Raw genomic sequence first — 135,503 nt, 5'->3', positions numbered from 1 at the left:
ACCATTTTTGTGATTAGAATGTAGAGACATTGTTTTGTTTTGGTTTTTTTCTATTGGTTATAAAGGATTTAGGTATTTCAGACATTAAAATGTCAGGAGCCCACAAGCAGAGAATATGGATATGGATGAGCTCCCTGAAGAGAAAAGTCAAAAGGTCTCACCTTTTGACTGTTGATAAAGGCTCTCTTTGTAAGATATGCATTGTCATGGTGATGGGGAACAGGGACTGAATTGGGAAAGGATTAGAGAAGACATATATAATTACACTTAATGACATGTAATTATAATTATAGCATATATAAACTATGGAGAAAAGTACACTTCCTTGACCTAGACTCAGCCTGCTTACAGGGTACTGGCAGATATTATGCTAAACAGCTAAAGATTCTGTGAGCCAGACTGGTCTCTACGTTATCCAGCTATAACTTCATAGTTGAGAGTGGGAGTTAGGTGAGGAAATTGTCCTGCTAGTTAACATCGGGTGATAGTTTGAGAAGAGTTGGGGAGGCACTGATATCTTAAACATAAACTTTCTTGATATTCCTAAATGTCAGTTCAACACATTTGAATATTTACTTAGCAACACTTGTGCACTCAGCACTCTGAGAGTTACCATAGGACGACAAAGGAGGTAGGATATTATCCCTAACTTAAAGGAGATAAAAGTCAGACATCAAATGCAAGTTGCATTTTTATTTTTTATGGATGAATTCTTTTAAAATTCTGTGTAAGAAGCGTTGGGAAGCAGGCGTAGGAAATTGTACCAAACATCAATTTTTCAAAGAATTATTTGTTTTTAGTAACAAATAATAAGAATATAATTTCATTGATAATACCAGTATAATACATTAAAATGAGTACATTGCATCATAGGATATTTCCTCAGTCCTTTTTATATTAACTTCATGATTTATGCCAAACCTTAAACCATCTGTACTAGTTTTTACTCATTTAAAAAGTCAATTTTCTTTTTATTTCAATTTGCTTATTTGACAAAGAAATGGAAATTGGAAAACAAATATAGTTTAAATAGAAAGTAATTATAGAAATAAGTACAGTTGGGACTTCCCTGGTGATGCAGTGGTTACGAATCCACCTTCCAATGCAAGGGACACAGGTTTGAGCCCTGGTCTGGGAAGATCCCACATGCCGCGGAGCAGCTAAGCCCGTGCGCCACAACTACTGAGCCTGCGCTCTAGGGCCTGCGTGCTGCAACTGCTGAGGCCCGTGCACCTAGCGCTCGTGCTCCACAACAAGAGAAGCCACTGCAATGAGAAGCCTGTGCACCGCAATGAAGAGTAGCCCCCGCTCGCCGCAACTAGAGGAAGCCTGCGCGCAGCAAGGAAGACCATAAATAAATCAATAAAAATTAAAAAAAAATTTTAAAGTAAGTATAGTTCTAAAAAAAATTAGTACAATTAAAACAAAATAATGTAATTAAGTTCTAGATAAATGCTGTTGCCTGCTGAAGGGAGGCCTGTGACCTACATTCCCTTTGTTTAAAAAGGAGATTAACTAGGGCTAGAAAGGTGTGAAACCATACCAGCACCAAAAAGAGACTTTCTTCTTTACATAATGAAAAATACTATGTGATTTAATGTTACTTAGTATTGATACATGTCCAACGGCCATAAAATGAAACAAAACAAAACAAAACAAAACAAAACATCATGTCCCACACTTTGAATTCACTGCCTTGAGGCTTTCAAGGTCAAGATCATATACTTTATTTCATTTACCCTTGCAAGAACTTTATGAGGTTGGCATTAACAGCTTGTTCATTTATTAGACCAATTTTAGAGATGAGGAAACAGAGACTAAAGAGGTTAAAAGACCACCACTCCCCCATGTTTAGTCAGTGTTAGGTACAGGCAGGAGCCCAGATTTTTGAGAAACACTTTCCAATTATACAATCAATGTATTATATTATTATGTTTCACACTATTATTGTGTTATACATTATACAATGACAATTTCAAGCTCTTTTTATTCCTTTTTTCTCCCCAGCTTTATTGAGATATAATTGACATACAACACTGTATAAGTTTAAGGTATACAATGTGTTGATTTGATCCACATATATTACAAAATGATTACCACCATAGTGTTAGCTAACACCTGCATCACATCACATCACGTAAATTACCATTTTGTTTTTGTGATAAAAGCATTTAGGAGGTAGTCTCTTAACTTTCAGGTATATAATACAATATTATTAATGATAATCACCATGCTGTATGGTGATTATCATTATTATTCTGTATCCCCAGAATTTGCTCATCTTACAACTAGAATTTGTATCCTTTGACCAACATCTCCTCTATTCTTCCATACCCCAGCCCCTTGTAACCACCATTCTAGTCTCTGTTTCTGAGTTCAATTTTTTAAAACTCTGCATATGAGAAAGGTCATACAGTGTTTGTTGTCTCTGTCTGACTTATTTCACTAAGCTCTTTTATTATTAAATATCTCAAATAAGTAAGTAACAATAAAAATTATCAAAAAAATTATTAAGATACAGGAAACTGATTTTTCTTATTTCAATACCCTGAGGGTAGACATTTTATTAACTGACATTCAGCCTCTGCTTGTGATTTATTTCAAGAGGGATCTTGGTTGGTAAGGAAATTTCATTCATCTGCTTTCATATATAGTGTAATAGATGTATGGAGAAGGAAGAGATTTGGCCTGAGTGGCATTACAGGAAATGTACTAGACTCTTCAATGACCTTAGGTTTAGAGCAGTAAAAATAAGGGCTCCTGATATTGAAAAATTTAAAGTCACAGCAGAGGGGGGAAGCAAAGATCTGAAGATCAGCTTTAGAAAGGCTAAGATCCAAAGTGGTTTGTAACTTATGAGAAGGTCAAGGATGACAAAATGGTCTTAGTTACATTTAGGACAAGAATAAGATCATCAAGAGAATAGGCTCAGGGACAGGGTGTATATCACAATTAGCATATAAAGTTGCTTGCTGACACCAGAGAGTAGAACTCTTTTTTTTTTCCAAAAACATATTAATATTTTATTATTTTTTTAAAGAAAAAAGCAAGTAGTTCATATTGTACACTGATACATTCTTTTTTTTTAACATCTTTATTGGAGTATAATTACAATGTTGTGTTAGTTTCTGCTGTATAGCAAAGTGAATCAGCTATACATATACATATATCCCCATATCCCCTCCCTCTCGCGTCTCCCTCCCACCTTCCCTATCCCACCACTCTAGGTGCTCACAAAGCACCGAGCTGATCTCCCTGTGCTATTCAGCTGCTTCCCACTAGCTATCTATTTTACATTTGGTAGTGTATATATGCCAGTGCTGCTCTCTCACTTCGTCCCAGCTTACCCTTCCCCCTCCCTGTCTTCAAGTCCATTCTATACTTCTGCGTCTTTATTCCTGTCCTGTCCCTAGGTTCATCACAACCATTTTTTTTTTTAGATTCCATATATATGTGTTAGCGTACTGAGATAGACTGACTTCTATATTAAATTGTACAGAATAAACATTGGTTAGGCAGAATGGAAGATAAAGATGGGATAAAATAGTCTAAGAGATAATCCTGCTACTAAAAATGTGTTCAAGTTTCCTGCTGTGGCAAATCAGGAGTACAGTTTCCCAGGGTGCAAATGAGGACAGTGATATGTAAAGAAATTAGAAGGATAAAGGAAAAGTTGAAGATACGATAGTGCAAATTTAGATTCACATTTTAAAAAGAGGAACAAAAAAGAGTATATTCTGACATTCCAGATTAGTGAGCTTTAAATTAATATTGGGCAAGGTTCCAGAATGAATTATTAAAGAGAGGATTCAGAAAAACCAAGAAGAAAATCCAGCAAGAGTTCACTAAGATCACTTCATGACAGAATAACTTCATTTCATCTTTTAGCAAGAAATATTGCCTGTTGTATGAGTGTATCTGATCTTCCACAGGCATACTGGAAGTTCCTTCATAAAGTTTCTGGAGAAAGGATGAAGAATAATTTAATGCAATTATAAATATCCTGTTGGAAAATGGTTCACATGTGTCTGAACAAGGGCTGCTTAACAGAATGATGTTATCCAAAGAGGAAGTTCTAAATGCTGCTTCCCAGGATTCTTCCACGTTTAACGTTTCTTGCAGGATAGGTCTGTTGGTGATGAATTCCCTAAGTTTTTGTCTGAGAAAAGTATTTCTCTTTCATTTTTGAAGGATAATTTCACAGGATATAGAATTCTAGGTGAGTGGACTTTTTTCTTTTAACACTCTATCTCACTCTGCTCTCTTCTTGCTTGCATGGTTTCTGATGAGAAGTCTGTGGTGATTCTTATTCTTGTTCCTCTATAGGTAAAATGATTTTTTCCTTCTGGCTTCTTCATGATTTTTCTTTTTTGTGTTTGGTTTTCTGCAGTTGGAATATGATATGGTTAGTTTTTTGTTTTGTGTTTCTTATTTAACCTGCTTGGTATTCTCTGATCTTCCCGGATCTGTGGTTTGGTGTCTGACATTAATTTTGGAAAGTTCTTGGCCTTTATACTTCAAATATTTCTTCTGTTTCATTCTCTCTTTTTTATCCTGGTATTCCAATTATATGTTATACCTTTTGAAATTGCCCCATGGGTCTTAGATGTTCTGTTAATTTTTTTCTCATTATTTTTCTCTTTGTATTTCAGTTTTTGGAAGTCGCTATTAACCTATTTATTTTTAATTGAAGTATAGTTGATTTACAATGTTGTGTTAGTTTTAGGTGTACAGCAAAGTGATTCAGTTTTATATCTATATCTATCTATCTATCTATCTATATATATATATATATGTGTGTGTTTTTTTCAATCTGAAAAAGACAACCTTTTCCCTTATAGGTTATTACAAAATATTGACTATAGCTCCCTGTGCTACACAGTAGGTCCCTGTTGGTTATCTATTTTATGTATAGTAGTATGTAAATGTTAATCTCAAACACCTAATTTATCCCTCCCCCTTCTTTTCCTTTTGGTAACCGTAAGTTTGTTTTCTATGTCTGTGGGCCTATTTTTGTTTTGTATATAAGTTCGTGTCTTTTTTTTTTTTTTAGATTCTATATATAAGAGATATCATATGACATTTTTCTTTCTCTGTCTGGCTTACTTCACTTATTAAGATAATCTGTAGGCCCATCCATGTTGCTGCACATGGCATTATTTCCGTCTTTTTTATGGCTGAGTAATATTCCATTGTATATATACCACATCTTCTTTATCTGTTCATCTGTCAGCGGACATTTAGGTTTCTTCCATGTTTTGGCTATTGTAAATAGTGCTGCAATGAACATTGGGGTGCATGTAACTTTTTGAATTATCGTTTTCTCCAGATACATGCCCAGGAATAGGATTGCAGGATAATATGGTGGCTCTATTTTTAGTTTTTTAAAGGTACCTCCACATAGTTCTCCATAAATTAGTGTTTTTTATTTGGAATATTTTCTTTTGATTCTTTTTTAGAGTATTCATCTCTCTGCTTGCATCATTTATCTGTTCTTGCATTTTGCCTACTTTATTCATTCAAGCTCTTAACACACTAATCATAGTTATTATATTATAAATTACCAGACTGATCTGGCATATCTGAGTCTGGTTCTGATGACTGATTTTCTCTTTAGAGTGTGGTTTTTTTGTTTTTTGTTTTTCCTTTTGGCATGCCTAGTAATTTTTGGTTGAAAGTGAGACAGGTAAATAGGTAATAGGATTTTAGTGTAAGGATTCATGTTAATCTGGCTAGTAGTTGGGCTGTGTTTACTATAGTGTTAGGCATCAGAGATTTCAAATTCTTCCTTAATTTTGTCTCTCCTCTTCCCTTTGGGCTTCCCTGTTTACTTTTCCTCAGAAACAATTTATGTCTTGAAGCTCCTTCATTGGCAACCCACTATTATACTGGAGCCCCATTGCTGTGGTGGAAAGGTAGGGGGAGCAGAAACATTCAATAATTTTATGATTAAATCTCAGTCCTTTCTGGGGCAGTGTCTCTGAGCTGTCACCTTCACAAGTATTTCTGCACTAGCATAGCTTTTTAATTTCTCCCTTAGGTGAGGCAGGGAGACTAGACAGAGACTAGACAGAGCTGGAGAGGGAGGAATGTCCTCCTCCAGCTGGACTAATGCTCAGGGAAAGTCTTTCCCCAGGGACATTAGACCTTTGTTATGAAGAAGACTCTGGGGTATATTTCACAATTATTATTCTTCCTTTTTTTCTGCCAGAGCCAGTAGAAGATCTTTCTCAGATCTTCACCATGAGAACCTGGTTGGGTTTCTGGACATAAAGCCCATAAATATGTGAGGGAACCCCTGAGAAGTGTGGCCCCCAGGAATTTCTCTTCTCACACTAGTCCTCACTCAGCTTCTAGCAAATTGTCAAAGTTATTGTGTGAGTGTTTCTAACAGTTTATGGCTCCAGTACCTTCTGCTCTAAGTAAGCAGCTATCAACTGTGACTGTCTGGATAAACCCTTCAGATTTGGAGGTAATGTTTTGCCCTGAAACCTCAGTTCTCTGATAGGCCCAAGAAAAGTCAGTGATTTTTAGTTTTTCCAGATTTTTAATTATAAGGCTGGAGGTGATGACTTCCGACCTCATTACATGTTAGATCTGAAACTGAAAGTCCTCAATTCTTCTATGTTTAACATTTATAATTCCCAGTCTAAGTGAAGATGTAGAGAATGTGGTCAGTGTGAGGATGAATGAAAACAAAAGGAACAGTGATTACATAAGATGGAAGAGTTGTGATATTGACAAGCTGGAAAAAAGCATGAATTTAACCAAAGGTAATATAAAAGAGAGTCTGTGGCTGCCCTTGAGTTCAAAACACATTTTTCAGGGATAGGAAAGGATAGCTGATCTTAACAATGACATCCATGAAAAAGATCTGGGGCTTTAGTCATCATTTAGACTGCCATGAATCAACAGTGAGGATCAGCTTCCAAAGTAATTAAAGCATTGGTTCGGCTAAGTGCTTATGGGTATTAAATAAGAGTAAAACCTCAAATGCATTGGGTTAAACTACTTTCTTTATTACAGAACTTTTTAGAATCTTTAATGTGCTCAAGTTCATCAGGATTTTCCATGAGGATAAAGAACCTGTAGCATTTGCCAAATTTATTTGACCATTGATCTGTTTTTGAATTCTGGCTCTGGCATTTAATAGTTGTGAAACACTGGGTAAGATATGTGACCTCCAAGGATTTTAGTGTTCTCTTTTCTAGAATAGGAATAATAATGATTACTTCACAGTCTTTCTGTGACAGTTAGATGAGAATAATGTTTGAAATCGCTTGTCATATTGCTGGGCACATAAGAAGCTCTGAGTAAATGTTGAAAGTTTCCTTCAGGTTTTTTTTTTTTTTTAATTTCCGGCCATTACCTTGAAAAAGATACTTAGGAATAGGGCATATTTAGAACATCTAGCAACTAATATGATTTAGTAATTTACTAATCAACACATTGGTCTAGGGACAACCCTTGATTATTGGTCATGCTGATGTCAGGAGAGTGCCAGGTGATGGGCAAAGGCAGTGGTGGACACTCAGGGAGAGATTTAGCACCATGACTTTTTATCAATTATAGTGAAATTATTTTAATACACAGTGTGTCTATATTAGTATATATCTGACCCTTGTCAGCCCTGTACACAGCATATGACAATATGTTCAGGTAAGAATGTTTGATAGTGTAAAGCTACTCAATAAAATGTTATATGATGAACCAGAGAAGTTTATTCCAGAAAAGGGAAGACTTGGGTGATGGGGGCGGGCATGAAAGCTGTCTTCAAATATCTGAAGAGTGTCAGGTAGAAGACAGACTAGACTTGTTCTGGGTGGTTCCAGAGGGTTCAGTCAAGCACAACTGATGTGTGAAAGCTTTAAGGCATGAAAGTTTACCTCCACACAGGGATAAGTTTTCAGAACTCAGAGCAGTTCAAGCCTGGCTGCCTTCATGAAGTGCTGAATTCTCCATTATTTAATGATATTCGAAAAGAGAATAGTCAAGTGCCTGGAATGGGTGTTGTGGAAGGGATTCAACTATTGAACAGTTGGTGTCATAGATTCAACTCAAAGATCCCTTCATCCCTGAGCATCTTTGATTCTATGACCAAGAGGCAGGCGTCTCAGTGGTAATTCTGTTATTTCTGTGAGTTACCTATATACATTATGTCAAGTTTATTCCCCTCTTTAGCCTTGAAAATAAAATGAGAGCAGAGAACTACATGAGTTAACTAAAAACATAAGCTGCTTGTACAATAAACCTCTTTACCCCTGAGGGCTGCTAACTCAAAGAGAGACAAATAAATGCAGAGTGTATATATCTTAGAGATGTACACAGCAACCCAAACCTATCTGAGGTCAGCTCATTTTTAAGAAGGCTGTTTAAATATTTCAAGTTTTCTTAATTCAATACATTAATCATATATTTTAGTTACATATTAATGTCAATTAATTTAGTGAACAAGGAACCAAGAGAGGATAAGAAAGATTCAGAGATATACAGAGAAAAGAGGTAGAGCTGGGAAAAAAGGAAGGTAATTGACAGAAGGATGTTCTCTTTTATTTGCCTGGCTCTTTTGCCTCTCTTTATGTCTTAACTTCTGCTTCATGAAACTTTCCACTCCTATGAGGTTTGAGTTTTTCATCTATAAGTGGAGTGGGTTGGGTAAGATATTTTATTTATTCGTTTAACTCAACATTTATGAAGTGCATCCTTGGTGGCAGGCATTGCACTAGTTCTCTGTGATGCAGAGACACACGTCCTGGCTCGCCCTTAGGTGCTCTGAGTTCACGTCAAGTCAGTGACAAGATGGCTATGACCCTGGGCTGCCAACATTGTCTTTAAAAAGCTCCTCACTGGACTCAGCCTGAAATGATTTGCTTCACTCATATCAAATGAATGACTGTGAAAGACTGTGAACACTGGAATGCTCCATCTATACACATGTTCTTATTATCCAAAAGCCTATGCACAGAGTGTGAGGGATTAGAAATGAGAAAGGAAACAAATCACTGTTTAATTTCCACGAATTTTCCCCTTAAGGATGACTATGAGTTCTGAGCCCTGTCATTCTCTTACTCATTTTTTTCTTCTCCCTCAGGATTTTGGATGGAAGAAGTGGCAAGTTGTTCCTTAAAATGTGTTGCAAAAGTGAGCCTCAGGCATGAATTTTATTGTCAGCCATAGACTCTCTTGAGAACATAGCCTGGGAGACGTTACCCTTTAAATTATGTTTCTTACTGTAGATAGTAAAAACTAAGTATAACCTTTAGGCTTTTAGGTACACATTAGCTCTTTCCCTCAAAACCAGCCTTTCACAGAGGTTGCTAGGACTTCTCCATCCCTTTAGTCTTTCTGAACCTTGACTTTCATTGAGGATGTATTGGTTTTATTAGGCAGCTCATTTTTAAAAATTAAAACTGCAAACAAGTATAAAGTTACAAGTCTATCCATGAACACCAGACTTAAGAATGTTATTAACCATGGGAATTCAACATCGGGATATTGTAAAGTGTAAGAAGTGAAGACCAACCTATTAGAAAAAATTTTTTAAAAATCAAACATGGGAAGGTGGAATGCATTAAAAGGTGGCCTGTGACTATACTATTAGTTACCTGTTCCCCTGGGGTTTCTATTAAATAGAAAAGCTCTACGGGAAATTTGGTCCCTTATTTGACTAATAGCTGTTTAGTCCCTGTGATTTGGTTTGGTCGTGAATAGTGCTATATTTTTATAAAGGGTGGATTGTGTTTAAGAACATAGGCTCTGAGCCAGACTTTCTTGGTTTAGATTCTGGCTCCTGGCTCTGTCCCTAACTAGATAGATGACTAGATGGTGCCTAGGTTTCCTCTTCTGTAAAATGGTGACAACCAGAATACCTATCTCAGAGATTGTTGTGAAGATTAAAGGGCTATTGTTTTGAGAGCTCATTGACCAATCTTGGTACGTAATAAGTGCTAGCACATGTTGGTTATTATTATTACTACTTTTATTTTAAAATTATTACTGTTATTCCAGAAATTTATTTATTCACAGTCTTTAAGTTCTTAAGTAATATGAATAATGAAAAAAAATTGTCCTCCAAGAGTTACTGCCTTTTATTTTTCCTTGTTTAGGTGTGTGTTGGAGGTTAGAAAGTGTAGTATTGCTTATTAGAATGTGTACCAGAATCACCCAGGTGCTTGTTTATAGTGCATGTTCTGGGCTTCAACCAAGTTAGAATATCTGGGAGTACAGTCTAGAAACCTAGATTTTAAAGGAGGTACCCAGAATATTCTGAGGCAAACTGAATGTTGAAGATGACTGAGTAACACAGGTGTAGCCTCTTTTTTTTTTTTTTTTTTTTTTTTTTTTGCGGTACGTGGGCCTCTCACTGCTGTGGCCTCCCCTGTTGTCTGGACGCGCAGGCTCAGTGGCCACAGCTCACGGTCCCAGCCGCTCTGCAGCATGTGGGATATTCACGGACCGGGGCACGAACCCGTGTCCCCTGCATCGGCAGGCGGACTCTCAACTACTGTGCCACCAGGGAAGCCCAGGCATAGCCTCTTTTGCTTAATCACAGCAGCAGGTCCATTTCTAGAGCATATATTAGACCCCAGCCACCGAGATCTCTGGATAGGATCTCATTAAACCCTCATAAGAGGCCTCTGAGGGCAGGCTCATGATGTTAGTTTTTCAGATTAGGAATTGTGGCTTTCCTGGGTTAAAGGATTTGCCCAGGAGCTACTGGTGAGGGGTCACATTGAAGGATAGGGTGGGGTCTACCTGGCCAGAATCTAGGGTTCCTAAACATGTCAAGTGCATCACATCCTGTCTGATCACATGCTCCTCCTCTGTGGAGGCTTTCTGCTCTGGGAAATCCGACCCAGAATATTCACCTGCAAATCAGTGACAGCTGACTTTTAAAACTCCCTACATGAAGACTGTATTAGCCAATGTGTATTTTACTGAGAGATTCTGTCCAGTGAGCAACCAGGAGGGTGAAGATGAGAGCACTGAGCACGGTCTTCTGTGGCACCACAGAGCTGCTTTTATTTCACTTTCTAACTTAAACTCTGCCTGTTTGCCAGTAGGTGGTGTCTTCGAAAGCCATACCACAGTCCTACACTGTGGAAAACCCAACTCCTGAATCCCTAATACTTAATTTAAATAGATAAAAACAGATTTGTAAAAGAAAGACAAGAAAGGGATCCGAGATATATTCATATGAATTTTATATTCAAATGAATTTTATTGTCACATTCTAATGCCAGAAACCTCTACTGCCAACTCAAATCTTGTGTATATAACATAAACTATGAACTAGGTGGTGTGCTTGCCCCTATAGAAGTACAAAAACAAATCACGCAAAGCCTGCAAGTATCCAACAATATATTAATAAATAGCATTGTTGCTATTATTCGGCTGTCACTACGTACCAAGCACTGTACTGAGTGATCCACATATATTTTGTCACGTAATTTAATCTCAAAAACTCCATGAGGTAGGCATTCTCCAGATGTTCTGAAGTTCTGAAAGTTCCAGACATGGGGGAAAGAATACTCCAAGACATGGAAATGGGAGTCACGTATGGTAACACAGAATACTTCTCTGTGGCAAGGGTAGAAACAAGAACGGGGCAATTTGGGGTGATCAACCTGGAAAGTAGCTGTATTGTGTTACAAGGGACTGGTACTGAGTATGGCAAGCAGCGGAGCAATGGGCAAAAACTGAGTTTCTCTGTGTGTGAATGAACATCTGCTGTGAAGCACATAATGTACTTGGAATTTACAATATTATCATTTGGAGTTGGGAGACAGAGAATTGAAGACTGGAGGTGGGCAACCAGTTAGAAGACTGTTACTATGGTCCACATCAACAATTCCCAGAGCCTACATTTACCTTGCTGTGCAGACCCCACAGAGCGAGTGTGCTATTCTTCTCCTACATTTCTCTGAGTCAGATGGCTTCTTTTTATTTAGTTAATTTTTATTTATTTATTTATTTATTTATTTATGGCTGTGTTGGGTCTTCATTGTTGGGTCTTTGTTGCTGCGCAAGGGCTTTCTTTAGTTGCGGCAAGCGGGGGCTACTCTTCATTGTGGTGCGCGGCTTTCTCATTGCAGTGGCTTCTCATTGCAGTGCACGGCCTCTAAGTGCACGGGCTTCAATAGTTGTGGCACACGGGCTTCCGTAGTTGTGGCACACGGGCTCAGTAGTTGTGGTTCGCAGGCTCTAGAGCACAGGCTCAGTAGTTGTGGCTCGTGGGCTCTAGGAGCTCAGGCTGCAGTAGTTATGGTGCATGGGCTTAGTTGCTCCATGGCATGTGCGATCTTCCTGGAACAGGACTCGAACCCGTGTCGCCTGCATTGGCAGGCGAATTCTTAACCACTGTGCCACCAGGGAAGTCCCCAGATGGTTTCTGAAGTACATTCCTGTTTGGCTTCAAGTTTCGGGGTGCAGGGGGGGTGAATAAGCTAATCAATAAACAGAACTTTCAAATCACTGCTCTCCTCATCTAAAGGTCAGAAGAATCTGCACAGCTGTGCAGTGTTCCTCATCTGGATTCAACACAAAGGATTTACAAGAAATTCTAATCTGCAGATGTATTTCACTTATTGATAGTGTGTGGATTTTTCCTGCTTACCCTGAAACAGTCTTCTGAGCTAAGTTACCAGAGGCATCTTTGAGGAGATTATATTTGTTCATGGTCACATCATATCACCTTTGTACAAAAGCAGAGATGACTTGTTTTTTCTTTTTTTTTCCTGAAGGAAAAATGTGTTTAATTATTTTGTTGCCTTTCTCCTCTGAAAAACAATATGTTGCCTTAAACTCCTAGTGACATTCAAAATAGTTCAGGAGGGATGCTGCTGACAGTGATATGACTTTCATACAGCTCTGCTTCCCCTGGAGGAAGATAAAATGCTTTCAAACTACCAAAGAGTGTGTATGCAGTTAAAAATTTTCTTTCTGTGGTTTTATAACACCTGCGCAAATTCCTTTTATTATCTAACATATATGGAGTGTCCGTGAATAAAGAAAGCATTCTTTCCATTAAAGTGCATCAAGAAAAATCCCACTGTAAGTAAGACAGGATTATTATAATTGCCTGGCTAAAAGCTCTCGAGAGCCCAGCTCATTGGGGACACTCCTTCATGCATCTAGGAGAGTATACTCTTAAAATTATGGCCAACAGAGTGAAATGATTTCATTCCATGGGGCTTCCCCTTCCTTACCTGTGTGATTGCTCTGCAAGGGTCTCAAACATAATTCATTCTCTACTGCAAGGATTGATGTGTAAGAGAGATCTAGGGGTCAAGGTTTTCATAGTCACCTGCTATTTCATACATTTTTAGGATCAGTTTCTGTACATTTTTAGGATCAGTTTCCACCAAGCCAATGCACTGGAGTATTTGTAGTGGCCACAGGCTGGTGCTCACACACTAATCCCAATTCAAGATAGGAAGGATGAAGCCATGGTACTCACCCAGGTGTGTGTTATTAGATGGAACAGATGCCACCATTGTTTGCAATGACCTTCTACAACAAGTCATTCTAAAGGGTGTCAATGACTGAAGTTTTCCCAGGGACTACAGGAAGGGATAGGACTGAAGCTACATTAGATCTAAATTCCATATATGTGTGTCAGTCTCGGGAGCAGCCCACGCATTGCCTCCTACTGAGTGAAAAAGAGGCTTTCAGTGATCTAATGATACCTTCTCAGAAGTCAAATTTCAGCATTTGGTTTGTAAAAAAAATATCTATGCATATGTAGATAAGATAGGTGTGGTCCTGTTCCTTCTTTCTCAGATAACAATAAAAATAATATCTCCTCTTCATGGTTCTCTCCTATGTGCCAACCTTGTGCCTGGCACCTTGTACATATTAACTTGTTTTTTACTGTTACATGACAAAGGATGTGTTACCATTCTTATTAATATGAAGGAATGGGCTCAGATAGGTTAAGTGACTTTTCCAAAGCTACATGGCTAGCAGTCATAATAATAGTAACATAACTAAGTAATGATAAAACAATAAAAAAAAAGAAACAAGTATGAATGAATATCTGTTATGCCACATGGTGCTAAACAGTTTCCCTGGATTAACACATTTAGTTTTTACAATTCTAGGAGGAATATTATATTAGAATCTATCTTTCACTGATGGGAGATCTGAATCTCTTCAAAAGGTAGGCATCTGCTAATGTCTGGGTTTTGTTTGTTTGTTTGTCCTATAGTCCCTCTCATTGTCTTTGCCCATTTTTCTGCTCAGGAGTGGACACTTATCCCAGGCCTGGCAACTGGAGGATTCTATCCCCCAAGTCACAACAACTGGCTCAGGAGTTAACCCATATCCCAAAGTGGCTCAATGAAGGCCATCACAGGGACTTGGGCTGGAATTAATGGGAAAGAAATGCTCCTGTTTCATATTAATAATTATCTTGATAATGTAAACTTAAGGTTGCTGGAGAAGTATTTGCTATGACCTTGAGAGAATTTACCTGAGAAACAAATCAATATAGAGCAAAGTAGAACAATAAGAGAGAGAGAGAGAGAGAAATAGAGAGAGGGAGAGAAATGAAACTTTCCGGAAGCCAGAATAATTCTCCTTTCTGTGGAATTTGTTTTGAATGGACCGTCTTTCATTTTCAACCAGTGAAACATTATATATCAAAGAAATGGACACCAAGAGTGAAAGGTAGATTATAGACCTTAAAATGTGGGATTGGATAACTAGGAGTGATGAAAAGAAATGAGAATTCTCTCATTCCTGATTGTGAAACTGACCATCATTGCTCTAAACTGTCCCCTCAAATCTTGATTAGGACCACTTCCTACTAAAGATTGATTTTTAGAAGACTTGATAGAAAAATATCAGGATGCTTGAGAGTTTGTAATTTTCTTATAGTTTTTAGCAAACTGCTACAGATTCAGTCAAACCTGTACTGATGGACAGATGAGCGAGAAGAAAATACAACCTTATTATGAGAGGATGAGAGGTCTTTTTGGCCAGTAGGAAGCAATCCAAGATGATTAAGATTCAAAAATATATATCCCACAAATAGTTGGAAAATCTGAATTTTCTGCCCCTAGCCAGTCAATGAAAATGAAAGCAGAGAAACAAGAAACTCAGTGTATTAGTTTCTTGTTACTGCTGTAACAAATTGTCACAAATTTAATAGCTTAAAGCAGCACAAATTTATTCTCTTTCAGTTCTGGATGTTGGAAGTCTAAAATCAAGGTGCTGGCAGGGTTGTACTCCATTCAGAGGCTTTGTATTCCATTTCCTTGCCCTTTTCAGCTTTTAGACATTATTCATGTTTCTTACCTCATGATCCCTTCCTTGTATGACTCCAACCTCTTGCTTTCCTGTGACATCTCCTGTGACATCGTATTTCACCTTCTTACCTCTTTTTATTCAGGGCCCTTGTGATTATTACATTGGATTCAATCTGATAATCCAGGATAATCTCCTTATCTCAAAATCCTTAATCTAATCATGTCTGCAAAGTCCCATTTACCCTGTAAGGTAATGATTCACAGGGTATGGGAATTAGGGCTTGGACACCTTTGCGGGGTGGTCATCATCCAGCCTATCACACTCAGCTGGAAATCTTATGGGACCTAGAAAAAAGTTTCACCCAAATACTTCCTAATCGTCACCTTCCTTGGAACAGAGAGAGAAAGGTTACCTGTGACATTGTTTAAATCCTCGGATCCGTAACAAGTGCAAAGCCAATTCTGGACTTTCTAGTGAAATGATCTGTTAAATCCAGAGTTTAAGATTTTTTGAATTGAGTTTCTGTAATCTGCAACCCAAACATGCCTGATTTGTACACTGGCTCAGGGTCACAAAACAGCAGAGCAAGATTTCATGCCAGGTCATCTGATGACCGAGTCCATCCTCTTGATCATTATAAGGGTCGCTGATAATGCTCATTTGCCCTTTATTTGAGGGGGGGGGCCCTCTTAATTCTTGGTTAGTGCTCTCACTCCCACCTGCCTGCCTTGGCCACAGGGATTTACGTTGTGGCTTCTTGTTCAGGGCTACTACACTCTCTTCTAATCCTCACCAAATTCCTAGCCCGTTTCTTCCAGTACTTTTTAAAATATGGTAAACAGTGACTCACTGAGAAGCTAGGCCCCAGATTCTAGGGCTGCAAAGACATGTATCTTTCCTGGGGTATAAGAAAGACTTGGTCTTTAGAGAGATAACTAACAATCCCCTTCCAACCGATCCCATCTCCAAGACTGGAAAGCATACTTTTAGTAAAAAACAGTTGAATTTTTAAATTTTGTTACATTAAATTCTTAAACCTCAAGTGTTACCCACAGACTTCACTACTGGCTGCCTGGAAGACACCATCCTTTGCTTCAAGACCTTATATTGCCCAAATGACAGCTATTGCTTCAAGCTAGGCTTAAATATAAACACAAGGTACGAAGATGGCATAAGGTAATCAACTTAATTTAATTTATGCAAGGTGGTAGGCAATTATTGTTTTTCGAAGTGAGATATATGATTACTGATTGATTTTATGATGTTATAATATTTTGTATTTCTGTAACAGTTCACTTTAGCTGGGCTGTCCTGTCAATTTGGAATGTTAGTCCCTTAAGTGAACCAAATCACGTTATCCTGGCTCCTTAGCTGGACCTAATATAGCCTTAACATTAATCATTTGGCATTTGACAAGTGAAATGTGGGTATTTGCATAATGTAATTTTGATACTTTTTAAGTTCCCATGTGAAGATTCTTTCATTATCATATTTTGTTATAGATTTCAGAATGGTTATATTTATATGACATGCTTTACCATTTAGAATAATAACTAGGGAAAAAAAATACTCCAGTAAATTCTCTTTTAAAAAAGTCATATTTCATGCAGTGAAGATTGTGCAATGGTATTTTGAATTGAATGCAAATTCAAACACACTTTACAAATTGTAGGTTGTTACAGTCAATGGGTGACAACATACCTCTTAATGGATAAAATACCCTGTGTTTTATTTGGTTGTTAGACTCATTTTGGAGCTAAATGGTATTTGTGTTGCCGTCTACTTGTAGGAAAACTTATACACGTTACAAACATTTTACCTGGCTTTTTATAGAAGTGAACACACTGGTTAGCCGAGGCTGATAGAAGTCTGGATCATTTTTCTATATTTCTAAATCTGAAATAATTCTAATGCCAAAAAAAAAAAAAGTCAAAGCAAGGCATTAGAAAAAAAGATAATCCTCCCCCCACCCCCAAATTTTAATCCCCATAAAAACTAAGCTATAGGGCCTCCCTGGTGGCGCAGTGGTTGAGAGTCCGCCTGCCGATGCAGGGGATACGGGTTCGTGCCCCGGTCTGGGAGGATCCCATATGCCGCGGAGCGGCTGGGCCCGTGAGCCATGGCCGCTGGGCCTGCGCATCCGGAGCCTGTGCTCCGCAACGGGAGAGGCCACAACAGTGAGAGGCCCGCATACCGCAAAAAGAAAAAAACAAACAAACAAAAAAAAAAACTAAGCTATAGGTACATGTTGCAAGTTGCTATATGGTCATAGTAATCTAAGAGTAAGAGAGAGAAACAAAATTTTGCTGTGTCCCTGAAGTGCTTGGCAGTCTCGAGGGAACTAACAGATGTTGGAGACAGGATTTCAAAGCTAATGTGAGCGCTTCTACATTTTTATGTTTATTGCTGGGCATTCGGTTGAATTAGTACTATTTCCTGCCCTTCTGGATCTCACAATCTAGTATGTCCCCGTACTTTCCTAGCTTTGCTGTTAGTCTCTGCATCCTCCCATCTAATCCCCCCTATATTTTCTTCTTGCCCTAGATCTGGACTGACCTGGCCCTGAAGCTCCAGGTTCTGATTTTTGAATTAAGAGAATAGCTCTGTTATTTCTGATGGGAGGGAAACTCCCTGACCCTCCCAACCCTGTCCTCAGCAGCTGGGGTGTCTGTCTTGGGAAGTCCTTGATGACACCTCAGGCCTTCTGTTGCCCTTTCCTGGCTAGAGTTACTTCTGCTGCCTAGACGGTTAATTCATCAGGCTGGAGCCCAGTGGGTTCTCTGGCCCAAGGAAACATTAGCACCCCGACCAGATGGCTCTTGGCTTCATCTAAGCTGCAAACTCTCAACAGTAGGTTTACTAGCTGTGTGACCTTCAGCAAGTTTCTTAATCTCTCTGTGTTTAATTTTTCTATTCTGCAAAATGAGGCTAATAATAGCACCTTCCTTACCCTGCTGTTTTGAAGATCAAATGTGTTACTATTTGTGAAGCATTTGAACAGTGCCTAACATGTAGTAAATCCTATATGAAAGTTTGTAAAACAAACAAACAAACAACCAAATGAAGAGCATTAGGATATGCCACTCCAAAATGTGTCTCTTTGGCATAAAGATTATTTTGAGCTAATTATTTTTGAGAAACTGCAGACACTGGAGAAGCTCAGAAAATAGAAAGTTATCTTTTGTAAGGGAAATTGACACTTATAAAGGAGATCTACCTTTGTAAGGGTGTCTCCCTCTCTGTACCAGGAAGAGAAGGATAACTCTAAAACATAACAGAATCTTGTCAGTGGAGAAGGCAGCCACTTAAATCTGCATACCATACCATACCCTTGTTTACTGTGCTTTTCCTGGAAACCTCTAACTGGCCTCCTCTGTTCCACCCCCAGCACACACCTTTCTCTTTTGTCTTTAGCTGGAGATGATATTTATGGGAGTGGCTTAGGCCATCTTAGGGAGTTACTAGGTTTTCCTGGGTATCTCCTATGTATACATGAGGCATATTTGTTAAATTAATTAGACAAGGAGGCCATTGGACTAATGTGGCTCTAGTGTCTGGTGGCCTCCATAAGCAAACCAAAATAAAAGCCTATATATTCCTCACGCTCCCGAAATCAAAATGCTAAGGACAGCCAGTCACAAACAGCCAACTAGGTTTTAAGCTGTAGTCAATCAGTAATTTCCTTACTTTGCTTCTGCCTTTTCTCTATAAAAGTCTCCCCATTTCCTGTCCCATATAGTGCTCCTAGCCACTTCCAGTTTAACATTACCCAGTTAGAATCGAGTTTTGCTCAAAAAAACCTCTTAAAATTTTTAATATACCTCAATTTACCTTTTAACAACATATTAATAAATGTCTGTTCCCTTTTCTCTTGTTAATCTATCTTTTATTACAGGGATCTTAGACAAGAACTCAGAAGAAGGTAGAGGGAAAGTTAATTTTCCTCCTGTGCAGAAACAAACAAACAAATAATCAGTGTGTTAGGTAGAGGGAAATTTAATTTTCCTCCTGTGCAGAAACAAACAAACAAATAATCAGTGTGTTGGGTAGAGAAGAGTTAGTGATGACAAGGGAGAGAATTCTAGGATCATAGAGATATCCTCCAAGTATATGGGGAAAGGGGATAAGACCAGAGTGCCTTGTATTTGTCGTCCCTGATAGAGACCCTAATGCATTCAGCCCTAGACACAGTTTTAAAGATGATAAATGTGCAATTACTCTCAAACCTCTATTCTTCTTCCCTTTAGAAAAGATCTTAAATGTATTCTCTAGGAAGTAACATTTATTCATTTATTCAACAGTAATTTTTTTTCTCTATTCAGTACCTACTTATTTCAAGCCATATGCTACATGCTTACTTACTACATGTAAGTAAGTTAACCATGGTCCCTGCCCATATAAGGCTTAGATTCTAGTCGGTGAGAGACATTATGCAGATAACTGTGCAATTACTTATTTAATCACAACTGTGAAAAGCACTCTGAAGGACAAAGGTAATGTGTAACAGGAGTCCCATCCTAATCCTGTGGGTCAGGGAAAGTGTCTTTAAAGAAATGGTATTTCAGAGGAGCTGGTTAGGCCAGGGGTTTGGCCTTGAGGAAGAGAAGGGTGTTCCAAGCTGCGGGAGCAGCATGGGCAAAGGCTCTGGAATCATTTTGCACTAGATGAGATTCAACAAAGAAAAGAATTAATGTCTTACTTTAAGAAGAAAGGAATGGTAGGTGGCAGATGTTTTATATAATCACCTGTTTCCCCCAAAGGCAGACAGTGTTGGTGCCTTATAATTTTACCAGCACCATGAAACAACAGTAGGGAATATTGAAAATAATTCTGATTGGAGGAAGGGAAGATTTCATGGAGGCAATTATACTAGGGTTTTACAGGATGGGTTGAGCTACAATAGACATGAATAAACTAGAGGATAAGAAGCTATAGACCGAATACATCACTGAAATGTAAAATTTTTGATATTAGCAAGACGGCAGAATTTATGCTTGTATTTTCTTAGATCTACTTCTCTGGGCTCCCGAAAGGATACCGGGGAATCTGCTGCCAGAGCCACTTACAATAAAGTTGTCCTGTTTACAGGTTTTTGATAAGCTGTTTTTATTCTTTAATAAATAAGAAAAGAGGCCATTGTCCTTTACAAAATAGCTGAGGTTGTACTTGAACAAAATCTGTTTGGAAATGTTAAGCTGGTTATACAGAACTAATATGCCTCAAGGTGGTCATTCTCTCTGGATTAAAGCTGTGGAACAATTGTGGCTCCTGTTACAAGGAAAATGACAAAGGGCCATTATGAAAAGGGACAAAAATCTCTGTTCCCAGAGGGGGACTGACAAGCTGAAAGTCCCCCTGTACATGCCAACACAAAAGGCTGATTGCCTCGGATTGTTTGTTTATGTAAATCAAAAGGCTGCCATTAATTCTGCAAGTGGGACTGCTGAGCAACAAAGAAGGTGGTGATTGGCCAGATTCTTGCTCATGGGTTGGTGGCAAATCTGACAAATTCTATTACTTTTGTGCTATGCTCTATCTGCACACCTTCAGGAAAAGAAGCTTGTTATTATGCACTAAAGGAAGTCATTTGTGTCCTTAGAGTAAGAGCTGGATTTGAAGGCAAGAGAACGTATCAAGGATCTTCCCCAAAGCTCTCTCCAAGTCGGACTCAACTGTACATCATGACAGACGTTCCAGTGACATTCAGTCAGGTTGAGTGTAATGGGGATACACCCCCTGAAAACGGTCAACAAAAAATCACTAAAATCATGGAAGAAGCCAGTGATATGGATGGCACCCCACCATACTGCAGGGTAGAATCTAGTCTTGAAGATGAACCCAGGGAAGGCAATCAGAAGAAAAGTGAAAAATTACAAGAGAACATACTGCTCAACTCGTCCATGGATGAGAAGATTCTAAAAGGTAAAGCATTTTCCTTTTCTATAATTTGCTTGATTTGATTTGTAAACTCACTCAGGAATCTTTGGATGAAGTGTTATGACAGGAATAAGCTGCACATCCTCCCACCCTTGCCCCTGCCCAAATGCAGTCCCTTATCCTACAGGGGCTGCAGAGCATAAGGACTAAATCTCTGCCCTGGGTCAAATCCAGGCTCATTTATTTGATAGCTCTGTGACCCTAGACAAATTTCTTGGCTTCCCGAAGCCTTGGTTTTCTCATTAGAAGAAGGCAGAATAATAGTTCTGATATTTGTACAGTTGTTGTGAAAATTACTGTTAGTTAAATGTTAACTACTGTTATTTATTATTATATGGACAGCACCATTATTATTCAGTCAGAAGGAATTCATAAATCAACTTTTCTTTCTAAATCTACCTGAAAGTGTCTGAATTCGTGGTACTATAAACTTATATAGACATTAAAGGAGAGGTTATCGTTATGCTCATAAATAAAAGGAATCAGTGAAAAAATGAGTTTGAAGAATGAAATGGTTATTTTTAGTGACCTCAAAAATCAAAGACATCTACCTTGTTAGAGTCTTAGTTGGTAATTTATTTATCTTAGACTACTTAAATGTTAAAATATTAATCTTGTGGGGGGGTTTTCTTCCCAGAAAAACCAGAAGAGGATCTCTATATTGTTCATAAGGCCATCACAGATCTTTCTCTCCAAGAAACAAGTGTCGATGAAATGACATTCAGAGAAGGTAAGAGGAACTTCCATTTCGTACACAGAAATTGTTTGATGGAATGTGGAAGACAGTTTTTGCATGGGATGTTACGTGAGTGTGGTATTGAAAAAGCAATCCAGGTAATGCTTTCAAAAACTCAAAGCTGCTATAGGCAGATAAGGGAGTCTGGATTTATCTGTGGGTTCCACCTTAGAAAGCATTACACACTCTTCAAGACTGGGACTGCATGGATCGGTATAACTGATTGGCATGCTTTGACCTGATGATATGATATCTGCGTCTTAATAAGTTAGTCTACTAAGTAAACCTTTCCTTTTGATTAAGTGTCTTCAAATCTGTGCCAGGCACCTTGCAAGATGTAAACATTTCAAAAATGGGTTTATCTTAAAAGTTTACCATTGGTGGCATACTGCTTAAAATAATCTTATAAATTTATTGGATCTATAGGAAAATTCTAGGCCTCTGCTGTAAGCACAAAATGGTTACCTAATTCTTGTCAAAGAAATCTTCCAGGTGAAGAAGTTAATTTTAATTGTGTTCTTTCAGAAAAATGGGAGAATAAAAACAACATTGATTTTTAAATGACTATATTATTTTTCAAATAAACTCAAGAGTCTAAGAGACACAAAATCTTTTAGACTTCTAAGGAGACACCTACATTCAAACAATTTCAAAATAAAGTGGAAGATAAAAATCTATCAATTAATCATTCATATCCTCTCTTGCAGCCATAAACATCTTATCTCAAAGTTGAAGTCAGCTTGGTAGACCTAAGTGATTTAGCTTAGTTAGGACCTTAACAAGTAAAACATTGAAGAGATTATTGGTTGAAATATTAGAACATCACACAAAATAGTAGATGCCTAGGAGGATAAGGTTGTTGGCAGTTTCCTGGGTTTGTCCCCTTTGCCTGGACACCTCTCAGACTGTCTGCTGACTACATATGGTGGTCCACTGTGTAGTCATTCGAAGAAGAATGTAGTAAGCAACAGTCACTGTCAAGCTCTTTCATTATCACAGATAATTTATAAGACCTAAACCCCATGAAATGGACTAAATAACCTCTCACCCTAACCCTTCTACTGCCAATGAACAAGCAAATTCTGAGAGGCAGGGATCTCAACCTTTCAACTAGAGCCCCTTTCAAATTTCTGATCAGAAAGTCACTGGAGACAATAGTTTTCTATGATCTGTCATTTCTTTTCAATAAAGAATAAAAGCAGTCTGGATTTTTAAAGTGGATGGTCTCAGGGTGAGTTTTTCCCTGCATGAATCCTTTCGTGTTTGGTGGAACACGTTCCTCCTGTAGGGTTAGAAGGACACATTTTGGTGTTTTTTATTTTCACAGTGGCAAACAGCTATAAAGTCCCCAAAGAGAATACTCCTGAGTTGAAAAATAGGAAGATGTTAAAAATGCTTAGAAAGAATTATAATTTAAAGTCAAGAAGTAATTTCATGCATGACAACTCCATGCCCAAGTCATGACTATGAGCAAAAAGATCAGCTTCTTTGGTTCTTATGGAAAAGAAGAAAACAAAACAAAGCTTAAAATTATAGCAAACATTCTAATACTTATTTATTTATGATGTAAAAAACACTGACTGGATGCCAGTGGCCTGATAGGAGCTGTGCACAGCTAATGAGGAGAGATGAACCACCTCCACTTCTATCTCTTTGTGTAAGTTTACAACCTGATTCCTATAGTTGGGAAAACAAAATGAGAAGAGAATGAAAAATCTCTGATGGAAATGGACTTGTCAACATCTTTCAGTGAAAATAGGAAATTGTGGAGGAGAAGGGCAAAGAAGAACAGTGCCTCTCGCTTTATATAAAGACTGTTATGGTGTTGAAAGGGAATAGTGAACACAACCCTGAGTCATGTGCACTGCAGGCTGAAGCTTCCCACAGAAGTCCTTCAGGGCTGAAAGCTCTGAGAACAACCTCTACTCTCCTATTATTAATTCATTTTTTCATGCTCAATAAATATTTTTGAGGATATGCTGATAGGATGTGTTTGAAAAGTGAAATTTGCCATGAATTAAATGAGCCTCTTAAAAGTCACTGCATGGTACCAAATAAGTTAATTAGTTGTCGGTTAAGGACATGTCGAAAATAATAGGCTAACCTAACACTATGTAGATATGACCTCAACATGATTTTTAAATCTTGACTCACTAGAAATCAGTGGCAGATCTTAGGCTATATAGTGTGTCCTTTCGTGGACTTGATGCATCCATTAGCCCAGCACATGACTCTTGGCCATCTGTACTCCTCCTCCATAGCCGGTACTTTAGGACATGAGAACTCTGAGAAGCATGGTGGTAAACACTGAATTTGTTACTCTGAGTGTGACCAGTCACTGACAGTCATTATTTCATTATTTTTACTGTTGGAAGAAAGGCTTTTTTCTAATTTTCCTTGAGGAGTGTGTGTGTGTGTGTGTGTGTGTGTGTAGGAGCTAGGCCCAAATATTTTTTAATATATTCACATATCCACTCATGACAGGCTAGACAGGATTTTTAAAAGTGTGTCTCAGGGAATACCAGTATCACTAGATACAGTAGTCCACAACAAAAATGCTCCATAGTCAAATGAGGTTGGGCTGCTGGATGCTAATATTCATTAGTATTTTAAAGGCTTGGATAAATTCTGAAGAGGCTTACTTAATTGTGTTTAATGCAGTGTTTTCCAAGCTAATTTGATGGTGTAGCCTATCTTTTTGTGTAAAACATATTAATAACCCACAAAACAATATCCCATAAAATTTTGGTGGAAAACGATTGTCCAGAAATATAATCTGGAAAATCTGTGGTATTTTGAAATCTCTACACATCTCAATTACCAATTGATTTTGCTACAGGACATCAGTGGGAGAAGATTCCTTTGAGCAGCAGTAACCAAGAACTAAGTAGACGAAAGGAAAGGATTGCTGAACAGCCTTTAGGAGAGAGAGAAGATGAGGATCTGAAGAACAAAACTCAACATCAGGCAGTGGAAATTGAATGGTTAGGATTTCGGAAACCTAGCCAAGCTGGTGTGTTACATTCTAAGCATGATGAGGAGCAAGAGGTTTGGGGTGAAGAAATTAATAATGATGATGATGATGATTGCAAGGATGATGAAGATGAAGTTCGAGTGATAGAATTTAAGAAAAAAAATGAAGAGGGTTCTCAGTTAAAAGAGGAAGGCGATGCAAGTGAGGACTCCCCACTGAGCAGCCCCAGTTCCCAACCTGTCACACCTGATGAGCAGCCAACCTTTGGGAAGAAGGGTGATATTTCCAGAAATGCTTATTCAAGATACAATACGATATCCTATCGGAAGATCAGAAAGGGGAACACCAAGCAAAGAATTGATGAATTCGAGTCTATGATGCATTTATAAACTAACTGGAACTGAGAAGTTCTCATGCCCACTAAAGCAAAAGCTAATTCTATTTTCCTGAGATGCATCTTTGTATGCCTTGAGTCATCCCCTATAAAGAAATGGAAGCTTAGTCTCTGTTTCACTGTAGAATAATGTGGAAATAACCCTAGGCAAAACTCAGTCTGGTAACCTCAAATCAAAAAGCTTTAGATTCATTCTTGGATATTTGCTTTTTAAATCCTCACTAATATAGCCTGTGTGCTAAGCACTAAACGGTTTGACTTGAAAAGTAACAATGCTGGGAAATGTAGTCATCAAATGAAAGAGGACTATTTGAAATGAAATGTATTTCTTTTGGTGTCTTTCTTCCTGTACACTGAGGGCGATAGAGAGTCTAGTATCAAATCTCTCTTTCCTTAAAACATGGTTTTATAGACTCTGGCAATAAACTTTCCAAAATACTTTGCCTTTCCTATTATCTTCAGATTTTAAGTTGTTTTCCTTGGCATGTACAGAGTGAAATTCTGTATAGGCTGCCTTCCTAGGTGTTACCATTCACTGAATTTTCTCACTAGAGGGGCTGAGCAATTGTCAGTCAGGAAAATTCTGTTTACTAAATGTTGGCTTTATGTTCTCAAGATGAATTAAATCCATTGTGAGATTGCCACAGGGAGGGGCTGGAAGATTGGTGGGCAATTGACTAAACAGTTATATCAGATTATTTCTGAGACTGAAAATAAAATCTTGTCTAGCACAGTTAATGTCATTAAACATGAAAATGACAGCTTTAGCACAATTTTAAGAAAATACCCCTCTCTATTACTACACTTTCTCCTATTAAGAGTATCTCAGAATAATTTTCTTTCCTTAGAAACCTGAGACAACTCTAGTCATAACTGTACTAGTTACTATGAAAATGGAAATAATTATCTTAGAATATTTTCAAAGTAGAGTGTGAGCATGTATTTTTAGAGAGAAAGCTCTGATGGTTGTTGGGAATATATAATTTACTGGACCTCAGCCCAAATCAAGATGCTTAAAATTGTACTTGTGAAGCTTCACTCAAACCAGTGTGTCAAATAATGTATTGAATATTTATGAAAAGGGAGAGTCTATATTTATATTCTTAGATAGTTCCATAATTTTTCATTTCATGCCTCTATATATATTATCCTGAGCTTTCTGTCACCACAGATAAAGGCATTTCTTTTGGCCCTAGAAATAAAAAGACAATTCCTTATTGTCTGGATGTAATACAGTCTTCATTGTACTATTCAACCCTTTGTTTATTTTTCATTTTGTGAAAAACCCTGGGTTAGCCCTTCTCAGATTATTGCTTATTTATGTGTAACAAATCCCACACATTCTAAAGGCACTTTCTTTAATTCTTTATTATCATATAATATGTTTCCATGGTATCATATACTATTATTTAGTGTTTATGAGACTCAATTTTGAATTTTTTCCTTTTATTCTTTCAAACAGATACTTCACAACCTGACCATATAAAAGTCTGTCACGCTTAATCTATGGAATCTATACATTTCATTCTCGACAATGCAAGTTTTCAGAATAAAGACAGGGAAATCAGTTTTTTATTGACAAATTTAGGTAGGAGGTTGATGCACTAGGACAATTACCTGTTTATTTAGAGCCTCTAACTCTTTTCACTTGGACAAGCTATTTGCTTTTTGGATTACTGTTGACCCCTACTATTTTCTACTTAACTTCAAAGCACAGTATTGTGTTATCCATCATGGAACAGGACCATATTCTTAACCTACCGTCAACAGAGCCTGGATTTTGAATTATTCCAGCAGAGGCAGCCAATTCCTGTGGAACTTGAGTGAGGTGGGAGGTCTGTGGTCATTTGATGTGGCCAAGCAACTAGCTCTAATCGGGCTCCAAAATATAGTAACCCTGGCCCTTTTAGTTTTGTGCTCTTACCAGATGATTAACCAACTATGAAAGATTTTATCAACAAGACTATTTCAGGGTATGTTCAATGAGTAAATGCTTAATGCTCATGAATGAGGCAATGTAGTTGCAGAAGAGTACTGAAACTATTATTTGGCATTAGTGCCCATTGACCTATTCTTCCATCTTACACTAAGGCCACAGAGCTTAGTGACTGTAAGTATATAATGGTGATGGGTGGCTGTTTGATTCTTGTAACCTAAGAAAGACAAGGGTCTGGTTCAAATCTCATGGGGGATACTTAACATATTTGAAAAGCATATGGGACACATTAAGAACACAAATTGGTAACTACACATGAAGGTTTACTGCTTTTGTGCTTCAAGGTTCAGGAATAGAAGAAGGACTCTGGTACCTGGTAGGAGGGAGAATTGACTTATTGTGAGAATGCTGATATTTCTTACATGACTTTTTATTTTCCTTAGATGCTGGGTGAACAGGAAGTAATAACAGCTCTATTTCTCTGTCAATATAAAACTTAACCCTTCATATAATGCTACCTTTGAAGATACAGAATATATCAGACTCTATCTATCTACCTATTAACAGTTTAAATAAAGAACTGTGTTTGACTTGCTCTCAATAAAAGTTTGTGTCCTTGTTTTTGGTGCCTAGATTTTATTTTATTTATTTATTTGTTTATTTGTTTATTTATTTTTGCGGTATGCGGGCCTCTCACTGTTGTGGCCTCTCCCGTTGCGGAGCACAGGCTCCGGACGCGCAGGCTCAGTAGCCATGGCTCACGGGCCCAGCCGCTCCGCGGCATGTGGGATGTTCCCGGACTGGGGCACGAACCCGTGTTCCCTGCATCGGCAGGCGGACTCTCAACCACTGTGCCACCAGGGAAGCCCTAGATTTTATTTTTTTTTAATCTGCCTTTTAAAATTTAAAAGAACCCTTGCATATTAGCAGCTATTGAAACCATCAATAAATACCATTTCAGAAATCAAGAGAACACCTTATTTTAATTCATTTGCATTATTTATTTCAAAAAGGTCTTAAAATGCTTGTATATGAAATTGTAAAAAGAATTTCTGATGGATAGATATGTAATGTTCTTGAGACATTTCTATTATTTTTACAGGAAATGAACTATTGTTTTAGATACATCTTAATTCCAACAACTTGAAAAATATATATATCTTTGTAGTCATTAAGGTAATACATTGCTGTAAACTATGCTGACACCTTTATAGTAATTGTTTCTACATATTTACATGGTGGAGTACTTTTGGCACACTTTCAAATGGAGAACAGACATTTGAGTTTTTCAAAATGATAGGAAAAACATTTGAAATAAGTAATAATAGAGAATTATGGAAAAAGATGAAACACCAGCGTATCATGAAGAAATATGTCTGGCCGTATGAGAAAGGCACTACTTCTTTTAAAGCCTAAACTTTCATTCCTCTATAAAAACAAGAGGGCTATAAAAAGTAATGTCAAAAGTTACAGCAAACATTTGTCCATATTAAAATATCAGACAGTAACATAATAAATATGAATACCAGAACATGTACACAGTTCATGAAGAACACAAGGTAAGTAGAACATACAATTGACATAAACACAATGACATGGGTAGTAATGAGCAGTGGAAATCACCCAGATACGTGGCAAGCTACAAAATCAAAGCGTTTTGTAATTAACTGCCAGCTTGGATGAGTTTTGGTTATGAATTTGGAAAGTAATTGAATTTTTACTTAGAAACTTAAAATTACATATTTGATTTCTTCTTTATAATAAATTTGGTTGGTCAGAGGCAGAAAATCTGGGTATCTAAAAATGTTCAAATTTATTCCAAATTCCTTTCTACTCCATAGTTTCAATCTAGTTTTTCCACTAACAAATATTTTTAGGTAATCCATAACAAATTCACAGATTTAACCTTTGCCTTCTCTTGTTTTTATGCCCAGCTCTTATAGCTAATATGTATAAAACTAGCAACATTTGGGCAGTTGTTTGAAGGAGAAGAATTAACGCATGTGCATAAATCTAAACTGAATAACAAGCATCCTGATAATTTAGAGTTTGGTTACTCCTTTCAGGTCTGGAAAAAAAATACCCAGAGTGAAAATCTGTGTGAGATACTTTTGTCCAGAAGGCCAGATGCAGATGAAGCTATGCACTTAAGAGAGACTTAAAAACATCCCAAAACTGTTCTTAATTTTTCTTTGTTAGTTAAAACTCTTGGTTTTACTTTCTCTCAATTCAAAGCATAAAATATAGAAACATACCCATAGCCATATATATATGTTTTAGTTTCAACAGCTAATATAAAGACTTTGTATAGATATTTATAACCTATATCCTTGAACTGGGAAAACCTATCAGTCAATACCAAAATAGAAAGTCCCAGTTTTCAAAGAAACTATTTGTTACTTATTTGATGGCAACTGTCGTCATTAGAAACTCAGCATATTAGAAGTTGCTCTATTTGCTGGAAAATGAGATTTTTGTGTTTTTGCAAAGCAAAGATTCACATAAACTTGAAAAGTGACCCTAACTGTAGTGATAATTATTAGTTGACCCATTAGGTTGAAAACAGAGGCATTAAATCTTAGTGCGATGGTATTTTTATCCTTTCTTTTAGGCACGGACAACACCAACACCTGAAATTCCATACATTAAACCTCATCAGGAGTAGATAATACTTTACATGGCTTATTCAAACCTGACCATGGAATGGCTATTTGCCAAAAATAAATATTTTTGTACATTAACTGTGGTTAGTGTTCCTTTTCTCATTTCAAGGCATCTTGGCTTGTAGCAATTGTTGAGTAAACTTATGCAAAGGTTGTTGTAAAAGCATTATGGTGACAATCTACACATTGGAATGAAAGCTACACGACTTGGTTTTTTGTTTTAAATTAAAGGACTCCAATTTTTCACTTTCTATCTCTGTTCAAATTGAGCAATTTCTCAGCTTTGATTAATGGTTGGGGGAACAAAGAGTTGGTAATACCATTCACAGAGAAGCAATCTCTCTATGTCCACTTCTCCCTCTCATACTTGTTCTAGGAAATGGAAAGGAATATGTCCTGCATGAAGTCAAGGAGATAGACCACTGCGAAGTGTATGAGGATAACTATCCTTAAGTCTACACTTCAGTTGTTTAACAGAGAGGGGTGCAGCCTCTATTTCCTGTCTGTACAACATGCAAGAGAGAGACCAAAGAGGTGTGACTCTATACCAAGGGATTTTAACTAAGCCCACCTGAGTTGTCTGTCCTACTTACAGAAGAAATAGAAAGAGGAAGAGAAGGAGGGGGAGGAGAAGGAGGAAGAGGAGGAGGAGGAGAAGAAGAAGAAGAGGAGGAAGAGGAGAAGAATCAAAGAATCACAGCAGCATGGTTTAGTGAAAGAGGCTCACCTTTTTTTTTTCTTTTTTTTTTTTTTTTGAGCCCAATAGAATGGAATCTGGATTTTAACTCTCACTAGTGGGGTGACTTTAGACAATCCCTCTCAGCCATCCTCGTCTGCCTAATGAGGAGAATGAAACTCCTCTCACTGAGTTGCACACAATAGTGAGATGGGCCACAAACAGTGCCTAGCACATAGTAGGTACTCAAAGGTACTTAGTCCCACTTCTTTTCTCTTTACTCCTTGTAATTTCCTTGTTTTTATCCAAGCTCTTGGGGCTTTCTTTTGGGACAGAATTTCTTTTCTATGTTTGAATGTGAAAGTTAAAGATGTTACAACAAATAAAGATGGTACTATCTGGTGCACCTCAACTCCATTCTCTTGCATGAGAGACCCTTGAAAATCATTCTAAGCCATTCATGAAATTAAGGTTGACTGGAAAAATTGAATTCCTATACACCATAACTAGTATCTTTGCTCCTCTACAGTTCCTAAGGCAATTCTAGAGGTGAGGTGTTAATATATAAGAAAGTATTTCCAAATTAGTGTTCAAAGCTAATGATACATTTTGATCATAGTACATGGCGGTTTTTGCCCTTGTGGATGACAGTTGATTAAATGTTGGCAAGAAGAATTGAGCAAATTTGAGGCTGGTGTTAAAACACAGTTGTATCAACAACAGCTGTGTAATCCTTCAAGAGAGTAGGGTAGAATCTCTGGGTAACTGTTGAAAACAAGAAAAGAACTGTGCAAGCTGGAAGGCTCAGAAGCACTCAGATGGTTTGGTAAATTAGTCTTTGATCAAATAAGTCCTGTAAAATATTATCAACTATGTTTGTGTTCAAGGTAACAAGATGCAGAGACTTTTTTTTAAAGAAAAGGCAATAACTTAAGCTAATCCAGGGAAAACTCTGAAGTCCCCAAGAACAGAGCCCCCTATTGAAGAACTTGGGGCTAATTAAGACCCTAATGTGTCCCAGCCAAGGGTTTATCTTTAGAAGTACCAGAAGAGCTAGAGGCATTTATACTTTTATAAAGGTCTTCTGAAAACAAAAATTAGAGGGCAATGTTTAAAAGAATGTTGGTAGTAGATTTCACAATTAGTCAATACTCTTACAGTTAGGTCCATAAGATTCCTAACTACTGCTTAGTTCCTTGCTTCTAAGAGTAGTTGAGCAAAAACATGGTAAAAGCTGTTTTTAAAATTCTACCCAAGAACAAATACGTGATGTATGAAAACAGTTCTTTGTTTTATTGACAATATGGATCCAAATATAGCTTCACATAATAAGTATGTCAAGGTAAAGCCAGGAAGAGCATACACTGAACGACCACAGAAGGTTCTTTTGAGCAAAAACATTCAAATTTCTTCAGCTGGTATACCCAAAGGTAAGTGTATCGAAAACATAATTCATCTTTTCGTGAACAGAGTTGACATTTTTGGTGGAAACTCTTTTTGAATAAAAAGAGATTCTTTAGACTGACAGAAAACCTTTCAACATTTTTCATTCACACAAAGCATTGCATGAGGCATCCAGCATATTTAGTTTGGTCAGCAACTCAGTTAGTCCTTTGGCAACTGACTTGTGTTTTATCCCTCACATGGCTCTGTTTTGAAAATAATTATCTCATTTTCTAGTCATTTTCTTATCTGCAATGTCAATTATTTACATAAAACATCTTAAATATGTTGCAAATACGTAAAACTATTTCCCCTTCCAACTCTTAGTTATTGTTTTGCTTTTGTGTAATTAATTGGGAGTTAAAATTTAAACAGGAAATCAGAACTAAAGATGCCCAGTTTTACCATCAGCTCAACAGCACAGGTTTGTTTGTTTGTTTTTTTATCTTAATATTAACAAGAATATAGCATGATTGACCTCCAGAGACCCAACTCTAACAAAAAAAATTATGTATATCTTTCTTAAGAATGTTGTGGAGGAGATTTGGTTAAGCTAGTGGCCCTGTCTCTGGAGATCCAAATTCTAATCCTGATTCTCTCACTAACTGGCCTGGGTTTTTTGGACAGGCCATCTGCCTTACCAAAATGAATGCAAAGGATATTAGGATTTCTAAGATATCTGCCAGTATGCCTAAGTATTGTCATACCTAAGATTATGTGCTCAATTTGGATCAAAGAAATATTGGAATTTTCCCCAAATTTATCAGTGTTATCTTTAGGTCCACATCTAGGACTTTATTCTTTTCTCCCCCCCCCCATAGAGGTGCCAAATCCCCTTCCATTTTTGGACAAGTCTCGGACAATTTTTTCTTAACTCTCTTCCTAACTGTTTTTAGCTCATTCTCTTTCCCTTTCTTTGTTTCCCTCAGTTTATTTCTACCTTGAAATCTTTTAGAGCCCATTTTTAGCATTCTTCATTCCTGTGAATATTGCTGAATCTAAAGTAGTATTTTCACATAAAAGAACTTTAATATTTTTCCATGCTCTATTTCTGCTTTATTCATTTCAACTCCTCTTATTTGGTCCTACATTAGAGTAGGTTCAATGATTAAATGTATTTTTGGTTACTGCAGTGTGCTGTGACCCAGCCTCTATTTCTTTGCATTTTTTTCTTTCTTTTTTAATATCCACATGAGTCTAGAAGTTAGTATGAGTCTAGTATGGCCATTTTTTAAAGTGCAATTTAAAAGCACAGAATGAATGGAAACAACATCCATGTCTAGAATTGAATAAGCATGTGACTTCCTCACTTAAAGTTTTTCCACTGACTCAGATTGGGAAAAACATTATACAGTCATCTAGATCAAAACCCTGCCATCAAGGAGTATTATATCAATACTATTTCAAACTGTTAGGTAAACATGCATGTAGTTGGGAGGGATTTCACCAAGGTGAAAGCTGTGTGTTTCTGAGGTCTTTTAGCCTAGGAACTCAAGTAATTTTCTTTTATTTTTTTTGATGAAAAAACAGCAAATAAAGGATCAGGTTCTCACTGATTATACCTACTTGTGGACCAAAAGAGCTGGTTATGATCAAACTCAGCCTTCATGAGTATCATTGTGCTTCTCCAAGTACTTCCGTCTTCTTTTCCAGTTACCTGTTAGATGGCATGTGGAAACTTGAAGGCTTTGTTCCAGAACAGGGTGGAAAGCAGGCAATTCAAATGCCCATCTAGTGCTGAAGAAGGACTCCAATCTAATGTTGGACTGTTTCCCTGAGTTAACTTTTGGCATCTCAAATATTGTGATTTTTAAAAAACCTTCCATTCAAATGTTATTAATTTTGAAAAATTTGAACTAGCATGGAGAAATAGTCACCAAGTTCATAGTCACAGTGTCTAATAGATTTACTAGATAAAGACATCAGTTCCTCCTCAGTCTTCATAATATTTTTCAAATTTCCACTTTTGATATGGCTTCACTGGGTCACAAGCAGCAACTTTCAGGGTCTTCTGAGAGAAATTTCCTTCTAAGCATAACAACTGGTGATAGTTTCCAAAAACAATGTGATTCACCTGGAGAGAAACAGGATCTGAGAATGAGCCACAGACTGAATTTGACAATTGTGATGTAAGAAAATGAAAACCAATAAAAAATTAGGTAATTACATTTTTGATTTTTCAGGAATTCTCCTGAACAAAATCAATAACATAAACACAGGTTTTAGGCAGTATTAAGTTTGTCTTTATCTCAAACTAAGTTCTCACATTCTCCAAGCTACAAGACTTTTAATTCTTCATGAGGCAAAAGAAGAATTTTCTGATGATATGGCTGATAGCTATATTATTTAAAGGAAATAATTCCAGATGGCATTTACTATATTTAATCACTGGCTGCCTCACTGTTGGTAGTAAGAAAAAATACACACCATTATAAAAAGTGTGTTAGTTAATTTCTTAAGTCTGTGACTTAGAATGCAAATTTGGAATAAAAAGTGCTAGAAATGATGTATTTTATTTATGAGTTTCCTATCAACGATCTCTGAGAGTACATAATGCCTGATGTCCAGAAAGTCCAGACGTGATTAGAGAAGGTCATAGGTATTTCAGAGGTTCTATTATTGCTTAATATTTATTGAATGTCCTAGAAATGGTCGATAACCTACTTAGAACTTGCTCATGGGTTTGTAATTTTTTCGCTTACCAATCCTCTCAATTACCCATGACTGTGACAAAGATCATTCTAATTATATATATATATTTAATTATATATATAATATATATATGTTGTTTTGAAATGCTTTAAAAATTTATCAAACAGGGGTGAATTCATAATAATTTATTTTAGAGATGCTCTTACAAAAACAATGTCACCCTTGTAGGATTTTGGGAATATGATGCTTGAGTATGCTCAAGGTTTTGTAAAAGAGATAACATTGAGAAGATCATTCTGGATTATCTACAATGTTCTGCTCCTGGGTTGTAAAGAGGTAACTAAATAACCTGTCCCCAACAAAAAACACAATGTGGAAACCGGTATTGGAGGGGCATTCTATATCCAAATCCTAGACGCCACCTGTGAGCCTTTTCCTTTTAGGTGGCCACAGTTCACAGTATTTGAGGAGGGCTGACCTAGAGGACACCTTTTAAATGCAGATTCAGAAATGTATAATTTTAATAGCTCACTGGTATCCGGGGTCAAACTCACTATCACACTTCCGCCTTCCATGAAGCTCTCAATGCCTAATGCTTTCTAAAAGAAGAGACATGTTCCTGTTATTCATAGTCTTATTCTCCATTTCTTTTGTTTTTTAAGACTTATACATCTTGGGGGACCTAGGAGGTTTAGTATGAAAACTACCAAAATACTGAAAAAAGAAGAAAGATAATTGTCAAGATATTCATCTCCATGACACCTAGCATCGTGAAAAGGGGAACCCAAGGCAGAAGGCAGCTATGTAACATGTTACAAAGTCATAGACACAAACAAGGTAGGGGAACAGCTTTCTGATTTTTGCCAGCTTAATTAAATTACCTTATTTACAAATTGGCTTACCATTAAGGAGACCAGTGTTGGGCCTATACAAAAATCAGCGAATAAAGGCCTAAGTTCTCAGTGGGCCCAGTCCAGTTTATAAGTAAGCCCTATGTAATTTAAGGACTGTCAGCTCCTAAATATTTTCTCACCAGCCTAATATCTTTTCTGATAACAGATTCACTTCTGAAGATGAGAAATGTATTCTTTTTCTCATTCGCAATCTCAATCTTTCCCCCTCTCTCTCTCCCCCTCTCTCCCTTCCTCCCTCCCTCCTTATCTAACTATCTATCTATTTATCTATCCATCTATATCTATCTATCCATCTACCTATCTCTCTCTCCCCCTCTCTGTTGCTCGTCTTTGGCACAGGGTTAAGAAAGCAGAAGGTAAGATGTAATTTATTCAATATGTGTTTACAGATTTTCTTAACGCTATGCAATGTGAAATTAGCAGCTCACACACTGGTAATTCCTAATTTTTCTGAATAACTCAATAATAACCATCATCACTAAAAAGAAAAAAATATTGTCCAGAAGGAACTGAAATATAACAGGGATGATCTATAGAAAGAAAGATTGGAGGAGGTGTTGCTTAGGTCCTAATTTTGATCCTGAGCAGGAAGAAAAATGTCATGAAGAGAACAGTCACTGGCTGTGACATCAAAAAGAATGGAGGCGCTCCAAAGAAAAAAGTGTGCTTACTTCAGGGTTCATCCCTGAGCAAAATGATGGTCTCGCATACTCAGTGCATTCAGTGAATTTGGTGGCTACCTGCTAGTGAGATAGCAGAAAATTTGAGAAGGCAGGCTTGAAATTATTCCTGCCACTCCAAGATCCTACACCAAAGCTTATGACTTTGTGTCCTATTAAAATATAATTGGGGGAAACAGAAGACTTTGAGAGTGAATAGGATAGAGCACAGATGTTCTGGTAAATATTCACAACTGGACCTCTGGTAAAACATCCCCGATTTGTAGTATGAAATAAAATTCATATTTATGGCAAGACAAGAAAAATTTAAACATAAAAATTCTTCTCTGCCTTTTGGCCTCCCCTCTCCCCCATCTATGCATTGTGTCTCCACATTATGCATTGACCAAACCTCCCCCATCAGCAGGAATACCTGCTCAACCATAAACAACATTCTTCTAGCATCAACAACTCCTTAAAAGAGAACAGTCCTTCCTGATCTTGGGAAGGGTCACATGACCCACCACGATGGCACTTAAATCTGGATTGTGTAAATTGTCAATAATTTGTTATTTAATGTGCAGCCCTGTGTCTTAAAAAACTTATATAAACTGTGTCTTGACTTCTAACAGGCAGAACAGTCCTCAGAGCTTTCTGAGATGCTCTTTCTGGGTTATAATCCTCAAATTTGACTTGAATAAAATTTTCCAATTCTTTCTTAGATCAACTGGTTAATTTTTCAACAGTAGCATGGGTATAAATACTTGCATCACGGCTGGTTTCAAGTTACCAATGTGACATTGCTGAATGTGAAGTTGGCAAGAGCTGTGCACAGCCAGCTCCCCCAGGCTGGTTGGAGCTGGTTCCACCACCTGCTCAGAGCCTAGGCCTCTGGGAACCAGAGGGCATGAGAAAGTCTCTCTACATGGAAAGGAGGCAGGATGCGGAACCAGGTTCACACTAAGTGCAGGGCTTGTGGGAAGCACACTGCTTCTCACTTTTCCCATATACTGTCCCTGTAAACTTTCCTGGTAACCAGTGAGAACCAATTCTAGCCTATACACCTTTCTTTTGGCATTGTTAGTTGACTGAAGCAAATGACTTTTAGAAACAAAGATGGCAATAGCAATTTAACCAAAAGAACCTGGTGACTGTTCTATTTAAAATAACTAATTTGAAATAAATTTTGTGAAAAGAATTAAAAAAGACTCGACAGTTTATAGAAAATATCTGTTTATCTCTCTGTATGAACTTTCACACTGTCTCTATTGTCCCAAACACATTTAAGTCTTCTGATTGAGGAAGCTGACAATGAGGGTTTTATGTCCCATTTAATTGAAAGTTGGATTTGTGGTAAGCAACAGGTGCAAATATTCTCTTACCAGCTCCGGATGAAAGACGGATGTTGATTTATGCAGCCATTTTAGCCCTTTGTTTCTGTTATCACAAGGGTGCAGCCTCAGGGCTCCGTTATCAGGGAAGGGAGCTAAACACCATTCTCCTTGTTTAATAAGTCTTAACCAGGTGTAATTAAATTGTTGAAGCTGTAGGTGAAATGAATAAGAAGGTGACTTCCAATGGCACACACAAGTAGCAGCTTTGTCAAACGTTTTTGTTAGCAATGCTTAAGAATACAGGCACTCTAGTCAGATGTTCTGTGTTCAAATCCTGGTGTTGCCACTTTCAATTCTGATCATGTGGGCATATTATTTACCCTGTCTAATCTCATTTTTATCATTTTTAAGTTGGATAGCTATAGTGTCTATCTCAAAACCTTGGGGTAATGACTCAAGTGTTGAGCACACAGTAAGGCCTCAATAAGTGTTAGTTGCAATAAAAAAAAGTATTTAGTACAATTAGTATGTATCTGCAAATGGATGTCATTTTAGGTGTTCTGAATGCCAGACTACCTTGTTGCTTGAAGTATTGGAACATTCAAACCACCACATGATTTAGGCCCCTGGCCATTGGGGCTACAGGGAGATCCAAGTCACAGTCCTAAATTACTTTGATGGGAATTATTATGTTTCTTTTTTTTAAGACTAGACATTTGGACTCCTAGAGGCTTTGTTCTATTATAGGAAAGGTTAAAAATCTTTCTTTGCTGGTAGCATAAGGAATCACCATTTTGCTACTATGTCAGCATCCCCCAGTTCACAGGAACGGCTCTTGGAGATGTCCAATTTTGGGGAGTCGCCAACTGTATGTTTAAAATAAATACTGTTTTAGGTAATGGAATGATGTTCTTAATTTTTATAAATATTTCTCTCCAGTTTTCTTACAATCTAGTACTATCTGCCTGGTCAATATACTCTAAATGTCTAGGTGTGTGGGAAATTTGTTGTTTTGCACCAATGTAAACATATTTTAAGAAAATAGACTGCTGGTAAAATCTATCTAAATACTTTTATCTAATGGATCATTTGTAACGTAACTGAGATTTGACTTAGATTATCAAGTATGTTATTGTGTTAGAACTCTCCATTCAAAGGGTAGTACCTGGACCAAAATTAGCATCTCCTGGGAGCCACTTAGAAACGCTGAATCTCAGTCCCCACTATGGACCTATTAAATCAGAATCTGCATTGTAACGAACTCCCCGGGTGATCTGAGTGCACATTAAATTTGAGAAGCACGAACATGTCATAATACAAGGATTTATGTGGCTACTAGAAGAAGGTAACTCTTACCTTGAAAAGGGACATTTCAACTGGTAGAAAAGTTAATAACTAAGGAGACATTTTAAGTAAGGTGACGGATAGGGCTTGATGGTTCAATCCTAGGGTTTTATTCCTTTTGAGCTTTTTTGGATGAATGCTACAGTCACTGGCTTAATATTAAGCCTCATTAATTCTGCTAAAAATAAGTTAACTTCCTCCATGTTCCTTTACTTTTTATTACTCAAACCAACCAAAAGAAGCAGAAACTAAAAATGAGTAACAAAACAAAAAGGAAGATGGGCGTTTGTGAAAAGCAGGGGCTCCATGATTCATACTTTTTGTCTCCTAGCATCCCTTCGAGAGACTTAGTGGTTATTGAGAACTTGGATTTCAGATAAAATACCAGTTAATCAGACAGAGAAAGTCACTATAATGATGAGTCTTGAAGGATTGCATTAGTTAATATTTTACTTTCATATAATTAGGACTGCTTATGGTTTTGTTTTACAATTTACTACTTTATTTCCTCTTTGAATTGTTAATACGTGAAAATTACTTCTTTCAATTGATTTTGACACTTTTCTCTTTCTTCTGTCTCCTCTTTCCTAATTAAGAACGAATTCCATTAGCTTCAAGTTTACAATCCATAGCTGAATTATAGCAGCTTTGAATTAAGAGGTAGAGGTGGGATGTGCTTGAAAATACAAGCAATACCTCTAAGTCAAAGTCAAGGAGTAAGTCTTGGAAAGCCTAGATTCTCATCACGAAAAATTTCTCTATCAAAGAATTTACCTGCAATTTTAGAGGGTGAGTTCAACTCCTGAATGTATGTTCCTGTGAGTCCTATTTGGTACCCAAACTGATAACTGTCCCCACAGAATGAGTTGTTAGGAAACATATGTTGGAGAGGGAGGTGCCATCACTCAGAGCTCATCTCCAGCCCTGCAGAGTCCTTGCTCTGTTCTCCCTGGCCCTACTCCCTCCCCTAAATATGTGCTCTGAGTTTGTTGAAATTTTGCTTAGAGTTTTCCACCATGGATCATGAATTGTGCAATTTGTATTACTCCCTTAAGATGTAGGATAACGTGTGTGTGTGTGGGTGGGTGGAATCAGAGAGTAAAATTGCTCCCTTAGATTAATTATTTTAAAATATGTACCATCTTTATTTTCTTTATCATTTTGTCTTTATATGTAATGAGTTTCTTTTCCCATTTTTGTCTTTATTACTATAGCAGTGAAAATTTGTGGAGCAGCAAATGTTAGATATTCTCTTACAGGCTTCACGTGTGTTACCTAATTCCATCCTCACACTAGCTTTGGAGTAGGCACTATTATTACTGTCATTTACCTAAGGGTTAAGAAATTTCCAGTTGACACATTTTTTACAAGTGATGGAACCAGAACTGGGTCGCCGGTGGGTTGACTACAGTATCCACCTTTATTCCCTCAGTCACTGTTTTTTATATTTAGAAGTGGACCCTGTTGTCACCAACCCTATCATTACACAGAAATGTAGAAACTAATTATTGTTTCTGTAGGCGAAAATGAATTTCTCAAGTGAATGATGAATATGTCATAGCCTGCACCTATCAACTACACCTGCACCTACTATCAACGGTACCTAGCATGAGAGAAAAAAAACCCAACTCAGCATACCTTGCTGCTCCCATCACAGTCTTCCAGAATGGCTGTGGTGTTTTTGATGGAAATGCATTTACCCAAGGCCTCATTAATAAGCTAGGAAGCAAAATATAAAACATGCGTTAAGAAAAGATATTTTAAAGTAGAACAAGACATTCAGAAAACACAGAACATAAAATTATAATAGGGTTAAAAGATAGTTAAGTTAATAGCATTACTTAGCACTATACAATTTTATTGGTTGCTATCTCTAACACAGACATAATGTAATCTTGCTAAAGTACAGCTTCCATCTGTCAATTGAGGCCTGCGATTCAGCCACAGAGCCATCAGAGGTTCTTAAGTAACCCTTGCCTGGAATGCTGAATAGGAAAGGAGAAAAAGGTGGCATGAAAAGTAGTTATTTTCTTGTCTCAAGTTTGTCTGATGCATATATTAAAAGTCAATGCACATACTTGCAATTTAATCAAACCAGCGGTTATGGGTTCTGTTCCCTGGCTGACCCCTCCAAGCTATTTGACTGCTTAGGCACTGAATCATAGATAAATTGAGTCCTTCAAAAACAGCAGATTCCAGCTGACTCCTGGTCAGAATCTTCCTAATGACTCAGGCAAGCAACAATTCATTATAGGGAAGTTACGCAAGTTAATACAGAGCCAAGCTTAAAGGCACTTTCTGGCAGGGCCCCAGGTTTTTAATGGATTTCTAAGGTCCAGTATGGAGGCAGCTTTCTATAAGTCATCATTTAATGTGGAAAAATATTGATTCCCTTGCTCCCTTTGACATTCTGGGCAGGTCTAACGAGATGGTGGGTTAATAGCACAATTTGGACTTCTCAGATATCTAAAAGAGCTGTGTAGAGTTAAGTGTCTACACTCAGGGAAGCCCCCTGTGCTGGGAAGTGGGGAGGTCTTTGTTGCCAGGGACTTTGTTTGTGTCCTTTCTGTTCCAGGGAGCCTAACAAAGAGCTCTAACCCTGGAGGGGGACGCAGGCTATGTAGCTCACAGAGTTGCCAGACTTCATAACACAGTGCTCAGTGGGTTGGTTCTCACTTTTACATGCATAACTTTTCTTGCAAGAAAGTTAAGGGGCATCTTTAGGGTCCAGAAAGTGCAGAAAAAAATGTGAAAACAAGAGGGAAAATTGCAAATACTGGCAAGCAGGGGACCAATTGTGAGCATGGATAAGCCAGAGTTGGAATTGAGGTCTTCCACACATGATGGAAAGCTAAAAAGTTAGACCTTCAGTGGAATGGTGTACTGGGAAAAAACAATTTACCCATTAGCACAGGGGTACAAAGGGGAAGCTAGGTTCTCCCATGGGAATCTGAAACCTTACATCAACCTTCATTTTGGTTTGAGATGCACACTTACACCACTAGCGTTGGCTAGGAACACTGATAGAACCCTCAAAGCACAAAAATAAACATAAAAATCTACCAGTTTTGTTACCTCTGGGGTGACTGGCAAGCAAAACATTTCTAGAAGAGAATCTCCATCAGAAATCCCCAAAGGAAGCTCTATTCACAATTTAAATTGTGACTGGACAATGACAAATTTGGGAGGAGACCACCCATCATTAGTAAGCGACAGCAGTCAGAACCTATGGAAGGAATCCACCACCATGAACTTCAGAGAAAGGATTAATAAATAAAAGTGCACAGAGGTAGAATAATCCTGGAGTTGAAGGAAAGGAAATGCTGTCCCAATTGCTCTCTGGATCTTAACAGAAATAAATATAAACTCCTGTACTTGTAGATTATGCAGAAAATATCTTATTTCAAATGAATTTGGAAAACTCTGGCTTCAGTACAGTTGAACAGGTTGCCTTAGTCCAGAACTTCTCAGAACCTTCGGTACTGAGTGTAGGTTAATGTTTAGCTCGTGGCTCTGAAAGGCAACGTGGTACGAGAGTTTGCCAAATACATTTGACCACGGAATCCTATTTCTGACTGCACAACTAATAACTTCGCTCAGAACAGTGTTTGGGAACCCCTGGTTTAATTGATTTCTTTGTATTTATTTCTCACAATCCCTTCTTCCAAGCACTGAAAGCCTTAGAAAGAGAGAAAACTTTTCTATCCCTTGCCTCCCCTCTCCCACTTCATATGAAGATCTGTTTCCCTTCCCTTCTTTTGGAAATTACTGGAGAAACTGCTTTCCTTCATATAGGAATGGTCTATGAAGTGCTATGGAATTGTTATTCTTTATCTCATTATGAATAGTTTTGAAAACTGGTTTTTAACTTTTCATTTAAAAAAAATTATATCCATGCTTTTATTGTAAACCATGTCAATCTTTTTTTTTAAATTAGGAAGTACACAAATTTTAAATTATCCATTTTGAATTATTTCATTTCCAATTTAGGAGGTGGGAGTTCCCTATGGTTTATCTCAGAATTGTTAAACACTAGGCTAGAAGCTGTTTGCTGAGTTTTATCCAATATGAATACGAATTATTGGTGAGGTTCTTTTACTTTATTATTTTCAAATATTTTTGGTTCAGTGAGAAAAGATTTGTTCTTATTTTTAAAAAGTCAAACTTTCCTTGGTGTGTAGGTTGAAAGAAGGGGAAAATATGGAGCAAGTAAAAAAAAGCTGTGGATTTTATTTTCTTGGAACTTTACATGATTATCTATCCAAAATAATGGTCTAGTTAATCTTACTCTGAATTGCCTGGAGAAAGGTTTTTTGTTTGTTTGTTTGTTTGTTTTAATAGTAATAATACTCCCTACTGGTTGCTCCAGAAGGGAGCAAATGTCATTTTATTAAAATTTGTCTAAGGAAGGCAGCAAATAGGGAGGAAAATAGAAAGAATTTGTTAAAATCATTTGAAAAATATTTTCCACATTTTGTTGTATTAAAGCTCAGGCATCAGCAGAAGGCTGTTTCGTTAGGAGAGCTCTTCAAAAATTTCATGGGAACTATTATACAAGCTAGCCTCAAAGAGGAGCAAAAGATAGTTTTTTAGTTCCCTCTGGTGGTTAAAGTTCAGTAATGCTCTTGCTGAGATTCTGTGCTGTTAGGACAGGAAAAAGTTACTACGCTGATAATTTCTTTTTATTTTATCCTGCTCAGGAAATAGCGTCTTAAAAATGTAAATTTATTTTACAAGCATATTATTTGAACAGTGTATAAACCCAGGTTATTCTTCCTAATGAGTTATCTAAGATAAAATATCAGGTTGAACCATCTGAAGTAGCGACTATTGCATTTTGACCTACAAAGGTGGCAATTATGTCATACACAAACAGGTTACATATACTTATTTGTCAGTTGAATTTTATAAAAGCAGAACAAATTCTTAGACTGGTTTCCTCTCTTTCTCACTTTTCTGGGATCTCTTTGTATCATCAAGGGGAATGGCCTTACTAAGTGTCCTTGTCATCAGGAGATTTTCTAGGCAGAGAAAGACTGGGTTTGTACAATCCACTTTCTAGGGAGAACTGAAAAAATATGACCTAAAAAGAGATTAAAAATTTGCATTACTGGAGAAGACCTCTAGGTCAAGGCTTGACTAACCATCTCTAAACCCAGTCTATGATAAGTGTTCTCATATCTTGTCATCCTCTTCAAATTAAGCCTCGCTCCTAGAAAGGTTTTGAAATGGCTTTTTTTTCTTTCTTTCTTTCTTTTTTTTTTAGAGTTTCTCTCCTTCCTTGACTTTTCTTAGCTTTGTACTCTATCCAACCTATCAAGTTTGGCCTCTTTCCTTTTGGTATGTTATCTTGTGCCCTGGAATTTTCCCTGCTGTTGCCTGACAATTTCTGTTATTTTCAATTCCTCTTTGAAATCTCTAAAATTCTAATTAAATCACGCCATCCCATTGCTTAACCCTACTCAGCAACTTCCAATTACATTCTGAAAAAAGAAAGAGAGAGAGAGAGGGAGAGAGAAAATCCTTACTCTGCCTGCAAGGACCTGTGTGATGCATCTCCTTCCTCTCTCTTCACCTTCATCTGGTGCCATCCTTCCCTCCTTCACATCCTGATAACAACATCCATCTTCTTTCCAGTTCTTGAAATCCTCAAATTTTCACCCGTCTTAGAGTTTTTGCACAAAGGGCATCCTCTGCCCATGGCTCTCTTCTTTACAGCTTGGCCAGCGCTTGGTCTTTCAGGCCTGGCTTTCAATGTCTCCACAGAGTTGACTACTCTAAGAATAATTCATGACTTGTGGCCAGTTCCCTAAATAAAAGCTATTATATTTTTAATTTACAGTTTACTTGCTTATTTGTTTATTATCTTTCTATCCTACCCAACTTTAAGCTCCACAGAGAAGGGATCAAGTCTACTTCATTCATCACCCTACAATCCAGTCCTGAATACTGCCTGGTTTCTTGACACTCGGGATGTGTTCGCTGAATTGATCAATGAACATGGCCGCCGGGAAGCCTTCCTCAAATTTACCCAATGTATGTAGTCCTCAACCACGCCTGGTCTCCTCTGCACTCATTTTTGCTGTTTATTTATAATGTAATAATTCATTCTTCCCCATGCATTTTCAAAAGGGTTTTTGCATTGTCTTTTTACGAGGTCAGATTTTAAATTGCTGCTTGAACTTACCACACCACTTGCCCTCACTATGGGAGCCTTCAAGTCTGGAAAAACATTCTCCAAGTACCACTTGAAGCTTTTGCATTTTAGTTTCTTTCGAAGTTCCCGTTGTTGAGTGAGGTTTCCGACATCTAACCCTTGGTCTATGAGGTGATCTCCATGGCCGTAGAAGAGGTCCTTGTACTCATCAAGCCAGACCTCAGCCACCCTCACCAAGTTCCGTTCCACTGTCTTCATCCGGTCTTTGGGGAAGGAATATGGATTGTCATTTCGGAATATGTGGCCCACTCGGGAACAGGGAATGATCTCAATTTCGCCACCACACATCCACACCTGGAACAATTTGATGACACGCACCAATTATCCAGTGATTGTCCACAAATCATGGGCAATTAATGACAAGAAGCCACCTGGCAACTTTTTCCCCCTGTTGAAGTACTACTCTTCACTTCTGAAATCCTTTTCAAAAGAAAATTAAACTCAACAGGTTTATTTAGTTTTGTATATTGCTGTGGACCATTTTAGGATTATTAAAATATATATATATTTCTCTTTTCCTATCCTGTGTAAATCTTGTTTTTTTCTAAAAATATCCTAACAGAATCCCAATGTATGAAATATGTAACATGAGTTCCTGCTTTAGTCAGATCAAGGAAAGGAATATATATTTCCATTTTTTCAATGTCCCCTTCTCACATCTTGGAATGATCTGTATGACTTGTGGACACAACTGAAGACAATTCTTCCTGATCAAGAGCTCAAAGTAATACCCCTGTTACTATATACGTCCCACTCCATAGGAAATCAGGTGCTTTGGATGCTCTCCACTATGGCTGCTGGCACCGCTTTCTCAGATATGAATCAATGGTTATATAAATATCCAGGGTTATCTGAGACGTCCTAAGATGCTGTACTATTGCCTGTTGGTGGCCTTCCCTAGTAGCTCTTTTTATTCTTCTGTCACTTGTGCTCTCCAAGACGGCCCGTTACTAAACAATTTCGTTATTTCTAATATATTAGAAAAACCTATGAGAGTAATTTTGTGTCAAGTATGCATCCCACAGCATTTACACTGAATGGCAGACAGTTATTTTCCCCACATTCAGATGCAGAAACCATGTTGTGAAATATGAGGGAACTCCAATAAATTTCATGAGAGTTATTGATTCTTCCAAATTCAATCTGGAATATGAAGACATTAATCCAGAGGCCCTAATATTTCTGTGAAATTTCCTCCCAGAGGCAGTAACATATCTGATTGTATTAGTAAAATGAAACTGTTTAAAAATGATAAACTCTTAATTGTAAAGAGAATTTGAGAAACACTTGGTGATACCTTGAAAGAGAGCTCCATATTTTCTCCACCCCAAACATCGAGCCCAGGATCGTATGTTCCAAGTTCAAAAAAGTATTTTTTATCAATAGAAAATAATCCACCTGCCATGACAGGGCATCTACAAAAAGAAAAGTTGGTTTTTTAATCTTGCATGTCATGGGAGCTCAACTTTTAGAGTGGGTTCCCTACTAGGAGGCATTTTAGAATATTTACCAAGTATGGGGAGGTCTTGAAAGAAGTCACTCAGCATCTAAGTGACAAATTCCCTGGTTTATGTGACAGAACTTGATTAGGGTCAGCAAAGATGGGGCCTGGAACTAGGATTCTTACTTGTCGTGTATGCCCTGACACAAATTCTCCAGAGATGTTATTTTTAATAACAGTTATTTAGTGCTGTTTAGGGAAGACCCGGCAGGCACTGTTGTAAGTGTTATATATGTATTAACTCAGGCCTCACAAAAACCCTGTATGTAACACTAAGACACTACAACCCAGAAAAGGTAACGAAGCTTCCTAAGGTCACAGACTGGTAGGCTGTACATCTGGGGTTCAAATTTTGACTCTATGATTTCTCCCCCGCTATACTGCCTCAACTGTACACAAACTTTACTGACAGCTTGTTATGTGGCAAACACTTTTTAAAGCGCTTTATATATAGTATTATCTGATTTAATTCTCAAAACAATCCAAGAGGTAGCTACTTCTGTTAGTCTTAAAGTAAAAATGAGGAAACAGAGACTCAAAGAGGTTAAGAAACTTTTTAAAAGTCACCACTAGTACCTAGTAGAGTTCAGATTTAAACCCAAAGGGTCTGACTCCAGAGCCTTCACTGCTGTTATTGGTCATGGGGAACAGAAACTACACTTGAGTCAGCAGTTAGACAGGCAGTCATCACTTCCCATAGTGGTCACCACGGAGCCAGCTGAAAGCGGTTTGTGTGGAGAGCCTGCCTTGCTTTTAGGCTGTGCAGCAATCTCAAGGGTGAAGTAATTCCTCCTGCACACTTACCTCCCTTCCCCGTGATTTAAGTGCATATTCTATCTGTATCCCAAATGTCCTTTCCAGATTATCCAGAATGTATTCCCTTTCTAACATTATGTTGAATATAATCTGAATTCAATCACTACATTGACCCTCAAAATGGGAGTCTGAAAAAGGCAAAGAGCTTCTTTAGATGTAAGATCAGAGCAAGATTATTAAATCCAGGAAGATCTGTGTTTGAATCCCAGTTTCTTCTTGTACAAGCTGTACATCCCCAGGAAAATTACTTAACTCTCTTAAGTCTCAATTTCCTTATCTCTAGTGGGAAAACCACGACCTCTCTCCTAGGGTTATAGAGAGGTTGCACAGTGCTTAATAAATGGTCATACTCTTACTTCGCTTGCTAGGAGTATCAATTGTGAAAAGCATCACATCTGGCAAGACATGAGGTGTGTTTTTCTGAGGGGTAAGTTCAGGAAAAGGATGCTGCAATGTACAGGCTGGGCTCAGGCTTTCTTTGGGGACTTGCTGGCTTATGTCTACTCACGTTCTCTCTCCAACAGGGAAAGCTTCAGGGCTCCCCCTGCTCTGCCTGAGGCTGGCTGAGTGCTCGTCCTGCAAGTCTAGACTTTGGGGGAAGTGTTAGGAAGCTCCCGCCACTTTGGCTTCAGGTCTAAGCTGTGTTCTTCAATGCAGTTTCTCCATCAGTAAAGCCCCAATTATCATCCGCATCCAGCTTCTGTGTCTCTTTCTCAATTTATTCACAGAATTTGGCACCCCTCCCATAGAAAGTACAGGATTAGACTCAAAAAGAATTAGAATGATATCTCTATTACTATTATTTACTCTTAATTTTTACTCATGTTGACTTTAATATTATGTGTGTTTATATAGCATTTATGCAGCACATTTAAGTGGCTTATATTTCTTAGTTTGCAAATCCCAGAGAACAGGAGTAGTGTTTGTGAATTTCTCTGGTTCAGGGCTGGATAGGGTGCAATTGCCCACTGAAAAGGTGAGTTTTGGTTGTGGGAAACTAACTTCTCAGGAAAATTTTTTTTTGCTTTTGGTCATTTATTGGCTAGAACTGTAATTCTTGGTGTTCTATAGACGGACAGCATATACTTGTTTTGTGGGATTGCTTCCTATGCCTTTATAAAAAAGATACATGATGCCTTCCTAATCTTAAGTTTCACACACTTACCTTATTATATCAGTTTCTTTAATTTTGTTTTTTGCAACAACGTCTGGAGGAATTGTTCTCCAACCAAAGTTCATTGGCCACACAAAGATGCCTCTTTGAAAGTTGTCCACTGTCATGTAACTAGTCCAGGAAAAAAAACCAAAGTGCTACCTGAGATCATACACATACACTTAATCAACCCCACATCATGTCTTGTGCAAGTGAATGAAACAAGTGCCTACGCAGATGATTTTAGATCATCACAAACTTTTTAACAACGTTTCAATAAAATGTATGAGTATAATTTGCATCAGTGACTAACTGGCTGGATTGCTCACTTTTAACTTACACTTCTCTTTTAATAATGTTTTGACCATTTTTGAGGAAAAAAAACCCACTTAGGAATATATGTGTGTATGTGTACATATATATATGTATACATATAGATACCACAAAAAGAAAAACTAATCTTAAGGAAAATAAATATTTTGGGGTTCAGCTGAATAGAAAGAGGAAAGACCTGGACAATGAGTATAAGTATTTATTGGCATTAAGGGTTAAGAATTTGTGATGATCAAATAAACAATTGGATTGATCAGCTTTCATCTCAAGATATCTATCATGTATTTCCATTTATTTAAACAGATAAATTGTGTATTACTTAGATTTGCAAAAATGTACATATTAAGAGTATGACCAGTACTTCCTGCTGCTGGTTAAAACTCACTTAAGTATCTTGCGGAATATGACAATATTACCTCATATCCTTATCATTGATGACTTCAATTACTGGACAGGCTACCTTCTTTCTATTTAAATAAACCCTTTCCAGAAGAGGTTCCAACCAACCAACGTTACATTCCACGTGAGAATCTAAGAATGTCAACACGTCACCTACAGAGCCAGAAAAAAAACAATTATTTGAAAATGCAATACACTGAATGTGTGTACTTCACATTCAAAGGTCCTGGGGATTGATCCAGAAATGTGGTTTTAAAGGCAGTAGACTTTTCTTCTCACTGAATTTCTTCCTTGTCTCTCTAATTTCATTCCATAATGAAATGAAAGAAATTTTGTTTCTAGCAGTCCCTTGGGGCAAGCATTATTTATGTTTGGAAAAAAATTGATCAGCCACTTAGAATGCGGAGCCAAGGCTCTGAAGGGAATATTTAGTATTAAAGTTAGTTGCTTTTGTCCCTTGTAAGGAAGGTGGGTCCCATTAACTCTGGGGTGGAGGACTGGGTCTTTGTTTTGCAGAAGACAAGGAAGAGTTTGAGATTCCAAGTTTGGCCTTAGGAATAATGAAGAGGAAATATCGCTCCACATTATAGGAGTGAAAAGGAATTAAAGTGGGGGAACTAGTAAGACTAGGAGGTAGTTTTAAAAGGGTTACAGAGGGGGGAATGGGGAGTTGTTTAATGGGCATAGAGTTTTAGTTTCATGAGATGAAAAGAGTGCTGGAGGTTGGGTGCCCAACAGTGTGAATGTACTTGACAGTGAACTGTACATTTGAAAAATTGTCTGTCCTTGTTGAGCACAGACCCCCCACTTATACTTAGGTTACTGCTTAGGATACTGCTTAGAACTTAGGATACTGCTGCTAGCACCAATTAGTGCTGGAGCATTGTGCTTAGAGTTCCTTGATGAATGTGGACCTGCTGTCCATTTAATTTTACAGAATGATTTATAAGTGATGGTGAGGAAATCACGTGTCTTCCCTGCAGCAGAAACAAGTTGTAGAAATTTACAGAAAGACTGTTGCTCTTCAGGAGACCTGAGAGCTGGCCAGAAGTTAGATGTCACTTGTTGTCCACATACTAAAAGTTAGCCAGAGAGTTACAGTTTTGCCTTATTATTTTGTAGAAGACTCTTTCAGACTCTCAGAGAACCTGATATTACTCTGAGACCAAATGTGGCTAACTCGACTTCTGTTTCTGCATGTCCTTGGATATCTGATCTCAACCTTGCCTGTGGCTTCACTTCCCTCCTCTCTGAATCCTAAAGGGTAAGCCTTTAGGAAGCAGTAGCTGTCAAGGCCTGTCAGATTCTGGATTCAGAGTCTTATCTTTGATCTCTTTGTTTGGTCAGGCATTCTAGAGAAGATTTCTACACTGGTATCTTTGCTGACCTCTGATTATAGAGACTCTTCAAATCCACCGCAGGCTGCTGCCTATGCTCTACTTGTGAGGTCAGGGGAATGCCTGGGAGAGTTTGGGAGGACTCACTAGGCTGGCCAGCCCTGCTCAGTGCCATCCTTAAATGGTCCCTGAATTACATCTTTGACTAAATCTGGTACAGGACCTCCTGAGTTCCCTTAAACTCTCCACAGTGTTCAGGTGCATTTCAGGGCAGTTGGATTTATCTTTAGATGAAGCTGTTATTAACCTCATCAAACAGACATTTCTGCTTCTTTCCAAACTCAGACATCAGCCCTCCACTAATGTTGCTCAAAGTATGGGGCGTAGACACTGCCATCTATAGGGAGATAGGGACAGGAATTGAGAACAAATATTTTGAAACTTTATAGCAGTTTGCCAGAGTAATTGGTTAATTTATTGTCTATTTCATATACATGTGTGTTATATATACACACACACATATATAATTATGTATATATCTATATGTGTGTATGGATGTATGTATATATAATTGCATATATAGCTATTTTTTCCCCATTTCTTTTTTAGGTAATTCATTTTTACTATCATTTATAAAGGTGTCCACAAAAAATGGAAACGAAAAGAAGTCCTTCTGTGATAGTTTGGGAAGTCACTCTCTGCTGCATAGTGGCAAGCGCTGAAGTTTTTCATAGTTGTGCCCCCTTAGTGAGTCATTAAAACAATTTATTGGGATTGGCTAGAATCTAAAAAAAATAAATAAAACAGAAAAGAAGATATTAGAATCCTTCATGCATTTCTTAACCTGGGTCATGGTCAAAAGAGTTTGAAAGTTACTAAACTAAGGCTGAGCTAATGTGTTCAAGGGTGTTAATGAATGACTGAGAAACAAATTTACACTTTTACATTTGGGTTTACTAAATTCAAAGAAATCATTTTATAGTGTAACTACAAGTTACTGAGAAGGCCAATGGCAATAACTTTGATCAAGTTCATCGCACCCCTTCTGAAGGTGGCCTCTGATACTGTCTAACAATTTGGGCTGTTCTGGAGATCATTACCAGCAGGGCTTGTGCTCCAGGCAGGCAGAGAGACAGTTTTTATAAGCAGCACAATTTTGGTCCTGTATTCATCAGCTTTCTCTATATAGATGTCTTATTTTCATCTCAAACTGAGATGGACAAAATCAGAGCTCAGTTGCAATCCTAAACCTGTTGCTCTGGTCATAGCCCCACCATCCACCATCTTGTTCAGATTCCAATCCTAGGGTTTTTTGTTTTTTGTTTTTTGTTTTTGTGGTACGCGGGCCTCTCACTGCTGTGGTCTCTCCCGTTGCGGAGCACAGGCTCCGGACACGCAGGCTCAGAGGCCATGGCTCACGGGCCCAGCTGCTCCGCGGCATGTGGGATCCTCCCGGACCAGGGCACGAACCTGTGTCTCCTGCATCGGCAGGTGGACTCTCAACCACTCCGCCACCAGTGAAGCCCCTAGGGTTTTTTTTTGACTCCTCATATTAACACTCTCTTCACATCTTACCTGATGGCAAGTCCTGTAGGCTCTGTGTCCACAGTAATTCTAAATCTGACCACTCCCTCTATCTGCCCTGGTATATGTCTGGTACCTGGACAACTACAGTAGCCTCCTAACTGGTCTCCCTACGTCCTCTCTGACTTCCCTAATGTCTATTCTCTACAAAATGGCCAGAATGAGCTTTTAAAATCTAAGTCAGACCATTTTATTCTCCTTTTTAATGTCCTTCATTGGCTTCACATTATACCAAGAATATCACCTGCATTTCTTAAGTGACTCAGAAAACTTTACAGAAGACTGCCTTTGCCTTTCTCCCCAAATGCATCTCTTACCACTCCCTCCATGGTCAGCACCCATCAGCCATAATAAACTTCTTTCTTTAATTTGAATCTACAGAGCTTGTTTCTGCATTGAGACATTTGCATTTCTTGTTCCTTTTGCCTGGGAATGTTCATCACACAGATCTCAGCTCAAAAGTTATCCACTTGGACTATTTCTTGACTATTTTATTTTTGTATCATTTGTGGATAATTACTTTCCAAAGGAAATCAAGTGGAGAATTTCATTAAATTTTTCCAAATTCAGTCCATAATTAAGAATCTTAGCTGTCACCACAACGCCCATTTTGGTGTGATGTGCTTGTTGTCAATTTAAAACTTCCATTACACAGAGAAGAAATCTGTTAGCAAACCAATGGGATAAGAAAAGTTCCAAATCTGGGGTCTAGTTGCAAGACAGTGAAACTCAGGTGAGCAGATAATTCGGCATCAGACAATGCTTGAATCCAAGCTGGTGGAGCTCTGCAATGCTATGGCTTATGGGGCAGAGCAGTGGCTAAATGTCTAGAAGCAACAAACTGTAGAAGAAACGAGTGTAGGTTCTAAAGTCAAGGTTTCTGGGTTCTAATCCTGGCTCTACCACTTACTAGCTGGGAGAACTTGTCACAACTTCAGTGTGCCTCCTTATTCTCATCTATAAAATGAGGGAAATGATTGTACCTACTTCATAGAATTATTGTAAGGATTAAGTCAATTAGTATAGGAAGTGTGTAGAATGGTACCTAGTACATAAGGTCAACTATTATTATGGGGTACAAGTGCATCCAGAGAGGATGTGAAAATGAACCAAAATGTTTGATGCTATTTTTAGAATACTTATGGAGAGAAAAGATATACCTTCTCCCCCATTCACCCACTAATACCCACACACTAAAAAGAGGTGAGGAAAAGAAGGCATGTTGCTCTTTGAGAAGAGAGGGCAATTGGAAGAGCAGACAAAAGTCAGGGGAGAGAGAATTAATTCTGAAGTTCTCAAAACCGATGGGGTCAGGTCAAAAAGTCACAGGATTGAAGGGGCGCCTAGTGGTCAAATTTGGATGATTTGAGCACACACACAAAAATATGAATACTAATACTAGTGCTGATAATATACACATTGACTTTTTTTTTTTTTTTTTTTTTTTGCAGTACGCGGGCCTCTCACTGCTGTGGCCTCTCCCATTGCGGAGCACAGGCTCTGGACGTGCAGGCTCAGCGGCCATGGCTCACGGGCCCAGTCGCTCCACGGCATGTGGGATCTTCCCGGACAGGGGCATGAGCCTGTGCCCCCTGCATCGGCAGGCGGACTCTCAACCACTGCGCCACCAGGGAAGCCCCACATTGACTTTTTTAAGGCATAAATCCATAGTGATGGGGGCATAACAAGGGGTTAGAAAGGAGGAAGAGAGAGAGGGAGAGGGGGAGAGAGAGGCAAAGAGAAAAAGAAAAAGATGTCTTCTTTACAATTTGAATGCCATCTATAAAAGAAGGAATGAGATTTAGAAAAACAGTTTTGCAGTCCTCAGTATAATAATTGATTCAAACAATGATCATCAATGGCTGCTAGATTATTGGATAAAATGTTGTGAGGGCAGACTTAGAGAATGAACTTATGGTTACCAGAGGGGGAAGGCTAGGGGGGGAGGGATAGACTGGGAGTTTGGGATTGACATGTACACATTGTTAAACTTAAAATAAAACGCCTTTCCATAAGAAATTTTAAAATATAAGAAAGAATGTTAGCAGTGAAAAATAAATGTTGTGAGGAAACAGAATACTCACATGGATCAAAGTATCACCCACAAATTACTTCCTACTCTGAGGAAAACTCTAGCTGTCAACATCTTAACCAAGTGCTTAAAATTAGTATCACCAACACTGGGACGACCTGACATCATGTGTCTCTTGATGTGAAGTGATAAGAAGTCCACAATTCCCATCACCTATGTAATAGAATTCTATATGGTATTCATGAAAAACATCCTGTGAGATAACAGTGAGAACATTTCTGAACATGGTCAATTGCATGAAGTAAATGGACTGTACTCTTCAAAAAAAAAACAACTCAAGGGTAAGTAAGCAATATATGTGGACTTGTCTATTTTAGACTGAGAGACTAGGAAGACCAAGCAACCAAATGAGTTCATGACACTGAATTAGATTTCTAATTTCAAAAGTGAGAAACAGTTATTAAAAAATGGGGGAGCAATGAGGAAATTTGAAAAGATCATTTATTAGATGATATTTAGATGATGAAAGTTGTGCTAATGTAAGAGAATGTCTCTGTTCTTCAGAGATGTCTACTGAGGTACTTAGAGATATGGTGTCATGATGTCTGTAAATTCCTTTTCAAAAGTTCAGAAAAAGAGTGTATGTATGTATGTGTCTGTGTATGTGTGTGATGAAGCATGTAAAACTTTGTGGCATGAAATGATGGATATATGAGTGTTCACTGTATTATTATTATTTCAAATTTTCTGTATATTTGGGAAACAAACTAAAATTAAAATGTAACCAAAACAAAAAGTTAGCAGCTTCTTACCTGTTGCATTCTGTGCCCCTGCCAGCCTGGCTCTTATTAAGCCATGTCTCTCTTTGAGGTGAAGAATCCGAACTTTTGGAAACTGAGACATGTATTTATCCAAGTTATCTTTCAGGTAGTCTATATCAGGGAAAGGATAGACAAGGAAACACTTTAATTAATGAGATCTGGACCATACCAGAAGTGCCTCTTCAATATCAAATTCCCAAAACTATGACATTTACTATAGTCACTAAACTTTATTCTTTGAGCCATGATGTCATTTTCTTGGATGAATTTTTCTCTGGGTTCAATACTCTAAGCTCTCCGTTTTCCCAAAACCCGAATCCGTCTTTTCAGTGTAGCCAAGTTACCGAGAGGAAGGCTCGCCTTTTCTGAGGACTTGTCAGGACAGGTACAAATTCACCTTGAAATAAATAAAGCTCAGGTTTCTGCACAACCTTTTCCCCTTGCTAAGGCCCCTTCTAAGACCTAGGGGAGAGTCTAAGCATTGTATGCAAAGTGAAAAACTTGCAAAAGAAATATATTGTAACTGCAATTGGCTAAGACCACTGTCACTTCCTACTATGACACCCCCTTTATCACACATCTGCTCTCTTGCTCTTTTGGGGGGTTTTGTGGGGTATATTTATGTAGCTTGCAGTTACTTCTATGTGCAATTAAGTTATTGACATATCCCAGGTAGGAATGGCTTCTAGGAATACTTCTGCTGGTAACTTTTCTACTAATTGTGAATTCTTTTTCTTAAAGAGGACCCCATGGAAGCTTTGGGTCCCACAAAATCCGAATAGGTCATTCCTAAAGGGACTATTATCTGCTTGGTAACTAGATGCTATTTCTGTTTATGCTATCGAGACCACTTCTTAAAATTTTCAACCAGTTTTCTTTAGGTATATCCCTGCTCCTGGAGCTCAGTGTGACCCTGGTAGGTACTCTGAGGCTGAGGGAAATGGCTCCTGTCCTTGGGGTCATGACCAGGGCTAAGCTGCTCTATTAAGATAGTTGTCTCTTTGCTGTTTTCTAAAATTTTCTGAAGTGGGTTGCATTTTGGGAATTTGTAATGTGGTCTAGGACCTTTGGCAGTCATGGGACCATTTACATACACAATTTTTTTGACATTCCAAAGAGAGAGATTCTTCACTGTAATAAACACAAAAGTAAAGACAGTGGTGGATTCTGCCTTTGAACTCTGTTGGAACCTCATTTTTCTTGTCCCTTTGGCAATCTGTCTTCTCAACACTTAGCTGAACATATAATAGGCTTTGCTCTTGAAGAAGAGGACATAGGCCTTCCATTTCATTGTTTACTATAACTCTAGCTATTATCAGTAGGAAAGACATCCCGTTAATTATGGAGTCTTTGCTTGTTAGGTTCCATAAAAAGTTATTTATGCAATTGTAGAGAACATCTTATGGTCTCTGGAAATTCAAGGAGCTGTAGTTAGAAAATCACTTCTACATGGTAGAGAAGTCATAGCTAAAGGGAAGTCTGCGGTGGCTAGTTGAACAAGGCCCTGGATAGTTGTGCTGAATTTCTGTATCCCATAGACGTTTGGACTTAGGCCTCTAAGGCACAACATGAAAAAATGATTTGGCATTTGTAAAATGTTTATCAAATTATCCTGTAATTTTTGTAATTTCCATCCAAACTGCTATTGCCTTATATCAAAGTTTGATTTTCCAGGGGGTAGTTTTCTTACCTTTGGTGCTGAAGTCATCCACCAGCAGAATCTCCTTAATGAGGTGCGGAGGAGAGCGGTTGAGGACACTATGAACAGACCTCAGGAGAGTGGACCACACCTCATCCACAAAGCACATGATGACACTGGTGGTTGGGAGGTTATTGTGTACAAGTTGCTCTGCACACCTGGGCCATAACACAAGCAGAGCACAAAAGATGTGCCAACAAGATCCACAAGGTGGTTTTAAAAGTCACAGAGTGCAATTGTCTGTAAATACACATACACTCACACTATCTATCCATCTATCTATCTATCTATCCATCCATCCATCCATCATCTATTTATATCTTTATCTTTATATTTATCTATCCATAAGATGACTTTCTCATGTGCTTTTGTTGGGGAGAGTTATAAACAAAATAAAAGAGCAGAGGAAGGATACCAAAGGACAATTGTTGCTATAAGAGGCCTAGACATGCAAGACATGAGAATGGCCTGTAGAGGCATTACCCTGTAGTGGAAATGACGTAGGCTTTGCAGGTAGTTAAGACACTACTTTGAAGCCCACAGCCAATATTTCTCAGATATTTGTCTATTGATACTTTACTTAATCTCTCTGTGCCTCAGTTTCCTCATCTGTAAAGTGAGGTAATGGTTCTTATTGAACAGAGGTTTACAGCTTAGCGAGAATGCACATAAAACGTCTAGCACAGTTTCTGGGCACAGGAATTCACCAAATGGTAGCTATTGCTATCCTAATTAGGTTATATACCACAAGAGAACATGCCTTTTCTCTTATTTAATGTTACTTAATTAACATTAATTCAGCTAATGCTACCAAGTAGCTTATGATTGCCTTCCCAATTGGCCTTCAGCCAACTGCCAAAGAAAATATTGTTTCCCACTGCATGTGAATGTATTTATGGATATAGATAATATGTATTCTATACTAATTAAACTCTTAAATAGCTAGCTTCTCTATCTATTTAAGGGGTCTTTGCTGAGACCCTCTGTGCTACAGGGTAGCCACAGTTGAAATAATTTTGCTGGCATGGAAGTGAGACAATGGCTACAGTGGGAGTTGGTATTCAGGTGGGATGTAATTGGTCTTGGGATTTCTCCATGCCCTGAAGTGCATTGTGCCTCACTGCTGACATTCTTCCATCTCCCACCTGAGTAACTCTTCACAGGATGGAACCCAGTGGAAACTCACAAAGAGTATTTGCCATATTTCTAATGCAGCTACTCTTAGTAACGTGATAGTTAAATTACAGTGATCATAAATAAATATTATCAGCCTTCTGCATTATTTCATTTTAAACCTCAGACTAACAGCATCTCTTCCCCTTTTTATAGAAGAATAATTGAAATCATGGGGAGTCTAGTCCATGATTAGACTGTTAGTAAATGGCAGAGTTGGGACTCTAGCTCTGGTCCAGTTTGGCTCCAGAAATAACTATTCAGGAAATATTAAGTCCACAAGAATAAAAGCAGCTGGCTGTACATGTGGCATTTTGTGGGAGCAGGTACTTCTGCCAGACAACATAACTACACTGTGCTTAGTCTGAAAAAAAGAAATAGATAAGAGTAAAAGCCATAGAAAAAAACACATTAGAATGGCACTTTGCAGTTGTAAAATACTATTATGTACATAGTTAAATTCAAACTTTATAACAACTAATTGAAATATATACTATTATACTCTTCTTCAAATAGAGCAAACTGAAGCTTAAGAAGTTAAATGAACTACCAAATGTAACATCCTTCACTGGAAAGAATGTATATGAGAATGTGAACAAATAGTTTAATCCAGATCTAGGTCATCAGAGAAAATGAGGTAAAAAGGAAAGTGGTAGAGGATTTTGAAGGTACTGGGGAAGTATGGTTAAATATTCCATCTTGGGCTCTAAGTTGGGAAAGAGGAAGTAAAGCTAAGAGGAGTTTATTGGCTTGAGTGAAAGGAAGAGTATAGAAAACATCAGTGACCTCCTGTGACTCTCTCATCTCTAATTTTGTAGTGTAAATGAATGGGAAATGCACATTTCACACATAAATATTCTTTACAACATTTGGTCCAGAAAAAAATAAATCAATTCTAAAAAGGAAGGGTAGTATATATAAGTCCATGCCACTCTCTCTACTAAATGTAAAATAGCTAGCTAGTGGGAAGCAGCCGCATAGCACAGGGAGATCAGCTCGGTGCTTTGTGACCACCTAGAGGGGTGGAATAGGGAAGGTGGAAGAGAGGCCCAAGAGGGAGGGGATATGGGGATATATGTATATGTATAACTGATTCACTTTGTTACACAGCAGAAACTAACACACCATTGTAAAACAATTATACTCCAATAAAGATGTTAAAAAAATAAAATAAAAAGGAAGGGTCAGCTGCACCAATTCTGCCTGAGCCATCTGAATCAACAGGCCTTAGCTGTGAAGTCCTAGAGCTGCTTTATTATTAAAGTTAGGTCGACTTTAGAAACATCTAGTTACAAATGAAAATACATTGGGGGGAGAGTCAACTAAGCAGGCTAACTCATGTTATATAACCAGGAAGATGAATCTTCTCATCTTATAAAACAGTCGATTTTTTTGGCCTCTTTTAGAAGAAAGTTCTAAGTGGTAATGTGAGCCAGTCTGAAATTGGAGGTTGAAAGAATGCTCAGGGATTTGAGAGGTTTGGGGAAGGCACCTGCCTTCACCAAATACCTGCTCCTTCTTTCCTCCTTTGCTCTCCATTATCTGTTGTGATGCCTTAATTTCCCCATCAGGAGTCTATATAGGTAGATCATGAAGGATTCCACTAGATCCAATGTGGATTTCTATCCCAGGAAATAATACCTCTGCCAGTTATGGACAAATATATATTTTAGATGCATTTGAGGAATCACATTGAAGATGACCCTGTGGAAGATTATGCTATACAGATCATATTGGTGCCTGGAAAAGGGAGTGGCATTAAAAGATGGGGAAGAGGGGCACAGAAAGATATGTGAGAGGTTTCAAATACAAAGTTTCATAGTGTGTCTTGGTTTGGGTGGCTGAGATGCTAGGCTACTATGTCATTTATAGGTACCTGGTTTCCTGCATTACTAAACAGGTTAAACATGTTTCCAGGTGTGTAGAAAACCCAGCATGCTTGTTTTGTTCAAAGGCACAGTGGGTCAGACTGGAAAGACTTTCAGCCTTATTAACTCTTGCATCATTCTTAAACATGGACTGTCATCTACTTCCCATAGGTGGTGAAACTGTTTCAAGTTATCCTACATTAACCCAGCTGAAGCAAATTTCCTTTTCTCCAGTTTGCCCATTGGAAACCTTTCTGCCATATTGGAGGGAGGAGTTGCAGCTCAAGTCAAGTCTAAGTTAAATGCAAGATATTTCTGAGTTTGTAATCTTTTTTGAGGTTAAGAATTCATATTTGTATTGTATATGCCCAGTCATCACACAAGTGAGGTACTTAGAGTCTACAGGCCTTGTGCCATACTTTAAAATTAACCCAACCTATAACCTGTATGTTTGGGGGAAGTCTAGACTGAGATTACTGTAGTCCGTCCAGGTACTAAAAATAAAGGGGATTCTAATGTGGGGGGCTCCACTGTCCTGCATACAGTGGGTCCACTACTGTGTGGGAGAGAAACACTCTGGACTTGAGGAAGATGACTAAATACTGAGACCTTTCTGATACTTATTGGCTGCACGACTATGGACAAGTCACATAACTTTTCAGAACCTCAGTTTCCTCGCTGTTAGGATGAAGATTACAATGCCTTCATCACCGAATGTCTATAAAGATTTGATGAGATAATGGAGATAAAAATACTTCTGTAAGTTCCATGGTAAAAAACCCGTGCAAGGTCCTATGATTATGCAAAAGCACATGCACCCATTTTGACTACGTGCACTACCCTTTTCCCAGGCCGTCCTTTAATCCAAATCTATCAAGGGCTCATCATTTACCAAGAGACTCAGAAAGTGATGCGTTTTGTCTTCTTGGCTTGTATGTGCTGAAGCCTCAGCCACTAACATGATTTGTATGTAGCCTATCAAAAAAGGAAGGTTTTAAATCAGATGATTGAGGAAATGATAATATTCCCTCATGTCTATGAATTTTTCATTTTTATTCCAAAACAGTCAAAATGGACTATGTGGGTCAAGTCTCAGTGTTCACAGGTTTGAACAGAAGGTCGAGTAGAATATTTTCTCAGCTTCTATTTGCAATTCAACTACTGCCTTCAGGGGCCTTCCCTCTCCAAGCTCTGGTATCTTTGGGAGGATCAGAAAGAGAATAGATCATCTAGCTGAGGAGCTCTGTCCAGAATTATATTCTTTTCTGCAAGACCTTAGAATTATTGAAGCTTCTTTTCCTCTCACTGATAAGAGGGTATAGTGATATAAAATTTTTACTTTTATGTTTTGTTCTTTCTAGGGTAGACTAGCCCTGACATTTAGTCAGAATTGCCTGACTACTAAGTTAGAAGTTTTCAGTCACACTCAGCACTCATACTCCAAAGGCTGAAGCTGTGTTTCCTGAGGTAACTGCCTACCCATCAAAGCTACTGGACTCAGGCTTAGAAATATAAGCCACCAGCATCAATATTCACCAGTTCAACAATAGTCTATTTTGAGCAGGCAGCTGTCAGAGTGAGGTAGGGATGGGAGGGAGAAGAGCAGGAGGTGGGGGCTTCCCTGGTGGCACGGTGGTTAAGAATCTGCCTGCCAATGCAGGGGACACGGGTTCGAGCCCTGGTCCGGGAAGATCCCACATGCCGTGGAGCAACGAAGCCAGTGCCACAACTACTGAGCCTGTGCTCTAGAGCCTGCGAGCCACAACTACTGAGCCCACGTGCCACAACTACTGAAGCCCGCATGCCTAGAGCCAGTGCTCTGCAACTAGAGAAGCCACAGCAATAAGCCGGTGCACTGCAATGAAGAGCAGCCCCCGTTCACCGCAACTAGAGAAAGCCCGTGAGCAGCAATGAAGACCCAACGCAGCCAAAAATAAATAAATAAAATTAAAAAAAAAAAAGAGCAGGAGGTGGTGTGATGTGGCAGAGATAGTTCTGGGTGGAGGTTAGGGCACCTTTCAGGTAGTTCTGTCTCTCCTGGGGTCTGTGACCTTAGGCAAGTCACTTCCTTCCTCAGACTTCTCTGTAACGCAGGGGACAGGATTAGAGTTCTTCTGAAGCTTCATCTAGTATTAACTTTCGGTGAGGCTCTATGTAATTTTAGCCTCATAAGTGCTTCCCTCTGGGTCATGAGAGCCAGAGCAAAGGTAAATTAAAGTGTTGTTTTGGGCTTTAAATCTTTGGACATTTTCTCTCTGGTCCTTAGAAGCACCTTAACAAGGTCCTGCGTGATCTGGACTCTGCTTACTTCTATGGTCTCTTTTCTACCCTCATTGCTCTCCCCAACCCTATGTCAGATTTCCCTCAGTTTCTCAATGGATTATTCTTTTTACCCCCTTTCCCATGTCACTAACTCCCTACCCCTTCAGGCTGCAGATGAAACCCTTTGCCCTCTCTCAGGCCAGGCTCCGCCTTTCTCTTCCTTGCCCCAGTAGTTTACTCTGCTTCTGAAGAACGTTTTCATGTGTTTGCCTTGAAGGCAGGACCCACGCTCAGATGTTAGATTGCAGAGTAGGTAGGCACTCAGAGATATTTGTCCACTGCTGAGCTGTGGTTGTTGGGCAGTTTTAAAGAGCTACCTTTGTTTAGTGCTGTATAGAAAATGATTTCCTGTATATTTTCTCCCTGACAAGGTACCTGACGTGCAAAACTAATTCCCCTCATATACCTCTGACCCTATCCCCCTCCCTGCAGCTACCCACCCCGAGTATAAGGAAGAGAGATGTTTTAATTTCTGCTAAAGTCATATGATTATAAGGAAACAAAAGAAGGAGGAGCTGTATCCTATGGAAAGAGCACTAGAATTAGAAGTCAGAAAATTTTCTTGCTGGGACAGCAGACCTATCAGTTAATCTTTTAGAGCCTCACTTTTCTCATCTGTAAATCATATGAGAGATAGTAGGTCTTTCATAGTGTTGTTGTGAGGATTGTTTAGAATAAAAAAACTCCACACACATACACAATCACTGCCTGGAACATAAATAAGCACCTTTTTGGTGAGGCTCAGCAAGGGACAGATTCCCTTTATTCAGAGAGGCTTGGCAAACCCAGGAGAGGTAGAGGTGTGGATGGTCACTATAAGGGCAGAGCAGGTGGGGTGGGGAGAGAGCCGACCTGGTGTAGTTGAATTATTGCCGAGTGAAGAAGAATCAGAAGACTGAAGGTTGGATCCCAACCCTACCATTTATGAGCTGTGAGTCCCTGGGTAAGTTACCTTTCCCTGTGCTTTCTTCCTCATCTGTAGCACTTTATCAATCTGGCATGGCTGTTGTGAGGATCAAACAAGATGACGTACATGGAGAACGGAAGGTCCCAGCTGCCCAGCTCATGACAGGCAGTGAGCAAACAGGCGTGGAATGAAATGAACTGCCAGCAGCTGCATTGCCTGCTGCAATCTAAAACCTCAGCTTCCTCTCTAAGTCTCAGCTTCTCTACAGGTGAAGCTGGGACAGCGACAGTACCTGCCTTGAAGAATAATTTTAAGGAACAAATGAGAAGGCAAGTCATAAAGGCCTTTTTAAATACTGTACTCAAGTTTCTCTGCATTGACCCTTCTCACACATACCCGTACACCAACGTTTTAGAAGTGGGGCCAACTTAGAAGATATTTTAGTTTAGAATAATATAGATTTTTTTAAACATAAAGAAGACTCTAAAAAGCTCCCTTTATTCTGAAAGCAAACAACAAAACAGAGCTTCTAAACAAACATTGCTATTTCTCCCCCATTTTCTGAGCCTTGAGCAAAAAATGTTCCCTTCTTGAAAGGCTCTGCTCTGAATGGGTCACCCAGAAGAGCCCAACAGGAGTTATTTTCTGGGAAAAGAGTACTCAGGGAAGTATCACCATAAGAATTTGATAAATAATTTTATGATGGTTAAACTGGGCCCTGGATGAGGTGTGTAAAAAAGAAGTGTACACAGGTTCAAATTTCTACATTCACAAATTCCTCTCTCGCATAAATATTTCTAGGTCTCTGGCAGTATTTAGGAGACAAAGTCACGGATTTGCTTTAACATTTCTCAGTTTTACATTAATTAGGCACTGTTTTCTTCTCTTTGAATCAGTAGCAGAAGTGTGTTTTATATCCTCTGATCATCTCTCTCCTTATCATTCCCCTAGTTGTGGGGAGAGTGTGATAAGTAAAAATGTCAAAAGCTCTATAGTCATCTTTTGGCCACATTTAACCTTTGTCTTGTTATGGTCTAGCCTGCACCCTTTAAACAAAGTTTGCTTTATATTTCCAGCTTCCTGATACAACTTTTTAGTGAAATAGCACACTGTGCTCTAACACACATGAACACACTAATGTGCATGAACATGTACACAAACACAATTCAAAAGCAACATTGCTTTGTGTACACTCATGGAAGAGAAAGCAGGAAATAACCCTTTTAAATCCATCTTGTGAGATTTTTTTTTCCCCCTGCCCTTGTTTGGTTTCTCAGGGAGGTCTCAGAGCTTTTCCAGTCAATTTTAGATAATGTTCTCCCATCACTATTAGTCACAAAAGCTATCTCATTTCACCAATTAAAATACTAATCTTATGTAAAACTAAGGACATTGAACTTCATATAACAGTAAAGTTTCTCTTTTCTCTCAGCCTGATACACACATCTAGAAACATGAAGTTTGGAAGGCTATGTGGTCAGTTTACTTTCAGTAATTCATTAGTTGTGGTTTTTGACCTCACTGGGATTGGGAGAGTAGGGGAGAGGTGGAAATTTAGGTTCTATAAAGGTTTTTCTTTCCCCTCAGTAAATTGGACTGGTTTGTGACAAACGCACAGTGCTTTTGCTTTTCATATGTGCCAAAAGGAAACTCTCTTTAACTGTGTAGGAAGGAATCAAATGATTGGTTGACAGTCCCAGCTCTGGGCTAAGAGAATAGGCCCATTCTAGTTGCTTTATTGAGGGGCTTGCCAGAGTACTGTAGGAAAAGCAAAGCATTAAAATAAACAATTGGCTAACATCGTGATGACACAGCGGTACTAGAAGAGCATGCTGTAATTCTTACTGTCCTCTAAAAAACTAAATGTTGGCAGCAAACATGTCTTCGAGTCATTTTTCTCTAAATGCTGATTCAGGAAGTGCACTCTTAAAATAAGTTCATTTCTGGAGTTACATCTTCACTCTAGCTGCAGGCTACAGGACAGACGTCTCTAAGTAGAATTGCCCTGCATTTCCAGTAGATAGGACCATGTCTTACCAAAGCCTGTGTGTATGTATTGATTATTGCTGGCTAAAACAAACTTCAATAATTAATAGTAAGAACTGCAAGGATTAGCTTTTTATAAAGAAAGGGCTAAATATGGAAATTTGAAATAACCGTCATAACAGTATTTTATCTGAAGCATATTTTATAGGCAAAACTTCTAAGCAAAATGAAATTGTATTTTATTTACTGGCATAAAACATTCTCATAAATAAGATAAGGAGATTTTCATCCATTGAAGGTCAAAACATTAAAATGACAAACCAAACAACAACAAAAATATGAATTAATGAATGAACATGAATTAATGAATAGACAATAGTGTTAGAATAGAATGTATTTACCTTAAACGAGACACTAACATATTCCATATATTCAAAATGAAAAATTAGGAAGTCATTATTAATTTGTAAAATGACTTCTCGCAAGCCTAATTTGAATAGTTATCTATCATTTATTTTTTTAAAAATAGTATCAATATTCAAAAATCATTTCAGAGAATCTTATCTTTAAAACCATATTGTGTAAAGTTGTATCTTTTGAGTCCACAGCACTGTGCTCAGTGCTAAATGGATACAAAATAAAGTAAAAGACAGAGTTTCCTTCCTAAACTTAGAATTTCACGAAGAAGTTGAAACAGATTCTCAAGGCCACGGTTAGTGAAGGACACACAGCAAGGAGTGTTTCAGTAACCAGGAGAGTGCATTAATGGTCATTGGAATTTAGAGGTCACAGTCAAATCATGGTCTAGATGGAGGTAAGATACAATTAGATTTTGAGCAATGTCAGGTCAAGATGTTCTAGGAGAAATGGTGAGGACTGTGAAAGGTGAGGATGGGGGGAAGCCGTGGAAAGGGACCGGTTAAGAAAAATATCAGTGGATGGTAACAAATGTGATGAGTAGAGAAAGATAATAAGACTAACTATCCTTATGCTGAAGGCCCACATTAGAGAGCATGTCACATGCAGCAAGCGACAGCCACACAGCAAGGGTCAGAAATCAGGGTGGCACTGAAAAGGACAGTGAGAATAATGCTAATGACAGAAAGGAGTTTTTGTGCTTTTGGAAAAGGCCAGGACTATATCTCAACATCTCAGAAATGGTTCTTTGGGACTCAGGAGAAAAGGAGAGAAGAGCAGTTTGGGAAAAGAGAGTCTGATTTTAGAACAAGAGCAAGTGAAGTTGTCCTGGGAACGCTGCTTCTCTCTTCTCCTCAATGTCAACCTCATCCTAGCATATCGGTTAAATCATCATCCTTAAGAACTATTAACTACTTATTATCTTTACTGAGGGGACCTAAATGTAAACAAACATACTAGCAAATCTATGGTTTTTATCCTTGTTTTGGTTCAATGTATATTCAATAGCCAGTTATGATACGTGAGTTATACTGTGTTAATCAATCCATAACGTGGATTCAGGGGAAATGAAAGAAGCAGTAAGGGGGATATTTCCCAGAACTCTTAAAATTTAAAGGTTCCAGTGGGTTGCTACCATAGCTAATTTTAAGGCCAGTCCTTACGCATTCTAATAGATTCTTTCTCTCTCCCTTTCTTTCTTTCTTTCTTCCTTTCTTTCTTTTTCTTTTTCTTTCTTTCTTTTTTTCTTTTTTTCTTTCTTTCTTTCTCTCTTTCTCTCTTTCTTTTTCTTTTTGCCTCTCTCACATGCACGTGCATGCACACACACACACACACACACACATTCTTATTATATTCTATAACAATTTCCCCCATGCTGACTTTTAAAATTTATTATCTCAAAAAATCTTATTGTGTGTTTTCTTACAAGCATGTCATATACCTTTTGAGCAAAGCTGAAAAAAATAAAATCAAAGTAAGAGAACTTTAAATCATGCCAACCTGATGAATCAAATGTTTTTCATTTGTATTTTCTTCCAAACTTTATCCATATGAATACATAATTTGCACATACTTGTAGTCAGAGTGTTTGGGTAAAAGAAAAGAAAAATAATTTATTCTCTTTCCTGTAAGAATGGCACAAAAGGGGTTCTTTACACAGGATCCCTGATGGCTTAAAACTGTCACCTCCATCCTGCTGGAAGAGTAGAGCATCAGGTAGGCACCTTGCCAAGAGCACATATATTTAGCCAAGGTGGGTTGTGTGATAAGAGGGAGGGGCCTGGCCACATGCTGTCTGACTCATCCTCTCAAGCACACGTGTCACTCACTTTCTCCTACTGTCGGGACAGCCTCCTTCAGAAGACAGAGTCTGACTATGACTTCCCTGGGCAGCAACCCTTAATTTCCACAGACCAAATTTCAGAAACGAACAAGCACTGGGAGCTACTGAGCCTTCAGTAAATCACATGGACGCTAACATCATTATTACTTGCTTTTGGCCCTCACACAATTGTCCTTTCTCTGGTTTGGAATTGCAGCCTGGGCTTCTGTGCAGTGTCTGATTTTTCTCCAAGCTCCATAGCAGTCTGCCAGGCCACAGAAGGGATGTTAAAATAAAGCTACTTTCCTACTTCATTCTCTGGTGTTTTGTGTTCAAAGTTGGCATGTATAGTATATGGTCATATAGTATATACTATATAGGATATGTATAGTAATGTGCCATACATAGTATGGCATATATAGTATATGCCCTATACTGGCATATTTGGATGTGCCATACATAGTGTATATGTGTAGTAATATAGTGATATATCATAAATATATGTGATATATGTGATATGTGATATACAGGGTTTCAGATCAGAGCTGGTGCAGCATAATTTTGGGGATCATTTTGGTAGTAATTAGTAAGATATGCACTATCAACAGCACAACATAATTTTGAGCATGGATTTTAATAATTTCTCTATAATTGCTAGCTCTATGACCACAGACAATATAACTTCCCAGGGTCTCAGTTTCTTCATCTTTACTTTGGGTATATTTGTGCTCTCCTCAAGGTTGTGAGTTTCACCAGGGTGAGGAACATGAATGGCAGAGTGCTTGGCCTAAACAGGTGATTAGTGCATGGCCAATAGCCATCTGCCAATGGCTAAGAGCTGAAAATGGCTAACATCCCAATGAAGAGGCCCCTCTCACCAATATGAATACAGGCACATCTATATCTGCCTTCCTCTTAGTAACACTGAATACCTAGATCACAGAGAAGGGTTGTTTTCCTTTTTTTTTTTTTTTTTTTTTACAGAAGCCAAACGAGGGCATTCTTTACAGACCACATGTGCTAAATCTGAATCTTGATATTCCCTAATTCCACCTTCTCGGCAAACATTGTTTGGCTCAGGAATTGCATATCAAGGCATACAAGGAGTTGTATTATCAATTAATGGGTAGTGAACATATGACTATGAGGTACCCTCACTTATGAGTGGGCCAAAAAGAGCCAGAAACCAAATATATTTGAATCAGATTAAATATTTGTGATCTACTTTCTAGTTAAAGGAATATAATTTTTTTAAAACTGGTTTATAAGGCTCACTGGGCACCTTCAGAGATGTGCTCTCTTGGAAGACTGAAGTAATTTCTGAGTGCCCTTACTTGTTGATTTGAACGCATAATATCTGCTGCCTCCTTTGCAGAGCTCTTGTGAAATTCTTGTGATTTGTGTGCAGTTGCTTCATAAATGGTGAAACTCTAGAAATATAAAATATTATATTCTTGTATGTCCTGTGGGTGTTTGCTCCTTATTGGCTGATTGACTTTTTCCAAAATTATTATTCCTGTATCACCGAACTCCTGAATTATCTACCATTCTCATCTATAAAGGATATTAAATTCTAAGGAGTAGTGTCACTTCTTCACTTACGGTGATCATTACTCATGATTAGGCAGAATTCTGCTGGCTAAGACATGATTCCAGAGAGGCCTAGAAGGCTCCTCCTCTGTGCTCCTTTCCCAAATATACTCCTGACAAACTTGCTAATAATAAAAAATTCTGAAACTGAGAATTCACTTCATTGTCACTGTTTTAACGGAATTACATTTTAAGCTCCACCATTCATATACACCTTTTTAGGAATTGAGCTCCCCTAATCATTTTGATAGGTTTTCAGTACAGAAAAGGGAACAGAACATGAGCTAATAGGGATGAGGGCCAAAGTCTCAGAGAAATAAATGTATAAAGAGAGTGCAATGGGTATGTTGATATCGGAATTTTTCTCTGTGTGGATGGTAGACTATTTGAACTGTGCCTAATGATTATTGTTGCTCTAATTCTCTAGGTGACCAAAAACCACACAGAATTATCTAGAAATAAGTCTTCTCTATGTAAGACCCAAAATACTTGGGGCTGAGGAAAGAGAAGAAAAATGGATCTTACCCAGAAGGTCTTGTGTCTTCAATGGCTCTGTCCACTGGGATCAAATCACTGAGGTAGACGTTGAAATTTCCTTCTTTCCATCTTCTTTCTACCTCCTTCTCCTTTCCATGGGGAACAACTACCGGACGTCCAAACTGACCTGGAGCTTTGGGGTCCCTTGGAGAAAGTGTCACATCAATTCTTAACACACGGTGCATTCCACCATCTTCAGGCGAACGAGCTTTTCTGTGACTTTGGTTGAGTTGTTCAGGCTGGGTTTTGGCAGTTAAATTGATTCTTGCTGGCCCCAGCCCACCAGCTAAGGCTTGATTGGTTTGAGACAGTGCTGCTCCCTGGAGAGCAAGAGAAGAGAAAGATGTCTCCCTGCTCTTCCCGGCAATGAGTTCCTCTTGGCTTTTGCGCAGTACTGTAGGAAATATAGTTTTGGTTTTGGAATTGGGGACCTCTTTGGTGTCTGTCTTTAGCTCCTCCTCCTTGGTTATAATCACAATATGGCTTTCAGACAAATTGAGTTTCTTCCCATCAGCCACTTTGGCTGCATCATCCTTTGGCAAGCCTCCCAACTGTGTCTCATTAATAGATTGCTTCTTTAAGCGACTTGAATTGGCAATGAACTTGGAAAAGGGAAGGTTCTTACTGGCTTTGTGTTTATTTGCATTTAGTTCTTTGCTCTGAGTCTCAGTTTTATTTAAGGCTATGGCTTCCCTGGGTTTTGGCACTGGTGGGCTGGCAGGGTAGGTCCTTTCATTTGCTACTGCCTGGAATTGCTGCTTTGATCTGTCAATATTAAGATGGATGGTCACATTTGGGTTCCTCTCAGCTGCTTGTTTTGATGTTTCACTGCTGAGACTAAGACTCTTCAGGCCCTCCTGGTTTATACCAACAGGTCCTGTGTGTACAGATATTTTGGCCAGTGGAGTTCCCCTTGCTGCTGTGAATGGGGTTTTCTCAGCCCCCTGAGCTGTCTTTTGCTTTGGCGTCACGTGCGAGGAAACTTCAGGTCTGACGTCTCGCCCCTCTGTCTTCCACTTGGTAAAAGTCACGGGGGGGGTCTGCAGATATGCAGGACGCCACAAAGGTGCAACCTTGCCCCTTCCGGGGGCATTCTGCACTTTCCTTTCCTTCTGGGTTTGGTCCAAATCATCCTCAACCTTGAGCTTACTCTTTTCAGTCTTTCTAAAGTTCTCTTTGCCCCATACGCCCTTCCCGTGTCCCTTCGAGGGGGGCTTCATCTCTTTCACGCTGCCGTCAAGGCTCTTCACCTGGTATGGCTGAACTCTGAACCCTTTCCTCTCTCTCCGGACGATGTCTTCCTTCAGGACCCGAGTGTTGATCTCACTGAATGAGAGGCGGAGAGCTGCCATGTCAAAGAGCAGCCAGATGACAGAAGCTACAAATATAAATGCCAGGACTCGCCCACTTCCTCGGAAAAACTTTCGGATCTTGTTCATGGTACAAAGGCTTCCCTCGCAGCCTGCCCTCCCTCTGAGCCTGCTTACCTTGAGGGGAGAGGGAGCCGACGTAGTAGCAATAGCAGCAGCAGCAAAGTTGCCAGAAAGTGGCCCCCTCCCCTGAGCAGAGCAGGAAGCAGCAGTCCAAAGGGAGAGCTCAGCTCCTACTGCTTCAGTCTCTGCCTGCGTGGCATTTCACAGCAGAGCATCCGTGCCTGCTTGGCTGGCCCCTGGCTAAGCCCTGCTAAACATTGCCCTTTGGTCACCCTGGGAGCCGTCGATTCCAGCCACCAGACAGGTCAACAGATCACTCGCCTTGTCTCCATGAGCCCATGTCCACCTTCCTACAAACCCAAGAAAAGGTGGGGTCCGGGCTGCGCCTTCTCTCCTCGCAGTTCTCGGTCTGCACGCTGTAACCCAACACCACTTCTCAGAAGGAAAACATTTCAAGCCATTAACCAGAAAACTTCATTCAGCTCTCACCTTCCGTGTTATGCGAGAGTGTGTGTGTTTTCAGGGCAATTAAAGAAAACTGTCTAACTTGGAGGGCATGTGTTCCTGGTTTGTAACCCCACCTACCCCATTCCTGCTTATTAACTCTATTGTACCCAGGTCTCCAAGTGATTTGCCCCAGCAATTCATCACTGAACTTAATGTTTCAACTTGGAGAGGTAACAGCTTATAGAAGGGGCTGAGCATAACCTCAATACCAAAGGTGGGTGTTTGATTATTCAGAACCTTCTCGGTGGGGGGGGGGCATCAAAATCTTTGTTTGTAAGTTAACTTTTTGTTTTAAATGAGTCCATCTATTTTTATTATTAGATTCAGTAGACATAAACTTAATTTGTCATATTGCTGTAAAAGTTTCTAAACTCTTACTCTTGGTTTGGATACTTGTCCCAGATGTAACAACAGCTTGCAGAGTGAACCGGAACTTGGACCAGACTCTGAGTGGCACTGGTAGACTGGTAGAACACTGGTTCCAACAGCTTTATGGTAGAATCACACTGAAGAAATCCTCCCAAATTCTGATTAATTGATGGGGGGGGGGGGCAAGGGGCAAAGATGACCATTGGTCTGCATTGTGTTTTTAGAAGCTTCCCAGGTCTTTCTAATGTACAGCCAAAGTTGAGAAACACTGGTCTAGAATAAAATGCCTCACCATTATTTTTTGGGTTTTGGAACACTGCACACAATTTTTGTGAAATTTTCTCCCAGACAGAGTAAAACCTAATAAAAACTATACATTCCCAGAACAATTGAATCAGAATCTGCATTTTTATAAATTTAATTTTTTATTTTATATTGGAGTACAGTTGATTTACAATGTTGTGTTAGTTTCAGGTGTTACAGCAAAGTGATTCAGTTATACACGCACCTGTATCCATTCTTTTTCAAGAATCTGCATTTTAACCTCACCTGCTATAAACATTGTCCCTAAAGTTTGAGAAGCACAGCCCAGGAGCACTGTCCTCCGAGGAGCTCTGAGTGATTTGCAGACAGAGATGCCACTTATTTCTCCAGTGTTAGGAGGGGTATAGCATCCCCGCTTTGAGATAAACTTAGGCTCCCAAAGACTTGGGAAGGGAAGAAGGGAAGATTCTGAATAATTTATACTTATGCATTGCCTTCCACAACATTTTAACTTTAAGTTTGTACTTTACCCCATGGGAGGGAACCCAGATAAGTGCAGCTATGGTAACATGTTTCTTAAATCTCTGATTCTCCTTTTTATTCCGTGCCTGCTCAGTCCCGTTTGGAATATCCACATGGATGGCAGCACTGGTGGCTCAGCCATTTCCTCCATCACCTCTGCCCTCCATTTGTCCATCCTTCCAATATTTGCTGAGTCTGTCCCATCGCTCAGGCCCTGTGTTGGGTGTTGAACGATATTGAGTAAAAAGGACATAGTTCTTGTCTTTGAGATCTCACAGTCTATTGGTGGACACAGACAGGTAGGCACATATACGATACACAGTAAATAATATGAGAGAACCATATCCTGGATTCTTTGGGAATGATTTTTGGAGAAGCTATCCTTAGACTTGAGGAATGAACAAGAACATAATTATCTCTGCTCATACTGTGGTCAGAGAAGGGACGTATTAGTTGGATGGTGAAAGGCAGATAAATTAGCAAAAACATAGGAGTGAAGAGAGAGTATAGTACTATGGGAAGCACACATTTCTGAGAACCAGCATGATTAGAAACTCGGGCGTGTGTGTGTGCACGTGTGTGTGTGAGCGCACGTGTGTGCACATGTGTGTGCGTGCGCGTGTGTGTGAGTGCATGCGTGTGTGTGTGTGTGTGTGTGTACCCCATATGCCCCAAACTGTTTGCTAAGCTCTTTCCATTGAGTATCTCATTCGATCTTGACAACAATCCAATGGTGACAAACGCATGGTGAAAAAGCACCTCTAAAGGCCTCTTCCCAGCCTTTTCCACATCTTTTTCCTGGTTAGTCTATGAGAATCTGTAATGATGATAAAAGTTGGTTATAAGCAGCTCTACAGACTCAATACTATGGATCTTCAGAAAATCAGTAACAATCTCTACTGGTGGTTCTCACCAGCTATGTATTTCTCCTCTTTTTTTTCCTCTTAGCTGGGCTTCCATGATGTTCAGAGCAATGAAAAAGTATGGATAAAAAAGAATAGAAAACAAAGAAATTAAGAAATTTTACCTTTTATAGCAGTCAATACACACATTATTCAACAGATGACTTTTCATATAGATACATGATGCTGCTTTTTGGTTTAGTTGTATTAGTTTCCATATTACTAGCAGAAAACTAAATATATAGGTGGGTTGGCTGTTTAAGGTACTTCTGGCTGTCATCCCAAATGGTAGACTTACCTGGTCAAATTCCTCAAGAATCTGCACATACTTAGTTGGAGTGGGTATCATTCTAAAAAACTAGGGCTATGAAGTGGTCCTTGGGAGGCTTTTGGAGGGGTTTTTCTAATTCATTTTGACTTCTTTTTGACACTTGTGTAGTAAAAAATTAAAAATGTATTTTTAGTTTCTTCTTCTGTAAAAGAGGTATATTAGTAGGAGGACCTGTCCTTAAACTCTACATGGTTGATGTCAGGATTATCATGTTAATAGCTACCATTTATTGAGAATTTACTGAGTGCCTGACACTGGATTCTCCTAGATTAAATCATGAACTGTTTAGCAGGACAGCTTTGTATATAGTTAGATTGAAATCTGTGTTCCTTTGTTCTGTTTCCAAGGTGAATATCTCTGAATCATGCTCATTGATAATCAGTAGGAGTTCAATACACATTTTTAAAAATTTCTATTCTACAATTTCCCCAGTCAGAATGAAGAATATTAGAAGTACTGGTTCCAGTTCCCTGGCTTTGTGTCTAAAGTAACTCTCTCAGAATATTTGAAAGTTGTTTTTTTTTTGACTATGTAAGTATATTCTGAGTAACTAATACTTATTTTCTTTTATAATATGTACTCAGTTGCTTACCCTTAATTATAAAAGATATAAAAAGAAAATATATTTAAACATATATTCTTTAGAGAATAATGAGAATCTACAGATGCATCACTGAATTTGAATGTAGATTTAAATTTGGAGATTCCAATTAAAGACAATATGGGATGAGGATATTATTCATTTAGGAAATTTGAATGGGAGAATCAAGTAAATATTAAATATCATTTTGCTTTTGTATTTTAATATGATCATTTTTTCCTCCAAAATTCTTTTTTTTTTTTTTGAGGAAAAGAGAAATTGTATTCAAGAAGATAACACTGTCCTGTGAACAAAATTCACAAAAAAAGAAAGTTGAAAATCATAATTTAAAGGCTGGAGTTTTTATAAAGTCCATAGGTACCATAAATATAAAAATGATAATTTTACTCCAGTTTAACTGGTTCTTCCAGTGAAGATGGATGAATACAATTTCTGGCAGCCATTTAAGCCTCAGTGTAAGTATCCTTTGTTATAAGATTTAGAAGCTGGTTAAGAAACAGCCTCACTATCTAACGCCCAGAGAATGAGGACTGCTGTGATCTTCCCTCCGACATTTGTCCTTGAAAAAATTTCCCATGTTAGTGGTGGTAAATCATAATCCATTAAGCCTGAGTTTGAAGAAAGCAAGGCCTCTATCATTGAAAGATAATACACTGTGCTTAGATCTCAGGTTTCACTGATTTTTTAAAAATTAATTTCTATTGGAGTATTGTTGCTTTACAACGTTGTCTTCATTTCTACTGTGCAACAAAGTGAATCAGCTATATGTATACATATATCCCCTATTTTTTGGATTTCCTTCCCATTTAGGTCACCACAGCGCACTGAGTAGATTTCCCTGAGCTATGCAGTAGGTTCTCATTAGTTATCTTTCTTATACATAGTATCAGTAGTGTGTATATGTCAATCCCAATCTCCCAATTCACCCCACCCCCACTTCTCCCCTCCTCGGTGTCCATACGTTTGTCCTCTACATCTGTGTCTCTATTTCTGTTTTGTGAAGAGTGGAGCCAAGCCAGCATCTGTGCTTTTTAGGTCCCTGGCCAATTTAATTGTTTTAATATTTTATTTTGATTAAGAAAAATTTAATAAATTTAAAATAAAACTGGGACTTCCCTGGTGGTCCAGTGGTTAAGCATCCGCCTTCCAATGCAGGGGGTGTGGGTTTGATCTCTGGTTGGGGAACTAAGATCCCACATGCCACAGGGCAACTAAGCCCGTGTGCCACGACTACTGAGCCTGCACACTCTAGAGCCCATGTGCCACAACTAGAGAGCCTTCATGCGCAATGCACTGCAACTAGAGAGAAACCAACACACTGCAACCAAGATCCCGCGTGCCACAACTAAGAACCGACACAGCCAAATAAATAAGTAAATAAATAAATAAATATTTTAAAATTATTTAAAAATTAAAAATAAAATAAAACATTAACTGAGCATCCACCTTGGGAAAAGAACTGCGCTAGTTGTCAGAAGGAAAAAAATGCCTTAAGAGACAGCTGTCAATGAGCCCGAGACTTTTAACTCAAATACTAAGTTAACAGAGCCATTGGTATTGGTTAATTATAAAGTTGGAGAAAAAGGTAAAATAGCTCAGGGTGACTCTGATTAAGGCTTTACTAATTCAGAAAGGAAAGGTAGGAAGAACAATGACAGTTTGGAAGAAAAGAGAAGTTCAGATTTAAACATGTTGTGTTTGAAATATATGTGGACTACATAAACATGTATATATTGAGCAAATATTTGAGTACCAACCGTGTACTAGCCTCTGGGAAAACAAAGAAGCTGAAGCTCACAGTTTAATGTAGTTGTTTTCAATTTTTTGTGCATCAAAAATCTCAAGGGGAGGGACTGTTAAAATATAGATTCTCATGTTCTTCCCTCAGTAATTCTGAGGTTGGTTATAGGGCCTGGGAATCTAGATTTTTGACTATAATATCAGATGATTCTGATATAGGTGGACCAAGACTCACACTTTGAGGTTCATTGGTTCAGTGACAGAGGCAAAATATTAATACAAAAATGGGAAAAGTGAATGAAACAAGCAACTAACCTAAGAAGGAAGAAAAATAAGTCCTGACAAGAAGACAAGTTTAGTGTTTCAGTGTCTTACCATTCCAGGTTGGAGAAGGATGGGAGTAGCCATTAGTATAGCCTGCAATTTTCTAAGAAATCAGGTCCCTAGCTCTCTGGTCCTAAGAAGGACCTGCAGCCTTGTCAGTGGGTCTCAGCAGGGCAATGTGGAATCTATGATTTGTGTTGTGTTTCTTCAGGCTGTCTGGGAGAGCAGACTTTTGTAATTTTGGTTATCACTTATACATTAATTGCATGTTTTCTTGTTTAGTGTCTGACTGTCACTAGATTTTAGGTTCCAGGAAAGCAAAGACTGCATTTCTTTTATTCACCACTATATCCTTAGAGCCTAGTACTCAATCAATACTACTTTTCCCAATGTTCTGGGCACCCAGAATACAACAGTGACTAAACCAGAGAAGTTCCATCGTCTTGTAGTTCATTCATAATGAAATAAAGAGACAAAAATGTGTAACTTTAGGTAGTCATGTGTGCTAGAAAGAGAATTAAAGGAAATAGGGAAAGAAAAGTGGGAATATAAATCAGGGCAACCTCTTTAAAAGGTAACATCTGAGAAGAAACTTGAATAGAGTAAGGGAGTAAGCCATGAGAAAATCTGGGGGAAGAGATTCCAGATGGTAAGAACAGAAAAATCAAGATGTGACATTGGAAACAAGCCTGGCATTTTGGAGATGGGTAAGAATGTGAGTGTAACTGGAGTAGAATGAGTGAGAAGGAGAGTGGGAAGAGATGAAGAGGTAGGCAGGCTCCAGATTTCGTAATTAATTTATTGTATATATGATTCAATTAGTTGAAAGAGTGGGCTAACACTCATAGCATTACCTATATTACCTCAAGTAATCTTTACTTAAAATCAACTTCGTGAATTAGGTGCTAAGATCTCCATTCTACAGGTAAGAAAACTGAGGCACAGTGAAGTTAAGTAGCCTGTCAAAGGTCATACAGCCAGCCAAGCAGTGGTGGGTTCAGGATATAAACCCAGGCTGGCTGGATCCTATACATCACTGTTTCTCAATCTCTTTCTCATTATCAGATCTTTCTCCCTGAGAGAAAACTTAAATTAAAACTCTCCCTAAAGAGAGAGAATTTAAATACTGAGAAATAATACTTTGTCAAGTAGAGTTCAACTTTGGAGGGCCAGAAACCATTGTAATATTTTAGAATGTTTTTGCCCCCTAAGAATCAATTTTTGCCCCCTTGAGGGTGACATCACCTCATTGAGAAAAATGCATATACTACACTATAATATCTCTCATAAAAGCATAATTTTGTAATAAAATTTTCTTATAAATAAATGAATATTTTTATAAATAAATTATATCTCTCTTATAAATAAATGCTTTTATTGTATAATTTTCTTAAAACAGGGAAATAAAAGGGATAATTCGGTAGCTTGATGAGACTGCCTTTTACCTGCAGATGGATTAGACCTGAATGCTTTTGAAGACTAAGGCATAGGGGAGGTAAGACTGAAGATAAAGGGTGGATAAAGCCTTATCAGATTAAAGTGATGTCCCAGAGGAGACAGGAAATAAGCTTAAGAGCACAGGTGGATTATTTAATTCATTTTAGAAACAACTAGGGGCATGTTTCATTTTGAAATTGTACCTGTTCCAGGGCAGGTAAGGATGAGTGGAGATGGAAGGAAAGAAAGTTCAGGGAGTTTGTGCTCGATGGCTTCTGATTATTTTACATAAGCACGAGACAGACAGTGAAGAGTTGGGAGTGGGTGGGTAGGGGGTCGAGGCACGTGCTAAAGGTTGGAATCAGTTGCTATGAAGAGAAGGAAGAGCTGCCAACTCAGAACAGGAGCAAGGACTGTCAGAGAGCTTTGAGCCCTGAGCCCCCGGGAGCCCTACGTGCTCTGCTAAGGCCACCTCTGCCACATTCCAGGTGCCACACCAGTGGTGCCCTCAGAACATGTCCTGACTCTTCGTCTTCTTCTTATCTGTCCCACCCTGGAACCATTCTGCTCTCTCTATGACCTCCATTTTAACAAAGAGAAGAGAAGGGCTAGGAGAGAAGGGGTAGAGAAGGAAGAGTCATGGGAGGGGCAGATGATAGGCACAATGGAGGGCCCTTGAGGGCATTTTCATGTGCTGTGAATAAGTAGGATGAAATGAAAGCCTTGAAGAAGGGCTAAATGCTGCTTCATATCTCCCGGCTCCACCACCACCTCCAACTCAATTACTGCCCCCAGGAGCAAGATCAAAATAACCTTCTGTGGGATGAAAGGATGACAATGACTTTGGATTCAATTATGTTATCATAACCTGGAAACAACCCTTGCAGTTGAGGTCTGCTAAAGTACTGAACCGTGAAACTCAAATCACAATGTGAGATATGAAAGTGATTTGAACTCAGGACCCTCTGGACATTTTCCTGGATATCAAAGAAGGACTTTTTTTCCTGCTTTCTGAAGATAGAGTAGAAAATGGACAAGTGATGAACTAACCAGAAATGGTGGAAGAAATACTTAATTGGAAATGAAATTAAGAGAGGAAAAGACAAATGGGTTTAGATTAATGTCGTGCTTACAGTTATCACAGGATATGAATTTTTTTTACATGATCAAATATCTTCAGAGCTACTCAGCTCCTCTGATGTATAATTCTAAGTGGTTTCCTTACCCTTAGAAGCTGAGGGTTAACTAACTATTCAAGCCTGGGCATGTAGGAGACAGGAGCATGCAAGCATCCACTCATGACTGAACTAAGGAACATAAATATAACCCCAAAGTCTCCACCTTATTTCCAGAGGGATGAAATAAGCCGGGAAATAAGATGAACTCTCCTCATGAACTTGGACTGGATGGGAGCCATGCAAAAAGAAACACTTGAGAGAAAAGGAAAGATGAGCAATGTGTATATTTTACATGTGTGCACACATATGTGTCTACATATTTATATGCAAACACACAAACTCCATGTGTGGTTTATGCTTGTGTGTACATATTCATATTTATACACATATGAATGTACAGAGTTCACAGAGCACTCCCAAACAAATACACACCAGATGTGCTGATTTTGAGCTCTCCAAGGAAAAGCTTACTATGGAGAAGGAAATGAAACAGGGCTTTTGAGGACATTGGTCATCCTACCAGGTGTACTGATATTTGGAGGGCATATTCTATTGTTTTGCATATGTTTATTTTGGGTTAGAGGGGACTCAGGACAACATAATAACTGCTTCATAATTTTGGAGAGATGTCATGTGGAAGAAGGATTTAACCATTCCATATGGTTCCAGAGGGTAGAAATGAGGCCGAGGCGTAGCAGATTTCTGTTTTAAATGAGAACAACTTTCTAACAATTAGTACTACACAAAAGAGACATGTATTCCTTCTAAAAGTAGATAATGATCTGCCTACTCTTGGAAATGACATGTGGCAGAGGCTGCGTGGCCATCTGTCACAGAAGTTGTAGGGGGCATTCTTCCATTTGGTGAGGGTTTGCACTATCGTTATTTGCTGGGCCATCTCCATTCTGAAATTCAGTGGTTCTAAAATGCATAAAGACATTTTAAGGGAAGTCAAGTCATATATGGTTTTGGTTTTCTGACTGCTTTTATTTTATTCAGTGACTTATGAGCAGCTAACTCCTATCTCAATAAGTACTAGACATAACAATTTCTTCTGTATTTGTTTGATCTCTGTTTTCCCCTACTTCTTTTCCTCACCTTTAATTTTTGCATTTTCTATTCTCTTTTCCTTGTCTTTTCTTCACCTGCCTGTGCCCTCTAGATGTAAGAGATGGAGGGAAGGCAATGTTCATTGAGACAGTAATATGAGGAAGAAAGTGTTTAACTCGGTTAATTTTTTTTTTCTCTGAAGGGAAAATCCTGGCTGTGCGATTACGTGAATATGTGTATGTATACTAGAGTGTCTGTGTGTGTCTGTGTGTGTGTAGACCTTCAGTGAAATGTGGTATTGCCTGGAGAAAAGGCTTATAGAGAAAAGGCTTATAGTAACATAGAGGATTCCTCTCCCAAGTGGATGTTTGGAAGAGATGGGGATTGGGAACCACTTTTGATTGTCACAACACTGGGGGCTGTTACTGACACTGAATGGGAAGAGGGAAAGAATGCAGAATGTCCTACACTGTGTGGGACACTCCCATCCAATCAAGGATTATGCCATCCCAAATGACAATAGAGCCCCATTGAGGTATATGAAGTGAAGGCTTTGGAGACAGACTATCTAGGTTTGCCCTCTTTAGCTCTGTGATCCTGGACAAGTACTTTAATCTCTCTGGATTTTTGTTTCCTCATCTGCAGTATGGAGGGTAATAAGAATACCTCCTCACAGTGTTGTTGTGAAGATCAAATGAATTAACAAGTCAACTGCTTAGAGGAGAACAGACGCTAAAACACACTCAACAAGTGTCAGCTATGATTTTGATTTTTCTGAAATGGGTAGGAATCGGCTATTTGGATTCATCTTACATGTTGAGTGTATGAGAGTTTCTATATGCTTTCACCAGGTTTTAGGGAACTAAAACATAATGAACCAATACTTACAAAAGTATGACCTACGGACCCTTTGAAGTTGCGAAGCTGCTGTGATATCACCATGGACCTATGTGAAGTGAGCCTTGACAAGATAACATCAGTCTGCTTTTCTTCCTTCACCTTGAACATATGCAAATATGTCCCCAACCATTTCCCTAACACACACACACAGTGTTATATTTAATAAAATATAAAAATTCATTTAAAATTCTAGGAGTCTTTGACAAAATTCAACACCCATTTATGATAAAAACTCTCCAGAAAGTAGGCGTAGAGGGAACCTACTTCAACATAATAAAGGCCATGTATGACAAACCCACAGTGAACATAATTCTCAATGGTGAAAAACTGAAACCATTTCCTCTAAGATCAGGAACAAGACAAGGTTGCCCACTCTCACCACTATTATTCAACATAGTTTTGGAAGTTTTAGCCACAGCAATCAGAGAAGAAAAAGAAATAAAAGGAATCCAAATCAGAAAAGAAGAAGTAAAGCTGTCACTGTTTGCAGATGACATGATACTATACATAGAGAATCCTAAAGATGTTACCAGAAAACTACTAGAGCTAATCAATGAATTTGGTAAAGTAGCAGGGTACAAAATTAATGTACAGAAATCTCTTGCATTCCTATACAATAATGATGAAAAATCTGAAAGAGAAATTAAGGAAACACTCCCATTTACCACTGCAACAAAAAGAATAAAATACCTAGGAGTAAATACCTAGGTCTTTTGTCTCCTCTACCTAAGGAGACAAAAGACCTGTATGCAGAAAACTATAAGACAATGATGAAAGAAATTAAAGATGACACAAACAGATGGAGAGATATACCATGTTCTTGGAATGGAAGAATCAACATTGTGAAAATGACTATACTACCCAAAGCAATCTACAGATTCAATGCAATCCCTATCAAATTACCAATGGCATTTTTCACAGAACTAGAACAAAAAATTTCACAATTTGTATGGAAATACAAAAGACCCCGAATAGCCAAAGCAATCTTGAGAAAGAAAAATGGAGCTGGAGGAATATGGCTCCCTATCTTCACACTATACTACAAACCTACAGTAATCAAGACAATATGGTACTGGCACAAAAATAGAAATATAGATCAATGGAACAGGATAGAAAGCCCAGAGATAAACCCATGCACATATGGTCACCTTATCTTTGATAAAGGAGGCAAGAATATACAGTGGAGAAAAGACAGTCACTTCAATAAGTAGTGCTGGGAAAACTGGACAGCTACATGTAAAAGAATGATATTAGGACAATCCCTAACACCGTATACAAAAATAAACTAAAAATGGATTAAAGGCCTAAATGTAAGGCCAGACACTATAAAGCTCTTAGAGGAAAACATAGGCAGAACACTCTCTGGCATAAATCACAGATCCTTTTTGACCCATCTCCTAGAGAAGTGGAAATAAAAACAAAAATAAACAAATGGGACCTAATGAAACCTAAAAGCTTTTGCACAGCAAAGGAAAACATAAACAAGGTGAAAAGACAACCCTCAGAATGGGAGAAAATATTTGCAAACCAAGCAACTGGCAAAGGATTACTCTCCAAAATATACAAGCAGCTCATGCAGCTCAATAATAAAAAAACAAACAAACCAATCCAAAAATGGGCAGAAGACCTAAATAGATATTTCTCCAAAGAAGATATACAGATTGTCAACAAACACATGAAAGAATGCTCAACATCACTAATCATTGAAAAATGCAAATCAAAACTACAATGAGGTATCGCCTCACACCCGTCAGAATGACCATCATCAAAAAATCTACAAACAATAAATGCTGAAGAGGGTGTGGAGAAAAGGAAACCCTCTTGCCCTGTTGGTGGGAATGTAAATTGATACAGCCACTATGGAGAACAGTATGGAGGTTCCTTAGAAAACTAAAAATAGAACTACCATATGACCCAGCAATCCCACTACTGGGCATATACCCTGAGAAACCATAATTCAAAAAGAGTCATGTACCACAATGTTCACTGTAGCACTATTTACAATAGTCAGGACATGGAAGCAACCTAAGTGTCCATCGACAGAGGAATGCATAAAGAAGCTGTGGCACATATATACAATGGAATATTAGCCATAAAAATAAATGAATTTGAGTTATTTGTAGTGAGGTGGATGGACCTTGAGCCTGTCATACAGAGTGAAGTAAGTTAGAAAGAGAAAAAAAAATACCGTATGCTAACACATATATATATAGAATCTAAAAAAAAAAAAAGGTTCTAATGAACCTAGGGGCAGGACAGGAATAAAGATGCAAAGATGCAGATGTAGAGAATGGACTTGAGGACATGGGATGGGGGAAGGGTAAGCTGGGACAAAGTGAGAGAGTGGCATGGACATATGCACACTACCAAATGTAAAATAGATAGCTAGTGGGAAGCAGCTGAATCGCACAGAGAGGTCAGCTCGGTGCTTTGTGACCATCTAGAGGGGTGGGATAGGGAGAGTGGGAGGGAGACGCAAGAGGGAGGGCATTTGGGGATATATGTATATGTATAGCTGATTCACTTTGTTATATGGCAGAAACTAACAACATTGTAAAGCAATTTTACTCCAATAAAGATGTTAAAAAAAAAAGTTCTAGGGGTCTTGTCCCTATGTATTTGCTCAATAAGTGGATACAAAAAATACATTTACAGTATGCAGGGACTATGGAATTTTGGAAATTTTTTTTCTTTAATTCCTATGTTTGAAAAGGTTGTGATTCATACAACAGACCATTCTTAATCTTGCACCAATACTGAAGGCTATTTTATATTTTGAAAGACTGCCTCAGAAGGTGTTTCAAGATTTGACTAATCCCAAGGTTATAATCATGGACTTTAATGATAATTCTGTGAAAAGCCAGTTTTAGAAGGTACATTTGATTAAGCGGAATCTGTTAAAACATTGTAATGCCATAAAAATTGTTTTTAGAAACAAGCCCCAGAGGTTAAATTGATTACTTTTCATTTTTAATTTATATTATGAAGACAGAGTCGGAGTCTTTATAGCAGTGTGTCCTTTGGTATGATGAACAATATTTTCAATTTAGTTTGTCCCATCTGTTTACAATGATTTTGTCCCATCCCTTTCCCACTTTGGCTCATTTGCAAGGAAACACAAGTATGTATGACAGTACATTGATTGAACAATATGATTCCCCCATGATATGACTACTGTATTTTTCAATGAATATATATTGAGAAGTGTTCAACCTTTTCCTGCCTTTCATGGATGCATTTGTTGATCAACCTCTGACACATGGAAACTGCATGTGCTGGGTGCCACAAATTCCATGGAGAAGATGAAGACATTTTATAGTTCGCTAAAACATGTATACTCACCCATTTTTCACTATTTGTTAGGAGGATTAAATGACTTCATACAAGTCAAGGACTCAGAAAAGCACAAATAAAACACCTTCAGCTAGTGTCAGCTACAATTTCGATTTTTCTGAAAAGGCTGGGAATGAGCTATTTGGATTCACCTTATATGTTGAGTATATGAGAATTTCGGTATGATTTAACCAGTTTTTAGGGAACTAGTACATGATGAATCCATACTCAATAAATTCCATGGAAACGATGGAGATATAATTTATTAAAATAGGAGTACATCACATACCACTCTGGGGCAAGATCTTGATAGCGCAGGAGGCTGTTCATGTGTGCGACAGAGAGTATATGGGAACTCTCTGTACTTCCCCTCATTTTTCTTTTTGTAGAAATGAAACTGTCCTAAAAAGTAAAGTCTATTAAGTGCTTAAGAAATACTATTGGGATTAAGATTGAGATCTAAAATAATAATAATAATGTTTGAGTAATTCAGGGTCCATAAAACCAAAATTTAAAATTATTTCTTTTCTCTCGTGTATACCTCAACCCGCAACTCCACTGGGGGTAGGGGCAGTTACTAGAATTTGATTTTATGAGGAATTTCATTCACTGAATTGTATCTTTCTGCCTCTGAGGAAGCACAGCCTGGAAAGGAAAGCCAACAAGCAGTCAAATTCATGGCTGTATGACTGGGATACTCAGGGTATTGCTGGTTTGTCTGAAGTGCTCCTGGTTCACTGGTTTATATGGCCATAATCTGGGTATCATTTGCACTACTTTCTTTTGTCTTTACTGTTCTGTTTGCTTGTGCTTTTGTGTATCAAAGGTTTAATTACATTAAAATATGCATACTCACCCATCATTCAGTTTTTAGTAAAGAAACAAAATCATTGAATAGAGAACGATGTGTACAAAAAGAAGTTCTTTATAGGGAGACAGGCTGGCATAGTAAAGAGCAGACAGAGTCTCAGCTCCACCATTCCTTGTGATGTGACTGAGCCACCCCAGTATCCTCAGTGAACTTCAGTTTCCTCATGTGCAAGCTGTGGGTTTTAATGCTCATTTGTTAGTGCTGTTGTGAGAATTGGATACGAAGAGGGTACAAATACCTAGCTCTGCATCTGGCACATAGTAGATACTTATTAAATGCTAAGGTAGCAATTAATGGCAGTTAATATTTTTTGTTGAAATTTTTAATAAATAAATTTTGCCAAAGTATTGTCATTTGTTTTCAATCATGACACTATAAAGTAGTGCCTGCAGCAGTAACAACAGCAACAAAAATGATTGGAGGGGCTTCCCTGGTGGCGCAGTGGTTGAGAGTCCGCCTGCCGATGCAGGGGACACGGGTTCGTGCCCCGGTCCGGGAGGATCCCACATGCCGCGGAGCGGCTGGGCCCGTGAGCCATGGCCGCTGAGCCTGCGCGTCTGGAGCCTGTGCTTCCCAACGGGAGAGGCCACAACAGTGAGAGGCCCGCGTACCGCAAAAAAAAAAAAAAAAAAAAGATTGGAGAGTAGGCCCAATAATTTGCTATATAGTAAGTAAGCAGTAGCTTATAGTCCCCAGACAATGTTGGCCACAGACATGAAGGACAAGATACAAAAATTCTATCCCACATGACTGAAATGTACCCAAAACTCCTTAGTGTGCATGAAATTAGCATGTACTTTAAAGTTTCTAAGAAGTAATCCATATTAGACTGTAATTTGGATATGGGCAACCAATGAGCTTTAGGTGTGTGCATATGTGTATATATACATGCATCTTACTGTATAATCAGTAGAAGCCAGATGAAACTGTAACAAAAATAAATGACAAAACAGGACATGATGAAGTTATCAACTATTCATTCTACAAATGTTATGCTATAGGTAGTGTGTTATGTGCTAGAAGTGAAGATTGGGAAACTTCTAAGACACTGTCTTTAAAATCAAGTTTCTTAGGCCAAAAACCCAGCATTTTTAACACAGATAAATGATAAATGCTGCAGCTAATAGATATCCACAGAAGAATCTGGTTAGTTTGGAAATATCAGCAGAAATAACTTTAAGGATAAGTAATAAAGATTGAATAACAGCTAGCATGAATGTCAAGGGGATTAGGTAATTCCGGTCTGAAGGAACAGTGTGTACAAAGGCACAGAGACTTGAGAGCATGTGGCATATGTAGTAATTCAGGAAAATTCAGTAAATTCAGTAATTCAGTAAAATTCAGGAAATAAGCCTAGAGAGGTAAGCAGGGACCAGATCATGACATTGTTTATGAATACCAAAAAGTGTAAGAAGAGACCCAACAATCAGCGGTAGCAGGGAGAAATTTCTCAGTTGCCCCTGTAGGTTAGTGAGCTGAACTCTTGAGGGCCCTGCATCACTTGGGTTTTTATCACAAGTTCTCTTTTGCAGGTTCTTTTTTCCCTGTCCTGGCTCTGCTTCCCCAGGGAATCCCACACACTGTGGTCACACTGATGTTACAGAGCATTTTTGTGCCTTATGTGGAGCACAAACTTCTTAGAAGTGAAGTTTTTGTTAGAAGGAAAGAGGAGATTGTAATAAAATCGTGTAATGTGGTAAAAAAAAAAAAAGGAGTCTGTTACAAGAACCAGAGCCTTTTCTGCAAAATCATTCTAATGCCTCCCCACCTGCTAAACTGTGTCCCTGCTTTGCTAGCTAGGTTTCTTTTCCCATCTGCTTCATTCATTTCAGAATTAACAGCCCTTAATGATGTCTTCCCATGTCTTAAGACTTTCCCCCTATGATTTCTCATTTAAAACAGTTCTTGAGGGATTGGGTCCCACATGCTGGATTTCTCCCATCTGTCAACCTTCTGACAACTCCCAACCAAAATTGTCCTGTATACCTTAGTGCCTAATTCGATCATCTGACCAATTAATGGTTTATCGTGGCTCAGTAGCCTGGCCTTTCCCAAGAAGAGTGTTATCGTGTTTAATGTCTTCACCTTTATACTCCCACTGCCTCACCTCTCTTCCCTACATCCAATTTATGTACTTTGGCAATATTTTACATATATTTGTAAATCATTTTTTTAATCTTTATTGGAGTATAATTGCTTTACAATGGTGTGTTAGTTTCTGCTTTATAACAAAGTGAATCAGTTATACATATACATATGTTCCCATATCTCTTCCCTCTTGCGTCTCTCTCTCTCCCACCCTAGCCCACCCTTCTAGGTGGACACAAAGCACCGAGCTGATCTCCCTGTGCTATGCGGCTGCTTCCCACCAGCTATCTATTTTACATCTGGTAGTGTATATATGTCCATGCCTCTCTCTCGCTTTGTCACAGTTTACCCTTCCTGCTCCCCATATCCTCAAGTCCATTCTCTAGTAGGTCTGTGTCTTTATTCCTGTCTTACCCCTAGGTTCTTCATGACATTCTTTAAAACTTATTTTTAGCAGTTTTAGGTCCACAGCAAAATTGAGAGGAAGGTACAAAGATTTCCTATATAGGCTCTTCCCCCACACATGCATGACCTCCCCAATTATCAACACCTCCCATCCAAGTGGTATGTTTACTACAAATGATGAACCTACATTGACACATTATAACCGCTCAAAGCCCATAGTTTACATTACAGTTCACTCTGAATGTTGTATATCTCATGAGTTTGGACAGATGTATAATGATATGTATCCACCACTGTGGTATCATATAGGGTATATTCACTGCCCTAAAAATCTTCTGTGCTCTGATTATTCATCCTTTTTCCCATCCAACCACTGGCAACTGCTGATCTTTTTAGTGTCTCCATAGTTTTGTCTTTTCCAGACTGTCATGTAACTGGAATAGTACACTATGTAGCCTTTCAGATTGGCTTCTTTCACTTAGTAATAAGCATTTAAAGTTCTTCCACCTCTTTTCATGGACTGATAGCTCATTTTTTTTTAGTGCTGAATAATATTCCACTGTCTGAATGTACAACAGTTGATTTTTCTACTCACCTACTGAAATACATCTTGGTTGCTTCCAAGTTTTGGCAATTATAAATACAGCTGCTCTAATCACTGGTGTGAAGGTTTTCCTGTGGATGTAAATTATTTTCAAATTTTTGCTTATTTTTTTGAAACAAGACCATTGAAATAAATAAAGAATGGGGGAAAAAACAATACCTTTACTTTCAAAGGATCCTTTAATGTTAAAACCTAACTTAGGCCTCCATAGGTGGAATGGCGTATAGCAGGCTGACCTCAGTGACATTTAGAGCAGAAGGTCTTTGGCCTCTTCTTAAATCACTCAGCCCAAGGAGGTCACAGGTTTTGCTACATCAAGGAATTTCCTTACTAAAATATAATGGTTCTGACTCTTCAGTTTCAGAGCTTGCTATAAATTTTAGTGCTCTACTTAAAAGAATTATGAGTCACAATTGCACTGGACAAATCAGCAATCCTTACTGCAGTCTGCCAATATTCCAATATGTCTACAGCAGCAATTATAATTACTGAACTCTTGACTTTGTCACTGTTCAAATTCTCTTTCCTGTCAGATGTAGCATTTACTGTCTTGGCGATGATTACATATATCCTCACCAGGCAAAGTTAGGGACAACACATAGCATGATTCTGTCAGGCACTGCTAATTCATTCTTTGAGAATGGTGCCCTTGAAGCTGTGTGATACTCCAGCTTTGCACAGTGTCTAAGTACAATATTTATCTGCCTTTGGCTTGACTCTTACTCTATCTTCCTTAAGCTGTGCTTTTCACTATCTCCTTATACACCCTATTCAGCTCAATGTTCTCTCTGACAAACCACAATAACCTTCTCCATATTAACTAGAATAAAACGAGATCTTCTTGTTCTTGACTTAAGGCCAGTCTCAGCACTGAGTTCCAGGGGGTTGAGTTGGCTGGGGGGAGAGTGCTGTGACTATTTGTGTTTTGATAGTTTTGTCTGATTACATGCTTTCACTTTTAGCAGAAGTAAATTTTACATGTTGATTAAAAGCTACCAGTATTACTTTTAGTCTTTTGAAGACAGTGACCCTCCTTGCAGTCGGACAAGATATACACAGACATTTATACAGACAGTTTATCAGCATAACCACCAAAGACCATAAGCCCTCCAAACTGAGAAAATTGGTCTCTCCTTGTCCTCTTTGGGTTCCCTGAAATATTGGGTCACCATTTTGATTTCCTCTCAATCATTAGCTGGAGGAGCTTCTTGGTCATACAGAATAATTTGTCATATTCTGTTGTTGTCAACACTTTGAAGAGCCTCTCAACACTTAAATTAAAAACTCCTTATCTTTGGGTGTTGAAAATATTCATGCTATTTTAAAGTTGGAGTAGTATGGACTTGACTAATCAATTAATCCATATAGAGGTGACTATTTTCTCAAGGGAGGACATGCTGTTCAAATAGCCAGGAATATGTGTGTATTTGTAGAGGAGCTCAGCCTACACTGCTTACAGTGGGAACGTTTGGTCAGGCTAACAGAAATCATTTTCATGGTTCAGGCTGAGAACACAAAGTTTAAAAGTATAGAGTGTTGTCTTGGGGACTCCTTGTGAGAAACTATGAATGACCAGCTATCCAATGAGCTGTGTTAAATAACAGACTTCATTTTTTCCAAAAAAAACTCCCTCTACCTTCTTCCACCTCTTTCAAAAATGAAAACTTTTTTAAGTAAAAAAAAGTGACATAATAACTAGTTGCTATTGGAAATTTAATTTAGAGATCTGTTTATAACTGGCAGAAATATGCATTTTTTCCTTTCTTTTCTTTTTAAAAAGAGCTTCTTATTTCATTTTAATATAGAACTAGCTACTTTGTTTACTATCAGAATATTCCAGATGTTGTACTGCACAGAGTTTTAAGCCTCTAGTCCTTGTGTATTGCACCACTCAAAAAGAGAAGAATTTTACAGCAGGAGAACGTTTTATGATCCTCAGGTATCTGGAGAAACTTCCTTTCTTTTCCTCTTTTTCCATTTATTCTCCATAATATCCATCTGCCTGGTATGGTGCTAAATGTTTGGGATATCAAAATTGAATAAGTTTTTGTCCCAGCTATCCAGAAGTTCTCTAATAGAGGGGTAATTTCCACTAGTCTATCTTCCAGGTTACTTATGTGTTCTTCTGAATCATCTAATTTGCTGTTGATTATCTCTAGTGTATTTTTCTTTTCAGTTATTGTATTCTTCAGCTCTGATTCATTCTTTTTTTATAGTTGAAGTTCTTGTGTTTCTCTGGTATTCTGTCTAGTTTGGTGAGCGTCCTTATGACTATTGTTTTAAACTCTTTTCTAGGTAAATTACTTATGTTCACTTCATTAGGGTGTTTCTCTGGAGTTTTATCTTGTTCTTTCATTTGGAACCAATTCTTTTGTCATCTCATTTTGCTTGACTTTCTGTCTGTGTTAGTTTCTATGAACTAGGCAAAAGAGTTACCTCTGCCAGTCTTGGAGGCATGGCTTTGTGCAGGAGCATCTCTATGTGCCTGCTTGTGCCTGGTGGGTTTGGTGGTATGGCTGGAACTGGTCTGGGCACAGACCAAGGCTTTTCCTGCAGTGTTCCAGGGGCCACTGCCTTGGTGGGAGTGCTAGAGCCTGAGCCCATCATGGGCTGGGACCTTTTTGGGGGGTGTTCTGAGGACTGCAGTCTTGCTGGGAGGGCTGAGGCTGGAGCTGGGTAAAGGCTGGGGTTGTGCTGGGGTGGTCTCGGCAGGTCAGCTAGAGCATCAGGTGCTTTTTCAATCTGCTACCTCTGTGCCTCTACTCAGTCACTGATTTTTTGCGTGAGCCCTTTAGGATGGGAGTCTTGGTTTCCTATAACTCTTTGGCTCTCTGGGTTGTAAGCTCTGTTGGTTCTCAAAGCCAGTTTTGGGGCCTCATCTTCCTGGTGCCAGACCCCAGGGCTGAGGTGTCCAGTATGGGACTAGAACTCCTTGCTGCTTAAGATGTGCTCTGAGTTTGTGATATCCCTTCCACCTGTGGGTCTCCTGTATGGGGTGTGAATACTGACTAGGCTGGATCTCTGCCCCTCCTACCCATCTTAATGTGTTTTTCCCTTAACATTCTTAATTAGGAAATTAGTCAGAATGATAACCATAAAATCCTCACAGATTTGGAATTTAAGGAGCATACTTCCAAGTAGCCTATGGGTCAAAGAAAAAATCAAAATGAAAAATAGAAAATGAATAAATAAATGCTTGCAAAAATACTACACCCCAAAAGTTGTGAGATTTATATATGTACATATACAAATACGTATATATCAGAAAAGAATAATGGCTGAAAATCAACAAGGCAAGCATTAATCTCAAAAACTTAGTTAAATAGAGCAAGTCAAATCCAATGAAAGTAGAAGGCAGTAAATAATAAAAGTATAAAATAATGTGATAAAACCCAATCATAATATAGGGATAAACAAAGACAAAAGTTAGTTTTTTGCAAAGACCAAGATAGATAAATATTTGGTAAGAATGATGAAGAAAAAAAAGTAAAAAGACACAGATAATCAATATGAAAAATGGAAAAAATGACACTGTAATGTATTTTTCAGGATTTAAACTATTAAAAGAGGATATTATGAACTATATAGTAATAAATTTAAATTTTGATAAATTCCCCCAATTATAAAACTGACCAAAATTAATGCAAAAAGAGAACAATAATTTGACTATTAAAGACATTGAATCTTAAATTTAAAAGGTAAACAAACTCAAACTAAGAAACAAAATCCAATATGCCACAAAAAGTACTCCCAAGCCACTTGTCATTTTTGATGAATTTTATCAAACTGTTTAAAAAGAAATATACCAGTTTAGATCAATTCTGCCAGAGAATAAAGAAGGAACATTCCTCAACCTGTTTTATGTGGCAAGTATAACCTTGACACTGAAACCTCAGAAGGACATTATAAGCAGGAAAATTTACAGGCCAATCTTACTCATGAGCATAGATATAAAAACCCTAAAAAAAGTATCAGTAAACCCAATATAGCAATATCCAAAAAGAATACATCATGATTAAGTTATGTTTATTCTAGGAATGGAAAATTGGCTTTGCATTAAAAAAAATCAGTGCATTTCACAAGTTAACAAAGGAGAACAATCATGTAGCCATCTCAATAGATGGAGATAAAGCTTATGATAGAATTCAATTCTTATTTATGATCAAAAGTCTTAGCAAACTATGAATAGAAGGAGACTATTGATTTGATAAAGGGTATCTAGAAGAAAAAAATTCAGAAATGTCATCCTTAACCAGGAATGCTGAATGATTTCCTTTTGATTTGAGGAATGGAAAAATGTAGCTGAATATTCACTCTTTTTCAATGTTTTCTTGAAAGGCTCTGCCAGTTCAGTAAGTCAAAAAAATGGAGCTATGAGAACTGGGAAGAAAGAAATACAATTCTCGTTGTATTTCAGGTCATATGATTGCATACATACAAAATTCTGAGGCATCTATAACGAAATTATTAGAATTTCTAAGTTAATTTAGCAAGATTGCTGTGTAAGAGGTCAATTGAAAAAATAGTGATTGCATTCATATATATTACACACTATATATACTTTAACAGCTAAAATAAACTTTAAAAATAAGTGTTTGCTAACTCTCCTAGCCAAATGTGAAATTTTAGACAGACCCAGAAGTGGAATTTGGTTTTTTTTTTAATTGAAATATAGTTGATTTACAAAGTTGTGTTAGTTTCAGGGGTGCAACAAAGTGATTCAATTATATACATACATATATGTGTATATATATATATATATATATATATATATATATATATTCTTTTTTAGATTCTTTTCCATTATAGGTTATTACAAGAGAAGTGGAATTAGTTTTAATCCAACTGAATCTGTGGGAGGATTTTATCCAAATGTCTTTAAAACTTTCTGATATTTGGGTTTTATAGACTTTTTTTTTCCAGAAAAATCCTACAGGTATAGTTATTTGAAAAATAACTTCATATGAAAGAAATTATTTGAAGAATGAAACTTTTTTTTCTTTTTTTAATTTGGACATATCAATATCTGTGTAACTTCTTCCAAGATAGCAGTGACGGGCAAACTCTCATGCTAGAGACACCATCATCAATAGTTCAATGGGATTTTGTTATGCTGCATTTCCTCCCTGCTTTCTTCCCCAGTGTCAGCATCTCCTCATGAGCAGCCTCTCTCTTTCCAAGCCCTCCCTGTGGTGAACCCAAATGTTGTTTATCAGATGGGTGTAATTCAACCCACTAAAATACATCCTTGCCAATGGGATTCATGCTATGAACTCCAACCCCCTCTGCTAGTGACAACGCACATTCTCAGTCTGCATCACGAAGATATGTAGGCAGATGTAGGTGGTACCTAACAGATGCAAACTTTTTATTTTGTTGAATTTTGCCTTTGTCATTTGGACACAGTGTTAGAAAAGCAATCATTCCTTAGTTACAAGGGATTCTGGGAGAGAGTTCACTGTTGAGGCTATCCCCCAGCCCTGTCCTTCCTGGTGTGTCCTGCCTCATCTCGAGAGTGGAAAGAAACCATAGGAGCCCAGCTCATGTTTGTCCACACACGCCCTGTTATGTTGCTACCGCTGGGCCACACTTACCTACCACACATACTAACTAGCACAAAGGGCAGAAAGGCAAGAAATGCCCGACTGAAATCTGGACCTATTAACACAGCATTTGCTTCCCCTTTTATATTCATTTACAATGTGGTTGGCATTATTTGCCTCTAATATTGAAATATTTTGAAACTGACTTCTAGGACTCAGAAAATATAAGGATGTTTTAATTACCTAGCAATCCTCTATAGGTTTAATATACATATGAGAAATATGAGAAAAGAAAATGAGAATATGATTATAATCAAAGATTTCTTTAAAAAAATATCTCTTCTCTTACCAGGAAGAAGAGCAAGAAATGCCATACATTTGGGGTTTGGAAAGATGCTGGGTTGAGTTAAATCCTGAGTTAAACAAAAACAAAAACTCCAAGTATGTAATCTATATTATTCCCTCTTAATTTTTCCAAATTGGTAAACCTAAGATGAATTTCAAGATTAGAGATCTTCTTCTGTCGGATATTCCAGGTATTGTTTTCAAAAGGTCATTTCTAGTAGTTTAAATAAACTTAAAAGACTTTGAAAACAAGAAAATGTGACTTGGTATAACAAAACAAAATCATTTTAGAAATCAAAATTGTGACATTTGAGGAGGATCTAAACTTGGCAGAATTGTGTCTAGAAAGGAACAGTAGATTTTAAAAGTATCGGAGAGCATGTAGTTCATAATGAAAGTTTTCACCACATGATTGAATCACTTGTTTAAATTCAAAATCTTCCCCTCTCTCCTAAACAATATACACTTTGATTTCTATCTTCCTGTTTTTCAGATTTGGAACTGAATACTACTACAGCTTCAGAAGTATTGCCTTTAATTTTTGTTTAAAATGATCGGATTTGGATTGTCTTTTCATTCATTCATTAGGTTTGCTATATTCAATCAGGAGGTCTATCTTTAGAAAGTAGAGAAAGATTCACATTTAGTATTGTGATTGACCCTGGCATAAATCCCACACTTTTCACAGTCTGTCAGCGGATGAGTGAGATTAGCCACTGTGGCTGGGTCCTTGCCTTTTGCTTGCCATAGTCTACCAACTTGGGAGTATTACCATACCATTTTCTAGGAGTCCTCCTCAATATCTGTTTACAAAATACCAAGTTATAACTTGAAATATCTCTACTTGTTAACATTAAATCAACATCTTATTTCATTAAGTTAAAAATGACTTAGGGCTTTTATTTTGACATTTCTTTCTTTTCACTACATAGCCTTTAGAGCCATATCAGGTGTAGAATATTGATAGTACAAGACATGCCAGAATGCTCTAACATGTGATTTTTGGTACTATTTTAAACACAAACTATTGCTATTTTGGCAAATGATCACTAGCTCCTTGTCTAGAACACATGATGATTTTATCAGAAGATTAGGGTCATAGTATAACAAACTCTAAATAGAGGCAGGAAGTGCATCATTGTGATTGATAAAATCATTAGATTGTTTCTGCCATCTTTTAGTTATGTCTAGTATAGATATATGTAGTTTTTTTGGGGTTTTTTTTTAGAAGGTAAATGTACTTATTACCTACTGTTTTCATTTTTGGAGCTTCAGAAGAATTTCCAAGACAATAGGAAACATCCCCTCAAAATCCTATTGCATTATCTTATGTAGTCAGCAGGTTGTTGAAAATTGTGGCTGGCAATATTCAAGGTTTTGAAAAGAGTTAAACATTCTTATTGAACAATCAAAACCTTCACATGCTTCTGATTAAGTGTCTGTGCACTTAATCCTGTGAAGTGGTTAAATGCATGTGAAAAAGAAAAAAAGTCATGAAATAATTTTCCCATTTCCCCATTCCATGTGTCTTTCACTTTGTCAGAAGCTATAAGGTAACTTGCTTCCTACTGATACAAAATATCAGTTGGAGTTGAACTTGCTCTAATTCACAGTCACCTTGAAATTGGAAGTCTAAATACTCTATATAAAGTGTAAAGGGTGAATGTCTGAGCTCCTGTGACTAGATGTGTATTTGCTGCCCCTTCCTTCCTTTCTTCCTTCCTTCCACCTCCCTCCCTCCCTCCCTTCCCCCCTCATCTCCCCATCTCTCTCTCTCTGTCTCTCTCTCTGTCTCTCTCTCTCTCTCTCTCTTTCTTTCTTTTTTTCCTGGAGCTATAGCAAGGGATTTCTACCAAAGGTAATTCATGGAGTCAAAAGCCAGAAAAACATCCAAGCCAGGTTCACTGGAAAAAGCTGAAGCTCAAATACCGGAAGCAGAAATAAAGTTGAGACACAGATTCAGAAGACTGGGATTCAATAAAGATGAAATGAAGGGCTAGATTAGGAATGAGTAAGAGGAAGCTCATGAGAAAAGTTATAAACCTTGGTGCATGTTTAAGGTTTGCTTTAAGGTTTATGGTATAAGTATATATTTGAGTTGGCCCGATTTAAATAGCCAGAGCCAGCCATGAAGGAAATAGATATATTTTTCTTATTTAAGTGTCCTTTTTGGTGGAAACCCAAGATGCCTATGAGAATGAAAGTTCAAGGTGCCCTGAATTTCTCTAAAGCTATTAGACTATATATTAAACTCTTGGCAAGTCTTGTTTCTTATTTATGGTAACACAAGCCAATCTCTTTTAAACATATCATGTTCTCTGGGAAAACAACAATAACATACACAATATGGTGAACCTCAATGGGTCCAGAAGGCAGATTTTAGACCATGATCTGAAACCAAATTGTGAACCAGGGAGGAAGTGAAACAGCCCTCTAATGATAAATGACAGTCCAGAGCTTACTCCAGAGGAGAGGTGGGCACACTTTCAAAACCTTACCCAGACAACTGTACACAGAGTAAGGGAACAGATGAAAAGTGGTAACATGTTGGCAGCCATGAGAAATAACAGCAGATTTCAAAGGAAGGACAGAGGACTCTTCATGCAAAAGAGAGGTGACTAGGGACCATTTATGCAGCCCTACACCCTTGTGAGTTCCCAAGGCATTATTTCAATTTACCCAGTTCAATAACTAATAATCAAAATGATAACCCTGAAGCTGTCATTACGGAAGGTTAAATGATTTTCTCAGAAGGATAGTTTTCAAAAGTGGCATTATTAAAAGGGTTTGCTTCAGTTACGAGGTAAAAAAAATCCAGGCTAAACAGTTTAGATTTTCCTGATAATGCTAGACATATTAGATTTGTTTGTCTGTTTGTTTTGTTTTGCACTGTTGTGGCCTCTCCCATTGCGGAGCACAGGCTCCAGATGCGCAGGCTCAGCGGCCATGGCTCACGGGCCCAGCCGCTCCACGGCATGTGGGATCTTCCCGGACCGGGGCACGAACCCGTGTCCCCTGCATCGGCAGGCAGACTCTCAACCACCGCGCCACCAGGGAAGCCCATAGATTTTGCTAATTGTATTCCAGATGAATACAGATTGGTTGGAAAATGATTAGCATATTACTAATGAGCAGAGCCATTAATTTGGAACTCCGCTGCCTCACTCTCACAATGGAATATGGCTGCTGAGTGGCTGTGTTTGGAGTGGCGGCCAAGGGAAGGGGCAGGGTCTGCAGTGCTTACTCATTGGAAGCCTGCTGAGTTAGATCCTTGATCTATGAAACTTTTAGGACCAGATTTCCCATTGCCAGCCAATGAGTGGTACTTGTCCAATTTTGTGGTGTGTGTCTCCATCTTCATCCACTGCACAGGTTCTGGAGGCCAAGATTAAGAGGTTATTTTAGGAAAGAGGAATGGAGCCAGAATGGTATTACCGCAGAGTCAGTTCTGCCTAGAAGACTAGCTCTTTCGGGGGCCCTCTGCTATGGTTGCTGGTGTTGCTTGTATGCTGTTTCTTACCACAGGAGATTCCATTCTCAGGACTCTGAATAGCTAGACACCAACATTTTTATCTTCTTTTTGCCTTGGCTTCAAGAGAGTTTACAGATTAAATGTGGTGCTCAAATATTGCAGCTGCCTTTTGCCACATTTTGCAATTATAACTATTTCAAGTTGTGACAAATTGCTTATGTTTTTTTTCTTTATTGTGGTCTTAATGAGTTAGTTCTTTGTCTTCTAATACTTGTCGTTTATGGTAAAATTTGATGAAAAAGTAACTTGAAACACTCCTTAGGCTTCTTGGAATAGAAAGGAAAAAGGTAAGAAAATTCTAAAATAAAAAAGAAAGGAAAAGGGTGGAATATTTCAGACAATGGAAGAATTGTGATTGTGAACAATGTTAGAGATTGACAAACGAAACTTAGAAGTTCTCATTCATGCTTAATAAATATCTAAATGCACTCAAGCTGTACCTATTTAAACAGAAATTTATCTGGCTCATAACAGTCAGTCATGGCTTATCTATGGTAACCTTGCCCTGAACTGGGCACACGTGTTTTCTCACCCATTCATCACTGACCTGGTCCTCAGTGAAATGCAGATTTATTGGATTTTATGAATTGGGGAGTGATTTTTACATACTGTATAATCATGACACAGTTTTTTCTTTCCTCCCTCCCTCCCTCCCTTCCTTTCTATTTTTTCTTTTCACATAAGGAAGAGAAGTTTTCTTTTTTATGGCCCATGTACAAGGTTCTTCATTGGGGCAGAGTATAGAATTTTAGTTCTGTCACTGAGTTATTGAGAAATTATAGAATTGTGATTAGTGTGCCTTGCTTTTGGAATTGTAGGCACTAGATTTAAGACTGGATGTTGCTTAGGATGAAATGCAAGATATAAATGGTGACTTTAATCTTTTTATTTTAAGAGGTGAAACTGATATAGACACAACTGATGAAGTAATTTCTGTGAATCCTAGGCTGGGATGGAATTATTCTCCCCACTGTTCTCGCACTATTTGAAGAAGACAGTGTTTCTCAGTTCAATTGTCTCTTTGGTTTAGGGGCTTTTCAACCTGATTATTTTAATTAAGCCATGGGGTATCTATTGTAAAATAAAAGCTATTTACATTATAAAAAGTGGCATATTTAAAGGAAGCCAGACTACTTTATATTAGCATTTTGAGCTTAATCTTTCTAATGTGGCTCCCAATTCCTTTCCATCATTCTTCTAAGAATGTAGTTCTTATTTTTTGAATTATTTTTATTATTCTTCTCTGAGTTATTTAAATTATCTCTATATACCAATGGTAAAATGGCAACAGTTTCAATAAGAATCGCTAAATTATACAAAATATCTAAAACACAGTAGAACCAAGACTGCTTAGCACCACACTGTATTTCTTCAACCCTCATTCTAAACTCAGCTATATCAATATACTGTATACTTGCTTATCTCTAAAAATGATAATATCAAGCAAAATCTAAGAAGTAAGTTTCTCATGAGATGTATGTATAGGTGTTCCCAATAGTTTGGTTTTAATTTTTTTCAGGCAGAGAAGGACAAACATAATCTGCAAATTGCCTGAGGAGCAGGGAAAGATTGATGAATAATTGGTGATCTGGGTACAGACAATACTAGTTATGTCTCTAGTCAAGTTGCTGTAAACTTAATGGTCATACTTTAACTTTTATGATTTTGACCAAAATTCTTTAAACTTCAGTCTCTTCAGGGGTTAAAGGAGATAAAACACACATTCATGGAATTGAGCTAAAGATACCCTGAGCAGGACTTCCCTGGTGGCGCAGTGAGTGAGAGTCCACCTGCCGATGCAGGGGACACGGGTTCGTGCTCTGGTCCGGGAAGATCCCACATGCCGCGGAGTGGCTGGGCCCGTGAGCCATGGCCGCTGAGCCTGCGCATCCAGAGCCTGTGCTCCGCAACGGGAGAGGCCACAACAGTGAGAGGCCCGCGTACCCCCCAAAAAAATACCCTGAGCAGTAGATTTTCCCATTTGTTTGACCTCACCAGAGCTGAGGTCTGTACTTGACCCAATTGGTGTTCTTTTTCTCTCCTCCTTTAGAATGAGTTGCTGTAATGTCCTTCTTATAAACAGATTTTGGTAAGTAAGTCTATTTAATAAGTCCTTCAGTCATGTCCAACCTTAATGTACCTGAGTCATAGGATGAAGATAGCTTAGTGTAGGTTGGGAATAATACTATGAATGTATCCATTTTATGATCCATTAAGACTCAAAATTGCATTTTTACTCAATTCATTTGGAAACTTGTTATATATTTTTACTAATATATTATTATTTCAGATATATTTACTTGTTCACATCATTTACTGTAAATTGGTAAAATCATTAAAAAAATTCCTGACTTAGGTCTGTGTTATCCAAACAACTTATTGGAGGAGGAATGTGTAGGATCCTCTATACATATTTATATACAAATATAAACAAAGTTTGCAGCTTTGTAAAGATGTCCTGGATATTTCAGAATATGCAGTTTTTTTTTCTCTATAACGTTATTTTGATTGTGAATATGGAAACAGAAGGTGGTGGTCATCAGAGAGAAGGGAGCAGTTTTGAGTATTGGTGAGTGCATGTACAGTTGACCTGCAAACAACCCAGGAGGTTAGGGGTATAACCTGCTGCAGTTGGATCCACATATAACTTATAGTTGGCCCTTCGTATTGGTGGTTCCTCCATATCCATTGTTCCTCTGCATCTGTGGATCCAACCAACAATGTATCGTGTACTACTATAGTATTTACTATTGAAAAAAATCCGGGTGTAGGTGGACCCAAGTAGTTCAAACTCGTGTTGTGCAAGGATCAACTGTATATGGGTGTATATTTGGACAAGAGTAGTGGCTAAACAGAGGGATACTTAGTACTGGTGAGGTGAACTTTTAGTACTTACTGTGTATTTCATGAAAACATATTAAAGAGGTGTTAATATATTTATTTTTTTAATTGCCATGAAAATAAAGCCCAAATTCTTAGCAAAGTCTAATGATATATATTTTTCCTAATAATGTTTTATATTTTTCTTTTGTGTGAGTGTTATCGAATGCATTAAGCTATTCTAGAAGGCTAAAGCAGTTCAACAGGACTTATTTTTCTAGGCCACTTACTTTTTGTTTTCATTCAAGGTCTTTATAAATTAATCTCATTTAAAAAATTAAAATCATGATATAAGTGTGTGTTTGTACATAGACCATTCTTTGAATATAGCACAAAAACTGGGTAATAGTATAGCTTGCTTCTTTATGCATTCCACAATCACTGAAAAGAGTTCTTATGAAAAAGCTCAGTGAACTTCAAAGTGTGATTGAAAATAAAATCAAGGCTCAGTAATTTGCAAAGAGGTTGTATTTCATTAATATGTGTCTCATATAAGCAGTCAGCATGTAAAAATAGATGGCAAATATGACCTGGAGTTAAAATTATGAATTATACATAAAATATGTGTTAAATTAGAGAATTAATTGAGAAGCATGAGTTAAGAAGAAAACTAGTTGATGTTGTATAACATTTGATAATCAGAGTCATTTTTCTACAATTGTTAAATGTAATTTGTCTCATAACGTTATCCTTTGGTAAATTGTTACAACATTGTATGATATATGTAGCTTATTAACAGTTTCATTAATTGCTATTAGAGGAAAGAAGCTATGAAAGCTGGTACACATAGGAACAAATGTTGAGGCAGATGGTTGAAATTAGTGAAACATGATCAGTTGCTAAACTAGTTTACTTAATTACCTTCCTACATCAGAATAGTTGAAATAAATTTGTCATATTTTCGTCAGGAAACTGAAATTCAGGGGATAATTGTTATACATCATATTTTAAAACTAATGAGACAAACAGCAAAGAACTGTTGGCACTGACCGCTGACCCTCAGTTTGTTTTGTACTGAGTGGGCTGAACTGTTAGAACGAGTGGGAAATTTTTCTATTAAGGAATACCAACTGCACTGACATCTTTCCCTGGCCTGTAACAGGGAAAACGGGGAGAAAAGCAAGTGGAAGTTGGCCACTGCCCACAAAATTTCCTTGATGCTGTTACTTCTTAGTGAATAATTCTGGAATAATTCTCAGAGGAGCTGAAACAGAGTTTTCAAATAACAATTTTATGAAACAGTTTCATCTTCAGTGAGATTCCAGAAAATTCGAAGGCAACAAATTATAATAATTTTCATGCTCGGGCCACTCTTGGTTATATTACTGGGAATGGAAGGGATGGAATCAAATTCTCAGGTACTCATTTTTGGTTAATTCCTATAGATTTGAATTTGGCATCAGCACCCATAGTGAATAACAAATTGTCAAAGATGGTGGAGATTTTGGTGGAAATGTGGTTCGTGTATTGGAGAAAATATGAAGGTATTCTGAATTGTTTAATGGAATTCTCCAAATTTGGGGTGCATATTACATGGTTTATATCTGCTGAGGTTTATATAGGTTTAAAATAATTTATTATCCCTTCCCACAGGAATTTTTTTGTATTTTTTTAAAGATACATTTTTTTCTCTTTAAGACACATTTTGCTTTGCAGCAAAAATGGAGAACTAGGCTATCAGTATACAGCAGGTTCCAATAATAGTCTTTATTTTATCTTTTTATTCAAACATATTATCAGTGACTTTTTTAAACATCTTTATTGGAGTATAATTGCTTTACAATGGTGTGTTAGTTTCTGCTGTATAACAAAGTGAATCAGCTATACATATACATATATCCCCATATCCCCTTCCTCTTGCATTTCCCTCCCACCCTCCCTATCCCACCCCTCTAGTTGGTCACAAAGCACTGAGCTGATCTCCCTGTGCTATGCAGCTGCTTCCCACTAGCTATCTATTTTACATTTGGTAGTGTATATAAGTCCATACCACTCTCTCACTTCATGCCAGCTTACCCTTCCCCCTCCCCGTGTCCTCAAGTCCATTCTCTATGTCTGCATCTCTATTCCTATCAGTGGCTTTTGGATGATCATGTGTTAACTCATATGAATGACAACTACAAACATGTATGATCCATTAATGACACAGCTACCCTTTCCCTATTAGATTGCATAGTGGGTTTTTTTCTGATAAAGTTAGTTTATAAATTGTTTGGTTTAGGAACTATAAAGCTGCTGCTGCTAGTGGTTTAGACTTTATCACCTTTCCTTACTTTATTAACACCCTTGGACTTAGGAAAGAAGGTAAGAGTAAGATCATTTTATTCACAATATATTTACAGGCACTGTGCTAAGAATGTTTAAACTTTTCAAGGTCCCAGAGAATGTTTGCATCTGAACTTCAAAAAAATTATTTTTATAGTATGAAACCAAAAAATGAAAAGTTGAGGTTAAGTTTTCACATATCTATAGCATGTAATTAAAAATAAATTGCTATTTTACTAAACTCTTAATAATATATAAGTAATATTTATTGTGAGAAGTGGGTCCATTTTTTGTATGTTGTTATGAGGAAAACTTTAATATAAAATGTAGTCGATCTCTGTTAAACTACCTTCCCATTTCCATGCTTTTACTCAGCAAAGAAAATAAGGTGTATCTTTACCACTTGTTTAAGGCCGTAGCTTTTCAGCTCTCAATTCTAATACAATTTATGAAAGACAAGAAGATGTTAAGTATGATGCTAGCTTGTTAGAATTCAGCAATGAAATTTAGGTAGCCTGGAATGGTCATTCAAAATATAAAGAAGTTTAATTTTATTCTCACAAATAGTAACATGTATAAGCTAAAGAATGCTGTTACAAATACCCTGCATGTGAAAAATCTAGGTAAAATTATACCATAAACTGAGGAATCAAGCCAGTGGTATTATTATTTTTAATACTGAGAAATATAGAACTGACTCTAAGCAAAATTTGAGTCAGCATAGCTATTTTGTACACTATAAAGTACCTTGGTGACCTAGGTTCTTAGCATAAAGAATATTATTACTAAATGATTTTCACTGAACTATTAGCATTATTTGTCGTTACACACTCACCATTCCCATGCACTAGGTTAGTAACGCATTAAAAGTAGAGACATTCCATTATTACTTATCTTTCCAGTCACTGTAAAAAACAAAACTGACAGGTGTTTGATAAACGTGTCTTGATTCAAAAGCTTTTTACTCTGTTAGGAGTACTCAGGAAAACTGCTTCTATTTTGGATATAGATTGTTCCTACTCTAACAACAAAAATATGGGATAATCTATAAAATCATAACTTGTTTGTACTCATCAGAGAGTCCAGACAACCAAGGTCACTGAATTCCAAAGGATGGCAAGCCCCTCCAAAGAGATAGGGGCCACACAAAATTTGCCTTTGATAGAGTACAGTAAAAAGAAAAATCAGGTAAGAAGAAAACAAGTGTGATGGTTAATTTTATGTGTCAACTTGACTGGGCCATGTGATGCCCAAATATTTGATTAAACATTGCTTATTATTATTGGATTTATTATTATTGACATTATTATTGGATGTGTGTCTGAGGTGTTTCTGGATGAGATTAATATTTGAATTGGTAAACTGAGTAAAGCAGATCATCTTTCCTGATGTGGGTGGGCCTCATCTAATCCATGAAGACCTGAAGAGAATAAAGGCCTGACTTAAAGCTTGGACGTTGGTCTTCTCCAGCCTTCAGATTTGGAATAGAACTTACATCACTAGCTCTCCTGCTTCTCAGGTCTTCGGACTCACACTAGAATTATACTGTCAGCTCCTCTGGGTCTGGACTTCTCAGCTTCTATAATTATATGAGCCAATTCCTTATAATAAATTTCTTTACACACACACACACACACACATCCTGTTGGTTCTGTTTCTCTGGAGAATCCTGACTAATATAAACTAAAATTTTAACAAATTTTTAAAGGTCAAATATGGACAAGCATAACAATTTAGGACCCTTGAAAGCCCCACACAAAGGAGAGTCTGCAAGCACTCACCAATGCTTGTCCATGGGCCCTAACTGGGTGCTCACAAATAGGATTGGAGGCAAGGAAGGAGACCTGAGAGAAACTATTTTGTGGTGCAGGCATGTCGATGGTGACTGGCTGCTACCGATGGAAAGGTGCAAGGTCGGGCCCTTATCTGAATCGTTTTCTTACATGAAAAAAAGGATTGGCCTCTCACCCCTGATACTAGGCAAAGTTTGGTTGCCATTGGGTAAGGAGTAGAAGAAAAAAGTTGTCTGCCACTAGTGAATGAAATCGGAGACTTACTTGAGCCCAAGATCTTGCACTGATGACAAGCAGAGTTCTGTTACAGGATAGGGCCATGAAACTCAACTTTGCACAAGATTCTCCATTGATGCAAGGTAGCTTGGGGCTGCCATGATGAGAGGAGAAGGAATACTGAGAAGTTTAAAACAAGAGACTGAAAATTCCCAGGCACCCACATAATCCTTGCACTTAGTAACAAGCTAAAGCAGGTAATCTATTTCTGGAAGAGGGGGAAAATTCTGGAAAAAGATCCCCTTGTGATGAGCATGCAAACTCTGCTGAAAGGTGAGAATGGAACATAAATACTGATAAAAATCCTCCCAACACTCTAGGTCTCATACTAAGCACAAGGTAGAAGCAGTCTATCACTGGAGGAGTTTGAAGTCTATGGTAAACTAAAGGTAATTAGATCAACAACCAAAACTAACTGAGTTCAACTACTGTATAGACTAACCCAACCTCCACACTAATGGACTGAAAGCAAAAGAAATGTGTCCATTTTCAGTTTTAAATTTACCTCACTATTTGTTTATACACAATATTTGCATTTGATCAAATATTATATAATAAACAAAAAAGTAGCAGGAACAACAGCAATAACCCATTAGCAAGAGATAAACAATCAACAGAATCAAATCAAGATGTGACCCTGATTATGAAACATTAGATGAAGTACTTTGAAATAACTATGTTAAATATGTTAAAGGGTGTAGTGGAAAAGAGAAAAACATGCACGAACAGATGGGAAATTTCAGCAGGCATATGGAGATAAAAAAAGAATCCAATGAGAATGCTGGAAATGGAAAACATGCTAACAGAGAAGAAAATTTCAGTTGATGGGCTTATCAGCAGTCTGGATATAGCAGTGGAAAGAACTGGTTAACTGTACATTAGATCAATAGAAAGCATTCAAACTGAAACAAAAGAGAAAAAGAAGAAACAACAGAATAGGGTATACAATAACTGTGGGATAATATAAAATGATTTAACATATATATGATTACATTTTCATGAGAAGATAGAGACAGACAGCACAGAATAAATATTCAAAGAGATAATAATGGCCAGTTTTTTTCTAAAATGAATGAAAGACCACAAACAACAGATCAAAGAAGGTAGAGACTCTCAAGCATGATACATTAAAAGAAAAACACACTTAGGCACATCATACCCAAATTTCTGAAAGCCAAATACGAGGAGAAAATCTTGAAGGCATCCAGAGGAAAAGAAAACATTGTATACAGAAGACCAAAGATAAAAATGACAGCAGGTTTCTCATCAGACACTAAACAAAGCAGAAAGTAATAGATATCTTTATTTATTTATAAATTTATTTATTTTTTGGCTGTGTTGGGTCTTTGTTGCTGCACACGGGGTTTCTCTAGTTGCCACAAGTGGGGGCTACTCTTTGTTGAGGTGTGTGGGCTTCTTACTGCAGTGGCTTCTCTTGTTGTGGAGCACAGGCTCTAGGCACGCAGGCTCAGTTGTGGCTCGGGGGCTCTAGAGTGCAGTCTCAGTAGTTGTAGCACATGGGGCTCAGTTGCTCTGCAACATGTGGGATCTTGCTGGACCAGGAATCGAACCCATGTCCCCTGCATTGGCAGGCACACTCTCAACCACTGTGTCACCAAGGAAGCCCAGTAATGGATATCTTTAAAGTGCTGAAAGAAAGAAAAAAAAAAGCTGTTAACTCATAATTTTATACCAAGCAAAATAGCTTTGTCTAATAAAAGTAAAATAGAGGACTTGCTCAGCAAACAAAAGATGAGAAAATTTATTGGCAGTGAATTTTCACCATGAGAAATGTTAAAGGAAGTGTTTCAGTTAGAAGAAATATAATACAACATGAATATTTGGACCTACAACATTGAATAATGCTGTGAATGATATAAAAAAGTGAGAATAGAAAACATTTTTTAAAAAACACTTTAAAAAGTCAAATATCTGGAGCAAAAATAGTAACACTGTACTGTGGGATTTATAACATAATTAGGAGTAAAACATATGAAAACAATAGCAAGGAATTAGTAGAAGGAAATGATACTGTGTGGTTTTTTACAACATAATGATGTGTATATTTTTGGAAGATAGGTTGTGAGAAATTAAAGATGCATATTGTAAATCCTAGAGAAGACACTAAAAAGTAAAACAAAATACTATAATAGGCCAGTAGTGGAGACAAAATTGAATCAGAAAATTACTCATTTAAACCATAAAAAAGACAGAAAAAAAAGGGCGGTAACTGAAGAATATATGGCACATTTAGAAAATAAATAGTAAAAAGGTAGATGTAAGTCCAATCATATTGGTATTATATTAAGTGTAAATGGTGTAAACATGCCGGTTAAAAGCTAGGTATTGTCAAATGGTATTAACAAAAGTAATATCCAACTATATTTGTCTACAAGAAACTCACTTTAAATATAAAGATATAGAGGGGACTTCCCTGGTGGCACAGTGGTTAAGAATCCGCCTGCCATTGCAGGGGACATGGGTTCAAGCCCTGGTCCGGGAAGATCCCACATGCCACGGAGCAACTAAGCCCGTGCGCCACAACTATTGAGCCCATGCACTACACCTACTGAAGCCCATGCACCTAGAGCCCGTGCTTCGCAATGAGAGAAGCCACCGCAATGAGAAGCCTGTGCATCGCAACGAAGAGTAGCCCCCGCTCACCGCAACTAGAGAAAGCCCGCGCGCAGCAATGATAAACCAACACTGCCAAAAATAAATAAATAATAAAATAACTAAATTTACAAATAAATAAATAAATAAATAAATAAATATAAAGATATAGATAGATTTAAAAGATATACCATGTAAACACTAATTAACTGAAGCTGGGTTAAGTATAATGTAAATTAGATTTACATTATATCTAATGTAAATGTAAAGTAAATTAGACAAAGTAGTTCAGAACAAGAAACATTATAAGAGATATAAAGGGACATTACATAATGTTAAAGGGGTCATCTAATCCAGGAAGTTTTACAGTCCTAAGTATGAATTCTTCAAATGATAGAGCTTCAAAATATATGAAGAAAAGATAGAACTGAAACGGTAAAGAGGCAAATTCACAACTATAGTTGGAGAATTCAACATTCCTCTCTTTATAAATGGCTCATGTAGACAAAATCTTCAGTAAGAAGACTTGGACAATACTATTAACCATCATTACCACACTGATATTTATAAACTATTTCAACAAATAATAGCAAAATACACATCTTTTTAAGTGTACATGAAACATTAATGAAGATAGAACATTTTCTGGACCATTCAAAATGCTGCAAATGATAAAGAGTTGAAATAATACAAATTATGATGTTCAGACAAAAATAAAATCAAATTAGAATTTAATATCAGAAAGATACTTGGAAAATCTCTAAAGATTTGTAAATTAAATAGTACACATCTAAATATCCCATAGGTCAAAAAATAAATCACAGAGAAAATAGAAAATACTTTGAACTGAATAAAAATGAAAATATGACATATTAAATTTTGGGGGATGCAGCCAAAGACTGGCTAAGTTGCAAATGTCAAATGCTTATATTAGAAAAGAAAAAAAGACAATGAGTTTTTTGCATACGACACCAAAAGTATAAGCAACAAATGGGACTACATCAAATGAAAAAGCTTCTGCACAGCAAAAGAAACAATCAACAAAATAAAAAGGCAACCTATGGAATGGGAGAAAATATGTGCAAACTATATATTTGATAAGGAGTTAATACTGAAAATATATAAAGAATTCATATAAATAAATAGAAAAAAATCCATAAAATTAAATTAAAAAATGGGCAGAGGACCTGAATAAACATTTTCCAAAGAATACATCCAAGTGTCCAACTAGTACATGAAAAGGTGCTCAACATCACTGATCATCAGGAAAATGCAAATCAAAACCACAATGAGATATCTCTCACATCTGTTAGAATGGTTATTATAAAAAAGCCAAGACAGGGCTTCCTTGGTGGCGTAGTGGTTGAGAATCTGCCTGCTAATGCTGGGGACATGGGTTCGAGCCCTGGTCTGGGATGATCCCACATGCCGCGGAGCAACTAGGCCCACGAGCCACAATTACTGAGCCTGCACGTCTGGAGCCCGTGCTCCACAAGAGAGGTCGTGATAGTGAGAGACCCGTGCACCACGATGAAGAGTGGCCCCTGCTTGCCACAACTAGAGAAAGCCCTCACACAGAAACGAAGACCCAACACAGCAAAAATAAATAAATTAAGTAATAAACTCCTACCCCCAACATCTTCTTTGAAAAAAAAAAAAAAGCCAAGACATAATGAACGCTGGCAAGGATGTAGAGAAAGGGAACCCTTGTGCACTGCTGGTAGGAATGTAGATTGGTACAGCTAGTGTGGAAAATAGTGTAGTTTCCTCAAAAGAACTAAAAAAAAAAACACTACCATGTGATCCAGCAATCCCACTTCTGGGTATACAGCTGAAGAAGATGAAATCACTATCTTGAAGAGATATTTCCATAGCTATGTTTATTGCAGCATTATTCACAATAGCCAAGACATAGCCTGTGTCCTTTGGCAAAGGAATGGATTAAAGTGATATATATATATATATATTTGATAATGGGCTTATATATATGTATATATATGTATATATACATATATATATGTATATATATATAGTTGACCCTTGAACAACACAGGGGTTGGGGGTGCCAACCTCCTGTACAGTGAAAAATCCAAGTATAATGTTACATTCAAATTCATAGAAGCAGAGAGTATAATGTTAAACAGAGACTAAGAGGTGGGGGAAATGGGGAGATGTTAGTCAAAGCATACAAACTTTCAGTTATAAGATGAATAATTTCTGGGTATGTAATATACAGAATGGTGAGTATAGTTAATGATACTGTTGTGTATATCAAAGTTGTTATAAGAGTAGAGCTTTAATGTTCTTTCTCATCATAAGAACGATAACAAAATGTTAATTGAGTGAGATAATAGATGTGTTAACAAACCTTATTGTAATATTTTGTAATATATACATGTATCAAGTCATCGCATTGTATACCTTAAACTTACACAGTGTTATATTCTATTAACTCTCAGTAAAGCTGGATTAAAAAAGGGCTAAATCCAATGATCTAAGCTTCTATTTGACTCCATAAAAACAAAAGTAAATTTAACATAAACAAAAAGAAATAATAAAGATAGGTGCAAAATCAATAAAGTAGAAAAAAAGGTAATAGAGAAAATTAATGAAACTAAAAGCTGGTTCTTTGAAAAGATTAATAAAATGAATAGGTGTTTAGCCAGATTAAGGAAAAAGGAGAAGGGGTAGAAATTACCAATATCAGGAATGAAAAAGCTTACATTACTACAGACCCTGTAGACATAAATAGATAATAAGAAAAGATTATGAAAAATTTTATGGTCATAAATTTGACAACTTCGATAAAAAGAAAAATTATTAAAAGCTAGAAACTGCCAAATTTCACTCATGAAGAAATATATAATCTGAACAGTCCTATATTCTATAAATATATTACATTTGTAGTATTTGTAGTTAAAAATCTTTCAACAAAGAAAGTTCCAATCCCACTTGACTTCACTGGTAAATTCTATTGAACATTTAAGGAAGAAATAATATCAACCTCTTACAAATTATTCCAGAAAAACAAGAGAGGACAGACTTCCAAACCCATCTTATCAAGTCAATATTAACCTGATACCTGATAGAAAAACTACACAAAGACATTACAAGATAAGAAATGACAGACCAATATTTCTCATAAGTAGAGACAAAAATGATTAACAAAGTGTTAATAAATTAAATCTAGAAATATAGAAAAATAATTACCAACCTGGATTTATCCCAGGAATTCAAGGTTGGTTGACTATTTAAATAGTAATTGATATACTTTTCTGTATTAAAAAGCTAAATAAAGAAATGATCATAACATTATATTAATGGATACGGAAAAGCATACGAAAATCAACACATAAGAATCAATTATAGGGCCTCCCTGGTGGCGCAGTGGTTGAGAGTCCGCCTGCCGATGCAGGGGATACGGGTTCGTGCCCCGGTCTGGGAGGATCCCATATGCCGCGGAGCGGCTGGGCCTGTGAGCCATGGCCGCTGGGCCTGCGCATCCGGAGCCTGTGCTCCGCAACGGGAGAGGCCACAACAGTGAGAGGCCCGCGTACGGAAAAAAAAAAAAAAAAAAAAAAAAAAAAGAATCAATTATATTTCCATATATAAGCAACAAACTGGAAACTGGAGTAAAAACTGCCATTTATAATAGCATAAAATTCCATCAAATACTTAGTAAAAAAATTTTTTTTAATATATATGTGCAAGACCATTATACTGGAAACAATGAAATATTATTGACAGAAATTAAAGAAGACAGAAATAACTGGAGAGCCATACTGTTTTTATGGGTCAGAAGACTCAATATTCATAACATGTTAATTCTCATTAAAATTCCAGTAGTGTTTTTTTTATAGATATTGGGAAATCCAAGGAACCTATGTTACACAAAATAATTTAAAATATTCAAAAATGGAGAGAACTCACACTACCTGATTTCAAAACTTATTATAAAGTTATCCTAAACAAAATAGTGTAGTATTGATTTAAAGATAGATGCATTGAACAATGGAACAGAGCTAACTCTAGAAAGAGACCCACACATATACAGTCAATTCGTTTTTGATAAATGTGCCAAAGTAATTTAATGGAGAATGAATAACCTTTTTTAAACACTTGAGATTGAAAATTTTGGATCTAGGTGCAAAATAATGAAATTCAACACCCATCTCAGACTCAAAACAGATTATAGACCTAAGTGTAAGATCTAAAACTAAATTAATTTCCATAATAAAACATGGGAAAAATCTTTCTACTACATGTTTGACAAAGATGTCTCGGAAGGACACACACACATAAAAACGTGAGTTATGAAAGGAAAACATACTGATAATACTGGCTATATGACTTTGAAAAAGTTCTTGCTTAATATAGCATTCATATTTCTTATCTATAAACAGATATAATAACCCCACCTTCACAAGTTTGTAGTGAAGATTAAATATGTAAAGCATATAGTAGTTGCTTAAATTAGTGGTATCTATTTGTACTGATTACTTTTATTAGCAGTAATATTAACAGTGACATCTAAAACAAGGTGATTCTCCTCAAGGATTTTCTCACTTGTAAAGCCTTATCTTTTCAATAGGGAATACTTACAAGTTTCTAAACTTTTCCCACAAAGATTAGAAAGAAAACTTATCCTAGAACTTAGTATTAAACTTTTTATTCTTTTTTACTTATAGTCATTTGGGAGCATTCCACTGGAAAATGAGTCAAAGTAAATATTAAATTCATTTCTTTCCATGTTTTTTCTTTCCTCTCCCTGTTTTCCCCAAATTTGTCAAATGGATGGATTTATATTGCTTTGATGCCTTGTAGTTGGTCAACAAGGACCGATTTTTATTGAGTGCATACTAATAGTAAGTTTCACAAACAGATTTATGGGAATACTAATTTAAATGTGGGGTTTTTTTCTTACTAGAAGTCATTCTCTTGTTATGACAAGCCTTGAACAACGGCTTATAGGTTTATCTTTGACATGGACATTAAAAATTGACTTTTAGAGAAGAAATATTTTTGATTTTTGTTCTGTGCCCCATCTTTTTTTGTTTTGTTTTGTTTTTTTGTTTTTTAACATCTTTATTGGAGTATAATTGCTTTACAATGGTGTGTTAGTTTCTGCTGTATAACAAAGTGAATCAATTATACATATTCATATGTTCCCATATCTCTTCCCTCTTGCATCTCCCTCCCTCTCACTCTCCCTATCCCACTCCTCTAGGTGGTCACAAACCACCAAGCTGATCTATTTGTGCTATGTGGCTGCTTCCCTCTAGCTATCTATTTTATGTTTGGTAGTGTATATATGTCCATGTCACTCTCTCACTCTGTCACAGCCTACTCTTCTCCCTCCCCATATCCTCAAGTCCGTTCTCTAGTACGTCTGTGTCTTTATTCCCGTCTTGCCCTAGGTTCTTCATGACCTTTTTTTTTTCTTCTTCTTAGATTCCATATATATGTGTTAGCATACGGTATTTGTTTTTCTCTTTCTGACTTACTTCAATCTGTATGACAGACTCTAAGTCCATCCACCTCACTACAAATAATTCAATTTCATTTATTTTTATGGCTGAGTAATATTCCATTGTATATATGTGCCACATCTTCTTTATCCATTCATCTGTTGATGGACACTTAAGTTGCTTCCATGTCCTGGTTATTGTAAATAGAGCTGCAATAACAAATTGAAGGAGAAAAACCATATGATCATCTCAATAGATGCAGAGAAAGCTTTCGACAAAATTCAACACCCATTTATGATAAAAACCCTACAGAAAGTAGGCATAGAGGGAACTTTCCTCAACATAATAAAGACCATATATGACAAACCCACAGCCAACATCGTCCTCAATAGTGAAAAGCTGAAACCATTTCCACTAAGATCAGGAACAAGACAAGGTTGCCCACTCTCACCACTATTATTCAACATAGTTTTGGAAGTTTTAGCTTCAGCAATCAGAGAAGAAAAAGAAATAAAAGGAATCCAAATCGGAAAAGAAGAAGTAAAGCTGTCACTGTTTGCAGATGACATGATACTATACATAGAGACTCCTAAAGATGCTACCAGAAAACTACTAGAGCTAATCAATGAATTTGGTAAAGTAGCAGGATACAAAATTAATGCACAGAAATCTCTGGTATTCCTATACACTAATGATGAAAAATCTGAAAGTGAAATTAAGAAAACATGCCCGGGCTTCCCTGGTGACACAGTGGTTGAGAATCTGCCTGCTAATGCAGGGGACATGGGTTCAAGCCCTGGTCTGGGAGGATCCCACATGCCGCAGAGCAACTAGGCCCATGAGCCACAACTACTGAGCCTGCACATCTGGAGCTTGTGCTCCACAACAAGAGAGGCTGCGATAGTGAGAGGCCCATGCACCGTGATGAAGAGTGGCCCCCGCTTGTCACAACTAGAGAAAGCCCTCACACAGAAACGAAGACCCAACACAGCAAAAATAAATAAATTAATTAATAAACTCCTACCCCCAACATCTTCTTAAAAAAACAAAAAGAAAAAAAAAAAAAAAGAAAACATGCCCATTTACCATTGCAACAAAAATAATAAAGTACCTAGGTATAAACCTACCTAAGGAGACAAAAGACCTGTATGCAGAAAATTATAAGACACTGATGAAAGAAATTAAAGATGATACAAATAGATGGAGAGATATACTATGTTCTTGGGTTGGAAGAATCAACATTGTGAAAATGACTATACTACCCAAAGCAAACTACAGATTCAATGCAATCCTTATCAAACTACCACTGGCATTTTTCACAGAACTAGAACAAAAAATTTCACAATTTGTTTGGAAACACAAAAGATCCTGAATATCCAAAGCAATCTTGAGAATGAAAAATGGAGCTGGAGGAATCAGGCTCCCTGACTTCAGACTATACTACAAAGCTACAGTAATCATGACAGTATGGTACTGGCACAGAAACAGAAATATAGATCAATGGAACAGGATAGATAGCCCAGAGATAAACCCACACACATATGGTCACCTTATCTTTTATAAAGGAGGCAAGAATATACAGTGGAGAAAAGACAGCCTCTTAAATAAGTGGAGCTGGGAAAACTGGACAGGTACATGTAAAAGTATGGAATTAGAACACTCCCTAACACCAAACACAAAAATAAACTCAAAATGGATTAAAGACCTAAATGTAAGGCCAGACACTATCAAACGCTTAGAGGAAAACATAGGCAGAACACTCTATGACATAAATCACAGCAAGATCCTTTTTGACCCACCTCCTAGAGAAATGGAAATAAAAACAAAAATAAACAAATGGAACCTAATGAAACTCAAAAGCTTTTACACAGCAAAGGAAACCATAAACGAGACCAAAAGACAACCCTCAGAATGGGAGAAAATATTGGCAAATGGAGCAACTGACAAAGGATTATTCTCCAACATTTACAAACAGCTCATGCAGCTCAATAACAAAAAAACAAACAACCCAATCCAAAAATGGGCAGAAGACCTAAATAGACATTTCTCCAAAGAAGATATACAGATTGCCAACAAACACACGAAAGAATGCTCAACATCATTAATCATTAGAGAAATGCAAATCAAAACTACAATGAGATATCATCTCACACAGGTCAGAATGTTCATCATCAAAAAATCTAGAAACAATAAATGCTGGAGAGGGTGTGGAGAAAAGGGAACACTTTTGCACTGTTGGTGGGAATGTAAATTGATACAGCCACTATGGAGAACAGTATGGAGGTTCCTTAAAAAACTAAAAATAGAACTGCCATATGACCCAGCAATCCCACTACTGGGCATATACCCTGTGCCCCATCTTAAACCAATGATAAACTCTTTGCTGGATCAGTGATTCAATCTTTTGTTTCTTCAGTGATTAAAGAACCTAATGGACGAACAGCACTTTTATTTTGGCTTCTTGTTGTTTATGACTCTAACAAGTGAACAGAAGGGCTTATTTGTTAGAAATTCTGGTGAACAGCTTGCTGGAAGTTTAATCAAAACAAGTTTTTATTCTGACTAAGCTTGTCATTCTTGGTACATAAGATGGCAAAAGATAGAGAGGTCTTCATGGGATCTTGAGCCGAGGCTAGACTGAAAGAAGAGAATATTTACTTTTAGGGCTCCTAGCAGGTCCTTGTTTGAAGACTGCATGTTTGTTGATGTCTAATGTAAAAGTGATCAATTTTTGTGATGTTCAAACTATCCATTGAAAATATGTCAAACATAGAATGAAAATTTTATGATTTGCTATTTAAACTGATGATTTGAAAGATTTTGCATCATAATCTTATTTTTAATTGTTATATTCAATGTGTGGAAGGAGAATCAGGTTTGAACATCTTTACTCTGCATAGTTAGTATCACTACTACTATAACAAATTGCTAATAGTGGAACAATGGTGAAACTAAACGTGAATATAAAGGTCCTAAAGAATTTAATACCTAGCCTTTCATCACTTGTCTTTCCATATAATTGAAAACTAGGGTAAGTTTCAGAGAAAGACCACAAAGGCAGTTCTGGTCAAAAAAGCCTGTCAGGAAAAGTTTAAAGTATGAGGGCAGTTTTTCTAGAAAAAGGTCAAGATGATTGTATCTTTTACATTTTTTAAGGTCACTATTACTCTACAGCGAGAGTGATTTAGCTCTTCTCCCCTCACCTTGGGACATTTGGCAATGTCCAGAGGACTTTTTTGGTTGTCACAAATGTGTAAGGAGGTTTGCTACTGGCATCTAGTAGGTAGAGAACAGGGATGCTGCTAAACATCCTACAATGCACTGGAGAGGCCCCCTTCCCAAACAAAGAACTATCAGGCTCAAAATAGCAATAATGCCAAGTTTGAAAACCCTTTATCTATGGTCTGTGATAATTTTCTTCTCTTTAAAGCATAAGTATGTAAGATTTTGTCTATTTAATAATAGAATATTCCCTACCAACTAAGAGATATCTAACTTGACCAAGGTTATCAAAAAAATGTTATTTAAACCTCCTGACTATCTGTAAAATCTGTAAAGGTTAGATAGATACTTTCCTCTTTAGGTTGTTCCAAAATTTGTATTTCAAGGAGGGAGGGAGGGGAATAAAGTAGATTGTCCTGTGATTTTTTTTTATCATAAGTGGAAGTATTATTTGATAATATTTTTTTTGGTCAAGCAACAACATTTTAGATATATTATATCTACTCTTCATAATAAATAAGTATTATTATGCCCATTTACATGTGGGGTAAATGAAGTGAAGAGAGGTTAAGATATAATCTCAAGGTTACCTGACCAGGTAGTGGCATTAAGCATTTTGAATATAGGTGTTACAACTCCTAATGTGTTCTATCCACTACATCCTGTGTTAGCTGCTTTGTATACCCATAATAATTGTTCTAAATATATAATAATGGGTGATAATTATGACTTTTAAAACGTTTTATGTGCCTGGTTGCAAAGTAAAGAGATGGACTATATCTGTTATATATTATTGCTCCTATCTTTCAAGTTATTTAAAATATTTAAAAATCAGTGCTCCTTTGGAAAATGCAAGGGAACATCTCATTATTCTAACTGATAAAATAACAGGAAAGAACATGTTTACCTTTAATTTTGTATGAATTCTATCTCAGGGTAACTGAATATGTGATGAAGGGAGGCTTTTCCTTTTCTGTATATGTCTTTTTTTAAAATAATAAGTTTATTTTTAGAGCAGTTTTAGGTTCACAGCAAAATTGAGCAGAAAGTACAGAGAGTTCCCATTACAACCTACGCATGTCTGTCCCCCAAACCTCCCCCACTATCAGCATCCTGCACCACAGGGTACATTTATTTCAATTGCTGAACCTACATTGACACATCATCATCCAAAGTTCACAGTTTACATTTGAGTTCACTCTTGGTATGGTACTGTCTATGGGTTTTGACAAATGTATAATGACATATAACCAGCACTGTAGTATTATACAGAATAATTTTGCTGCCCTAAAAAATCCTCTGTTCTTTGCCTATTTATCCCTGTTTCTCCTCTAGCCCCTGGCAACCACTGATCTTTTACTGTCTCCATAGTTTTGCATTTTCCAGAATGTCATATAGTTGAAATCATACAGTAAGTAGCCTTCTCAGATTGGCTTCTTTCATTTAGCAATATGCATTTAAGTTTCCTCCATGTCTTTTCATTGCTTAAGAGTTTATTTTCTTATAGTGTTGAATAATATTTCATTGTCTGGATATACCATAGTTTATTTATCCATTCACCTACTGAAGGCCATCTTGGCTGCTTCCAATTTTGGTTAACTATGAATAAAGCTGCTGTAAAAACTTTCGTGTGGACACAAGTTTTTAATTACTCTGAGTAAATATCAAGAAGTAAAATTGATGGATTATATGGTAAGAGTATGTTTAGTTTTGTAACAAACCACCAAACTGTTTTCAAAGTGACTGTATCATTTTATATCCCCAACAGCAATAAATGAGAGTTCCTGTTGCTCCATATTCTCTGCAGCATTTGCTGTTGTCACTGTTTTGGATTTTGGCCATTCTAATAGATGTGTTATGGTATCTCACTGTCATTTTAATTTGCTAATTAAATATATGACCTAATATATGATGTTGAATATATTTCCATACACTTACTTATATCTCTGGTGAAGTATCTCTCAGGTCTCTTGACCATTTTTAATTGGGTTGTTCATTTTCTTATCACTGAATTCTAAGAGTTCTTTGTATAACAGTCCTTCATCAGATATGTGTTTTGTAAATATTTCCTCCCAGTCTGTAGTTTGTTGTCTTTTATGGAGCAGCAGTGTTTAATTTTAATGAAGTCCAGCTTACCAACTCTTTCTTGAATTGTGCCTTTGGAGTTGTATCTAAAACCTCATTGCCATACCCAAGGTCATCTAGGTTTTCTCTCATGTTATCTAACAGGAGTTTTATAGTTTTGCATTTAAGGACAGAGGTTTGCCCTGTGACCTCACTTCTCTAATAGATCTAAGAAGAGTTGTTGACTTTTTCAGTCTGTTTCATTTTTTTTTTTTTACTTGTTGATAGGATGCAGTGGTGACTTCTAAGCTCCTTGGAAGCTGGATCAGAAAACAAAATTTGGAAGGTTTTTCTTTAAGGGAGGATTCTAATTAATAAAGAGAAAAATAATAAAATCAAAAAATCATCATTTTTCTATCTCTAATAAAACGATTTACTCGGGGAATGATTATTGAAGTTTGCTAGATCTGGTGAAAGCTGATGGGAATATTTAAATGGATGAATCAGGTTGATACCCTTATCAATCTTAACAGATAAAACAGTATGTGCAATAGGAAGTACACATCAATACCTGTGAGGTAGTCTTGCCAAAATATTGAACATTATTCTTATCAAGTCTCAAGCTTTTACTACCAGCTCATACAAGAAAAGATAGAGAAATGTGCTAGATGACACCAAGGGGATGCCATTAACAAAAGCCAGAGTATGGAAAATTCTACTGACAAAATCTCTGCTTCTTCATTAAGTACATGGGGGAAAAAAGCAATAGAGAAAAGATAGAGGGGAAAATAGATTTTAAAAATGTTAATAGTTATTGCAATCAGTGGTCCTTGATTGAATTTCAATTCAGAAAAAAATCAACTGTAAGCAAATTATCTGACAATAGGGGAAATTTATATGTTAACTGGCTATTTGACAATGTTGAGAACTTTTTTGTGACAATCACATTGTGATTAGGTGTAAAAAAAAAGCCTTTGTTTTTTAGAAGCATGTGATGAAGTATTTGCGAAGGAAATGAATTTATGCCTGGGATTTGCTTATGATAACCCAGAAGCGTAGGAGAGAAGAACAAGCATGTATCTTGGAGTTCATTTAGTCTAAAATCTTTATTTTATTGGGACAAACTCAGAGGGGCTAAGGAACTTATCTCTTGCGATCAAGTGTAGCTAATGGCTAAGCTGAAACTAAAATTAATTTCTAATTCCCATTCCACTGCTTTAAAAAACAGATGGAATGTTTTACCTACTTCTTTATAATTACAATTGCTTTGATTTAACAAAACAAAAATTAAGAAAAATAAAAAATAACCTCTAGCTGAATAATAAAATTTTAAGCAATTGGGTTATGAATGAATGGAATTTTACTTATTTGAATAAATTAAAAACTATAAAAGACCTAAAATTTTATTTCCTTTTATTATCTGTTTCTTCCCAAGGAAACAAAATTTCTATGAACTTATGTATCTTGGCAATTTAACACTGTTGCAGTGTTGCCCTTTTTCTGTTTGGACCCCTTATCATTCTTCTAAGCCACCATCTCCCCTCACTGTGGCCTTTCATAGGTGATGGAAATTTTCCATATGTCTAACTTTATAGGCTTTCATTTTCTTTATTCCAATTACTTCACAACTTGATTTTCCTCAGTAGTTTCTTCAAAGTGACTAGCTAATATGACAATGTAATTTCTGTTGAGATGTTAATGAATGATAACAACTTGGTTTGAATGTGTTGTCTTTTTGAAATACCTGAAAGAGAAATATAGGAATTTAGGCAGCCATGGTGGATGTGATAACTGGGGATATTTTTAAACAGTGGGTGGGAAAACGTTAAGTGTTCCTCACCTAATATTATATACAACCTAATCTTCTAATATTTAGGATCATTCTTCACTTCAATATTTAGCCATTGTTTATTATTTCTAATCTTAAGGGGAAGACATTATCAAATTACAGTTCAAATAATCCATCTGGTTTTACTGGTGTGCAATTATTTATTTCCTTTTGTTATCCATCAAACAATGATAAGAATAACTTTGGGTTGGTTTCCTTCAAAGTAGCTGCTAACATTAATTTTTAAATTCAAATTTACAATATACTTACTAAGATAACTTTCCACAATGAGTTAAAAGTGCAGACAAAATTTTATATTTACCATTCAGAAAGTTTATATTTTCCATTTCATATAAGTGAGAAAAGAAGAAGCAAAGTTATATGAGCAAGGCTTAATTAAATGCTCTTTACTGAAAATTTTACTAAATTTTAAATTTATATGGACTTTAGGAAAATTTGACTTAAATTAAATTCTCTTCAATTGAGAAAAAATTGAACTCTCTTTTACATCACTGTTTTTAAAAAATTCTCTTTCTTACTATTTATGTCTCTCATTGTTGGGATGAATTTTGTGATGATAGGACATTTTTTTTTGATAAGTGACTTCTGTTCTAGATTCCTTAAGCTTCTTGCTCTTTAAGAAAAACAGTTAATACATAACTCAAAAAAAGAATTCTAGAATCAGAGTGCTTCTCAAAAGAAAACGGTATTCTATATTAGACCGAAAGCTAACTATAAGTTAATTTCTAAAGGCTGGCTTGAAATACGACAACAGCTAGCTTTAAGTTAATTTACTTTTGTCAGGTAACAAAATTTTGAGAATTTACTTATGCCAAAAAATATATCAAGTTTTATGGGAGATTTTAGAAGAAAATACACAAAATTCAAATTACAAGAATAAAACTTCACACATAAAAATGTTTGAAAAATATTTTAAAGCAATATATCAATATAAGCAAGAGCTGATAATTATTGTACAGATGGGCAGAATAGGTAGGTAGTTAGTTCAGAGACTGGGCAAGAATGTAACTTGGAATTGAAGAGATCTGAGTTTGAATCATGACCTGTGTCTTATTTAATTTAAGACATAGGGTAAATCACACTTGGATTACATAGTTTCCTCATCTATAAAATGTGAATAATTAGAGGTGTGCTGGAGCCTACTCACATTGGCTTGTAAGATCCAATTGCTAAATTTTCAGGAATTTGGAAATCTGATTATTAAACATTGTCATTATTAAAAATTAAATTATATAAATTTTTAATTAAACAAGTTATGTTAAAATCAAAGGTAATATATATACAAAACTCAAGACCTCCTAATTATTTTGTTACATCTTAGTATTACATATGCTTTTGAAGTTATTTTTGTCAATGATATTTATAGGGTAGAAATAATATTATATATAATAGTACATACTGTGCACAAACTGCTGACCATATAAATCAGGGATTAATTTATTGTTTTGTTGATTTCTAGATTTAAGAAATTGATGGTGAATTTTATATTATGGATTAAATCTAAAAGTGTGTCATGTTTGTAACTGTTACATTGTGAATAGCACAAAAAACCGAGGAAATAGTCTCCTAGTATTTGAAAACAGTTATCCAATTCAGCAAGATAGTCGCTCACTCATTGCTGAATGAATGAAGTCTTCTTTCATTTTCACTTTTATCTTACTCAGTAATCTAAACAAAATTATCAGCTTACATTCATGAACTACACTTGCTGCTTGCTTGCAACCATAGGTTGGCTATAGATAAAGAGATGGACAAAAATCAATGAAAGCATTCTATGAGAATCAGTTGACTATATGGGATTTACAGTAAATATTATTGTATATTTTATTATTATTTAAAGGTGATAAAATATCCAGAATATCCAGCATGATATCTTCTATATAGACGGTAGTTGTTGATGTTACTTTAAGACATGTCTATGTAGTAAAGGAGTAATTGACAAGAAGAGTTGAAATTACCCAGAAAAGTTTTTAAAATAAGTGTGTTTTTTGGTAGATTTTGAAGTGGCATTATGAATTGAGCTAGTCTAAGACTTATAGCTAAAATGAAGAGAATTCACTGATGTTCAGTTTTGTCCTTCTTTGCTTAATTACCTTGCCTGTTATTTTTAGCTTAAATAAGCTGCTTTTTCTCACTAGAATCACAGGGAATTTTTTAGACTTGGACTTCAGAGCCAAACTATTAAATCAGAATTTCCAGGGATTGGAAACACATTCCTGGTGATTCTGGTGCATCCAGTCCAGCTATACCTGAGGACTGGGGTTTGGGAACCACTAGAAAAATAAGGAGGGGGATACTGAGGTCTTGTTTCAAATTCCGTTCCTGATTTTTCCTGGTGCTGTGAACTTGGACAGTTTACTTGACCTCTCTGTACTTTGGTTATTCCAGTTCTAAAGTGGGAGCAATGATAAAATAGTAATGAAATTGCAATATATAAGAAGACATGATATTCAGTATTGCTAAAAGAGAAAAATATCCTCTGGTTTTGTACCTCATATTCTGTCAAATTCAGTCAGCATATCTATTGCCACTTGAATCAGTCTTGCCTCATCACTCTTCTTCTCCCTGTGAATGGAATTTGCCATATACAAATGCTAACATTAAAAAAAATTAATTTTATTTATATTAATTCTGTGAGAACGATTGCTACTTCCTACTGGACAAACAACTGACTATACTTCTAAGTTAAAATGATCAATAAGAAAAGTTTCATTAATAAAACACAAAGACTAGATTTTCTGTTTATTAAAACTAAATTCTATTTTTGTTTCAAATTTGACTAAGGAATTTCAATCTCATATGGTTATCACATACTGAGGATTTGTAATGTTGTATCATATCTGTATACAAATGTATTAAAGATACATTCAATTCTAAATTGTATTCAGTTAGCCATCTGTTTTAGAGAAACTTACCAAGTGATTAAAATTAAACTTGACAAATATTTCATAAAAAGTATGTGTGAAAAAAAAGTTTTTGACTCAGATTGGCTTGTGTTGAAGTATTTTTTCCTTTTAGCCACAAGATGGTGCTTTTGTACTCTGTATTCCCATTGAGAACACAAAAACATCTTTAAAATGGTTGACAAAAGACTTTAATTTTATAAGAATCATTAGAGTTCAAAGCACTTGTTATTATTTCCAAAAAACACTCCTCACTACACCCTTGGGGAAGAAATGTTAATATGAGGGTGAAAATGAAAAAAAAAAATTTAATACATAGGGACAATCCATTTTATCTGTTTTTAAGCAGGGTTGTACTCAGAGTGTGTTTGTCACTTCTGTTCACAGCTGAGGAAAGTCCTCCATGTAGCCAACATCTGTGTATTATCATATAATCCCTAACATACCATAGACCTATTTATTAAGATACTGAAACAGGAGTCTATGCTAGTCTTATTATGTGGTTCTCTTAACGTGTTTGGGTTCAAAAGCCTGAAGGTAAAAAGAGAGAGTCCTCTAAATATAAACTTGTTGTGCTTCATATCCAAGGTGCCTTATTTTTTTTTTTTTTGTATGGATGCCACAATTCCATTCTTCTTTGGCTTTTTTTTTTTTTTTTTGCGGTACGCGGGCCTCTCACTGTTGTGGCCTCTCCCGTTGCGGAGCACAGGCTCCGGACACGCAGGCTCAGCAGCCATGGCTCACGGGCCCAGCCATTCCGCGGCATGTGGGATCTTCCCAGACTGGGGCACAAATCCGTGTCTCCTGCATCAGCAGGCGGACTCTCAACCACTGCGCCACCAGGGAAGCCCTCTTCTTTGGCTTTTTTATTCTAAAAGGACTTCTTGGCTTGTACCAAACTGAGTTTATTTCTTACCTATGACAGTCATGGGCATCTTAAGATCTGGGAGTTGAAGAGCCCATAAATATCCTTTATTCAACCTCTTAGCAGAAAAAAGGCATTCTCTGTATACCATCTCTTGATTATCTAACTGTTGTTCTGTCAACAAAAACCTTTCTGTGATGACTTTTTTTCTTTTTATCAAACACTCTGCTCGCTTGTTTTTTTAATCTGCTAACCCTCTTTTAGACTTTCCTGCCTTAAGAGATTTTCATAAAGATCAAATATCTCATAGTTTTACTATATCTTGTCACTTAAAATGTAAGCCACTATAGCAAGTTATTTTGGAGAAAAGACTCATCATCTACCTGCCTGGCAAGATTTTTGGAGATATTACATCCCAATTTTTTCATGAAGCTTTCAGGAAACAAGTTATCATTGTAAAAACAATTCAGAGTCTTTACCCAGAACCATGCTTGCAACTTAACTTCAAATTTCAACTTCAAAACATTTAAAAGGTTCTGGTTCCACCTGACCAGATTTTTGCCTGGTCCCAGTGGCAGTACAGAAAAATGAATGCCAACTTTGTGAAGCAGAGTCTTTTTTTTTCCATTCGAGAAGTATTATTTTATATTTTGAAATAAAAATTTCACTAAATTGATAGCCTCTTACCTACCTTAATTTCTTTCAAGGCTTTGTGTGTGAGTGGGGTTTGGGTTCAAGGAGAGGGAAGCAGAGGGCAGGCAAGTGAGGAGGATGTGGGGTCACTTAACTTACATGGAGACCCCTGCATAAAGGACTCATCTCTGTAAGTGGCTCCTTGTCTTAAGCAGGTACTTAAAATCTCCCAAAGTCTCCAGGACAATTTTGTTTGACCTGTGGTTAAAGACGGCCTTTACTAAGCAACTGATTTACCTGCTCCCCAGGGTGGAGGGTTGAGACGGGTTTTTAATTTGATACAATTAAAATTGTATTGAAGCATGTAGCTCCTGTGTAGTAGCAAAGAGTCCTTAGTAATGTAAAAGTGAAGGAGGAGAAGACACAGTTTCAATTCCCGACTCAGGGATTACCTTACCTCTCCGTGATTATCACCATCCTGAGTGACATTATTTCCTGAATACCTTACTCCTAAGAGAAGATTGAACCATCCAAACACTGTTGTCAGTGAAAAAGGGGTGTTTGGGGCACATGTTAGTAAAGGAAACTTGACTTGTGATCTGCCTCCATCTCAGGTTAGTAATGCCTGAAGTGCATGAATTACTTAGGTCAGCATGTCAATGAGACAGATGCTTCCGTGCCTAGCTCCTTGAGGGGACAAAAGAATTATTTGGCACACATTGCTGAGGGAAAAATAATTCAGATGACTTTCTTCTTCCGAGTCTTCTACACCCATTGTCCCGTCAAAATTGAGAAAGGAAGACCTGCATGCTGTCAAATGTATTTACATTATATTTGTATGGGAAGGTACAAACGTACCTTCTCCTCAAGACCATATGAGGTGTTTTGATCTGAGGGTGAGAGAGTGATCCTAAGCATGGGACCACCCAGAGCCTCAACTGCTACAGGTCTAAAATCCATCATGTTCCAGTGTGACTCTGAGCTAAAAAAGCAACCAACCTTATTGCATTTTTAATGTTTTTTTTCTTAAATCAAAATCTGTCATAACTGTAGTTGCCTTTTTCTTTTCTCCCTTAAGTTACTTCAAGTGGCCCAGTTCCTGGTTTGTATGACTTAAGGATTCCTACTATCTCAGAAGGTATTAAATTGCATTTCTTGTTCCAATTTAAAGCATGGAGGAGGGAACATGTCCAGATAGTCCTTCCCACACTGATCCAACTTAGGTAGATTAACCAACTATCAGTCACCCAGTTCTCAAGCATCATCACCTGACCAATGTTAATAGTGCCAAAGGACAAGGACAATCAACATCTGTGAAATCTCTTCCTGTGTCAGGGATGGGGAGAGATGATAAGAAGCTGCCCTTGCATTTGAAGCTGCAGACAGGATTAAAATCATGCTGAAAAGACAGGTCAGTATCTTGAATCAATCCAACACTTGGGCACATAAGTGTGGTACCAGGATTCAGGTCGAAATAAAGAAAAAGCTGGTCCAAGAATTTGGGGGTAAGATGGGGAAGTCAGGATGGCTGGGGTTGCCTACAGGCAGGAGAGCAGGACATTGATGGTTAACCACCCACTGGGGCATCCTTCAAGTCCTATGTAAAAATATAGCCTCTGGTAGCTTTTATATAATGAATTGGGACCACTGACATCAATTCAAACTGCAATTTCTTCTAAAATCTGACGAAGTTTGTCAGAGGATAATTATTTACCAATCTGATGAGTCCAGGAGGTCCGCTAATTAATTCTTCAGTGGGACGCTTGCCATCCTTGTTGTTACTTAATACTGCATACTGAGGTTTGTGTATTACTGGGGTTGGCACGGGGACTACCATAATGATTATACTCGTTGAATGCTCAGTGCCAAGTGCAGTTTAATTCAGTTTCCCTGAGGTCATGGAGGGAGGGCTTCCATTGTGCCATGTATTTACAATTTTTAGAAACAGAGTACGTGGCAATGTGGTTTTACCTTAGGCGATTTAAAAAATTCCTAACCCAGTGAATATTGGAAAATAATTAAGACTAGGTACAAATATATTGCAAATCTGTAAGTTGGCATTAAATACATTGATTGGACTGAGAATTGGGTAACAGATTAACATTTTTGTCAGAAAATATAATCACAAGGCTTGAAAATTATCTGTGATTCTTTCTAGGCAAGGACATAGGGAACAAGTAAATGAAGTACAAGGTCATAACACCTTACTGATAATGGAAATAAATGAGAGATCAAGGTAACATATTTTAAACAAGTCTTCCCTAAAAGACGGGGCTGGAAATGATATGAATCAGATTTTCCTACTAGCACAGGACTAATTAAAATGTTTAATTGATAGAGATTGTTGATTAGTTATGTTTTCTTGTAATCTCTGCTAGGAAACTCAGATTTGGAGGTATATTATTCAACTCCATTTTCCATACACTGTCTTTTTAAAATTTGCATCTTATTTTATGTTAAACTGCATTGGGGGGTGCAAGTTATGAGCAATATTTCACTTAGGACAGACACCCATTAAGTTGACCTTGTCATTAAGAGAATCATGTGTTTCATTGCTGAATTTAAAGCTTTGATAATCATTTTAATGGTGCTTCAAAATGACCAGAAATCTCTAGCAATAGGGATTACAAATTCTCACATTTCCCCAGGCAAATAAAGGACAAGACAGGCCACCTAGTCATGTTCCAAAAGGCTTTTTCCCTTCTTTATCAGATAAGTATTTATGGCAGACAAGCTACCTCTAGGCTTTATCGATGATGATGATAAACTGAGAAGGAATGACAGCTGAAGGAGAGAGAAAAAGCAGGAAGGGAAGCAGGAAACATCTACTGGGGTGTCACTGTGCATCAGAGAGAACCGCAAAGCATCCTAGGGAGCATGGGGGTGGGTAGACGAGGAGGAGTGTGTGGACTGACTCACCAACAAACATTCAGAGTTTTAAAAATTCCAGGAAGTTGAAGAAAGCTAAAGAACTCTTAATTTCTACATCTGATATTTTCTAAAAATTGAGCCATATTTATGTTTCAGATCGTTCTTGGGCATTATTATTTCTGTCCCCTTTTGGAATGCCGTAGTTTTGGAACATTACTACAATAACACAAACATGGGTCAGGTAGTACCGGGATTCAAGCAGTGCCTATCTGCCGTGGAACGCCAAGTCCTTTGCAGATGCTTTCTTCCTCTGCTATGTTCTGTTAGAATCTAGGGTGACTCCAAAAGTATTTGGCTGTTAGGTTGTTTCTCAGATGTGCTCACAAGATGATTTACCTTCTGCAGCTAAAACTTGTCACTTCCTAGTCATCTAAGGCAGAACTTAGAATTTGCATTCTATTTCATCTCAAAAATAACTTACGTATCATATTGTAGTTTCATCAACATAATTTTTTGTTTGTTTTTTAGTCATATCTCTGATTTATTTTTTGAAAAAACCCTGAGATGGGAACAAGGTGCAACGGCTTTCAAGTCTCCATTTTCAAGGTCAGCGTGTGGCAAATAAGTGTCATGGAGATCTCACTGGTGTGTCACAGTGGGTTTTTTGTTGCCTTCTTATTCTGGAACTATAGGCACTGCATTGAGTATGTATAGTGTCTTCATGCTTGCTTCCCAATCCCAATTCCAATCCATTTTACCTTGTTCACTGGAAACTTGTGGCTCTTAATCATAGACTTCCCAGAGAGGGAAGTTCCCAGGCCAACAAGGTACTGGGAGATGTGCACACATCCCTGCTATTTCGCTTTCCAGCCAGACACAATCAAGTGTTCCATACTCTTTTCAAAGAAACGTCTCCCCCAACCCCCCTATGCTAACCAGCATAATCCTCTCTGTTAACCATCCTGCAATATGCTTTGTTAAAATTCCACTTCACAGGTGTCAACAGTGATGGCAATAACCATTACCCTTACCCAATGTGCTTCTCTACATGTAGACTTTTACTTGTGTGTTGAATGAATCCTTAGGCATCACATTACAGCACCAGTGGTCTCCAAATTGATTTCAGTCATTTACCCCATCAGTAATAGATCTTTTGAGCATGTATTTACAAACTATGCATATATGTATATTTAATAGATCTGAATATAGAACTACACTATAAATTTGATATTATAGTATAAATATAATGTATATTATATTAACAATTTAGTAATTATGTAGTAGTAGTGATATTAACATAGTATATTAAAAACTAGTACTAGTACAAATTAGTATCTAGTACATTATAAAACAGTGTAATTCTCCTTATATTCTATCATATACACAAAATATAGGCAACAAATAGCATGATAAGAAAGAAAATGTAAAAATAAATACAAGGCTAGTTGTTTTCTTTCCAAACTTAATTGACTGTCTTGAACAACACCCTGGGGTTCATGCATCATTTTTGCCAAATGTTACCTTATTCTAACAGAGAACATTAATGGGTTTGTTACTACAACAAAAATATAATTTAAAATTATTTTATATCTTCCTATAAGACATATATTGTGTGACTTGTTGATTTATTCTTTGACTTATCTTAGCAGTCCTTAAGATAATATTGAAAGTAATTTGCATCTCCTGATGGGGTACTTGTGAGGTGGTAAATAGAATATCTTGAGTAGTAATAGAAAACTGGCTTGAGATTAAAATTTTTCTCTGAATAGATTTAAAAGTAAATAATGATTGTGACTTTATGGGGAAAAAATGGAGCTAAAAGGACTAAAACATTTTCCTAAGATTCATGAGTGAGCCTAAGATAAAAGTAGAAAAAGAAAATAGATCCCCAAGCCTCAGTGTTCTGAAACAACGACCTTGGAGCTTTTAATTTTTATAATTCCTACAACTAAAGGATACAATTACATCCTTGTGCATGTATGCAGGAGTTTTAAAAATAATGTAATAAGATGATCAGTCAAAGCCATTAGTTGTAGCTTCTATGTAAATCACATATGTCCAAAATTCTTCTCCTTTAGATAACTTTTCAAAAAGAAATATACAATCAAGAATGGGAATGTATGCATTACTATATTTAAAATAGATAACCAACAAGGACCTACTGTATAGCACAGGGAAGTCTGCTCAATATTCTGTAATAACCAAAATGGGAAAAGAATTTGAAAAAGAATAGATACATACCTATGTATAACTGAATCACTTTGCTGTACACCTGAAACTAACACAACATTGTTAGTCAGCTATACTCCAATATAAAATTAAAAAATTTTTAAAAACATTAGGTAGTTGAGAATGACTGAACCCCTAGTGAGGGATAAATATTGTATAACTTACTAACAAATATTTATAAATATATATAACTCAAGTAATGCATAAATTGGTCATAAACCAATAAATACTTTCTCTTTATAAAAAGGAAAAAACGAGAATGGAAATGTATGCTTGTTTCTCCAATTGGCATTTTTAGATATTTTAACTGAGACAGATCACTGACTAAAATATAAGTTAGTGCTGAATGATGATCTCTCTTTTTTTAATTGAAGTATAGTTGCTCTACAATATTATGTAAGTTACAGGTGTACAATATAGTGATTAACAATTTTTAAAGGTTATACCCCATTTATAGTTATTATAAAATATTGGCTATATTCCCCATGTTGTACATGATCTCTTTTTAAACATTACCTATAACTTTGGCCCATATACATTGCCTTCCATGCCCAAATATCATTTCATAGGTCTTTTCTTTTTGGCATATGGAAATGTTTTTTTTTAATTATTAATTCTTAACATTAAAATAATATGTGATGGATACTCTTCAGAATTTTATGAAAACTATAGGCTCTCTGCCCTGGACAATGCACCTGTTTACTTTTGGTCTTACAAAAGGTTAAGATCTTTTTTCTAGTATGATTATAGTACAAAATCTTCTTTCACACCCCCCATTTCATAGAAAGTTATTTTTAATAAAGTTATATATAAAGTGAAATTTACTTATTTTCCATGAACTTGAAATTGTAGATGTGCCTCCAAGGTAGCAGCTTAAAAAACAGGATTAAGGAAACAGTAAGGAGGGAAGAAAAACATGGGGCAGTCTTCTCCTACTACAATTGACTGTTTCAACCTTTGAAGGTGGCTGACTCAGTGTGAGTGGCAAGAGAATTCTGTAAACCATGGGGTTGATTTCAGAATTTGATCATTGGAACGTGGGCTGTAAGGCTTATGCATTTCTGGTGGTCTGTCAACAACATTTGCCATAGCGGTAAAGAGATAGGTGGGCCGTGAGATTTGAGGGGATTGAAGTCAGAAGTGGGAAAGAGAAAGGAAAGTCCTGTATAGATTTGGAACTAGGAAAAGCCCATGACCTGGAAAGAGTCCTATTGGCCTAACCATGCTGAAGACTGATTCAGAGGTAGGTCTGTTTGAGAAGAAAAACTAGGACTTCGCTATTTGGTCTAACTGAGGCTAAAGGAATTCTCTCCACTATGAATAAATATAACAGCCATGACAGAGATTGCAGCATTTACCAGGGCAATACAGAATTTAGATTTTACTAAATTGGTAAATATAAAATGCTTGGGAATTACATTACCTTAGATATCATCACAGAACTCCTTGAGTCTTTGTTAGAAATTATGCCAATGTTTTTCTTGTTTAATTAAGTCTCTTAGATCAAATCATTGTATATTATTTTTCTATATCCTGGGAACGATTTGTAGACATTAAGTGCTTGTAAATAGTTTCCTGCCCCAGGGCCTTTGTACATGTGCTTTTCTCTACACTTTGCTTTTCTCTGATATTTTTATGAACCCCCTTCTTCATCTCCTTGGGTTTCCACCTAAATGACATACTCTCTGTGAGCCACCTCTAATCATCCTATTTAAATTGCAACCTTTCTCTAAATTCCTTATCCCTTTGCCTTGTTTTATTTTTCTCATTATTTATCATGATACAACATCAACAATATCTTTTTTATTTTCATATTTATTTTCCATCTCCTCCCAGTATCATATAATCTCTATGGTGGAAGAGTGTGTGTTTCTTGTTCACTGCTGTATTTAGTATCTGGAGCCATGCACAGAGGAAGCGCTTGATAAATATTTATTGAATGAATAAATGACTAATGGAAATAGGTAATTTCTTTTATCCATCTAACAATATTTACACAGTATTTTCTACGTGCAGGTCACCATAGTGGCCACCTGGGATAAGATAGTAAAAAATGACATGATCTCTGCTCTGAAGGAGCATACAATATATCCAAGAAGACAGGCCCATAAATAAATAAATATAATGACATAAATGACATAAAATACTAAGAGACTGCAGAAGAGGGAGCTGTTGAATTGCTAAGGGGTTGACCTCTGAGCTGCATTCTTAAGGATGAGTAGGAATTCACTAGGAAAAAACAGGGTTGCAAAAGGAGAACAAGTTTCATTTAGTTGCAGGGATATGTGTTTATAGTCAAAGAGGCTGCTGTTGGGGCAGTGTTTTCAGGCACGTGAACATAAATGGAAAGAAAGAATGACCATCAGCACTTCGGCATTGAGTACCTCCAAAGACCACCCTTGGCTAGCAGCATGGACTGCTCAGTACAATATTTCTCTCTGTGTGGTCTTCTTTGCCTCTTAGCCAGCATTATGCTTTTGCTCAAAAAGAGCCACCTCATTCTCTGATTGTTTTTTGCCAAGTTGGTGTGTTGCCTATGATTGTTTCCCAGCATTCCACAGCTTGAAGTTTGCTTTAGTGTATCCTTATGGTGTTTCTTATGCCTGCCCTGCTTGCAGGCTACATATGTTGTACCATTTTACACTTGGAGACCTTCCAAAATGTGTGAGAGAAAATGAGACCAAAGTGGTTGCCTTTAACCAGAAGCGGGTAGACAGGCAAAGAATCCTAGATTCCCAGAATCAATTGAAACAGACTTGAGAAGTCAACTAGTCAATTTTCTGGACTCTTGGCAGGATTGCAAAAGAGCCAGTCCAGGAATACCACTAACATTTACTCACACATGACTAAATGAACTTTTACTTTGATTCTAAGTAGCAATTGGCTATTAAAAATTGAACATTGAGTGTACAACCTTAAATGCTTAGATTAATGCAAGTTTCCATTTTTGGTAATGTATTTATTCATGCAAGTGACAAGCACTATGATGTTAAAAAATGAAATAAGTTTAATAATGGTCTTCCATTTCCTGGAATAAGTTACCAAACCGTCAAGAAATTAAAACAACTTTTGCTCTTTTGTAAAACATGATGCTTGGCAGGAATTCATCTTTGAGAGGTCTATTATTGAGATGGAATTCTTTAATCTTCACTTTGATACTGACCTTTCAGAGTGATGCAAATGCTACTGGTTAGAAGGCAAGCTTTTGTAAGGTAATCACTTCCAAGTCTGTAATCGGGGCCTTATACAGTCTACAGTCTTACGAAGAGTCTCTCTTCATAATGGCACAAAAAGGAATTATTGGAGACTGAGTAAGATGGGGATTGTTTAAGAGATATGGCAGGTATTGTAACATACCATCAAGATACAAGACATGAGCCATCTCCTCAAAGAGTTCTTACACTAATTGGGGAGATTGCACATATACACCTGAAAATACTACATGGTACATGATGAATATTTGGAACAAGCCTTGTGATGACATTGTGGCTAAGCATTCTGGACAAGTGGTCCATTGACCAGTACTGCAGACAGTTAGTGGTTGGAGAAATCACTGTGTTGAAGGGACAGAGGAGGTACTCAGGGTGGAAGTGAACCTGAATGGGTTTGAAGAGTAGGTTTTTCATGGATGAAGAGAAATGGCAGGAATATCTTGGATTAGGAAATGAAACATAACAAAGCACATGAGTAAATGTGTAAAGTGGTCAAGAATAGAGCATATATGGCCAAATTGGAAAATTCCACTTGGAGGGTTTGACAGAAGCCAGAGTATATTTGGAGTCCAGTGAATGCCAAGATGACAATCTGGATTTTATTCTTTTGGAAATACAGAGCCGTAGGAGACTCTGATCAGAGGAGAAGCAAGACGAAAACAGTGCTTTAAAGAAAGGAAACATGAGTCTTACACCTTAAAATATTAACAAGGCACAAGACTAAAGAATGGTCAGGAATGTATATTAGTATCACCCAATACAGTTAGAGCAGTGGTTAAGAATGATAGTTCCAGAGTAATACTAGCTGAATTCTGGCACCACCATTTATTAGCTGTGACCTTGGATAAATCAGTTAACTTCTTAGTGCCTTATTTTCCTCATTTATAAATTACGAATATTGATAGGGATTACCTCATAACTTTGTAGATGAGCTGATTTGCATAAGGTTTTTAGAACAGTGTACAGTAAGACTTTAATGAATGTTAGCTAGTTTTATTAGAGAACAGTGCCAAACGGCGTCCATGCAGAGAGTATCGATCAGATTTCTACACATCTCTAAAATGGAAATAATGGTGAGTCCTACATTGCAGGGATGGAGGCATGATCAGAAATGAAATAATTCCTGTAAAGGTGCCTGGCACAGTGTAGTCATTAAAGACTATTAATTGGCTAATCCATGGCCATCAATTTAAATCAGATACCTTTAAGTTCAGATGGACTTGTTTTGTAAAATTGTTTGGTAAAAGTTCCTGTGGTCTCTGGCCTCAGAAGTCTGACTTAGATCAGATACCTTATTTGGGTTTCCTGTAGAATGACGAAGGCACATGAAGGAAAAGCCTTTGTTTGGGGAAACTTGATACTTTTCTGTTATTGCCAAGACAAACTCATTTGGACAAATAAAAATTGATTTGGAAATTTTAAAATAAAAATTGCAAACCAAACAGGATGTAGTCTCGTTAAGGAGGAAATGATTCACTGGATTAGCGTAATTAGATAGGCTCTATTTGTGCAAGAATTAAACAATCACTAAGTTCTTTCTTTAATAACTTAGTGCTGCTGTCCCTGCCCAGCTCTGGTCTAATCTAGGTGGAAAATGAAAAGCAGTGGGAGGAAAGCACACAGATTTCCTGTGTGTGTGTGTACATGTGGGTGAGTTTGCATGCATGCACACACATCTACTTAGTGCCTTTGCTGCTATCAACTTTTCTTACAACTTTGTGCTTCCAAATGATTTTGAAATTTTAGTGTGTTTTTGGCAGAGGATAGATTCCTCACTTTGAATAAAAGGTAGTGAAATCAATGGCAGTAAGCAGAAATTGTCTGAATGTAAAAGGGAATACTGTTCAAGATCTCTCTCCTTTTCTTCTTCCCGTGAAAGAGAGGTTAGAGAGTGGCATGTGGCTAGAGCAGTTGCAGCTACATGATGGAGGACGGGAGAGCTGTCACCTGCTTTGCTGCGCAGGGTGCCCAGCTTAACCCATCTTTCTTTGGCAACTGTGCCCCAGTGAGAAAAGCTAGCAGTCCATATGTTGAGTAGGCACCATGCCATTTTGACAGGCGTGAGTGTCGGCAAGAAAGGGACCATGTATGAGCATCAAATGTGTTTGTTGTGAGAAGGATTCTAGGCCAGGAATATTAAAATAACTGTCTGTCCTTAGCTCTAGCACATATGGTTAAGGAGATATGCTATGATGACTCACATTAACGTTGGAAAAAATATATATAGAATACACAACCATGCTAAGTAAGTTTCTGCTGTTGATAAATCGAGCCTGGAATCTTCACAAAGGAAGGTTGTAGAGAGACATACATAGTGATAATAGACTCTTTTCTATGTACAAAATAGAATAGACTTAACGACTAAATTCCCATACAATTACAGTTCCACTGAACTGATGAACAGACCAAAGGATACTGTTAGAATTTTGCTGGGAGGTCCTCAGGTATTTTCCAACACTATTTGAAAAGTAAATGGGATAGAATGAGTTCACTTAATATTTCAATTCCAAAGAAATTAAATTAATTTTAGCAATGTTAGTTAAACTATTTTCCTGCTACAGGGACCATTTGTTTTTAAATCATTAAAGGTTTTTAAATGACATTGTCCTGACATTTGGTCTGATTAAATTAAGGGAATTAGTATAAAGTCGTT

The 135,503-nt window shown here is 37.3% G+C and overlaps 2 protein-coding genes across 3 annotated transcripts; one reads left to right on the top strand and one right to left on the bottom strand.

Annotated features, from left to right (window-relative positions):
- Positions 1–20,909: 20,909 nt before the first annotated feature.
- ERMN (ermin) lies at positions 20,910–25,288 on the top strand (the record flags this gene model as incomplete). 2 transcript variants are annotated; one of them, XM_082630520.1, is made up of 3 exons in its annotated part: positions 20,910–21,174; positions 21,827–21,919; positions 24,765–25,288. In XM_082630520.1, the coding sequence occupies 3 exons, from the start codon at positions 20,934–20,936 to the stop codon at positions 25,286–25,288; spliced, it is 858 nt and encodes a 285-aa protein (XP_082486646.1). The 2 variants fall into 2 exon arrangements, with proteins under 2 accessions (XP_082486646.1, XP_082486645.1); XM_082630519.1 differs by having other exon boundaries at positions 20,934–21,174; positions 21,887–21,919.
- Positions 25,289–31,494: 6,206 nt separating this feature from the next.
- On the bottom strand, positions 31,495–71,375 carry GALNT5 (polypeptide N-acetylgalactosaminyltransferase 5). Its single transcript, XM_082630298.1, has 10 exons — positions 69,417–71,375; positions 56,798–56,964; positions 55,099–55,218; positions 49,351–49,486; positions 48,614–48,733; positions 46,429–46,546; positions 45,102–45,425; positions 40,553–40,633; positions 37,619–37,780; positions 31,495–34,085 (listed from the first exon to the last, which is right to left on the bottom strand). The coding sequence occupies exons 1-10, from the start codon at positions 70,865–70,867 to the stop codon at positions 33,945–33,947; spliced, it is 2,820 nt and encodes a 939-aa protein (XP_082486424.1). The 5' UTR covers positions 70,868–71,375; the 3' UTR covers positions 31,495–33,944.
- Between the last annotated feature and the right edge of the window lie 64,128 nt (positions 71,376–135,503).

The sequence above is a fragment of the Mesoplodon mirus genome, assembly GCF_964341445.2.
Source record: "Mesoplodon mirus genome assembly, chromosome: 8".
In the NCBI taxonomy this organism is placed as follows: domain Eukaryota; kingdom Metazoa; phylum Chordata; class Mammalia; order Artiodactyla; family Ziphiidae; genus Mesoplodon; species Mesoplodon mirus.
This window is presented reverse-complemented; position numbering and strand designations above follow the sequence as displayed.

Coding starts and splice junctions, on each gene's coding strand:
- GALNT5 (XM_082630298.1), bottom strand. CDS start 70,867: ATGAACAAGATCCGAAAGTTTTTCCGAGGAAGTGGGCGAGTCCTGGCA. Junction 49,487..55,098: donor AGGGGCACAGAATGCAACAG/GTAAGAAGCTGC, acceptor CTGGCTCTGTAG/GTGACGTGTTGACATTCTTA. Junction 46,547..48,613: donor AAAGAAACTGATATAATAAG/GTAAGTGTGTGA, acceptor TTCTTTTTGTAG/ATGCCCTGTCATGGCAGGTG.